Source organism: Schistocerca gregaria, chromosome X (assembly GCF_023897955.1).
Source record: "Schistocerca gregaria isolate iqSchGreg1 chromosome X, iqSchGreg1.2, whole genome shotgun sequence".
NCBI classification, from domain to species: Eukaryota; Metazoa; Arthropoda; class Insecta; order Orthoptera; family Acrididae; genus Schistocerca; species Schistocerca gregaria.
The window spans coordinates 341,653,978-341,798,156 of record NC_064931.1 but is presented as its reverse complement, the minus strand read 5'-3'; the positions used below and the strand labels follow the sequence as shown (position 1 = coordinate 341,798,156).

Below are 144,179 nucleotides of genomic sequence, written 5' to 3'. Positions count from 1 at the left end.
AATTTGACCGTGACCTGGTCAAATATCTGAAGAAATAAGTGCAAATAAAAAACTACAAAGAACTAAAATTGTCTAGCTTGAAGGAGGAAACCAGATGGTGCTATGGTTGGCCTACTAGATGGTGCTGCCATAGGCCAAACGGATATCAACTTTGTTTTTATAAAATAGAAACCCCCATTTTTAATTACATATTCGTGTAGTACATAAAGAAATATGAATGTTTTAGTTGGACCACTTTTCTCGCTTTGTGATAGATGGTGCTATAATAGTCACAAACATATGGCTCACAATTTTATATGAACAGTTGGTGACAGGTAGGTTTTTTATATTAAAATACAGAACGTAGGTACGTTTGAACATTTTATTTTGGTTGTTCCAATGTAATACATGTACCTTTGTGAGCTTATCATTTCTGAGAATGCATGCTGTTACAACATGATTAACTGTATATACCACATTAATGCAATAAATGCTCAAAATTTCATCCATCAACCTCAATGCAATATGTGTAACAAAATTCCTCTCAACAACGAGTAGTTCACCTTTCGTAGTGTTCGCACACGCATTGACAATGTGCTGATGCATGTTGTCAGGCATTGTCAATGGACCACGATAGCAAATATCCTTCAACTTTCCCCACAGAAAGATATCCGAGGACATCAGATCCGATGAATGTGCGGGCCATGGTATGGTGCTTCAACGACCAATCCACCTGTCATGAAATATGCTATTCAATACCGCTTCAACCGCACTTGAGCTATGTGCCGAACATCCATCATGTTGGAAGTACATCACCATTCTGTCATGCAGTGAAACATCTTGTAGTAACATCAGTAGAACATTATGTAGGAAATCAGCATATATTGAAACATTTAGATTGCCATCAATAAAATGGGGGCCAATTATCCTTCCTCCCATAATGCCGCACCATACATTAACCTGCCATGGTCACTGACATTCCATTTGTCACAGCCATCATGGATTTTCTGTTGCGCAATAGTGCATATTATGCTGGCTTAGATTACCGCTGTTGGTGAATGACGCTTCATCGCTAAATAGAACGCGTTCAAAAAATCTGTCATCATCCCGTAATTTCTCTTGCGCCCAGTGGCAGAACCATGCAATTCCTGGTGCCTATAAATACGGTAGAGTGCAATCAATGTTGATGTAGCATTCTCAACACCAACATTTTTTAGATTCCCGATTCTCACACAATTTGTCTGCTACTGATGTGCGGATTAGCCACGACAGCAGCTAAAACACCTACTTGGGCATCATCATTTGTTGCTGGCCGTGGCTGACGTTTCACATGTGGCTGAACACTTCCTGTTTCCTTAAATAGCGTAACTATCTAGCAAATGGTCCGGATACTTGGATGATGTCATCCAGGACACTGAGCAGCATACACAGCACATCCCTATTGGGCATTTTGATCACAATAGCCACACATCAACACAATATTGATCTTTTCCGCAGTTGGTAAACGGTCCATTTTAACACAGGTAATGTATCATGAAGCAAATACCAACCGCACTGGTGGAATGTTATGTGATACCATGTACTTATACATTTGTGACTATTACAGCTCCATCTATCACAAAGCAAAAAAAGTGGTCGACGTAAAACATTCATATTTCTTTACCAACTACATGAATATGTAATTAAAAATGGGGGTTCCTATTTTAAAAAAACACAGTTGATATCCATTTGACCTATGGCAGCGCCATCTAGTGGGCCAACAATCTGGTTTCCTCCTTCAAGCTAGACGAGTTTCGTTCTTTGTAGTTTTTTCATAAAAATCAATGATAAAATTGTATGAGCATTGAAGAAGTGTCTGAACCCATGTCATAATTTTCTTACTTACTTCAAAGAGCATACAACTAATGTAGCCTGTACTAAATCTTTGGTCAGTATTTAATACATAATAAACATTCAGAAGGGCTTATTCAAGAGGATTTAAAATTTCTACACAGTATCTCCAAAGGGCACTTATTAAATGCTTTGGAAGATACTGAAATCTACAGAGTGGTCTAAATAAAAGTGGCCCAGACAACTGGATATGATTGGACATGAATGTATGCATACAACCACACCCCAATGGGAGGGAGCAACTGCCCACACACCCAGCTGAATCTTGTAGAACATTTACAAAATCTTCACACCTGACAGATTTGTTAGCAGAGGTCAGTCTCGTCATGGTCCTAGCCAGCCACCCAGGTCACCTGATCTGTCAGTGTGTGATTACTTAGTGTGGGGAGCACTCAAGCCTAAGGTGTATCACAACCACCCTCATAATTTCAAAAAACATTGCAGATAAGACTGCAGCATTTCCAGCAGTCCAGGTTCGATCCACATACAGCAGCTTGCTGATCAGTGCCCAAAAGTGCCAAGAGATCAGTGTGGTCACTTTCAACATCCGCTATAGTCAGGTTAGCACTGTATTACCTTTCCTCTGCTATGTTTCTTTGTGCCCTGGAACTCTGTTCTCTGAGCCACTTTTATTTGCCCCACCCTGTATATCAATCATTAAAAGCAACCACCTACCACACCGGTGAGCAACTGGATTTTAGGGAGAAACTTTCTTTGGTCTTTTTAACAATTTGCTGTAATGCATATCTGTTCTTTTGCTTTTCTTTTGTTCTGAAAAATATTTTTAAATTATCTTTGTTTTTCCATCCCAGCCCTCTGACTATATAACATACAATTCTTTGTACCTCAAACTTTTGTATTGCAGATATCAGGGTGTAATGATGGTAATAATGTCATTGTACTGTCATGACACTAAGTCATACATTTGTACAGTACATATAGTGTTTTCTAATTGTCAGAGTACTATCTTTGTGTTGTTTTGAGTGTGACCAATATGACATGCAGTCAGATATTTCTTCACCACTTATACAATTTATCATGAAGTTTTAGGCTTTATACTTCCAAAGCTATGGTACTGATCACCATTCATCGATCCCTATCTCCACGGTGACTGATGGCATGCTTCTTGTGTTATATCTCTGATGCACCATATTCTGTGCCACTTACACTACTCTTTGAGAAGTTCCACCCTACCACCTCCAAGGCAACAGCTGGTGTGTCTAAACTTATCTTTGCTTCCACATCTCTGATTGAACTTTCAGACAATGTGTGTAGATGACAGTTTAACATTCTTACAACTAACACTGTCAACAGATTGTTCATGCAAGTTTGTAATTATCTTTTGCAACTTACATTTATGTAATCTTTCATATCATATTTTATTTGTATTTAGATTGATATTTTAAGTTTTTACATACATTATCATCATGTTAAGCCCTACTGGCTCCTGATGAGATCATGCAGCATGCAAAGGGTGTAGATTCCACTTTGTAACATGTAGAATTTTTTTGCTATGTAACAGTGGCCTGGTGTGTTCCAGCACGTGTCATTGCTTCGGTCACAATATACGCTCACCTCCTAATGGTATAAAATCCTTTCTGTTTTATTATTATTATTATTATTATTATTATTATTATTATTATGTATCCAAATTTTATCATGTAGATAAATTCTATAATACTAGTACCTGTTATTTTAGGCATTCCAGAGACGTGGTTTGAAAATGATCTAGATATGATCAAAAACCTGTTACCACTGACATGATTCTTAATTTTTAGAAAAAAAAATTGTACTCAAGACCTAGTAATCCAACTTCTCAGGATAAACAGTTCCATAAAAAGCTGAGGCATAAAACAGGGAAACAGACTTACAGTACTGCATTCTCAGTTTTTAGGACAGCAGTTATCCAACATGGATATCTTCTGATCATCACCTCACAGCAGGTGGAGCTTGTTCAGATGGCTGTCTTTAAAAAGATTGGGGTGGACACATGTCCAGGCCCTAAATTCAGGAGGGTCTGTGTGGACAAGATTCCTCTATGGGAGGAGGTGAAGCTGCTGGTCAAGACCGCAAAGACATCAGTTTGGGTACAGAAACTTCTCAAGGATACTCCTCCTATGGCTGTTTGAGAAAGTACAGGTGCAAAACCCAAAGTTTTTGAATGGAGGATAATCAACCAAAATGTTATATTGGACATCCAAATGATTGTGTTATAATTCAGAACAAAATCTCTGGTGACAGTATTAGAATAGGACTTGCAGTGTTTACCACATATCATGACAAATGCTAATACATTCCACTGAGTGATGCCAGGCAAGTAGGAATATATGTAGGTTGGAACTTAAACAGTGGCAACACTGCTGTGGAGACACTGTGCAATGGAATCTACTATTGTCACTGATAGCACACATTGTTGACATACCTACCTTACCTCCAAGCAAATGGATTCGCCCATCCTACATCGCCAGCATGCACACAATCGAGGGAAACACAGTCACTTGTGAGTGAGGGGTCTAATGTAACAATGTCACTATGTTTTTGAAATAGGAACAACGGAGTTGAATGAAGATTGACTCTGTCAAAGGTTGTATGGAACGACAGTGTCATCAAGGTCTTCAAGAGGCATGCAGGGAATTGGCATTGCTGTACAGAACAGTGGAACATTGGGTAAAAGCCTTCAACAAAGGTTAGCAAACTGTGGCAGAAATGCATTGGGCAGGTCATCCTAGCGTCTCTGAAAAAGAAGTGCATGCTGTTGCCGCATTAGTGGACAGTGATCGACACCATAAGATTTGTGAGCTCGTCCATGAAACTGGATTAGTGCATTCGACTGTGCTTCGCATCCTGAAGGAATGCCTGGGTGTATGAAAAATTGCATCACAATGGGTTCCACATGAATTGATGGAAATGCAGAAACGGATGTGTTACGACGCTGCTCAGAAGCACCTGGATCTCTATGAGAGTGAAGGAGAGGCTTTCGTATACTGTATCGTAACACTGGATGAGACATGGGCCACATCGTATGAGCCAAAACGGAGACACCAATCCAACGAATGGTATGATTATGGGTAGCCACAAAAGCTGAAAGTGTTTCAGGGCCCCAGTATGGTGATAGTTATGGTGTTTCTCATGTACGACTGTGATGATGTTATCCTTACGCATTACATTCCTCCAAGGCAAGCTGTCAGTGCATAGTATTGCTGTTCATTTTTGAGCATCACCTGTGGCCAGCTTTGCAAAAGAAGCAGTGACACTTTCTGCACAACCCACCCATCATTTTTGACAACAATGTGTGGGTGCATGCAGTGCAAGCTGTGGCTGTTCTGTTCGGTCAATGGGACTGGCAAGTACTGTACCATCCACCATACTCCCCAGACTTTAGCTCTTATGACTTTCATTTGATTTTGAAGATGAAGGAACCACTTCATGACATTCGTTTCAGAACTGTTCCAGAGATTCAACAGGCAGTAGACCGCTCCATTTGTACCATCAGCAGAACAGGCCCTGCTAACGGTATACTACCATTTCCACATTGCTGACAATGGGTTCTACACAATGCTGGTGACTACTTTGCAGGGCAGTAAGAGATGCAAACATGTAATTCTTTTGTATCAATTGTAAATAAATAGTTGCCACTATTTAAGTTCCAATCCTCTTATGTTATAATTCTATATGATGGATTTTATATGAGTTAAGGTACTGAAAATGTGTGTTTTGTGTTTGTGTTGTGACTCACTGTCAAGTTCGGCTAGGTATTTCAGTGCTGTTCTGATGACATGACAGCCAGTGTACGAGGCACGACTGCGGTCCAACCATTGGCCAGCAGGTGGCAGAAGACATGAAAGACATTGTTGGGACTGAATTAAATTATTAAAAATACCTTGCTAATCAATGAATGTAAAGTTGTATTCACTTCTCTGTCTGATGTCTGACTGTTAACATTAAAAAGTTGTGATATATCACTTCTGCACATGTTGGCGATTGATTGCACATAAGAAGTTGTGAGAAGGCACATTAAGATAGTTCAGTTGTGAGAATTGGTTAATATGGCAATCTTCAGTTTTGAATCTTGCATGAGGGTTAGCCAAGCAGTCTTCAATTTTGGGTCTCTCTAGCTACCTGTGAAGATTAGCCAGGCTACTTTAAATGCCTATTCTTACCACTCAGTGAAAGTTATCATAACCTTAAATTGAGAGTTAAATGACAACAAGGGTTCTTACACACAGAATAGGATCGGAAGTGTAGAACTGTCTCTGATAGTTAATATTGTGAAGACTTAGACTGATTATTTTGCATTTCAGTATTTGACACATACTTAGCTTTAATAAAGTTTTATAAACTTTTATCAGTTTTAAAGGAGCTTTTCTAACCAGCTTAATAGTGATTTGATGATTAGAGGAAAATCAGTGGATGATATTAATATGATTGTGAATTCAGTGCATGTGAGTTACAGTGAGTGAACTGAATAGAATTATTAATGGCACTCAGGCATTGTTGAAGAGCTTGCACAACTTAAATGTGACTTTTGGTTGATTTCTGGTGCCTTGCAAGCCAGTTAGAACCAATAATGGAATGATATTTCAACATGCATTATTCCACTTGTCAACAATAGTGCTATCTTTGACTGTGTTTCATAACTGATGTGAATATTGATATTTAAACTGTAATGATTATATGTGCAGTTAATGTTATCATTTGAAGTGAGTTATTTAAATACTTACATTCTCAAGAAAAGGTGTATCATTAAATACTTTCATTACAGAAGTGTGTGAAAGAGGACACTGATACAAGAGATTATTGTGTTGCTGAAACGTCAATATGTATGGAGTCTTCCTTTGTTTCACAATATCGCAAACTTTTCCTGCAAACTTAATTCAACATTATTCATCTAAATTGTCCATGAGTCTATTCCTGGTTAGCGAAAGGATCTGTTACAGAAGAAAAATATTTAAATATAAGAAGATCTGACTTATATGAGTATACCTGTGGATTCATCAAAGTCCTGATTATACTAAAATTTGCACTTGCAGCATGGTGACACATAGTCACACCAGCAACTACATGAGAAATAAAAGACCTTAGCCATCAACTAACTTGTCACAGGCAGCCTGCAGCTGATGTTAGGAGAGGAGGGACAACAGAACCTGAAATTGTACATAAGGTTCTCACAGGTTACCAACAGAATAATGAATGACAGAAATGATGATAGTGGCAATTTAGAAACCACAACTATTTCAGATAAACCTGCAACACCATAAAGGGGCAACTATTGCCTTAAGTCATTTTCTGGGAAGACAGGATATGGACAAGTCCTTGATCCAGGAACCCTGTCAATATAGAGGGGGTGATCCAGGCCTCAGAGGAACTGGAGGGACATTGCTTTATACCAGAAATGTAAAGAACTCCAGAACATGCATGTGTGCAGGAAGTGAGGAGAATCCTAGACAGCTGCTCACATCAGAATGGGAAACTGTTGATTCACTATGATGCCAGTGCCCACAACCTGGTATGGGGAAACAACAACAACAACAGAGGTGAGCATTTACCTGAATATCTACTCAAGACTCTAGGGTTAGGGAACCTACCTTCCAGAATAGAAGAAAAGAAGAACTAGCTGACATAACTTTTGGGTCCATTCTAATGGGTAGTTATGTCAGACAATGGTATTTGATGTTGGAGTCATTCTTATCTGACCATGTGTATACTATGTTTGAGGTTAAAATAGATGCTAAACAGACAATGGCCTATAGGAATCCTACGGAAGCAGATTGGGACTCATATAGGTTCAAATGGCTCCAAGCACTATGGGCCTCAACATCTGAGGTCATCAGTCCCCTAGACTTGGAACTACTTAAACCTAACTAAGCTAAGGACATCACACACGTCCATGCCCGAGGCAGGATTCAAACCTGTGACCATAGCAGCAGCGTGGAAAGACCTAAACCTACACTTATCTTAGGTCAGAATTTTGATAAGGAACCCAGCAGATTTTAAGGTAATCACAGGCACAATGATATCTGCCATTATGACCTGATATTTAGAAAACTGTCCAATCACCAAGAAGCGCACAAAGAGGAATGTGCTTTCACCAACTGCGACATAGTCACATATACAAACAGTGATCCAATACTGTCAAATGTTTTTTATTCCAGTATTTGATCACAATATCAATTCTTTAGACGATGACCGGTTTCAGTCTGTCATGACCATCCTCAGATCTACGATATACAAATCTATACACCTAATGAGCACTGTGTCTTTCAACATAATACAGAAATACATATCACAATATACTATCATGCAACCAGGGAAAAGTACAAATAAACTACAGTAAAACGCACCTTTTTTACACCATGACCTAAAGTGATAAGGCCATAATGGCATCATCAAAACATACAAACATAATCAGCACAGCATCATCACACAGATCTAAAATAAGGTGTAGAATAGGCCACATGATCCACACAGTCATTATTGCAACTGGCTACTGAAGTACAGTAGCTATCAGAAATCTGTTTGCCTACTGTGGGCTTATATGTAGTTATAATTTATGCAAAAAACATAATCTGATAAAAATACATTAGGTAAAATACATGTAGCAGACTTTTAAAATTGATAACTATCATAGAAACCAATTGTGATACATTAAAAGATGAATACAGTTACCCATATAAAATTATTAAATGGAAATATATGAAGAGAATAGGTCCAACCCTTTTTTATGGCGAATTTATGGTCAACAATTAATATACATAATACATTGTCTGTAGCAACCTATAAACCTATAAACAGTAGAACTGTTCTGCAATCAGGCTCAAATGCTGGTTCTCTAAAAATTTTCATTAGTGCTCCTCAACAAGAATGTTGCCTTCCCTTCAGCGATTCCAAGTTCAGTTCTCAAAGCAGCTCTGTAGTACTTGTGTGTTGTTTGAACTTCCCAGTAACAAAGCCTAGCAGCCCATCCCTGAAGTGCTTCAGTGTCTTCCTTTAATCTGACCTGGTGCAGATCCGAAACACTCAAACAGTACTCAAGACTAGGTCACACTAGTGCCCTACATGTGGCTCCTTTGCAGATGAACCACACTTTCCTAAAATTCTCCCAATAAACCAAAGTCAACCATTTGCATTTCCTATTACAATCCTTACATGCTCATTCCATTTCGTATCACTTTGCAACATTATGCATGGATATTTAATTGATATGACTGTGTCAGGCTAAACACTAATATTACTGCAGTCAAACATTTTCCAACTCATCTGCATTAACTTACATTTTTCTACATTCAGAGCTAGCTGCCATTCATCACACCAACTACAAATTTTGTCTAAGTCATCTTGTATCATCCTAAGTCAGTCAATGATGACACCTGTGTATACACCACAGCATCATCAGCAGACTGCTGCTTACACTATCCACCAGATAATTTACCTATGCAGATAATAACAGTGGTCCTATCACACTTTGTTCTTAAGAAGACTTTGAGCCAGTCAACATATATGGCAAACCTATTCTGTATGTTTGCACCTTCCTTAAGAATCGGAAAATGACACAGGAGTCACCTGTGCTTTATGTTGAGTGAGATACTCACAAAACATGCAAACTAAGAAAGGGGCATAGAGTATTCTTTGAAAAACTACATTGGGATTCCGTACAGACCTGGTGACTTATTTGTTTTCAACTCTTTCACTTGTTTCTCTACACCATGGATGCTTATTACTGTGCCCCCATATGCTAATCTGTGCGATCGTCAAACAGTGGTATGTTCGTACACTTCCCGGCATGAAAGATTTCTTAAATAAAATATTTAAAACTTCAGCTTTACCTTTGTTATCTCCTACTGCCACACCAGACTGGACAACAAGTAACTGGATAGAAGCCTTAGTCCCACATAGCGATTTTAATTGTGAGCAGAACTTTCTTCAGTTCTCAGCAATATCTTCTACTAAGGTAAGACGATGGTAGTTACTGTGAGCTTCGGGCATCAATCTTTTTACAGGTGCATGAATTTGTATTAACTTTTGCCTTTTGACATTTGCACATTCTCTTTTGAACCAAGAGTGCAACAGCCTCTGCTTTCTCATCATTTTCTAAATTTCTTTGTTAAACTGCAGTGGGTATTTTCTGTCTTTAACCCACATACTTGGCATGTACTTCTCCAGAGTGCATTTACAATCCTTTTAAAATTTGCCCATAATTTCTCTATCTCCATCATACTGGAACTAAATGATGTCAGCTCATTTTCTAGGTGGGATGCTAACAACTATCTGCTCTTTCTAGTAGAAATACTCTCCTAGCCTTCTTGACTGATTTGCTAACTTTAGTAATCAAAGTCACTATGATGACATTGTACCATGTTACACATGCCCCCATTCCTCCTTTGGGTTACAATGGAGGCAGTGGCACAGAAAAACAGGTTAAAAACTGTAAATAGCTGAATACCTTTATGATATCCAGAATCACACACCAATACAGGTGCGTGTGGTGAGTATAGAAATGGATGGGCAAATGCTTGCTGACTGTACAATAACTTGCAGCTACTTCAATAATTTTTTCAGTGCAACAATTGGGAGAAGGGAGCAGTAGAAGAACGAATCACAATTTAGATCAGGAGACATAATCTGGTCTACTGGTGGTATAAAACAGACAAAAATGCTAGGACTGGGTTATAAGGGGCACAGCCTTGAGAGAGAGCAATCTCTCCAGGGAAACTGTCAATGGTACTCAAAATGGAAATACCTGCTATCAGAGTGTAGGCTGAGTAGATTTTGCATGGGTGCCACAAGGAGCATAGCATCTACATTTATTCAGACTGGCAAGCAGCTCTGAAATCTGTATCAACCTCTGCAATGAGATCAAAGATAGTTGCAGAATGCTGTGAAGACCTTATGCGACTAAAAGAAAGTAACAGGGTAAACATGCTGTGGGTCCCTGGTCACTCAGGAATTAGTGGCAATGAACAAGCTCAGAGGCTGGTCAAGGCAAGTGCAACAACTCTGTTTATCGGCCGGCAACCTGTTCCAACTACCACTAAGGCAACAGTAAACTCAAAAGTATGTAGCTGGATCAGAAAGCAGCATGTAGAATATTGAACCATGATCTAAAAACAAAAACATGACAAGCTAATGATGCTGAAGGCATTTTTCAAGAGAAGTTGTGTAATCCTGGATGTGAGTAGAAGACAGATAAACTCATGATAGGACTTATAACTGTCCATGCGAACTTCAAGAAATTCCTACACATGATGGGTACATAGGAAGGAGCCCTAAGTGTAGACAATGTGGTGAGGAGGATGAAACCACACCACACCTGATCTTCCAATGCAAAACATTGGTGGGGAAAAAGACAGAATATTCACATTATTAAGTCATGAAGAAATTGTGTCCAATAAGGAACTAGAAAAGAGTCTTCTACTACTATTAAAAGGTATCAGTTGGCTTTACTACAATCACAGGGAGTAAAACTGCACAACAAACTCAATTTCAGTGTGGACATCAGTAGGCTAATATCGTGTTGGTTTTTTTTCTCCCTGCACTTATCAAATTAAATCAAATCACATCAGATCAGATCAGATCGGAACAGAATAAAGATAAATATATAAGTGATCCAAACAACTAATGTCCAATCTCTTTGACATCTATCTACTGTGGAATCTTGTAACATATTTTGAACTAAAATATAATGATGTTCCTGGAACACAATGACCTTCTCTATGCCAACCAGCATTATTTATTGAAACATCAGTCACATGAAATCTAACTTGAATTTTTCTCAAATGACATCGTAAAAACCACAGACTGAGGAATTCAGGGGGATGTAGTATGTTTTGACTTACAAACAGAATTTGGCTTGGTACTAAATCTCTGTTTATTAACAACAGTACAATTATATATGGTACAAAAAAATTGCTACAAGATTGCCAAGAAAATCACAGTTCTGCCTTCCAAGTGGAATTCTCAAAACTGTTTTAATCACTTAAGTAGACCTCTGATATGAACAATTTGAGTTTTCCCCAATTTCTGAGTGGAGATTAAGTCGTCATGAAAAGAAAACTACCTAAAATTGAGAATTTTTCTAGCACCTGAAAATTATCCAGTTTGATGCAAAATCTAATAGGAAACACGTTTTAGAGCATCAAATGTTGAAATTTCAGAGAAGAAATCTAGTCCTACCTCTATAGCATATGACATCTAAAATCACAACACATGACAAGGTCACTCCTACCAGTGGTGAAACAATTTTTCATAAAATCATGTTCTACAGAAACTCCATTGAAGAGCATCAGCACTATTTTGAATACAAGCTGGCCGCACCTCCTCTATCTATGTTTGACGATGTAGGTCTTTGGAAAACACAAAAAACCATGTTTTACAAGTTGTTTGATGCCTTTAAAGACCCAACTGACTTCAGAAAGGCAGAGTTTGTTGTACAAGGAGGATTTCTGTTGTATAGAGTGGCATGGGAGACAGAACAACTATTTTCCTCCACAATTATAAGGGGTGATCAAAAAGTTTCCTTTTCAAGACTGTACAATCCAGAACTGGTATGCCAATCACACAAAATAACCATGAGCATTGAGGCAATCATCCCACTTCTGCACCATGTTGATGATACCCTGATACCCGTTTGGTAAAACACCATGTCCTGCTGCATGAAGAATTCTGTAACTGCCTGCTGCACATCCTCATCCAACAGGAATTGTTGACCTTTTAAGGCCTTTTGTAATGGACTGACAGCATTATAATTGCATGGGGATAGGGTAGGTGTTCAAGTGTCTCCCAGTTGAGTTGGTGTAACTTTCGTGTCACATCATATGTGATATAGGGATGTGAATGTTATTGTGAAGCACCAGTACTCTCATCACACCATTCACAAAGATGGCTTCAACAGACTTGCTGCCCCATGCACATTTCTCATTCTCATATGAATCTCTACCAGTGTTTTGTCATTCAGCAGCCAAGAAAAGAATTAAGAGAACATTAGTACTGTTTGGATGCATTTGGTAATAACATTACCATTGTTACATTTCCATATTTACTGGAAGCATATTGGAAAGACACAAATGTCACACTAATCCTTCATGCTACCTCGCATATGTGCTGCAGCAATGCCCTCAAATGAAAAATCCAAAAGAATTTCACCAACTGTTATGTGTTATGTTTAGTAAACAATGTCAGTAACTACACAGTAACAAAAGATTTGTTGCTCTCAAATGAACAAAATAAACAGTGCCTAATTTCTTACTGACATTACAACTTGAAGGGGATCATTTTATTACTAAGTAAGCTGTTTGAGGAAACCTATGGTCTTAATTGTAGCTACTGCTGTTGCCATTGCTAAGGACTATGTACTGCGTGTTGTTGTTGTTGTTGTTGTTGTTGCTGCTCGGGAGGACACTGACCTTCTTGTGATTCTGACCACTTCAGTCCCACTGTCCCCCAAAATTTTCCTACTGAAGGCAGACAAGGAGAGAAGGCAAAGTACAGCCTCCTAAATTTCAAGTTGTCTCAAGTATCCAAATACAATGTTCTGCTCAGGGGCATTTTTCGGCAAACAAAAACTGAAACTCCTCAAGGCATTGGAGAAAAATAAACCAACTACAGAAAGTAGCACAGATGTTCTGCAATTCCAGTGCTAGTTCTGATGAGACTGGTCACAAATTCATAACAGCTATGTACTACAAACATGAAACCAAACCATTAAATGAGCTTTGTCATCAAATCTTTCAAAAATATATGTCAAAAATATCATTCAACCTCACCTCTTGCGTCCTGCAGAAGCCGCAGCTAAACAACATTCCCTGATTAGATTAGATTAATACTTGTTCCATAGATCATGAATACGACACTTCGTGATGATGTGGAATGTGTCAGGTTAATAAGAGATGTCTGTACAAGATATTACATTACACAAAATATTGCATAACACTAACGTTTAAGTTGTTGTTGTTGTTGTTGTTGTGTCCCCCCCCCTGCCCCTTAATTTATATCTAAAAATCTAAAAATTCAGCCAATGAGTAGAAGGAGTTGTCATCTAGAAATTCTTTTAATTTATTTTTAAATGTTAGTTGGCTATCTGTCAGGCTTTTGGTAGGTGACCAATGACTTTTGTGGCGGCATAATTTACCCCTTTCTGTGCCCAAGTCAGATTTAACCCTGCATAGTGAAGATCATCCTTTCTCCTGGTGTTATAGCTATGCACACTGCTATTGCTTTTGAACTGGGTTGGATTATTAACAACAAATTTCATAAGTGAATATATATACTGTGAGGTTACTGTGAGGATACCTAGATCCTTAAATAGATGTCTGCAGGATGACCGTGGGTGGGCTCCAGCAATTATTCTGATTACACATTTTTGAGCAATGAATACTTTTCTATTCAACAATGAATTACCCCAGTATATGATGCCATACGAAAGCAGTGAATGAAAGTAGGCATAGTAACATAATTTACTGAGATTCTTATCACCAAAATTTGCAATAACCCTAATAGCATACGTACCTGAACTCAGACATTTCAGCAGACCATCAATGTGTTGCTTCCAGTTTAACCTCTCATCAATGGACACACCTAAAAATTTTGAAAATTCTACCTTAGCTACAGACTTCTGTTCAAAGTGTATATTTATTACTGGAGTTGTGCCATTTACTGTACGGAACTGTATACAGGGTGTTACAAAAAGGTACAGATAAACTTTCAGGAAACATTCCTCACACACAAATAAAGAAAAGATGTTATGTGGACATGCGTCCGGAAACGCTTTATTTCCATGTTAGAGCTCATTTTAGTTTCCTCAGTATGTACTGTACTTCCTCGATTCACCACCAGTTGGCTCAATTGAAGGAAGGTAATGTTGACTTCAGTGCTTGTGTTGACATGCAACTCATTGTTCTACAGTACTAGCATCAAGCACATCAGTACGTAGCATCAACAGGTTAGTTTTCATCACGAATGTGGTTTTGCAGTCAGTGCAATGTTTACAAATGCGGAGTTGGCAGATGCCCATTTGATGTATGGATCAGCACGGGGCAATAGCTGTGGCGCGGTATGTTTGTATCGAGACAGATTTCCAGAACGAAGGTGTCCCAACAGGAAGATGTTCGAAACAATTGATTGGCGTCTTAGGGAGCCCGGAACATTCCAGCCTATGACTCGTGACTGGGGAAGACCTAAAACGATGAGGACACCTGCAATGGACGAGGTAATTCTTCATGCAGTTGACGATAACACTAATGTCAGCGTCAGAGAAGTTTCTGCTGTACAAGGTAACTTTGACCACATCACTGTATGGAGAGTGCTACGGGAGAATCAGTTGTGTCCGTACCATGTACAGCATGTGCAGGCACTATCAGCAGCTGATTGGCCTCCACGGGTACACTTCTGGGAATGGTTCATCCAACAACGTGTCAATCCTCATTTCAGTGCAAATGTTCTCTTTATGGCTGAGGCTTCATTCCAACGTGATCAAATTGTAAATTTTCACAATCAACATGTTTGGGCTGACGAGAATCCACACGCAATTCTGCAATCACGTTATCAACACAGATTTGCTGTGAACGTTTGGGCAGGCATTGTTGGTGATGTCTTGATTAGGCCCCATGTTCTTTCACCTACACTCAATGGAGAATGTTATCATGATTTCATACGGGATACTCTACCTGTGCTGCTAGAACATGTGCCTTTACAAGTACGACACAACATGAGTTTCATGCACGATGGAGCTCCTGCACGATGGAGCTCCTGCACATTTCAGTCGAAGTGTTCGTACGCTTCTCAACAACAGATTCGGTGACCGATGGCTTGGTAGAGGACCAATTCCATGGCCTCCATGCTCACCTGACCTCAACCCTCTTGACTTTCATTTATGGGGGCATTTGAAAGCTCTTGTCTACGCAACCCCAGTACCAAATGTAGGGACTTTTCGTGCTCGTATTGTGGACGGCTGTGATACAATACGCCATTCTCCAGGGCTGCATCAGCGCATCAGGGATTACATGCGATGGACGGTGGATGCATGTATCCTCGCTAATGGAGGACATTTTGAAGATTTCCTGTAACAAAGTGTTTGAAGTCACGCTGGTACATTTTGTTGCTGTGTGTTTCCATTCCATTATTAATGTGATTTGAAGAGAAGTAATAAAATGAGCTCTAACATGGAAAGTAAGTGTTTCCAGACACATGTCCACATAACATATTTTCTTTCTGTGTGTGTGAGGAATGTTTCCTGAAATTTTGGTTGTACCTTTTTGTAACACCCTGTATACTATGTTTTATCAAAATTTAAAGAGTCCGTTTGCTGAGAACCACTTCATAATTTTGCGCAAAACATCATTTACAATTACATCACTTAGTTCTTGGATGTTATTACTATGCTTGTATCACTAGCAAAAAGAACTAACTTTGCATCTTCATCAATGTGGAATGGTAAGTCATTAATGTATATCAAGAACAGTAAAGGACCTAAGACTGAACCCTGTGGGACCCTGTACTTGATAGGGGCCCCAGTTTGAGGAATCAGCTGTTGTTTTAACATTACATGAACCACTTATTTCAACTTTCTGCATTCTTCCAGTTAAGTATGAATTAAACCATCTGTGCACTGCCCCCTCAAACCGTAATGATTTCGCTTATTTAAAAGAATTCCACGATTTACACAATCAAAAGCCTTTGAGAGATCACAAAAAAAAATACCAATGGGTGATGTCTGGCTATTCAGAGCATTTAATATTTGATCAGTGAAAGCGTTTATAGTATTTCCTGTTGAAAAGCCTTTCTGAAAACCAAACTGCCATTTTGTTAGTACTTTATTTTTACAAATATGGTAGGCTACTCTTGAATACATTACTTTCTCAAAAATTTTTGATAGAGCTGTCAGAAGAGAGATTGGGCGGTAGTAGTTGTCATCCGATGTATCCCCCTTTTTATGCAATGGTTTTACAATGGCATATTTCAGTCTATCGGGGAAAACATCCTGCTCCAAAGAGCTATTACATACGTGGCTGAGAATCCTACTTATCTGTGGGGAACAAGCTTTAAGTACCTTGCTGGAAATGCCATCAATTCGGTAAGAGCTTTTACTTTTCAGTGAGTTTATTATTTTACTGATTTCAGAGGGAGAGGTTAGTGGAATTACAGTTGTTTCAAACTGCACAGGTAAGGCCTCTTCTATTAGTAGCCTTGCCTCTTCTAGTGAAGATCTAGATCCTATTTTCTCCACAACATTTAAAAAATGATTATTGAAAATATTTTCAATTTCTGATTGTTTGTTAGTACATGTGTCATTCAGTTTTATGGCACTAAAGTCTTCCTGTGCTCTTGGTTGCCCTGTTTCCATTTCAATAATATTCCAAATTGCTTTAATTTTATTATCAGAGTTACTGATCTCATACATGATACACATGCTTCTGGACTTTTTAATAACTTTTCTTAGTACCGCACAATAGTTTTTATAATATTGAACAATTTCGGGGTCAGTACTCCCTCTTGCTGTTAGATACAGTTCTCTTTTACGGTTGCAAGATATTCTTATTCCTTTAGTTTGCCAAGGTTTTTTATATGTTTTCTTGGATTCTTATGTTTAACTATTTTCTTGGGAAAACAATTATCAAATACCCTTAAAAATGTATCGTGAAATAAGTTATATTTCAAGTTTGCATCAGGTTCCTTATACACTTCATCCCAGTCTAGCTGCTGTCGGCTTTCCCTAAAGTTTGCAATATTTATATTGTTAATTGATGCACTGCTTTGAAAGTCTTATTTGATATACTGCATAGAGCTATGTCATGTACTGTAACTAGCTGTGCACCATGATCTGGAAGACCATTCTCAACAGGATAAGCATTTATGTCCTTAAACTTATCTAACAATATATTTGCACGTGCGAGGTCAGAAAAAAGCACTAGATCCATAGCAATGGGCCTAGAAGGTTTCAAAATTTGGTCTATTGCTAGCTCCCACTACTGAAGAAGCTGTACCTGTAGAACTGTTGAAAGCCATTTACTCCACACGCAGCAAATGGTGCCACGAGGATTGTTTCAGCAGAAAAATGGCATTCAGTGTATCAACATCTGCAAACTATGCAAAGGCCAATCCTGCACCAATGTTCCAACTGACATCTGTGTAATTGGCATTGATGACTATGACATAGATAATAATGTTTTGGAAGTAGTAAAAAGAGATTCCTCCAGGGATATGAATATAGAAGAAGTAAAAGAATTAGAGATAATAATGTTTTTACCTTCATACTCCAAGCAAGTAAAGAAGTGATACCATAAAATTAAGAAAAACAGATTGTGCGCAGCTAAACATTAATCTTTTACTCTAGCTGAAGATACTTCTTTTAATTGCATTACTTTAACACTATCTTGTATAATCATATGTAGCTCTGTTTATTGTTAATCGGATTAAGTTTCTTTACACCTAATAAAACAGTAATAAACCTAAGGTATTTCTTTCCATTCATACCGACCATTAACCCATCTTTTGTCTTCTATGTAACATTATTCTGATAATTCCATAGTTTCCAAAACTATCTTGATAATGTATATTTGTTTTGTTTTGTTTTAGTTTTAGTTTTAGGGTGCAAAAACAACTATGGTCATACACACCCACGTCAAAAATATAGAAACAAAAACAGAGAGGAGTTGAAAAATGACTACACATCAATAAAAATCAATATAAGAGAAGACAGGTAAAAACACGGACGTGGAGAAAGGTCTATAAAATACACCATAAAGAAACAGAGGTCCAGAACTAAAATTTAAATGGCCTTTGCCATATTGCTACAACAGATAAAAAGTACAACATAGTCTGCAGCCTGCGCATCGTTTGCAAAAACGGTCGATAGACAGCAAACCCAAGCGGGAACGTAAACGGTTAAAAAATGGGCTTCTATCAGGAAATGGCAGACAGTTAAAGCCTGGGTGCAATGTGTACAAATTGATGGGGTAGCACCACTGAACAAATGATGATGGCTAAAAAGGCAGTGCCCAATACACAACCTAGTTAAAATGACCTCCTCATGGCAGGAGGGCCAAGAGGTGGTCGTTCAAGATGCTGGGAGAGGCTTAATAACCTGGAGCTTATTCCTACGAAAGGAGGGCCAGTGGCAATGCCAAAGTGACACCACCCCCTGACAGACGACAACACAGAGATCATCCGAGGGAATATAAAAACTAGTGGGAAGGTACGAGGACTGCAGCCTTGGCAGCAGCAGCAGCAGCAGCAGCAGCAGCAGCAGCCGCCTTGTTTCCTGTCAGACCTAGATGAGCACGAACCCACATAAACAACACAGTGGCTCCATCAAGAGTGAGCAAGTGACAGTTTTCCAGGACCCATTGCACTAAGGGGTGGGTAGTGTATAGTGCACAGAGGCTTTGAAGGGCACTGAGAGTGTCTGAGCAGATGACACAATTGAAAATCCTTTGTCACCAGATGTACTCCATGACCTGATGAAGGGCAGAGAGCTCTGCTGGAAATACTGAGCAGTGTACTGGAAGCCGATACCAAAAAACATTAATGCCAATGACAAAGGCACACCCGACACCGTGGTCAGTCCAAGAGCCATCAGTGTACACAAAGGTACAGTCGCGATGTTCCATGCGAAGGTCACAAAACTGAAGGATAGAATGAGGTTGGAGTAGTGTCCTTAGGTGGCGAATGAAGGCTGAGGTGAACAGAGGCTGCCACATGAAGCCAAGGTGGTGAAGGGTTCAAGCCCGCTGGGAAAGTTCCATGGAATGAGAAGTTAAGCTGCCAGAGCAAGAGCCAAAAGCAAAAGCAAACTGAGGAAGGTAACAGAGAAGAGAAACGCGCTCCATGCTGGCAATCAAAGGTGTCATCGAAGAGGGAGGCATGGGATCGGTGGCCATGCAAGGCAAACAAATGGCACGCATACCTGCTGAGGAGAAAGTCACAGCAGTAGGACAGTAGTAGTTCAGCAGCTTCTGCATGCAGACTCTCAAGTGGGCTAGTGTAAAAGGCACCAGTGGCCCAATGGATGCCACAATGGTGGATAGAATTGAGACAGCATAAGAGGATGGACATTCAGATGCATAAACAAAGCACCCATAGACAAGTTTCGAATGGGCAAGGGACCAGTAAAAACAGAGGAAGGTGGTCCGATCTGCTCCCCAGGAAGTACCATTGAGGACATGTAAGCCACTGAGTGACCACGTACATTGGGCTGCCAGGTAAGACATGTGGGAGGACCAAGAGTTTTCTATCGAGCATGAGCCCCAGGAGTTTCATAATTTCAATGAATGGAAGAGCAACATGCCCATGATGTAAAGATGGTGGAAGAAACCAAGTGCACTGTCAGAAATTCATATAAACGGTTTTGTTAGTGGAAAAATGAAAGCCATTGTCGATGCTCCATGAGTAAAGATGATCGAGACATCAATGAAGACACTGCTCAATGAGACAGAGAACTGCAATAGATGGCAAAATCATCAATGAAAGGGGAGCTGGAGATGCCAGGTGGCAGACAGGCCATAATGGGGTCAATGGTGATAGCAAAGAGGACGACACTCAGGACGGAACCCTGAGGCACACTGTTTTCCTGGATAAACGTGTCCAACAAGGCAGAACCCAACAGACCTTGAAAAGTCAGTCTGTTATAAACTCCTCAAGGAAACTGAGTAGGCAGCCACGTAAGCCCCATGTGTAGAGTGTATGGAGGATACCAGTCCTGCAGCAGGTGTCATAAGTTATCTCCAAATTGATAAACATGGCCACAGTCTGTGATTTCTGCAGAAAACCATTCACGACATGGGTGGACAAAGCAACAAGATGGTCAACTGCAGAATGGTGCATTCGAAATCCACACTGTGCAGTAGTTAGTAAATTGCCAGACTTGAGCCACCGTACCAGCCGGGCATACACTCCATCACCTTGCAAACAAAGCTGGTGAAAGAAATGGGACAGTAGCTAGAAGGAAGGTGTTCATCCTTACCAGGCTGGTATGGGTATGACAGTGGCTTCACACCAGCATCTGAGAAATGTGCATTTGTACGTATTAAGCAGAAAGTGCTTGCCCGCAACAGAAAGGTGCTGCAACATCTGAACGTGATCATCATCTGGCCCTGGGTCAGAGGATTGGGATGAAGTGAGAGTACAATCTAGCTCCCTCACAGTAAAAGTGGCATTGTAGCACTCATGATTCTGAGAAGAGAAGGATATTGCCTGAGCCTCCTCCACTCATTTCCGATGGAGGAAGACAGGATGGTAGTGGGAAGAGCTCAAAGTTTCCACAAAATAGTGGCCCAAGGTGTTGGAGATAGCACGAGGGTCCACAATGACATCATCTGCTACTGTCAGGACGCAAATTGGGGAATGGATCTTGGTCACAGAGAGTCGTTCAAGATTGGCCCACATGACATAGAAGGGAGTGTAACTGTTAAAAGAAGTAGTGAATAAAATCCAGCTAGCTTTTTTGCTATCCAGAATAACATGACAACACTGTGAACGCATCTGTTTATAAGAATGCAGTTTATCATTGTAAAATGACTGTTAAAAACACAGCGAACATGTCTCCGCGTGTGAATTATGTTGCAGCATGCCTCAGTCCACCAAGGGACTTGGACATGGCATGGTGCAGAGGAAATGTGGGGAATGAAACATTCTGCAGTGGAAACAATAGTGTTTATAAGATAATTCGCCTGCTCATCGCAACTGGGGAAATTGTTGTGTGTCAAAGGTCGCCAGGGGCAGATTAAGCCGCCAGTTGCCCTTAGTAAGCTGCCCTTGGGTGTGCACACAGGTGGGGTAGGAGTCATCAAATGGATAGCACACAGGAAATGGTTGCTTGACTAGGTGTCAGAGAGGACAGACCACTCAAGACGATGGGCAAGCTGGGCAGTGCAGAAGGATAGGTCCAAATGGGAATATGTGTGCAAGGAGTCAGAAAGGACTGTCAGTGCTCCTGTGTGAAGGCAAAGAAGTTAAGTTGATTAAGGAGGTCAGCCAAGAGGGCACCTCTCTGATACATTCTGGGAGGAACCCAAAAGGAATGGTGCACATTAAAGTCATTGAGTAGCAGAAATGGGTGAGGTAGCTGCCCAATAAGCTGGAGGAATGACAGAAGGATATAAATGGTACAAAGGGAAAATGTCAGGTGAGGAAGGAAAAGGCAAACCACAACAGCTTGAAGTCAGGTAGTCAGGGAGACGGGTTGACTACGAATGTCATCCCATATGAGCAGCATGACTCCCCCATGAGATGGAATGCTGAGCTCAATTGATCATGTATAAGTTGGGGATTATGTATAGTAGCAAAAATAAAAAAGTGAATGTTGGACAAATTAACTGACTGGAATGTGGAAAGATGATGATGGTCATTAACCACTTGATTTAAATATGCTTGAATCATGGTGATATTTACTTACTAGTTAAGTTTTTTTTGTCACTTCTTTGACTTGTTGAAAAGACAATTTGATGCTGTACGTTTCTCCTAGAAAATTTTGCAACAAGTTGGTCAGTTCTCAGATGCTGCACAGTTTATAGCAATGAAACAAATGCATTTTCAGAAGTGTGAAAAATTAACACGTTTTCATGAAGATTTTCGATAGGAAAATTTAACCAAACAGCAAAGTTTTGATACTCAATAGACACAAAATTTAATTTTCTACATTTTTGGAAACCTTGGTTTTTTTTCACTTAAATGCTTAGTTCCAGTTTTTTTTTTGTTTTTTTTTTTTTTGTGGGGTGGAGGTGCACAGAAAAAGTCCGAAATTTTGGTGGTTTTATTTTCATCATATATGAAGCTTCACCCAGAAAGTGGAGCAAAATCAGATTATTCATATCAAAGGCTTACTGGAGTGATTACAACAGTTTCCAGAATTACACTGATTTTTGGAAAGCAACCCCATTTCGAAGCTAATTTTAATGGCCTATGAGGATTTCTTTGTCGATGGCATGCAGGATGTTATGTTGTATGAAGAGTCATGCATCCCATAGGGAAATGCGATGGGAGTCTTGTTGTTCATTTTGTACATTAATGAGCTGGTAGAAAATATTAATTGCAACCTCAGGCTTTACACAGATAACGCAGTTGTTTATAATGAAGTACCGTACTGTCTGAAAAACCTGCTGCAATATTCAACCGGATCTTGATAAGATTTCAAAGTGGTGCAAAAATTGGAAACTTGGTTTAAATGTATAGAAATGTGAAATTATGCACATCACAAAACAAAAATACTACAATATCGATTACTGACAATTAGAATAAGTCAGCTTGAACAAATACCTGTGTGTAACAATTTGTAGGGATATGAAGTGGATGTTCACATACGCTCAATTGAAGGTAAAGGAGGCAGCAGACTTTGATTCACTATAATCCTACAGTGAAACAAAATGCAGTCAATCTTCAAAAGGGATTTTTCACTGCTTGCATGTGCATCCAATCACAGAATATTGCTAAAGTGTGTGGGATCCACACCAAACAGGACTAACCAGGGCATTGGACATATACAAAGAAGGGTGGCACAAATTGTCAGAGATTTGTTTGACTCATCACATAAATGTTGAAAAATCTGATGGCAAAGTCTTGAAAATTGAAGTAAATTATTCTGCAAAAATTAACAAAGTTTCAAAAACTAATATTACGTGAAGAATCTACAGATCTTCTTCAACCCCTTATGTACTGCTCCCATAGTGCATAAAGACCAAATTAGACTTATTACAGCATGAACAGAAACATACAGTTAGTCATTTTTCCTGCACTCCATACATAAATGGAATCGAAAGAAAATCTAATGTTTGGCACCGTGTTAAGTACTCTCTGCTATGTACCTCACAGTAGTTTGTTGAGTATGTACGTATGCAGACATTATCATTTTAACTAGTACTGTCTCTGGCTGAGCCAGATGCAGCAGCCTGCCCTGTTTTAGAGGATGATTCTCAGCCTTCAAGGTCTAGGCAATCACAGAGGGTGGGCTTATTGGTAGTTGGGAGCTCCAATGTTAGGCGCGTAATGGGACCCCTTAGGGATATGGTGGCTAAGGAGGGGAAGAAATCCAGTGTGCACTCCGTGTGCATTCCGGGTGGAGTCATTCCTGATGTGGAAAGGGTCCTTCCGGATGCCATGAAGAGCACAGGGTGCAGTCAGCTGCAGGTGGTGGCACATGTCGGCACTAAAGACGTGTGTCACTTTGGATCTGAGGAAATTCTCTCTGGATTCCAGCGGCTATCTGATTTGGTGAAGGCTGCAGGTCTTGCTTGCGAGATGAAGGCAGAGCTCACCACCTGCAGCGTTGTTGACAGAACTGACTGCGGACCTTTGGTGCAGAGCCAGGTGGAGGGTCTGAATCAGAGGCTCAGATGGTTTTGTGACCGTGTTGGCCGCAGATTCCTTGACTTGCGTCATAGGGTGGTGGGGTTTCGGGTTCCGCTGAATAGGTCAGGAGTTCACTACACTCAGCTGGCGGCTACATGGGTAGCAGAGGCCGTGTTGCGTGGACTGGGTGGTTTTTTAGGTTAGAAGGCCTCGGGAAAGTACGGGGTGGGCTGCAATCTCAAAGGGTGCACGGCAAATACAGGACGTGCTTGTATCAAGGAACAGTCGGAATTGTAGTTGTAAATTGTTATAGTTGTGATGGGAAAGTCCCTGAGCTTCAAGCGCTAATAGAAAGCACAGCAGCTGATATCGTTGTAGGTACAGAAAGCTGGCTAAAGCCTGAAATAAGTTCTGCAGAAATTTTTACGAAGTCTCAGACGGTGTTCAGGAAAGATAGATTAGGCAGAATTGGTGGCGGAGTGTTTGTGTATGTCAGTAGTGGTTTATCTTGTAGTGAAGTCGAAGTAGATACTCCGTGCGAATTGGTATGGGCGGAGGTTATACTTAACAGCCGAACTAAGTTAATAATTGGCTCCTTCTACCGACCCCCAGACTCCGATGATATAGTTGCTGAACAGTTCAGAGAAAATTTGAGTCTCGTAACAAATAAATACCCCAGTCATACAGTTATAGTTGGTGGGGACTTCAACCTTCCCTTGATATGTTGGCAAAAATACTTGTTCAAAACCAGTGATAGGCAGAAAACATCTTCCGAGATTTTCCTAAATGCTTTCTCCAAAAAAATTTTCGAGCAGTTAGTCCACGAACCCACGCAAATTGTAAATGGTTGCGAAAACCTCTTAGCCACAAACAATCCAGAGCTGATAGAGAGCATCATGACTGATACAGGGATTAGGGATCACAAGGTCGTTGTAGCTAGGCTCAATACCTTTTCTTCCAAATCCACCAGAAACAAACGCAAAATAATTTTATTTAAAAAAACGGATAAAGTGTCACTCAGAAGCCTTCCTAAGAGACAATCTCCATTCCTTCCAAACTGACTATGCAAATGTAGACGAGATGTGGCTCAAATTCAAAGATATAGAAGCAACAGCAATTGAGAGGTTCATACCTCATAAATTGGTAAGAGATGGAACTGATCCCACATGGTACACAAAACAGGTCCGAATGCTGTTGCAGAGGCAACGGAAAAAGCATGCGAAGTTCAGAAGAACGCAAAATCCCGAAAATTGGCAAAAACTTACAGACATGCGAAAATTCTCATGGACCTATATGTGAGATGCCTTTAATAGGTTCCACAATGAAACGTGTCGAAATTTGCTAGAAAATCCGAAGAAATTCTGGTCGTATGTAAAGTACACAAACGGCAAAATGCAGTCAATACCTTCGCTGCGCAGTGCCGATGGTACTATTACCGACGACTGTGCTGCTAAAGCAGAGTTAATGAACACAGTTTTCTGAAATTCCTTCACCAGGGAAGACAAATGGAATATTCCAGAATTTGAAACACGAACAGCTGCCAGCATGAGTTTCTTAGAAGTAGATACCTTAGGGGTTGCGAAGCAACTCAAATCGCTTGATACAGGCAAGTCTTCAGGTCCAGATTGTATACCGATTGGGTTCCTTTCAGATTACGCTGATACAATAGCTCCCTACTTAGCAATCATATACAACCGCTCACTCACTGATAGATCTGTACCTGCAGATTGGAAAATTGCGCAGGTCGCGCCAGTGCTTAAGAAGGGTAGTAGGAGTAATCCATCGAACTACAGACAGGGCATCTCAAGTTGATTCCGTATTGCTGGATTTCCGGAAAGCTTTTGACACCGTTCCTCACAAGCAACTTCTAATCAAGCTGCAGGCCTATGGGGTATCGTCTCAGTTGTGCAACAGGATTCGTGATTTCCTGTCAGGAAGGTCGCAGTTCGTAGTAATAGACGGCAAATCATCGAGTAAAACTGAAGTGATATCAGGTGTTCCCCAGGGAAGCGTTCTGGGACCTCTGCTGTTCTTGATCTATATAAATGACCTGGGTGACAATATGAGCAGTTTTCTTAGGGTGTTCGCACATGATGCTGTAATTTACCGTCTAGTAAGGTCATCCAAAGACCAGTATCAGTTGCAAAGCAATTTAGAAAAGATTGCTGTGGCAGGTGGCAGTTGACGCTAAGTAACGACTAGTGTGAGGTGATCCCCATGAGTTCCAAAAGAAATCCGTTGGAATTTGATTACTCGATAAATAGTAAAATTCTCAAGGCTGTCAGTTCAACTAAGTACCTGGGTATTAAAATTACGAACAACTTCAGTTGGAAAGACCACATAGATAATATTGTGGGGAAGGTGAGCCAAAGGATGCGTTTCATTGGCAGGACACTTAGAAGATGCAACAAGTCCACTAAAGAGACAGCTTACACTACACTCGTTTGTCCTCTGTTAGAATATTGCTGCACGGTGTGGGATCCTTACCAGGTGGGATTGACGGAGGACATCAAAAGTGTGCAAAAGAGGGCAGCTCGTTTTGTATTATCATGTAATAGGGGAGAGTGTGTGGCAGATATGATACATGAGTTGGGATGGAAGTCATTAAAGCAAAGACTTTTTTCGTCGCGGCGAGATCTATTTACGAAATTTCAGTCACCAACTTTCTTTTCCGAATGCGAAAATATTTTGTTGAACCTAACTTACATAGGTAGGAATGATCATCAAAATAAAATAACAGAAATCAGAGCTTGAACAGAAAGGTTTAGGTTTTCATTTTTCCCGCTCACTGTTCGGGAGTGGAATGATAGAGAGATAGTATGATTGTGGGCCGATGAACCCTCTGCAAAGCACTTAAATGTGAATTGCAGAGTAATCATGTAGATGTAGATGTAGTCTGTCAAGAGTTTAGTACATGAAGAATAGCTTATGTGGGAGGCCCAATTCTTCTCCTGGCAACCTAAAACACAAAATAAAGGTTATAGCTCTTCCTTAAAATTGAATTTATTTTCTGTATTTGCATTTTCAGTGTTAACTCCCCACTGATATAACAAAAAGAGTTGACACTATTTACACAGGTACAAGGCATTTCTTCTTCTGAATTAACACAAACCTTCACAAACTTAGAACAATAAGTAATCATATTCAACAATATCAGAACTCTCAAATCTGAAATGTAAGTGGCAACACGTGCAACAAGGTTCTACATTTTCAAGCATGACTGATTTGCAGTTCTGTCGAACGACCTTCATTTCCTGGAGGAAGATTGTGTGGTAATTCCTTGTGCAAATTTCAATTATTCTTTAACAATTGCCTGCAAAATATGAAAGCTAGAAGAGAACAATCACTATGCAGCTTTTTCAAAGATTTTGATTGATAAACGGTAGCGTGTCACAAGAAAACTGAGACCAATAGCCAAAAACTGATAGTATTTTCTAATTCATCACCTGCAACTCTGTGAAGAACACTATTTAAACTCTTAATAATAACAATTTGTTGATCAGTGCAATTGGCAAGTACAGCAACACTTGGTACTCCAGTACCTCCTCGAACAATGGCAACAGTAAACCATCCGTTACCATGACCAAACGTATCGTTTATATCTAAACTAAAATTAAGTCTACAACCGACAAAAACAGCAGGACCATCCAGCAGAGCTTGTGCAGCGACAGACTTAACTGGAATACGATTCTTCTTGTCTCCAGCTGTTGTAGCAAATTCGACGTTCTCGATGGTCTTGTAGACTGTTTGTTTAGAACGTCGGCGATATCTTCTGTAGGGCATCTTGGCAGCGTTCAATGCAGTTGCCTGTGCAGCAGCAGCAGCGCGACATAGCCGCTGCGCGGCGCTCGCTCGCTTATATACATGTCCGAACACGCGTGACCTTGATTTGGACTTAGAATATTTCTGCCTGCTGGCGGAGCGTTATCCCGGACGCGAGCACTAGTAAATCTAGGTGCTCGCGTCCACTGTGCACCAGCCAGGCGCGCTGCCAAGATTTGGCAGAAATATTCTAAGTCCGAATCAAGGTCACGCGTGTTCGGACATGTATATAAGCGAGCGAGCGCCGCGCAGCGGCTATGTCGCGCTGCTGCTGCTGCTGCACAGGCAACTGCATTGAACGCTGCCAAGATGGCCTACAGAAGATATCGCCGACGTTCTAAACAAACAGTCTACAAGACCATCGAGAACATCGAATTTGCTACAACAGCTGGAGACAAGAAGAATCGTATTCCAGTTAAGAACGGTCGCTGCACAAGCTCTGCTGCATGGTCCTGCTGTTTTCGTCGGTTTATTTATGGAAATATACAGTACAATCACCAACAAATTTTACATATTCACATACACCTTTGCCTTTAACCCAAATGAATACAGATTCGTTAACAGATATTTTCCTCCTATTACGAGTATACAATGACAAGGAAGAAGGAGAAACATATGCAGATTTACCAAAATCCTTATTAGCCAATTCCGAAATATGGTAGGTGCGAAAGGCTATAATGTCTCTGTCAACAAAACTTTCAAGTCCAGCAACACTCGGTACTCCAGTACCTCCTCGAACAATGGCAACAGTAAACCATCCGTTACCATGACCAAACGTATCGTTTATATCTAAACTAAAATTAAGTCTACAACCGACGAAAACAAACAGTCTACAAGACCATCGAGAACATCGAATTTGCTACAACAGCTGGAGACAAGAAGAATCGTATTCCAGTTAAGTCTGTCGCTGCACAAGCTCTGCTGGATGGTCCTGCTGTTTTCGTCGGTTGTAGACTTAATTTTAGTTTAGATATAAACGATACGTTTGGTCATCTTTAATCAGTTACACAACACACAAAGATGCCATGGTCTGCCAACACTTAAGCATCCCAGCATCAGATCCTACAGCACACTGCTATGGGCCAATCAAAAATGGCTCTGAGCACTACAGGACTTAACAGCTGTGGTCATCAGTCCCCTAGAACTTAGAACTACTAACTAACCTAAGGACATCACACACATCCATGCCCGAGGCACGATTCGAACCTGCGACCGTAGCAGCCGTACGGTTCTGGACTGAGCACCTAGAACCACTCGGCCACTGTGGCCGGCTACGGGCCAATCGATCCATACTTCTCTGAATGCTGTTAGATGTTCCTTCATATTTGTTAGCAAAAGCTGCTGGCCCAGTTAATCGGTCTCCAGATGCCACATACACAACATGAAATTCAAAGTCTACTCAGATGCAATCACCAGTAATCTTTGTAGACTGCATGTGACCAAAGTCTCACCATCAGAGCAAGACTGCTGCCATTTTTCCTCAGTGGCTGGTATAAAACTGCCTCCATTACATATAGGTATCCTACAACCATACTATCACAGAAAAAATATTTACACACTATTGCCAAGTAATCACAAGATTGATTAATGAGCTTACAATATTGTTTTAATTTTCACTTAAAATTAAAAATTAGTTTGCAATTAATAAATGTAGTTTTCTACCAGCTGCTTACAAATCTCTCTCAGTGGAGTGCTGGCAGTGATGTGACATGACTCCAGAAATCTGGTGCACAGCACTCACAGCTAACTGAAACCGAGACATGAAGCCTGTAATGTATACTGCAATTCAGCGGAAGAGAATTGTTCAGAGAATTTTTATACACACTGGAGAACAGTTTTATTATTCTGAGCATTTTGAGAAATATTCAACAAAACCTGACATTTTAATTTTATAGAATGGGCATATGGTTAGTGAAACTGAATAGCTCAAATTTCTTGTTGTCCAGATAGATAGTAAGCTTTAGTGGAAAGCCCAAGTTCAGGATCTCGTTCAAAGACTTAATACTGCCATTTTTACTATTCGAACAGTATCTGAAGTGAGTGATTGTTCGACACAAAAATGAGTCTACTTTGCTTATTTTCCTTTGCTTCTTTCATATGGTATTATATTTTGGGTTAACTCTCCCTGTCCTAGGATCTGATGGTGTCAAGTTTGCGAACCTCTTGTCCACCCCTCTTCAATAGTTTGGGTATTCTGACACAGGCCTCTCAATACATTTATTCCTTACTGTCATTTCTTGTTAACAATATTAGCCTATTCCCAAGAATAAGCAGCTTTCACTCAGTTAATACTCGGCATAAATCTAACCTGCATTTGTGTCGGACTTCCTTAACTCTTGTGCAGTATACTGCTAGATCCATTTTCAATAAGCTACTACTCGAATTCAAAAATCTTAGCAGTAATCCACATGCTTTCAAATTGAAACTGAAGACTTTCCTCATAGGTCACTCCTCTTATTTTGTCAAGGAGTTCTTTAAAAATTAAACTGATTCTTGTTGTATTGTTGATTGTGTTTACTTAAACTTGTGGACTGACTTTTCTCGGATTCATAAACATTTATTTTTATCTGTTATTACCTTTATGTTGTACTTTCATGTACTGATACGTTCCAGGACTTTTGAGATTTGCTCCTCAATTTGGTCCTACAAAACTTGACATGTAAATAAATAGATATAGTATGGTAATATAATTGTCTTAATTTAGCTATAGTATAAAAGATAAAAGGATCTGCAAGTCTTTCTCTGGTTGAGAGAGACTTGTGCCTTCATATTATAAATATATATTTCCCAGTGAGGAAATAGGGGTTGGATGGGGAAGGACAAAAAGGAAGGGTGGGTCACATAGTGAGAACAATGAGAAGTATTTTCAGCACATTGCTGAAACATTTAGCCATCAGTCACAAGTTAAACCAACACTCTGTAGCTAAAGAAAATTATATTACTTTTTTATATCACTAAATACGGACATAAAATGATGGATATAGTGACTATAGTCTCTTTCAAATGTTTTCTGCCTGCATGTACATTCATTTAAAGAGCACTTTAATTTCATTACATTACATTAACAAGTAGCATTATCTCACAGCCTCATTTATAAATAATGAATCTGTAGAAAACTAATAACAGTGAAAACTTCGTGTGTGATGTGTCTCCAATCAGCTTTATTATGATGCCTGCATCATTTTCCATTCACTGATGTATTATGGTGTTACACTGGCATGATGCTGTAGAATTTAGTTCTCAATGCAGCTGTCTATAAACAACAAAGAACTCAAAAGAGTTCCTATTCCCCAAAAGAACACAGCAGAAATTTCCTCTAGTAATTTACTGTTCAGTGTTTGGCTTTCAGCAGCTGTGCAGCAACAGTCAAATAAAAATAAAATACCAGACTATTTCATGCCGACAGTAATGGCCACTGAAATAATTTTCTGTTGCGAAGAATGGTGTTCTTAAACTGACAGTTGGTTTGAACACTGCAATGCATTACTCGTGCCCTTGTCTTCCTTCTACATTTGAACCAATGTGCCTAGCCAGTTTAAGAGGACCTACATTTTAAAATAGAATCTGAAGCATTTTTCACAAATCATTGCCAGAGGTGAAAGGAGGGCAACTGGAAATACCATAGCATCCAAACTGATAAGATGGCAAACAGAGATTTGTTTATGATATTGCTCCTTTTGTATTTTGTGTGAGGTGAAATATTTATGAAGATGCCATCATGACTGAGTAGGTTGGGGTCAACTACCAGCCATCAGTCAGCAACCAGTTGCTATCCAGCAATAGCTGTAGACATTTGTCTGTAAAACCAGCTAGATTACATTCCTTAATTATTTTTTTTATAATGAATATAGTTTATGAAGATTAATGAAATTTGTTACTCTGGCCAAATTTATTGGTTACGAACTGCAGATTAAAACTGAAAAAGTTGCAGAAAAGTACTGAAATTATGAAGAAGTGTATAAACTGAAAGGTTCCAGTGGTTGTTAACACTTTCAAAGGGAACATTACACCAATGAGTGACAGAAACAGGGGAATGAAATAAAATAGAAGAATAGGTATGATGTTTGAGAGACAAACCAGTTTAGATAAATAACATAAAATAAGCAAAAAGACAACACTCAGTACAAATGCTTCAGTAAAATATGAGATATGGAGCATAACAAATGAAAAGAAAAAACAAAAATATGGTAAATAAAGCAGGCAAAAGGGAACAGACACAACGAAAAAAAGACTTTACAAAAAGTGCAAAACCACAAATACGGAATGGTTAGATAAGAAATACAAAGCTGTAGAACCATCCATCATTATAGGAAGAACAGATGATACCTACAGGAAAATTAAAGAAACCTGTGGAAGAAATGAAGCACCTGTCTGAATATTAAAAGCTCAGGTGACAAACCAGAACAAAAACAAAGGAAGGAAGGATGAAAGGGGGAAGGAATATATAGTTTTGTCAGAAACAGTCTAAAAAGCTTGTAAGGGCATTGCACAGTAGGTTGTGCTGAGAAACAATTGTTAAGGAAATACGGTAAGTTGCACCATTTCCTTGTTAACTGGAGTTGAAGTTAGCCAATCAGCCCATTGTGCGTGAAAATTCAAACAGCCTGCCAGGGACAGCGCTGCCAACCAAGTTCTTCATTTGTATTGGACATAGGGTGGTAGTAAGGATCAAACCCGAGCCAAAGGCTGAGCAGTCTATGAGAACAACTGACACTAACTGTATCAGGTACCATCTTTGTTTACAAAATGTGAAAGTGTATATGTGATGTGTTATGATAGAGAAAGGAGCCTGTGACCACTGGAGACACATGCCATATTAATACACTCAAATACACCTGATGAAAGTTTCAACTTTTGAAGCATGTTGTGGTAAAACACCAGTGTCTGGTAACAGTAAACTTGTTGCTTCATTCAACATCAATAAATCCTGGTAATGCTTAACCTGAAACACATTTGAAGTTAATGAGATAGGAGTCACCAAAACATTTAGGATTCTCCGTCACCTCAGACAGCTTTAAATACCTTCTACTTCCAACTACACATTAGAAAATTTGCCTAAACGTTCTTAATCAGGTGATTCCATGTATATGCATTAACATAGCATTGCATATTTTTACTGTTTATGCATATTTAGGTTATGCAACTGACATTATCAATTGCCGGCACATTCAATGTAATAGGCACTATACACCTTTACACATATCTGAACAAACACCCCTTGAAAACTAAAATTCTTAATGCTCAAGAAGTGAGACCTTTTTGGAAATTAGAAATCTTCACTGCAGGAATCAACATTGATTCCACAAACAGTGACCTAGAGAAATTCTGCTTATTCTTTTTGCCCATGACATCCCAAAAGCAGCAGATAGTGGCCATAGTTTGATGCCATGTTCTTTGGCTACTGCACTGTTGACTAGTAAACAAAATACAATCTTGCAGAATATCTACATCTACATGACTACTCTGCAATTCACATTTAAGTGCTTGGCAGAGGGTTCATCGAACCACAATCATACTATCTCTCTACTATTCCACTCCCGAACAGCGAGCGGGAAAAACGAACACCTAAACCTTTCTGTTCGAGCTCTGATTTCTCTTATTTTATTTTGATGATCATTCCTACCTATGTAGGTTGGGCTCAACAAAATATTTTCGCATTCGGAAGAGAAAGTTGGTGACTGAAATTTCGTAAAAAGGTCTCGCCGCGACGAAAAACGTCTATGCTGTAATGACTTCCATCCCAACTCGTGTATCATATCTGCCACACTCTCTCCCCTATAACGCGATAATACAAAACGAGCTGCCCTTCTTTGCACCCTCTCGATGTCCTCCGTCAATCCCACCTGGTAAGGATCCCACACCGCGCAGCAATATTCTAACAGAGGACGAACGAGTGTAGTGTAAGCTGTCTCTTTAGTGGACTTGCTGCATCTTCTAAGTGTCCTGCCAATGAAACGCAACCTTTGGCTCGCCTTCCCGACAATATTATCTATGTGGTCCTTCCAACTGAAGTTGTTTGTAATTTTAACACCCAGGTACTTAGTTGAATTGACAGCCTTGAGAATTGTACTATTTATCGAGTAATCGAATTCCATCGGATTTCTTTTGGAACTCATGTGGATCATCTCACACTTTTCGTTATTTAGCGTCAACTGCCACCTGACACACCATACAGCAATCTTTTCTAAATCGCTTTGCAGCTGATACTGGTCTTCGGATGACCTTACTAGACGGTAAATTACAGCATCATCAGCGAACAACCTAAGAGAACTGCTCAGATTGTCACCCAGGTCATTTATATAGATCAGGAACAGCAGAGGTCCCAGGACGCTTCCCTGGGGAACACCTGATATCACTTCAGTTTTACTCGATGATTTGCCGTCTATAACTACGAACTGCGACCTTCCTGACAGGAAATCACGAATCCAGTCGCACAACTGAGACGATACCCCATAGCTCCGCAGCTTGATTAGAAGTCGCTTGTGAGGAACGGTGTCAAAAGCTTTCCGGAAATCTAGAAATACGGAATCAACTTGAGATCCCCTGTCGATAGCGGCCATTACTTCGTGCGAATAAAGAGCTAGCTGCGTTGCACAAGAGCGATGTTTTCTGAAGCCATGCTGATTACGTGTCAATAGATCGTTCCCTTCGAGGTGATTCATAATGTTTGAATACAGTATATGCTCCAAAACCCTACTGCAAACCGACGTCAATGATATAGGTCTGTAGTTAAATGGATTACTCCTACTACCCTTCTTGAACACTGGTGCGACCTGCGCAATTTTCCAATCTGTAGGTACAGATCTATCGGTGAGCGAGCGGTTGTATATGAGTGCTAAGTAGGGAGCTATAGTATCAGCGTAATCTGAAAGGAACCTAATCGGTATACAATCTGGACCTGAAGACTTGCCCGTATCAAGCGATTTGAGTTGCTTCGCAACCCCTAAGGTATCTACTTCTAAGAAACTCATGCTAGCAGATGTTCGTGTTTCAAATTCTGGAATATTCCATTCGTCTTCCCTGGTGAAGGAATTTCGGAAAACTGCGTTCAATAACTCCGCTTTAGCGGCGCAGTCGTCGATAACAGTACCATCGGCACTGCGCAGCGAAGGTATTGACTGCGTCTTGCCGCTTGTGTACTTTACATACGACCAGAATTTCTTCGGATTTTCTACCAAATTTCGAGACAATGTTTCGTTGTGGAACCTATTAAAGGCATCTCGCATCGAAGTACGTGCCAAATTTCGCGCGTCTGTAAATTTTAGCCCATCTTCAGGATTTCGCGTTCTTCTGAACTTCGCATGCTTTTTCCGTTGCCTCTGCAACAGCGTTCGGACCTTTTTTGTGTACCACGGGGGATCCGTTCCATCTCTTACCAATTTATGAGGTATGAATATCTCAATTGCTGTTGCTACTATATCTTTGAATTTGAGCCACATCTCGTCTACATTCGCATAGTCAGTTCGGAAGGAATGGAAATTGTCTTTTAGGAAGGCTTCTAGTGGTACTTTATCCGCTTTTTTAAATAAAATTATTTTGCGTTTGTTTCTGATGGATTTGGAAGAAATGGTATTGAGCCTAGCTACAATGACCTTGTGATCACTAATCCCTGTATCAGTCATGATGCTCTCTATCAGCTCTGGATTGTTTGTGGCCAAGAGGTCAAGTGTGTTTTCGCAACCATTTACAATTCGCGTGGGTTCGTGGACTAACTGCTCTAAATAATTTTCGGAGAATGCATTTAGGACAATCTCGGAAGACGTTTTGTGCCTACCACCGGTTTTGAACAAGTATTTTTGCCAACATACCGAGGGTAGGTTGAAGTCCCCACCAACTATAACCGTATGAGTGGGGTATTTATTTGTTACGAGACTCAAACTTTCTCTGAACTGTTCCGCAACTGTATCATCGGAGTCTGGGGGTCGGTAGAAGGAGCCAATTATTAACTTAATTCGGCTGTTAAGTATAACCTCCACCCACACCAATTCGCACAGAGTATCTACTTCGACTTCACTACAAGATAAACCACTACTGACAGACACCAACACTCCACCACCAATTCTGCCTAATCTATCTTTCCTGAACACCGTCTGAGACTTCGTAAAAATTTCTGCAGAACTTATTTCAGGCTTTAGCCAGCTTTCTGTACCTATAACGATATCAGCTTCTGTGCTTTCTATTAGCGCTTGAAGCTCAGGGACTTTTCCAGCGCAACTACAACAGTTTACAACTATAATTCCGACTGTTCCTTGATCCAAGCACGTCCTGTAATTGCCAAGCACCCTTTGACATTGCAGCCCATCCCGCACTTTCCCGAGGCCTTCTAACCTAAAAAACCGCCCAGTCCACGCCACACAGCCTCCGCTACCCGTGTAGCCGCCAGCTGAGTGTAGTGAACTCCTGACCTATTCAGCGGAACCCGAAACCCCACCACCCTATGGCGCAAGTCAAGGAATCTGCAGCCAATAAGGTCGCAAAACCGTCTGAGCCTCTGATTCAGACCCTCCACCCGGCCAATTTTGTAGTTGGACTTCTACACCAACTTCTACACAGACATGCTGCAAGCCATCGTATAGTGCATACCACTACTAGGTATTTCCTTTACCGTTCCACTTGCCGAAGCACCTCCGTAACACTTACATGTTGTTCGAACCTACTCTTAACAGATCTAGCACCTCGCCTCTGAGTTGTTTCATTCAATCCAACCTGATACGGATCCCAAACACCCGAATAGTACTCAAGAACAGGTCACACCAGCGTCCTCCTTAACAGATGGCACTCAGTTTTTCACCCATATTTCACCCATACAGTGAGTGGAGAAATTGTCAGTTGTGAAAGCAGTTTCAGGCCCAAACCAAAGACATGCTGTAGGGTAGTTGGTAGTTACTATTCATATAACCTGAACAGGTATTCACAGATAATGCTGCTATATGTAGTGGGTTAAAATGACAGAAGATTGTAGCAGAATGCGGGCAAGACTTGCAGTAGTTCTACACTCACTGTAGCAACTGGATGTTAACCATGAGCTTGAACAAATGTATGTATTGTGCATAAATAGGCAGAAAGGTCTACCTGTGTTCAATTATCACACAACTGGAAATCCATCCCTGGAAACAGTCACAACTGAAAATATCTAGGATTGTGCATCGTAACTGACCTAAAGGGAAAACAACCACTTGAAGCTAGTTGTAGGAACAGCAGATGCCACACTGTGGTTCACTGGAAGAATTCTAAGGAAATATAATTCAACCATGAAATAGGTAGCTTACAAAAGTCTCAGTCAGCCAATTCCTGAGTACCGATTATCTGTCTGAGACCCTCACCAATTTGGATGGAGAAGGTCTAAGGAAAAACAGTGCACTACATTTCAGATTCACTTAGTAAGTGTGAAATCGTCAGATAGATGTATAGTTAACTTCAGTGGCAAATGCTACAAGAAATTTGTTCTCTCTTACAAGAAGTTCGCAATTATAATTCTGTGAAAAAGCATTTAAAAAGTAAAAAAAAAGGAAGAGTCAAGAAATGTATTACTTATTCCCAAATACACCTCATAAAATGAACATGACATAAAAATCAGATAAATTTCAGCTCATATGGAGGATTACAGACTGTAGTAGTTCTGATTTCAGAAAGTGAAGACTATTACTTAAATTTCAACATCTTGAGAAATCTATACAGCTTGCATTCTGAGTAACAAAAATAAACCATAAAACTTTCTAAAATCAGAACATTTTTATTAACTCTTATGTTTATCGATGCATCGGCAACTGTCCAGCTACATGTGTTTGCAGCCATTTTACATTTCTGGAGTTCCGCAAAAGTTCTTACAAATAGGACTACTGCAGAAAAACAGTAATGTTACTCACTTCCACTGAGAACAACACGAGTTGATAACTACTCTCATAAGTATATTGAGATAAATCACTTATTTCTGAGAACAAAATACTATGTGCATCTATGAAATGCTACCCGATATGTCAAGAAGAGAATTATGTGGAAAGGAAGATCAGTGTATTGACTTGTTGATGGTTGGACCTTCAGAGACATGTCCCGAGCTTGGCTTGGGCCACAGAGGAGGACATCATCTATGCCCTTTGCAAAGGAACAATTCCATTATCTGCCTAAGTCTTTAGGGACACCACAGAAAACCTATATCAGGATAGTTGGAGGGTTTTATGAACTCTGCTTCTCATGAATGTCAAACCAGTCTCTTACCACTTTTCCACCTTGCTCAGCATATATTGGTATTGCTGCATCACTTTCCATAACTATACGGCTTAGTGAGCATCATTTTCCTTAACTATAAGGCTTGCTCAGTTAGATATAGTAAATGACCATAATGTTATAATAACAGTAACCAACTTCAGTTTTAAACAATTAACAACAAAAATTTAATTAGCATTCATAATTAAATTTTAGAGTACAGAAATAATTAATAAATTAGTAAGAAATTTATCATGAACAAAGTATAGCAAACCAATAACTCAAACACAATTACTTCACATTGAGTATACAGAGCTGTAAACATTTCACACAATAAACCTGAACAAGTAAAAATTTAACATCATTATTTTAGATTACCAGGCAATCACACAAAAAATAAAATGAAACTTCGAAAAGTAATTTGGAAAAACTTCTAAATAAGAAAAAAATTATCATTAAAGTACTTATAATAACACAAAATCAATGCATATTAACTTCCAATTTTTATACTCTCAAAAGTATTAGAAGTAATTTAGTCATGTCTAGATGTACTTGTAAGTGTATAACACTACTTCATTTGTACAAATTATCACATGTTGTTTGTTTAACTTTTTTACATAAATGTGGACTTCCGTGAAATTTATTAGGGGCACCTGCTTCAATTCTCAATCAGTCACAGAGAAACTTACAACTCGCAACCAAATCTTGCGCATTTTAAGACCTATCATTGTACAGAAAAATCAACACAAGAATAGTACAATAATATAATGGCTTGCGTGTTTTCTGTAAAATATAAGCTTGTGTACACAATTCTTTACATGCTTTAAAAATTAAAATTAATTAAACCATTTTAAAACAGTGTTGATGCCTATAAAGGTTAGGTAGGTCCCACTGTACTTACTGTCTTTTTATGTTCCAGATTATTGCACTAACTCATGTCACATGTAGTACATGGAATACAATTATTAAACAATACATAGAACAGGAAATTAAAGAGAAACACATTAGCAACACCAGTTTGCAAAACTTAAATTTAATTTCTTGTATCTCATTTCTGATTACCAATTTGTCTTCTAACTGACAACTTTTAACACCCCCTCCCCCTCCTTTACACACACACACACACACACACACACACACACACACACACACACACACAGAAGGGGGAAAAAAACAATGATGCAAACTAATTTTATGTAAGACATGATAAACATTTTTAAACAAATGTAGGAGCAGTAGATATTACACACTGTTCTGCTTCAACAAGAAATTTTGTTTTTGCCATGAACAATTCTTTAGAATCATCATTGAAACAATGAGAAATGGAAGTCACTGACATCATCCTTCACTTTCAGAAAATGTCTTCTTTTCTACAAACCCATCAACTTCACACTTTGTTAATTATCGATATGCTGCCACGAAAGTATCAACAAAATTGTCACTGGTTAATTTAGTTATCTTTCTTATTCCACTGAAAACTCCTTACATGACTACAGACAATATGTAGCAAGAACTATTTAATCATTTCCTTCAGCAAGGTAGTCATAATTTTATTATAAAATTTTCTGTTTTGTGTAAACACGTAAGTAGGTACTGCGATCATATCTGACATGAAATACGAACTGCACTGCATGTTTTCAGAGAAAAATATAATAATAATAATAGTAATAATAATAATAATAATAAATAAAATACAGAAAAAGACCACTTAAATTCCACGTAAAACTACTTATTAGAAAATAGATCAATTCTGTAATCACTGTTTAATATTAACAACAAGTTTACTTATTGCTAGGTGCAAGGATTTTTCCATCACCATCACCATCATCTCATGAGGTGGTCGAATGAATATTACAAAGACAACCAGGTCATGTGGATATTGTAGAAGATTCTTGAATTAAGTATCAAATATGAGGTGTAGATCCCATTCGTTGCTGAGGAGAGATATGCAATATAGCTATGAAGTAATTTAGGCATTAGTTGATCTAAGTGTTCTACAAGTCTTAAACAGCGTAATAAATAATGGAATCAGTCTTATGATATTTCTCTGTAAACTTACCAAAGATTTAAAATAGTTTAAAATAGTTATTAAAAATTAACTATTTTGTAACATGGCAGTAGTTAAAACTTTCATGGTTACTTTGCATAAGAGAATGTGTATGTTTGAAGAGATCTGTGTTTATTAGCAAATTAACTGCTTTTAACAACAATCAACACAAGGATCTTAGAAACGTATTAAAAAGTCTATGACAGCAGGCTTTGTCTTCTCTTATTGCAACTCTGACTAATCATTTCTACTTTACACATGATGACTTTCACAGCTGAACTGCTGCTTCATCTGTACAGGACAGGAAATAAAATTCCATTCACAAATAATAATAATAAACATTTCAGATTTCAATAACACAGAGTTTTAAAAAATCCACTAATTGCTACATTATGTTATCTGCCAATTAAAGTGATTTGTCTTACTAAAAGCTTACTTTTTGAATCACAACATATGACTTCCTGCTTCAATCACAGATTTCATTATTTGAAGCAGCCTTAGGACTGACTAAAAGTATTTTTATAACTGAAATATTAATCTGTGAAATGCAAGGGAAGAAACAGAGTTTTATGAACATCTGACATCACTTATAAAACAGCAATATGAGACACCAAAGTTAAATAATGAAATTTAACTTACAAAAATATTCAGTCCTTTGTAAATAATTAAGTGCATATTAAATGAGGTTTCACACTTGATGACATCCGCATCTTGCCACAATATTTTGGCTGACAACCATTCAGCCATTTTCAGGTGAGTTTTTACATCATGATCATCACGGTAAAATGTCAATGTCATTTGGCTGCAAGCCTGAAACCTCATAGAATAGTCATTATGCTGGAAACTGCCCAAAATCAAAATTATCCCCATATATATACCTCAGCCCAACCTGCATCAACAGATGAAGTTTCCTTAGTCCTTCAATATGGGTATTAACATAAACTTTATGTAAGGGCACAAATGTACCAAAACAGCAAGGAATAAAGAAATTAAATGATTAGTGGTCATGTGCCAAACAGAGTATATAACAACATATATGCACATTTAATACACATATTATCACAGACATCTGTTTCACAATAATATGTACAATTAGTGTTACCAACACATTAACATTCTGTTCTGATGGAGGAAATCTAACAATTTGATATATGAAGCAAAAAATAAATACATTCACACACTGTATACTAGATATGCTGCCAGAAAGCAATAGAAAAATCTTGAAGCTCATTAAAATATAACATGAAGTCTTGGAAAGAAAGGAAGTGGATTTTATTTCAATGTCAACTAACGTCACTCAAGGCCTTTAGCTTGAAAATGTTACCATAGTATTTCTAGTCTTGGTTTTGTATTTATGCAAATTTTTCAGTTAAATCTTTTGTACATACTGCCACATTACAATAAAAATTCTGAAGTGTATTTCTCACTGTGCTATGTCTAAATTGTCATAAAGGCAATGATTTTCTTAATCACATTTTACAGTTTACAGTACAAACAAATTTTGATGTTTGCAGACAAAAGCAAGGGAAACAACACTTTTTCCCACATGATAAATGTGTGATAGATTGTACACAAGCTTTAAGTGATAGAGAAACTTGCACTTTGTATTCTTGTTTTTTTCACATGTTCCACATCTTGGTGACTCTCCTCACCATAAATGTAAAAAAACAAAGAGTATTTCTAATCTAATCAGCAGAACAAAAATTATGTTGTTGCTCAGATTTCTTGGTTTTAAGAACTTAAACATGTGGTAGATGGGAAACATTTATTACTTACAAACATTGACAAATTCAGCTCCATATTTACATTGAAAACAAAAAAGATAATACCAATGTACATACTACTGTCACAACAGGTACAAGAAGAATAAGATGGATGGATGGATGGCTGGATGAGAGAGAGAGAGAGAGAGAGAGAGAGAGAGAGAGAGAGAGAGAGAGAGAGAGATATTAAAATGTATTCAATGGGTTTCATGAATGTTAACTACCAAACTCAAGTTTTTTTTAATGTGAATAAAATTCTAACTAATTAGATTCTCAAATTTTTATAATTATCAATGCCCATTAGTGACAATTGTATATCTCCAGCTCCTCCTTCCTCCCACTCTGAAACTCACTCACACTTTTTTTTTCCTTCTTCTCCTCCTCCTCTCTCTCTCTCTCTCTCTCTCTCTCTCTCTCTCTCTCTCACACACACACACACACACACACACACTTATGAATCAATGAGATATATAACAAGATATATAACACATTCAAAAATAGCATTTAACACACAGGAGATATACTGTTGCTCTGCACTATAACTATATTTTATTTGGTGTTTATGACTGCCATGTGACAAAACCCGCAATTCAGGAATTATACATTCACACTTCACAAAAAAAGCACTTAAATAAACATTAGTGGTAATACCTCTCATAACCAATTTAAAGAAATTCCTTAATTTCAATAAATTTCTGTAGTGTAGGAAACCATTTCTTTTAGACACCATATCTATACATTTTACAAATTCATTTTTTTTTAAATTAGAATGATTAAATTTAAAGTTACTAGTGAGACTAAAACTAAAACTTTTAGAATGCGAAGATACATGTAAACCCTGAAAACAAACAGCAACAGTAACTAACAGTTTTGACATGTCTTTTAATCACAGCAATGCACAGCACATCCCATTCCACATTGAACATTACAATGGTCATTAAAATATCATCAATGCATGACAAACAAAAATTTCCACACACAAAAAGGGATGTGCTTCTCTAATCTTTTCCTGAACAACATAAAGGGAAAACATTATGATGCCTAACATTAGTACTTTTTCTACTGCAGTTCTGTTACTCTCCCACTTTACTTTGTAACAGCTAACTAGCAGTTTCAGTACTTACACACAAGGGCAATGGAATTTTTCTCATTTCATGAAAAGAAACAGGCATTAACCAATGAATTTCCAGTTCAGAGTGAACTTAAGGCACAACCCAAGGAACCTGACTGCAGAAAACTTATGTACTCAACCATTCCAAATTTACGATCCACTACATGAATCAGCAATTTCTGAGCATAATTCATCTTCAGAATATATTTAACAGCTCATTGCGATGATTAACAATTAGTTGGTGTAAGTGGTGGGAGGGTGAGCTTTAAGCAATGATATTCATGTTTGTAATTTAGCACTTGTAAGCTCATAAATAGAAAACAACTTCTGAATAAACAAACAGGCGTTATCAGGTTTTTCAGTCTTCCCATTCATCATCCCCATCATCATCGTCATCATCATCATCCCCGCTTGATCCACTACTTTCTGAATGAATTACACGAGCCCTTTCTGCTAGAGCTCGAGCCAATGCACCAGCTAAGCTATTCTGTGTCTCCTCAACTTGTGGACGTTGGTTTGGCTGTACCTGTAAAAAAGAATATTACGTAAAACATTGTGCCACGTGCTGCTTTAATTTTATGATAAACAATGCAGCAAGTGACTAACGTATAATGCATGTCCAAAACACTCCTAAAGAATATAGTTAATTCTACACTCAAAACTGGTAAGACCACAGCAGTTTGTCTTAGTACAAATTTAATAGTGTTTCTGGAGAACAGTTTTTAAAATTCTACATAATGAAGATAAAATATTGCCACTAAATGGGAGGAATATGCAAGATTTAAACAGCTCCTTATCTTATTAATGTTGTTAATGGTCACATTTATTCCTCACTAAAATTGTGCAAATCTAATGAGAGGAATGCCCATTTTCTAGGAACACAGACTGCAGATGTTCCCAAATCCTTCAAACAGCAAAGAGTACTAGTACTGTTCAGCTGCCAGTTTCAGCTGAAGATGGCTGCTGGTGGTCAGCCAAAATACCAAGGCAAAAGATGACATCATTTGGTTCCAATCAAGTTCATTTAACTAACATTGCAGTTTGTTATATTGGCCCATTCCTGGGCTATGAATATTTTTTTGAATACACCAAGCTGCTACAGGTTAAAACACTGTAGAACATAAGAGTGACAACATAAAAAGTATACAAGGGTGTTTTTTTTTTCGTTTTTTGCAGTGTAAATGACAGTGGGGATTATTCATATAATAGATAGCATCAATCAGCTTTTACACAGCATTCTGAATACGAAACTTCCAAATAAATATTTTATTTATATTCAGTCCTTGTAACTTAAAATATTTTGTTATAGTGACTACATCTTATGATAATAAAATTTTCCATGAGAGTTCAGTGCAAAAAATTTTACATGTGGTGTGCATTTTCCCAATTTAAGTGACAATATGTTTTCTGTCAGCCAGTGAACCAATGTTACTTACTATTATTTGCTAAATCATTTACTGTATATTCTGTTCCTTTGAGACAGTTGATAACTTTCTGATCCCAATTTGCCACATCTATACATCTATGTCTACACAATTACTCAGCAATTCACAATAAAGTTTTTGGCAGAGGGTTCAATGAACCACCACCAAGCTGTCTCTCTACTGTTCCACTCTCTAACAGCACATGGGAAAAACCTTGCCCTGATTTCTTTTATTTTATTATGATGATCATTTCTCCCTATGAAGGTGAGTGCCAACAGTGTGTTTTCACAATCGGAGGAGAAAACTGGTGATTGAAATTTCACGAGAAGGTCCCATCGCAACAAAAAACGCCTTTGTTTTAATGACTGCCACTCCAATTCACGTATCATGTCTGCGGTACTATCTCCACTATTTCATGATAATACAAAATGAGCTGCCCTTCTTTGTACCTTTTCGATGTCCTCTGTCATTCCCACCTGCTGCGGATCCCAAACTGCACAGCAATCTTCCAGAATAGTGCAGACAAGCATGGTGTAAGCAGTCTCTTTAGTAGACTTATTGCACCTTCTAAGTGCTCTGCCAATGAACTGCAGTCTTTGGTTTGCTCTACCAACAACATTATCTATGAAATCATTCCAATTTAGGTTATTGGTAATTGCAATCCCTAAGTATTTAGTTGAATTTACAGCCTTCAGATTTGTGTGACTTATCGCATAATCGAAATTTAGCAGACTTTTTTGAAATTAGTACTAATGTGAATAACTCCACACTTTTATTTATTCAGGGTCAACTGCCACTTTTTGCACCATACAGGTATCTTATCCAAATCATTTTGCAATTCACTTTGATCATCTGATGACTTTACAAGACGGTAAATGACAGCTCATCTGCAAACAATCTAAGAGGGCTACTCAGATTGTCTCCTATGTCGTTAATATAGATCAGGAACAATAGAGGACCTGTAACACTTCCTTGGGGAATGCCAGATATTACTTCTGTTTTACTCGATGACTTTCCATTTATTACTACAAACTGTGACCTTTCTGACAGGAAATCACAAATCCAGTTGCACAACTGAGGCAATGTTCCATAGGCATGCAGTTTGGTGAAAAGACATTTGTGAGGAATGGTGTCAAAAGCCTTCTGGAAATCTAAAAATATGGAATCAATTTGACATCCCCTGTCGATAGCACTCATTACTTCATGAGTATAAAGAGCTAGTTGTGTTTTGCAAGAACAATATTTTCTGAATCTGTGCTATGTACCAGTAAATCGTTTTCTTCGAGGCTCTTCATAATTTTCGAATACAGTATATGTACCAAAACCCTACTGCAAATCGCTAGATACAAAAGGTATCACTGACGAACTTTCCCACTAATTCTGCAATGTTTCACTTTGTGATAAAGTATAACTTGCTTGGTTCACACACTCAAATGTTGTTAGGGTATCTATTGAACTCGAGTTATCATTTTGCCCCAAAACTACTTCACACGCAAAAGAATGAATTGCCATCTCTGTTAATGTACCTCTTCTGAAGACAAATTCCCAATATGATGGCAAATTACATGTACTGAGTCGTGCTACTAGTCTCTTACGAAGACATCTCAAAAACCTCCTAAAACACTAGTACCACTGAAATTCGCTGTAATTGTCTGCCTTATTTGTTTCTACAATTTTAAACAGTGGGTATACTAATGAATTATCAGTCTGGTCAAGTCGCCGAACTGGCGTCAACTAAAAAGACTTGCACTAGGTGACCAGTCTATCCAATGGAAGGTCTTAGCCACACATACGTCAGTCTGAAAGCTAACCACTCCAGAAAAACATGACACAAGGAACAGAGTACATCAGTAATGTAAAATGAAAATGAACAGATGATCCTGAGCTTAACTGATTTTTCGTCATACCCACATAAGTCCTTATACTTCAGCTCTGGCAATAACTGTTTTTTTCCATCAGCATGAGTGAAGATATGTACAGAGTCCAGTCTTTTATGACTGTTTACTGATTGTAAGATACTGTATACAATTAAATACTGTGGGTAGTTGTTTGGGTAACGTATAACATATATGTACATGGATTTATCCACATGAAAATGGCTACATAACTGTATTGACCAATAGTGGTTTAAACAATTTTTTTTTTTCTGCATACAATAACGGTTCCCTGCTCTTGTAGCACTTATTATTGTAACATGTATTGGTCCCCCTTCAAACACTCATGTCTGTATGATCTTTTCGTGGTTATGGTAATCAACTTTCTAGGGTAAATGTGCCATTAAACCTGAAGATACTGTAAAAACTGTTGCTTTGGTGGGAGATGATCACAACATGCTGCAAAAGTATTCAGATCTACACCTTCCTATATGTCCATAAGTGTAAAAAGGTACAGTGAATCTGAAGGCTATGCAACGAAATCAGGATCAGGTCAAAGAAAAATAGCATCTGCAACTATTGGGAATAATGTAGTTGAAGTACCAGATGCAGATATTGATATTACAAGCAATATAAGCATTAGCGATTGTTGCACCTTGACCAGGCGGAATAAAGTGCTTCAAGAGCACACAGTGAAAATTGTGAAAGGTTTTAAATACTCTGTTGGCATACATATACATGGTATGGTATGTCATGTGCTATTCTGAAGGATACTGTATCTGATATTGCTGAACCTTTGACTGCTATCATTAACCAAAGGCTTGATGTTGGTATTTTTCCAGACTTCATAAATTGGCAAAGACAATACTAGTGTATATAAAAGGTGATCCTAACAGTCCATCCAGCTATAGAACAATTTCTATAACACCTATAGTAGCAAACATGATTGAAACTATAGTGAAGAACCAACTGTCATGTTATTTCAAAGGTGACAATCTCTTCCTGGATAACTATCACGGATTTAGAAGAGCGAACTCTATATTTACTGCAATGCTTGATGTAATAACAATAACTACATGGTTTTAATTCTTTGTACTTTACACAAGGCATCTGATTGCATCTCTAATATGATACTGCTGGAAAAATTAAAATTTTATGGTATAAAGGGTGTCATTTTTGGGACACTGCCATCTTACCTAAGAGACAGACGACAGAATGTTTGTATCCAGGGAGCAATGTGTCGTGAAATGGTGCTTGAACACTGCATACTGCAGGGCTCTGTACGTGGCCCTCTGCTCTCTTTAATATTTTTTCAATGACTTAAGATGTGATGGTTATATTCTGTTCTTCACAGATGATACAACATTAATGACTAAGAGTAGAAATTCAGATGAGGCACTAACGGGTGCTAATATTTTGTTTGAAGTAGCCAAAATGTAGTTCAAAGCAAACAAAATGGGATTAAATTAAGATAAAAGCCATAAAATATTATGCAGCCTTGGTGACTGTGGACCCATAGCAAATATTTACAGTGTCATACTCCTGGGAATGACAACTCACAATAAGCTGATGCGAACCAAACACACTACACGTGTATTCTAAGCTCTAAAGAGTAATTTACCTCCTCAGGAAGCTCAAATGTGTGATAATAGGTCAGTACTTAATCATAATATATTAGGCACTGCTCCACAGCCACTTCACATATGGACTGTTGCTGTGGGGACACACTACTGGAAGTAAACATAATGAGCCTACAAAGGAAGGCTGTAAGAATAATGTCTTCCAGCAAGAAGTTTGACCACTGTAGACCCATTTCCAAGCAGTTGAGAATAATGACAATATTTAACCAGTATGTTTTCAACTCTCTTTGATGTATCTTGCTACTAGTGTGTGTGAGTTTCAGTGAACTGAGCGTGGTGTTGTCGTGCATGTGTGGCTGATTCGGCTGCAAATTGTATCAGATTCCTGGAGGCACCTGTGGGAAGTGTGCACATGGCCCAGTCTTCATCAACTATCTGCTGCCAGCTTGTGAATATATATGCACGGGGCAGTGCTGACTGGCACTTTCTGTGTTCATCCAGTTGTGCCGTTCACACCAGATGTCTCATAATGGGTGGATTCCTGACTAGCTCATTTCTGCTATCACTCAGTGGCTTACGAATAAAGTCATATTTTTGTTACTTGGATCAGTTTTGTGTATTACTTGGTTATTACACAACTGGTGACGAGTTTGGAATTGTTTCCACGTGTGCAGTCTTTAAGTGCAGTTTCATAAAATTAGTCATTATGGACACCATGGTACTGACCCTTACTGAACAGCTAACTTTGGCAGTGACCATTTTGTCAGCTTCCATTAACACACAGGGTACCATTCCAATGATCCATCCATCCCCTTTTCCTCTGTATGATGATTTGGCTGATGATTGGGAAGCTTACAACTAAAGACGCACAGCATTTTTTCACTTAAGATGTGACAGACTCAAATTTGTGCAGAGCCTTCTTCCTCTTCTAGATTCTAAATAAAAAGTATCCATTACTGTGTCGGCTTGCCCCTTTACAAGAGCCAGCAGCTCTTACTTCTGATCACATGTACACTTTATAGTCCAACTACGATCACAAATGAAAGCCTGTCATAGCGGTGCGAGTTGATTTCTACCGATGCCACAAGAAACCATACTAGTCATACAGGACCTGGGCAGCTAAACTTCATGGGCTTAGCAGAAAGTGCCACATCATTACTGATGCCCATAATCATTCTTATGCATACTCTCCTGTGCATGTTGCAATTATCTGTTTAGCTCCGGACAACAAAGTGCACCACAAGACTTTACTCTGTGAACACCCCCCCCCCCCCCCCCCCCATTGGCAGTTGTTTCGCAAATAGCACAATCTTTTGAAGTTTCTGAGGCAGCAGGTGACCAAACTTCAGCATGGGATGACGAGGCAGTAGTGTTATAAGATGTGCCCACTATGATGACAGATAGCTTGCAAGAGAAACAGCAGTAGCAATGGTTAACATATGGACCCAGATCTGAGTGGATCAAGGCCGGCCCAAACAGCCGCGACCACCATAGCACCACCATCAGCATTCTGTTTCCATCTTGTCCTTTTTGTTTTGTCAAGCAGGAAAGTCAGCGTGCCGTAAGCGCTGGGCTAACTGTAACGCTTGTCAGAAGAAAGGCCCCATCGCCTCTGTGTGTCATTTGCCGAAGACTGCTCAGGATATGGACATGGGCATAAACAGTGAGACTCCAATATTTGTGACTGTCCCAGTTATTTACAGAGTTAAGTGTTTTTTGACAAGTACTCTGGCTACAGGTCAACATAGGTGCTGCAGTGATGTTATTGAATTCTCAATTAGAAACACTATGTAAGGAGTTTTTTGACTTTTTAGTTTTTGAAACTTACAGTATTTGCTACAAATTTTCTGCTCACATCCACAGTTCAGCCCCATTTCTGTCACACCTATTCTATTCTTGTTGCCCTGAAAGATCAAGTGAAAGCAGAATTGGACATACTTCAATCTCTAGGGGTGGTGTAACCTGTTATGGTTAGTGAATGGTCGTCATTGGTTTTAGTTCAGAAACCACTGGGGAAACTTCACCTCGGTGCCAACTTCAGTACGACTGTCAACGCACAGTCAAACATGGATATGTATCCTCTACCACATGAGGAGGAACTGTTGGCAAAAATACTGGGTGGTGAGTACTTTTCTAAAATTGATCTGTCTGAAGTTTATCTGTAGGTTACTGTGGGCAAACAGTCTCAGCGATTCTGGATTTGAGTACTCCTTTGGTCTCCTTTCGGAGTGGCTAGCACCACCGCTACTTTTCGAGGATTTTTAGAGCAACTTACTATGATATTGTTGTCATGATCACTTAAAAAAATTGCACATTTCGTTTTCTGTCTTACAGTCTGCAGGCTCACAGTGTAACCTTACGAAATCTCAGTTTTTTCAACCTTCTGTTGTTTATTTGGGGTTTGAGGTCTTGTGGGATTGGGTTCGTGCCCGCCAGACCACATCTCCACTGTTACGTCTATGCCTCACCACTTGTTCATAAAGGAGCTTCAGGTTTTCCTAGGGCAGATAATTTACTACCATAAATTCCTGCCAGGGGCAGCCACATTAGCCTACCCATCACATACCTTGTTATGCAAGAATGGACCTTTTCACAGGAGCCAAATTGCTAACGTGATTTTCAAATGAAATCCAAACTACTCTTGGCCCCTTGTTCAGCTATGTTCTCTCTGGACCAGCACACAGTTTTGGTGACTGATGCCTCACAGCAAAGCCACGGCATGGTCCTAGTGCACCAATATGCCAACAGCTATGAATGGCCTGTTGCTTCTGGCTCTAAATCTCTCACTCCACAGCAGCAGCCTTGCTTTCAGGTGCAAAAAGAGGCTCTTGCTGTAGTCTACGCTCTCTGGAAGTTTCGTATTTTTTTTATGTGGCTCCAAGTTTCACCTTATTACTGACCATAAACCCTTGGTTTCCTCATTTAATCCTCACACTAACTTGCTGACAAGGCAGCACTTCGCTAACAATGCTGGGCACTGTTCTTGTCTCATTACAATTATGAAATCCATTTTCGACCTATGTCAAAACGTGTCAATGCAGGCACCTTGTTCCACATTTCTGAATTTGATTGTGAAGAAATGTTCTGCTTCCAGCTTGATATTTAAACACAGGCCAACGTCGAAGGTTTCCCAATTATGAGTGCGTACATAGCAGCTGCCAATGCTGCCTACACGGTTCTCCACCACGTGGTTCTGTTTGTCAACAGGGGTGGCCTGATAAATTGCCGGGTCACGCTTCGGACTCACTGCGCAACTGTGTGTGTGTTTTTTTTTTTTTTTATCACCTCTCTGTTTTTGACATTGTTTTCCTCCAAGAGTAGTCATTCCCACTGCCTTATGGCACACACTTCTACACATCCTCCACCAGGGCCAATGTGGAAGCTTCGAACACTAAACTGTTACCTAGGAGACATGTTTTTTGGCCATAGATTGATGGCAAAATTGTCTGTTTTGTTGTGGCTTGTGAGCAGTGTGCCCGTCAACAGACAGCTTCCAGGGCATCCCTGTCCCCCTGACCTGCTCTCTGCCAGCCATGGGAATGTATTCATGTGGACTTTGCTGGTCCCTTCTTGAATTCCTATTGGCTCTTGGTTCTGGATGAATTTTCCCTGTTTCCTTGCATTCTGCAGTGTGCTTGGACATCAGCGGAGGTCACAATTCACACACTTTTAAAGGCTTTTTCTTTTCTACTTTCTGCTTGCCTTGTACCTTAGCTACTGATACTGTGCCCCAGTTCATTCCTCACATCTTTCAATTGTTTTGCTCCTATCACACCATTAGCCATGATATGGCTCCATCATTCCACTCTCAATCAAATGGCGAGGCAGAACAACTAATGCATACATTCAAGTCCCAAATGAAAAAGTTTGTTGTGGATTATTTACAGGATGATACCCAACTCCATTTTCTGAGCACCTATCGCTTCATGCCTATGGGAGAGTGGAGACTGGCGAGTTGCTTTTCGATTGGCAATCGAGCATGCTCCTCTATCTCCTGCAGCCTGCACCACACCTGCTGCAGTTGGGTTCGTCTGGCCATTTCACATTGGGATCACTGGTGTGGGCGTGAAGGGTTGGGTACCAGCCCAAATGGATACTGGCCACTATTGTCCACCGCTGGGGGTGCCATCTTTGTAACATCTGTACAGCCGATGGGCTGGTGGCACATCACTTTGATCAGTTGTACCATGCTCGTAACTGGAAGCTACTGGTTTGCAGGTGTGGCTCCATCACCACAACCTGCCCCGTTGCCCTCTGCCTTGAGACTGTAATCATTGCTGTGGAGGCGAACCCATCCCATTGGCTGCCTCCTCTGTGTGTGGCACCCTGGGGTTCCATCTTCCTGTCACGGGGTTCCAGCTTCCCGTCACCGGGTTCCAGTCCATCTCCGGACTTGGGTCCGATGCCATGGCCTGCTGTTCCAGTCAGGCCATCTCCAATGACCCCTTTGCTATCATCGCCTCAGCCACTGTCATCAGTGGGTCCAGCCCCACCTTTATTGCACTGTGACCTGTCTGCTTATGACAACACAGAAATATCAATGGCATCCTGCTCTCCAGTGCTGTCATAAGGTGTCACGCAGGTCCACCACCGCCGGGCGTGCCCACATCCCTGTACATTCCGACCCTATGCGCCAGTGACTGCCTGGCACATTGTTCCGCCCCCTCTGTCTGCATGGCTGCCGCCACTCTGGAGCTGTTGGATGCCTCTCTCGTCGGGTTGCTGCTGTCTCCTCCATTGCCTGGGTGCCCATTTCGCATGAGGGAGAAGTATGCTGTATCTTGCTACAACTGCATATGAGTGTGCCGAGTGTGGAGTTGCCACACGTGTGTGTGTGTGTGTGTGTGTGTGTGTGTGTGTGTGTGTGTGTGTGTGTGTGTGTGTGTGTGTGTGCCACCAACTGTATCAGGATGGGCTGGCCATTGGAAGCCGCCTGCTACAGGTGTGAGAGAGTCTTAGTCTCTGCCACACTGTCTGTTAGTACCGACTGATGCTCTGTGTGTTCATCCAGTTTTACCATTCACACCATTTGTTCTGAATATCATATTGCATGGATTCCCAACAGAGTTATTTCTGTTACTGTTCAGAGGCTTATGAATAAAGCCACAGTTGTAATACTTGGATCGGTTTCGTGTATTACAAAACCGGCATTGATTTTCCAAGCTGCCACCTAAGTAAGACATGGGACGGTTTTTCCACAGCAGCCATGATGACATTCAACTGACTACCACCGGATGTTCGAACATTGCCACAGAGGATGTTCAGAGCTAGACTGATGCATGTGCCCAAGCAACAGCCACTATCCTGTAAATAAATTTTCCTCTACAAGTGGAATTGTAGACTGGTCAGCATGTTACCATCACATGTGAAGCCACAAACTGGAAACATTTAAGAGCTGTAAAGTGTTGTTTATAACTAATGCTGATAACACCAACTGTTGTGTAATGCTTCTTGTCTGTTTTCTTAGTTTTAGTATTGGTTTTAATATGTAATTGCTAAAATGGGATGCAATCCAGGTGCATGGCCGGTGAACAATGTTGTAATAGTAATAGCAAGAGGTGACCACTTCTTGGAATTTCAAGTTCTCTGCCACTGTCACACCACACTGCTATTGAAGCATGAAATTGACTCTGCCAAGATAAAGAGGTCAATTTTAGCAACAGAACTGTCTAAACAAGACAGGAAGAAGCCAATCTTCAATCCAGAAGACCTGCCACAGTTCCAGAACTCACCAGACTCAACTGTTTTGCAAGAGAATATAGCGACTGGAGAGTACAACAACTGGGGCAAGTGTTGCTCACTGATGGGTCGCAATTTGACCTGCAATTACCTGGGAGTAAAAAGAGAGTATGGGGTTCTCCTTTGAACATTCTCATCCAGGACACCTTTTCAGGGTGGTTCTCTGATGGTGTAGGCAGGAATCATTATGACTGCTTGTACGGATCGCATCTTTGTGGAGCATGGGGACCTTAAAGCACATAGACATGGGGAAGAGTCCCTTTTGAAGCACATGGTGCCTTTCATTCCATTTAATGGTGATGGTTTTACACAAATACATGACAATGCATAAATGCATACCCACATGTTACAAGAATAGTACAACAGCTCTTGGATGAAAAAGAGATTTATGCTACGACTTGTCCTGCCCAAAGCCCTTATCTGAATTCTGGTGAGCACGTATCAAAGCAGCTGGGGAGAAGGTCCAGTTAGCACTATTGAGAGGGCCTATGGTATGCCCTCTTGAAAGAATGGCATGTGATTTCTCAAGAGGACACTGCAGCAGTAATGAGGAGTATGACTGAAAATGTTGGATGCCATGATAGGTGCAAGAGGTCATAATACATATTTTTGAAGATTTTAAGAGAGATCTGTGGAATGAAATGTAGAAAACCAAATGAGAGGTACACTACTGTTATGAGCTTCCTTAAATTTTGTTTTAAATGTGAATCCATTTGTGTTACTTCCACATCTCCAATTTAATTCATTCATAATTATCTTTTTTTTCATTGTTAGAAACCTAGATTGTACCACATGACAATATTTTATGATAAAATAATAGATTAGCGATATAAAAGTGACTGGAATTTAAAATAAAAATTTTAAATAGAAGTTTTTACAAAACTGAAGTGTTGCATTCTTTTGTGCTGGTCAGTGTATACAGTATTACTTATTTCTGTCTACATCCTGTCATAGTCCTGCTGTCAACTGAAATAATGTTTTGGCATTATCAGCTGATTTGTCTGTATGTACATGTAAATAAAGGACACTCATAAGGAGTTGGAGGGCTGAAGAGCACTATCATGATTACTTGCTTTTTTTCATGTAGCACAATCAAATAAAAGGACAAAATGCTCAAATTGCTGCAAAATTATACTGAATCATTCGGAAGTGAAATTAAATCTCTTAAGGAAACAAAGGCCAAGTTACTAAGTGAATCAGCACACAGTGTTTGTGGGAATCCAATGCCACGCACAAAAAAAAAACTGAAAATTCTCATGTGCAAACTATGAATACTGTGCCCAGTGCGAAAACAAACAGAAAAATTCTCATGGGCAAAATAGGACTGAAAAAGATGCAGAGTGTAAAAACCTGTAAGTAACTATAGTTGGAAAGCAGCGACATATAATAAAAGGAAGAAACATGAAACTGATTCACAAAAGCAGATAAACAAAAATGAATTCCCTCTTATTACCAATTTTATACTAAAATATGTAGTTTCACCAAACTGTGAAATCGATGTGTGCTCTGGTACCCGACCTCATCAGCTCAACAAACATTTTAAAAATCTCGTGCATAACAGTCCACAACTGAAAAAGGAAACACTATAAAGACCAATTCCATAGGTGTTTTTATTCATTCTGGGATGAACTGAGTGTGAAGCAGTAACGAGGAAGATATTTAAAGTAAGATCAGAAACATTATTCGCTCAGCCAAAGCATTGTACACAAAACTTAAGACTGTGGAATTCTGCAAAGAAGGTCAGTAAGTAGTTCTTACATAAACAAAATAAACAGCGGTATCAGGCACAGTGCACCAAATCCAGCACAATATTTGTTGATCCTAACTAATTTTTAAGTGACAAATGCCTGGGAAAGGATGATATGCATTTAAACAGACAAGGCTCAATGAATTATAGTAAAATGATTACAGACATCTGTAAAATCAATAAGAACAAAGGAAACTGATACCACGTGAAGAGGGGTAAAATTTCAAAAGTCACAATTGAAAATAAAAAATAACCCCCAGTCAGAAATTCCAATATAAATATAAGTACTAAGGGCATTAAGTTTCAGATCTTAGATTTACATCCAAACCTGATGGTATTTCATCACAATGTATAATCGGTATCCAACAAACAAATAAATTTCATAAGTAGGTTAGAACTTAAATAGTGGCAACACTGCTGTGGAGACACTATGCAATGGAATCTACTATTGTCGCTGATAGCACACGTTGTTGACATACCTACCTTACCTCCGAGCAAATGGACTCACCCGTCCCACATCACCGCCGTGCGCATAATCAAGGGAAACACAGTCACTTGTGAGTGAGGGGTCTAATGTAACAAAGTCACTATGTTTTTGAAACAGGAACAATGGAGTTGAATCAAGATTGACTCTGCCAAAGGTTGTACGGAACGACAGTGTCATCAAGGTCTTCAAGAGGCATGCAGGGAATTGGCATTGCCACACAGAAAAGTGGCACATTGGGTAAAAGCCTTCAATGTAGGTCGTCAAACTGTGGCACACATACATCATGCAGGTCGTCCTAGCACCTCTGAAAAAGAAGTGCACGCTGTTGCCGGGTTAGTGGACAGTGATAGACACCATACAATTTGTGAGCTCGCCCACAAAACTGGATTAGCGCATACGACTGTGCTTTGGATCCTAATGGAATGACTGGGCATGCGAAAAATTGGATCATGGTGGGTTCGGCATGAACTGACAGAAATGGATGCATTACGATGTTGCTCACGCGCTTGGAGTGCTACGAGCGTAAAGGAGAGGCTTCCTTATGCCACATTGTAACACTGGATGGGACCCATCATACGAGCCAAAATTGAAACGCCAATCCAACAAATGGCTTCATTATGGGTAGCCGCAAAAGTCGAAAGTGCATCAGAGCCCCAGTATAGTGAAAGTTATGGCGATTCTCGTGTATGACTTTGATGGTGTAATCCTAACGCATTACGTTCCTCCATGGCAGATCATCAATGCACAGTATTACAGTTCGTATTTGGAGCATCACCTGCAACCAGCTTTGTGAAAGAAGCAGCGACACATTTTGAGCAACTCACCCAACAAAACATCATTTTGCATGACAATGAGCAGGTGCTTACAGCTGTGGCTGCTCTGCTCAGTCAATGGGACTGGGAAGTACTGTACCATCCACCATACTCCCTGGACTTAAGTTCTTGTGACTTTGATTTGATTCTGAAGATGAAGGAACCACTTCGTGGCATTTGCTTCAGAACTGTTCCAGAGATTCAACAGGCAGTAGACTGCTCCATTCGCACAATCAACAGAACAGGCTCTGCTAATGGTATACTACGCCTTCCACATTGCTGGCAATGGGTTCTGCATAATGCTGGTGACTACTTTGAAGGACAGTAACAGGTGCAAACATGCAACTCTTTTGTACATGTTGTGAATAAATAGTTGCCACTATTTAAATTCCAACCCTCATATTTTTTTTAAAAATAATATGTAAAACACCTCCGTATTATGTTTTACTGAACATTGGCTTAATATGGTATCCATTCCAAATTTTGCACTGAGTAACTATTTTTGTAGGAAACTGAACAAATACGGTGGTAGTTGCATTTATGTCAAAAATAGCATAAATTTTAAATGTATACCTCACTTAGAAAAATTATCCAAAGAAAAAAATACTGAGGTAGTAAGTGAAACTGAAAACACTAATTAAAAATAGTTATAATTTGTCTATAAAGGGCACCAACTGGAATATACATCATTTTAAAAAACCTTGAAAATATTTTACACGAGACTGCAGAAAAAAGGTAATTATATGAGGGGACAAAAAACTGTTTTACTGACTCTCTTAGCAACTTTCAATTTAAAGGTTACTGTAGAAACACTAACACACATCACAAAAACCTCCGCCACAATTCTTGATAAAATATTTACGAATCTGCCCTTGAAATATTCAACACAGACCTTCAATACATGTTCTGGGGACCACACAGCCCAAGAAATCAATATATGATTAGGAAAATAGCTTTGTTTGATGAAATAGCTAACAACTACATCTACGAAGTATAATGACGAGAACATACAAAATTTCCTTCACTGCCTGGTTAAAAAACTCGGGAAGAGCTCTATGAATGTAAAAATACAAATGGTGAGTTCCACAAATTCTTAAGTAGCTATTGTTTTGAACTTTGCATTCCGCAATCACAAAAAAGGGATTTGAAAATAAAATGGGTTACAACAGGGATACAAATATAAGAAAGAAAAAAAAACAGATTACTTCATGACATATCTAGACAGCACACCACATCTCCAGAACTTGCCTCCTATTTTAATAATTACAAAAAGTTTTAACTAAAGTTGTAAATGAAGCAAAAAGAATGGCAAACAGTTCCTACATAGCAAATGCACCAAATAAAATGAAGGCCACATGGGACTATGTAAGACAAGAAACAGGTGTACAACAGAGAAAATAACATACAATTGAAAGAAAACTCATTAGAAATATTTGATCCCCATGAGATAACAAATAATTTCAACCCATATTTTGCCAAGGCAGCTGAGATTCTGGTGAAGCAAAACTTTGAATATGCTAACACTGCAAGTCAGATTAGAACTATCCCTAGTAATAAGTCTCCCTTCCTACACCCAACAGACGAATGGGAAATGCTAAAAACAATAGCGGAGATAAAATCAAAATCTTCCTTTGGTGCTTACAACATACCAGACTTAGTAGCTAAGCCCATGGTTGGCATATGCAACAGGTCACTTTCTGAGGGAATCTTCCCAGAAAAGCTAAAATAGCTCAAGTGATGCCACTGTACGAAAAAGGTGAAAAATCAGAAGAAACAAATTATAGGCCAGTCTCTCTACTATCACTCTTCTCTAAAGTAATTGAAAAAATCTTTTACAAAAGACTCATAGTTTTCATAGAAAAAAAATACTTTTCTCAGCCACACAGCATGGTTTCTGAAAATGTAACTCAACCGAGACAGGTATTACTGATTTCCTAAATGAAGCTTTGAACACATTATACAAAAACAAACACATAGCAGCAATATTCCTAGAACTTTCAAGAGCATTTGACAACATTAACCACAGTCTATTGCTTAGAAAGCTAGAAAATGTTGGTGTCAGAGGCCCAGCCTATGAGCGGGTAAAGCCATACCTACAAAATAGACAACAAATGGTTGAAGTCTTGTACAAAGAAGGCAAAAATTGAATTTCCTATCTTTCAGAAAAATACTGTGTGCCACAGGCTTCCGTACTGGGAGCAACCTTGTTCTTGCTGTTTATAAATGACTTGGAACCACCCAGCCCTAACTATAAGTACATTAAATATTCTCATGATACAAATATTCTTATCGAATGCAAGATCCCAGAAGAGCTCCAAAACAAAATAAAAAGATCACTTCCCGTATATCAGAATGGTTCATAATGAAAAACTTAATAAACACACAGGAAAGAAACACACAGACCAGAATAAACAGCCCCAACTGCAAACATAGAACTGTTGGGCAAAAGGCTTGAAACTGTAAACAGCACCAAATTTCTAGAAGTTTGGATCCAAGATGACCTAAGATGGCAGAACCATACAGAACACCTAAGTAGTAAACTAAATACCATTTGTTACAGTATTAAATTTCTTGCTGGATGCACATAAATACAAGTCATAAAAATGTGTACTATGCCCTAGCAGAGTCACTATTAAGATAGGGTTTAATTTGCTGGGGAAATCCAACACCCGGCAAAGGCTGTTTCATTGCACAAAAAGAATTAAAAGTGCAATGGCAGGCACAGCACCTCAACCTTCATGCACACTTTCATTTGAAAAGCTTCATATTCTTCCATTATCATACCTATATATCTTAGAAACAATAATGTTTATAAGGAAAATCATAGATGACAACAGCAAAATTGCTCCAAAAAATCAAAACATCAATTCATACAACAACAGGAATAACCAAGATTTACATGTGCAATTTGCATATACCACACTGAAACAGAAAGGACCTCAGCAAGCAGCAAAAAACTCTACAACACACTACTTAAAAGAATTAAGATAATAACTGGGTTGCATAAAATCAAAATAGCAGGGAGTGACTACTTGCTACAGAATTGCTGCTACAGGGCTCATGAATTTTTATCTACTATGTAAATATGTGAAAAAAATTAAATAGTTTATACAATTATGGCCAAAATAAGAAATGTGTATGTATAAATTTATTTGTGTATTCTATGTATGTGTGGGCTGTTATATACAAATGTGTGTATGTATAATCAAGGCCAAAAGTAAGAACTGCGTATGTGTAACATTATTTGTGTATTTGTGGGCTGTTTTCCCCATATCTTAGGCTTATATCGCTATATACTGTGCTATACAACAGCTTCTGTTCAGAATTTATTGCAATTATTTGACTTGTCCAACATCACTATGTATCCCTGTACAATGTGAGATTCACAGGACCAAGAAATATACCATACAATACAAAACAAAATACAATACAATACAATACAATACGTCAATAGTGGTGTAGATACAGAGAATAAATGAACTGTCAGTACAACTGCAAGGTTCAGCAGAAGGTTGACAGAAAATACTGGGTTCAGCGACCTGAAAGTGTTAATACATCAGCATAGCAGACTATCTGAATGCAAAATAATGTGTGTATCACTAACAGTTACATAGGAACAATTCCAGCATTCATCTGATCCATTGTTATGTGAGACTGCCAACTGGTCTGCTACTTGCATATTCCAACTGTACCAATAACCAACCAGAAAGAGCTGTGATAGTCTGGCAAATAATGGATATTACAGTATGTGTGTATGAACTTTTGAAGAAACATATGACCCATTTCCGGTATGACTATGTACTTGCAGAATGACTGTGATCAACCAACATTACATCTTTTTTTCCCCCCTCTAGTCTCAGAGTATTACAAGTTGACTACACAGTCATTACACATCTTACAACATACTGGAGGAGCTTTATCACATTGGACAGCTCCCAAATAAACCAGATCTGTACACTAGCTTGTAAAAGTAGTCCTTGTGGTACATGGTACATCATGTTAATCAGTACAGATAGAATGTCCATACAATCATGGGGAACAGTCAGAAAAGAACCTCTTTGAGAAGTTGTTTAACTTGCACAAAACATTGGCTTAATGTCAGTTATGTCATCAACAAGCACTTGCACTCCATGTATATTTCTGCACTCTGTCATTTTGTGGTAGGTTCCTACTGATAACATCAACTCTCGTCACATGTGATAACTTTTTCCAGAAAATAATTGTCCACATTTTGCATTTCAATCAAGTCGTGGCAGGGATCAAAACATATTTTCTTTTTTTTTTTCTCCCTCAGCCTCCTGAGTCAAGGTTTGCAGTACAAACTTTGTACATACTTTCCTCTTCTTCAAAACATTCTGTTGGAGATCTTGAACTCTTTATACAGAGATGTTGCCCCACTGCAACAATGCTTACACAAAATAGTCACACAACCACTAAACACTGGCTGCTCACAACTGAATGGTCAGATGCACATCTGTTGTTTACAATTGTTAGTTCAAGCAGCTGGCTTGTGGCTCTTGAAATAATCAGGAGACAAATCTGTCACTGACTACAAATGAGGGGCTGAGTTAGTCTCTTCTTCAGGCAACCCTGGAGAAAGTGTAACACAGTGACCAAATTGTAGCACCAGTACAATCAAGTTACACTGCTAGAACTGACTTACAGACCACTCATAAAATTAAGCCTGAATGCAACTATACTTGTCAAATGTTGTGAAAGCTATAGCTTTTTTTTTTTTTCAATCATGATCTTGAGATTAGGAAGTTTAATAACAATGTTTACAACATGTCTAACAAAATCATTCTATACACAGAAAAATAATCACACACATCAATCACAAAATGTATGTAAACTTTTGAACTCATCTAATGCCTTAGACCTAAAATTTGCTAATTTTTACTGGATTTACAATGAAAATTTTGTTAACCCACAAACTGAAAGAACAAGAAGAATAATTTCTAAGACAGCTGTTGAAGGAATGGTGCTTCTTGGGCTAGGATTCACAAAAATTGTACTGGTGTGCGTGGGGGGGGGGGGGGGGGGGGGCGGCACTCAGCTCCAGAGATGCCAGCAATTTATGATGCTTGAAATACTTTCAGAAGCTCATGCATGATATCATACAGAATGTTGAGTTTGGTTCGAGTTCTCAGGCATCTGATAACATCTTTCGCCTGTTGCCTAATGGGTGCCAAAACAATGCTTGTGGATCTCCTTACTTAATTCATCTTAGTGGACTCTGTCAAAGGTATCACCTTTTGTACCACTGCACTGCAAACTGAGCATCTATGACAGAGACAGTTCAGAAGCATATAAAAGTGGTATGTGCTTGGTATTAGACAGTGTTATATAATATATCACGTTTCCCTGATAATGAGATGAACTTCTAGAGACAGTGTAGAAATACAAGAAGCAAATTAAGATAAGGAACCTGTATGAGACTATTTAGTACAAAAGTTACACAGCAAAACAGTTGTAAGCAGGACAGCCACTAACAGGAACAACCCTATCTTGACTGCAATTACATACATACCATTGGGTCCCCTCCCCCTCCCCCTCCCCCCTCATGCTCAGCCACAGTTTCTATACAGGGAAACATTTTCTTTGTGTTGGGTTCCACAGCCACTAAGATTTAATTAAAACTGTGGTTCTACCAAGGTTGTAAGTTTTTGTCAACATTTTTAATTTTCAAGTAGTGAAACAAAGTATCATTAACTATATTCTCATCTTAAGGTGTTGGGGTTAATGCACAACTCTTTTGAAAACTGGGTCAGTGCGAAATGTTTTTTACACATACCTATATGCCAGTAAACTTCAATTTTGTTGCATGAAATTTATTTTGTGCTCTAAATATTTTTATGGTTGTGAAACTACAATTAATGATTTTTTATATCTGTGTAACTACACATATATTTCTCACATTATAAGCAGTACTTGATAATGTTAAAAGCTGAAACAAGGTTGTAGTGGATGTGAAAATTGTTAAATTTTGTCAAAAAATTATAGCCACTGTGGAACCAGCATTTTAATCCTCAACAAGAGCTACACAGATATTATAGTTTTAATATATCTATTCTAACCACCATGTCATTATTTGAACAAGACTACTAGCACGAATAGTTTTTGCCAGAGTTGCTCTTCACTGTGTATAAATAAAAATACACTGAGGAATAGGTGTCTATTATGTAAGTGTTCATCATGCATAGCCACATGTTCACTGCAACTCTTTGTTGTTGGTGCACCACAGCACTAGCAATGGGATCTACATGATGACTACTGTAACTATAACATATCAAATTTGCAAAGAAATATGCTTAATCTGTTGGCGGCCTCTAGAGATGGAAAGAAAGCAAGAGTTTAAAATCCTGTCAACATCAATGTCACCATAAACCTGGCTATAATAATGGCTTGAAAAGGATTGGCAAAGGAGATCACATGCGGCCTCATTAAAGGAATCACCCTGGAATTCACGTTGAATGATTTATGGAAACTTAAAACAAGATTTCTGGATGGGGTTTTTAATCCCGAATTAATTCAAATATGATTCAGACAGTGCTCCTATTGGATCATTTACCTTGTTGAAAAGTATGTAGACTTGACTGACTTTATTTGAGTGTTGTCATAGTAACCATTCCTAACATTACTGTGCCAACATTCAATTCTTGGGCAACTGATGATTGGTCAGTCACCCAATGAAGTAATTTTTCTTCAAAGTTACAAGATCTTGCAGCTGTTCTTGTCCACTCTCCTTCAAAGTGCTATTGCAGTTGCCCAGTTTCCCTCAAATATTGACAAAATCTGTGAACAACTGTAACTCTTCCACTCCCTTGTGGCATCTGTTAGCTTTTCTTTAAAAAGAATAGGGGGGGGGGGGGGGGGGGGATGAATATATATAATAAAACCGAGAAATTTCAGGGATGGATTCATGAATGGAAGTGGAAGAAAATATGAGAAAATATGATCATGTATACAGAAATGCATTGTTCCCATGGTAGATGGCACTGATTAATGACAGTTCCTCTGTCCACATGCTATGTGTTTCTTCCATGTTGTAGCTCTGTGATTGATGCAACATACTCTACGTAGCAGAATGGTCTGGTACTGATGTTAGGAACAAGCCGAGGTCGTGTTTGTGTATGGCCAAGCAAATGTAAATGGTCGAGAGGCAGCATGGCTATACCAAAACAAGTACCTACATACACACACACACACACACACACACACACACACACACACACATTTCAAGCTCTTTTTGTGAGTTCATGGGTACTTTTGGACAGATCCACGGAGGTGGCGGACTGTGTTTACACCAGATTTGGAGGATCAGGTTCTACAGGATATTTAGATGAACCCTAGTACAAGCTCCAGGCACGTGCCCCCCCCAACATGGTATAAACCAAAGTACAATTATGTGTATCCTGCATCACAACTGCTACTGTCCTTATCATCTGCAATCCCACGTAGGCCACTCTGAACGCCTGTAGTGAGGTGGATGCATTGCAGTTCTGGACTGTGTTCTGGAATGATTTCTTGTCATTGCACGCAGACCATCCATTTCTGGACACGTTCATAGAAGCTTTTTTAGAGAAAATGTTGGATCTTCAATATGCAAACATAAAGCACATGAAAACATATATTCCGATATTCCAAGCTCTTGCCTCCCACCCTGCCCCTGTTAATGAAACATAAGCAGCGCTGACAATGCATTTGGTGCTGCACATTTTCACTTGTTGTTCATTATGTTAGAGGGGTTGTTGCCTCGACTGATACCTTGAGGAGTGTTATCTATTGGCTGCATGTAACTATTTTGGCTGAGATCTATCAGTTGACATGTTTCCAGACCTATATCACTTAATATAACAGCAGAAAAACTACTGTTTAGAAAAATAAGACTGAGTTCTGCTTATATAAAAGAGCACCAGTAGATGAATTAATATTAGTGAAGAGAGGAAAAGCAGAAATGAAGCTGCTAAACAGACTGAAAGGACACATGGTTGGAGCCATCACAACACCAAGCAGTCGTAAAAAATGTCAAAATAATACTTCCAAATAATTGCAACTTCCAGGCAATTTGCCAAAAACTGACATTTTGCGATCATTGCTGAGTACAAAATATAAATTGATTCTTACAAAGAAGTAAACTGCAACCAGCCAATGTTACTATGCAAACAGTGCAGATATTGTTTTCTTCTTTGCAAGAATCAACATGTGCTTTGTACGTACTCAAGGACTCAAAACGCAAATTTTTGACAAAATAGTCTTAAGCTTACCAAACCAGGTGCTGAGAAATGTTTGTGCTTTTAATGTAATCTACATGTGAACAGCCATGTGAAGATGAACTTTTGGTTCAAAACCGGTAATGGCACTATTTGTGTATTTACAATGACTAGTTACTGGTTTTTTCTTTGCAAGAATCAACCAATATACTGCAACTTCCATTTTATAATTCACAAGTCTCAGGAAATTCAACTGACGTAATTTTTTTAAAGTGAAAAATTATTTCACTGAATGTAAATCTACTGTGTTAATGTGTATGATAAATAGCGTTAAACCCATTGCCCGTGGGTAGAATGGATTTACACTAGTGTAATGTTAGAAAATATTTAAACTTAAAACTTTACTTCATCTGGAAATCAAATACTGGAAGTAATAATGCGCAGTATCCTCTGTCACTTCCTGCATCAATGACGTACTGTATACATTTGAAAAGGTTGGATGGATTTCTATAAAAAAAAAAAAAAAAAAAAAAAAAAAAAAAAAAAAAAAAAAACCCTGGAAAATCCTACCATACTTTCTAGTTCATGTGCATTGCTAATTCAGAATAACAAAAGATATTTTGAACCTTTCAGAATAAATAAATCCAAGTTAATACATTACTACATTCACATGGATGGAAATGATTACGCAATTAATGCACCACTGAGTCACCTTGTGACAGCAGTTAGCCATGAAATTACACCTAAACTTTAAATGAGTGATTTTTGGTGATGGAACTTGGCATCAAAATGATATGATAAAGCCAGCAGTTTACAGAAATTAATCATGCATTCATTCATGTCAACTTTCATCACTTTTTTTAAAATACAGAAAATATTAATTGAAATATCTAATAAAATGTGAACAAACTTGTGAGAATGTTTGTTCAGTCTGTTCTGAACATTTGATAACTCGGTGAGAATCACTTCTACACAGACCATCTGGACTCTTGATGTAATTTATGACAACACATTACTTTTACATGACCCAATTCTCCCATCTTACTTTTACAAATGAATTATTACGTAATCTGCAAACGACTATGACACAGCTTTTGCCCTTCCATGCCATCAGTATCAATCTGTTTCTGTAAATCCTTCATGAAATCCTCCCCACTCCACCAAGAGTGTCTTTCCGCCGTCCACCTAACCTTCGTAACCTCTTGGTTCATCCCTATGAAATCCCCAAACCACCTTCCCTACCCTCTGGCTCCTACCCTTGCAACCGCCCCCGGTGTAAAACCTGTCCTATGCACCCTCCCACCACCACCTACTCCAGTCCTGTAACCCGGAAGGTGTACACGATCAAAGGGAGAGCCACGTGTGAAAGCACCCACGTGATTTACCAACTGACCTGCCTGCACTGTGACGTTTTCTATGTGGGAATGACCAGCAACAAACTGTCCATTCGCATGAATGGACACAGGAAGACAGTGTTTGTTGGTAATGAGGATCACCCTGTGGCTAAACATGCCTTGATGCACGGCCAGCACATCTTGGCACAGTGTTACACCGTCCGAGTTATCTGGATACTTCCCACCAACACCAACCTATCCGAACTCCGGAGATGGGAACTTGCCCTTCAGTATATCCTCTCTTCTCGATTTCCGCCAGGCCTCAACCTCCGCTAATTTCAAGTTGCCGCCGCTCATACCTCACCTGTCTTTCAACAACTTCTTTGCCTCTGTACTTCCGCCTCGACTGACATCTCTGCCCTTACTCTTTGCCTTTAAATATGTCTGCTTGTGTCTATGTATGTGCGGATGGATATGTGTGTGTGTGTGTGTGTGTGTGTGTGTGTGTGTGTGTGTGTGTGTGTGTGCGCGCGCGCGCGCGCGCGCGCGAGTGTACACCTGTCCTTTTTTTTTTTCCCCTAAGGGAAGTCTTTCCGCTCCCGGGATTGGAATGACTCCTTACCCTCTCCCTTAAAACCCACATCCTTTCGTCTTTCCCTCTCCTTCCTGAAGAAGCAACCATCGGTTGCGAAAGCTAGTAATTCTGTGTGTGTGTTTGTGTGTTTTGTTCATGTACCTGTCTGCCGGCGCTTTCCCGCTTGGGAAGTCTTGGAATCTTTGTTTTTAATATGTTTCTGTACTCTATTGTATATCAGTCTCATAAATTGACACACAGTTGGGAGAGTGGTGTGCTGATCACATGTCCCTCCATAAACCCATCCACTGACACCTGTGGGCTGAAGATGACATGGTGGCTGGCTGGTACAGTTAGGCCTTTGTGGTCTGTTTAGGTGGAGTTTAGTTTAGTTTAGTTTAGTTGTTTACTACAGTATACAGCCTCATCTTCTGGTTTCAATATCTCACGAAATTAATGCACTTCCTACTTTCTTTCTATCTTTCTTTCTTTCTTCGTTCCTTCCTTCCACATTGTTACAACAACATAAGTACCTGTACTTTTCCTAGCTTGTTTGTTGATCAAATTTATACTCTGTATTGCTGTATTTATCTGATTACACAATGAGGCTTTTTCCCTAATTTGCCATTAAAAAAATACAGGGCCATCTTATATTTGCAGATTAAACTATTGCTGCTGAGGTTAACATTTTTACATTGCTTTAGTAGACTATATAGGGGTCATCTTACATTTAGAAATGAAGTTCTGGCAATTGAGGTCATGTGCAGATTTATTCTAAATTCAGAAGGGCAGGCTGGGTAAATGATATTCCATTCAAAGATGCTCAACATTTCCCAGTATGTCTCAGTGCTCGATACAGTACTGAAGTTGCTCACTCGCATGACATTTGACTCACATGGCACTAGAGGAAGGATATGCAAGAAATAACGAACTAGCCACTACAACAACCTATTGCTCTGCTTAAAAACTGAAAATTTTGTGAAACGCAGACGAAAATAGCACTAAATTCTATCACGTTACAAACTCTTGTTGTACTCAAACAGGTTTGCAATAAAAGTTCTCATACAGGTATGAATACTGTGTACAAACATTTATCCTGCTTTTTAAGTAAAGGTAATATTAAAAGGCAGAAATGTTGTCCTTCAAAGAACATTATTTGATTCTGAACGGAGATCAATATTTTACTTGGCTATGAGAAACTGTAAGGATTTACTAAGCGTGTTGCAAATGAGAAATTCAGTTGCTGTTCACATAATAGAATACAAGGTAAAAATTTTATCAGCTTTTAATCAGCTTTAGAACATGATAGTGACATTCACATGAAACAAGGAGGAAAGTCAATCCAGAATTAAATGTCTAACACATGAAATTAATCATATTAATCTAACTATAATAATTGCTGCGAAAAAATTACAGCAGCAAGGCCATCATGGGGATAGTACCAACAGATGTCAGTAGATCAAGGGATGAGCGGAAGCTCAAGAATTGGACTGAATCGTGATTCAATCTTTTAGTTATTTATTAGTTACTGTTGTAATATATGACTTATACCTGAGAAAATATTGCAATCAGTGTTTCACAGTTGCTTAAGCACAGTATTATGGAAGAGTTGGAGGGGAAACAGTGATATTTGCTTGGCTGAGAACTTGACGATTGCAAGGAGGGGTGTAGTGAGCAAGCCAGCCGGGGTGATCTAGCGGTTCTAGGTGCTACAGTCAGGAACCGTATGACCGCTACGATCGCAGGTTCGAATCCTGCCTCGGGCATGGGTGTGTGTGATGCCCTTAGGTTAGTTAGGTTTAAGTAGTTATTAGTTCTAGGGGACTGATGACCTCAGAAGTTAAGTCCCATAGTGCTCAGACCCATTTGAACATTTTCTATTTAGTGAGCAGGCAGAAAATTACATCCTGTTGCCAACCATGGAAGTCTATACTGCACACTTTGGCTTCTTAGGAACTTCTGCCACATTTGGCTGCCATTTACCTGAATCCATTTGTATTCAGAATTGAATTACTTTAAAACTGGACAATTACTCAACAACTCTAGATAGGAGCCAGTGGCGTAACTTACGTGTTTCATGGTGCATCGTTGTTGAAACTCACCAAGATGTATGACAGGAATGAAAAGGGATGTGAAAGCTTCTGGTTCTACACAACCAATGAGATAGTGGTGGGCAAATTATGCATTTGTAAGCAAGAGACATTATAACATTCTCAATTCAGAATAAAATTGAAAGTCAATATGCATTTGGATTATAACAGCTACAGCATAACCCCACTTTTACATTCCCGGAATTAACATTTTCCCCCTGTTTATGACATTTTTTATTGTTCCCGTCAAATTTCCTATGTCCACAATGTTAATTTGCACCCTATACAATATTCGCACTTGACAATGAGAAAAAATTCTTGAAACACGCTGCAAAGCATGAAAAAATACATAACTAGTGCAGTATTTCATTATTTAAATATTGAATGACAGCAGCAGGCTTTCAAAACATCTATTATGACGTATGAAATTGAGTCAAATGTTCATACTTTCCAGAAAGTTATCAGTTCCAGTTACATCAGCGGTTTTTATTAGATAATAAACCTTTATTAGATAATAAACAAGTTCCTGACACAAGTCTTTTGAAGGCTGTTACGTATATATATCACACAAAGTGCGAAAATGCAAGCGCGTATCCTATACATAACTTTTACAGCTTAAAAACATTATTTCCCACATTTTACACCATTTTTAAGGCCCTTGATAAGTGTAAAAATGGGGTTTCACTGTTTTTCCTCTGGTCCCACGGTAACCACAGCCTCAAAAATTGAAACAATCAAATATTTGTGACAATGAATTTTGATCAAAAATAGTGACACCACAGACAACAGGGCTAGCAAGCAAAAAATGTAGAAAAGAAAATGGGCCACAATTTAATGTAAGCCATTCATTTTCATTTGTTTTATTTCTGCTTGTATTATCAAAGTGTAGACAATCAATAAACAACATAAATTTATAACATGTATAATGTTAGCTTTTTAGGCAGATACTGTATGTCAATAAAGCAGTTTGTAGTTTTGATTAGTCAGAATATGTTGAAAATAAATTTTTCTCGAGAAGCCTCTTGAAGAAAAGGGGACAGTCTTATAATCAGGGTCATCTTATACTCTGGCAAATACTGTGGTTGTTAACATATATATAGTAAACTTTTCCAAGTAAATCACATGCTTGTTCCAAAGTAGTTCAAGACGTTACTTTCTCTTCAGGATAGTCTGTGTGTTATAATTTGCATCGCCGACAGTACAAAAAATATCTGCCAAAGTTCTTAACATTCTGTACTTTCCTAAAGGTGGATTTGCATCTGTGCAGCTTGCTCCCAGTTGTCACGTGTTGGTCCTTGCCTCACACACAAAAAGAGGCACATATTGAGAACATGTCATGAGTATGCAACACTTCATTCACATGTTGACAAAAACATGCACAGTTAATTACAGAGTTCAAAATGACTGCTTTGTTAAAAACAATTTTGTGTGTGTGTGTGTGTGTGTGTGTGTGTGTGTGTGTGTGTGTGTGTGTGAATCAAGAAGTAGAGACTGCAAGATGTGTGCTTTATTAAAATTTTACTTCTAAATTGGTAACTGATATTGAGATAATACATCATACTTTCTAGTTTGAGGTATCTATTGCGTCAATATGTGGCTTTACCCTTTTAAATTCCTATAAACACTCTTGCAAAAGACTTGGCACATGCTTAACATTCACAAACTACAGTCAAAGAATATGTGAAAACTTTCTATTTTATGTCTGGACATCCAAGATTGTACAAGTACAGCAGAGCCTCGATTATCCAATCTTCAGTTATCTGACCTTCTGTGTTATCCGATCCTTTCACCGCACCGGCCGTGCACCAGCCAACAACAAGTCAGTGACTAACGCGTTGTTTGTTGATACTCAGTTCATTGTCGCCATCTGCTACTCCTCACTCCTCAGTGCTAACTTAGATCTGTAGTGGAGTGGACGTGTTGCACTTTGTTTATTGTAAAATTTTGTGGTGATGGCTTCAAAATGGAAAAAGGTGGTGGTTTCAATAGAAGAAAAACTCAAAGCTTTAAAAAGAATAGACAATGGTGAAACTTTATTAAAATTGGCGCAAGATTATAACATCAGGATAACAACAATTGGAGACTGGAAAAGGATGTGGTGCTCTCAGTGAGCAACCTCGACTGTTTTGGAATATTGGAAAACCATGAAAAAATGTGATTATGAAAAAGTAAGTGAAGCTTTGTTCCTATGGTTTACTCAACAGAGATAAAGGTTTACCCACATCAGGACCTATTCTGCAGGAAAAAGCCTTAAAGTTTCGTAACAAACTAAACGAAGGGGAACCTGATTTTACAGCTAGTGTAGGATGGCTCGATAGATGGAAGAAAAGATAAGGAATTCGGCAACTTAACGTCTGTGGTGAAAAGCTTTCAGCAAATGTTGAATCTGTTCAATTGTTTAGGAATAAACTTCACAAGGTATTGGACAAGGAAAACTTAACAGGTGATCAAATTTTGAACTGTGATGAGACTGGTCTCAATTACAAAATGTTACCGGAAAAAACATTAGCGTCGAAGGCCGAAAAGGCAGTGCCAGGCTACAAATATAGCAAAGAAAGAGTGACAATTCTTGCATGCAGTAACGCCACAGGAAATTTGAAAATGAAACTGTCTATGACAGGTAAGCCAAAAAAAACCGAGAGCATTAAAAAATTTATCCAAAAATGCTTTACTGGTGAAATATAAAAAAAAAAAGCTTGGATGAGCTCAGACATTTTTTAAAGAGTGGTTTTTTGATGAGCTCGTGGCACAAACGGAAAAGTTTTTGAAAGCCAACAACTTGCCCCGCAAAGCACTGTGGCTTCTAGACAATGCCACTTGTCATCCTAATGAAGATGAACTTCAAGATCAAGATATGAAGGCCATGTTTTTGCCTCCAAATGTCACATCCTTATGTCAGCCTATGGACCAACGGACCTTAGAGACACTGAAGACAAACTGTTGAAGAAACTTGCTTTCCTCTTTAATGTTATGGACAAGGGAGAAGATATGCTACAGCAGTTGCGCCTTATTAATTTGAAAGACGTAGCTTATGATGTGGCCCAATCTTGGGAGAGTGTTGGAGCAAACACAATTGCAACATGGTAAACGAAAAAGAAGAAGACGAAGAAGTGGATGTAGTGGAGGAAAGTGGGCCCAATATTTCTCACAACCATGGACACAAGGCCTCAGAAACTGCTTTAAAATATGTAAAGCAACTGGATGAAACATTGTCTACCGAGGTTTTACTTCTTAAGAGACTACGTGATTTAGCGGCAAAAAAAACGGCAAACAGCAGGCAAACAAAAGACAATCACTAACTTCTTCACACAATAAATATCTATTCAGTCTAATTTAATTTGTATTGTATTGTATTGGACTACTTAAATTTAATTTTTGTGTTTTTTTGTATTATTTTCTGTGTTATACAATCTTCCCGTTTATCTGACCTTGCCGCGGTCAGTTTAGGTCAGATAATCGAGACTCTACTGTATGGGGATTACAAGCAATTAAAGGCTTACAAATAGACGACAAAACTGTGTGTGTGTGTGTGTGTGTGTGTGTGTGTGTGTGTGTGTGTGTGTGCAGGAATTCTTGAAAGTGCTAGTTTGGACTGTGCCTAGTCTTGTAGTCACATATTCCATGTGGCTGATCCCAAAGCGATGACACCAGACTACCTAAATGTATCGTAATCGACACTCAACACCTTTTAGATGAACAACATTGCTCCTATGTCGCACAGACTATACTCCAAAAAGATAAGTGATGTAAGACATAAGACACATTTCTCAGCTTTAAAATGTATTCCAATGTTTCTCTTGTATCTGTCATCTGTATAATGGTACTCTATGATGCTTAATAATTTCTCTCATATTGACAGGAAAGAAACACAGAGAATAAGGTGTGTTACTTGCTCTGTGATGTCCACGTTTACTTTGTTGCCGTGCACTACACCTCACAAGGTCACATGCAGTGCAAACAGCCTCAACTGTTGTCTGCTACATGCTTCATATATATTTTCACGATGGCCTTACATGACGAAGAATGAGAGCTTTTATTGAACAATAGTGGTTCAGTGCTTGATCAACAAATTTTTAATTTTTAAAGCAGTGATGAAAAGCTTATTGTTCCATCACTTTTTTTTTCTGTAAATGTACATATTGTCTATCATACACCAGAAAGCTGACGACAAATCAAAAAATGACTGCATCCAATGTAACTGTCAGAACAAAATTAGGAGTGATATAGATGAGACCTGATTATATTTTTTATTATAACAAAAAAAGAGACTGTCACAGGCCACAGCAATAACCTATTGGGCTATACCTCTTTAGAGTGGAAGAAAGTGGTGGAAGAAAGTTTTTTCACATTTTCATGGTAGTGACTGTAAATTCATAGATTTTATATAAAAACCTGAGGGTAACTAGAAACATTTTGTTTAAATCATTGCAGTGCCATTTATGAACAAAGGAGGACTGGTTGTATCAACTTTTGAACCAAAATAGTTCACCTGTAAAAGGGCTCGGTGGAAGACATTTTCTGAAATTGGTTCCAGCCAAAGAAATGTCAAAATTTCATCATAAGAGAGGTAAGGTCTTGCCAGAGTGACAAGACAAGATCTGAGAAAGTGGCAACGAAAGATATCCGGCAATATTGTGATGAATGTGACGTAAGACTCTGTTTTCCAATATTCATACTAAGGCAAATGTGAAACATTAATTTTCGGTAAAAACCACATGGCAAAACATTTTAATTGTAGTACCGGTATCTTCAAACCCAATCTCCATTTATGAAATGAAAGACAAAAAAAGTGTTGTGAAAACAAGACATTCATTTCCATGTAAAAAAAGTTTTCACTGATGTAAGGTCATGTTTCTCTGTGATATTTCATATAAATAAAACCCTCTTTTAAGTGTAATAAACTGACTTTTCAATGGCCACTCTAGCTTCCCAGGCCTTTAAGTGCTGCTCTTTCCCAAGCATGAGTCTGCTATGTCTATGATCACATGGTCAGTCTCATCTCATGGTCTGCTCCGTCTTAGAATACACATTAACCTTAGGTTTTAAGTTGGATTCCTCTGCAGGTTAAGGATCTCAATTTTACCCTGCTCTACAAACCAGGACAACAGCTGTCGACTGGTATGTATGCGTGAGCAATCTAGAAGAAATTTGATCAGAACTTATGGATATCATTATATTCATTCTGGAAACATCACATGCTCCATGGTATGAAGACTCTGATTGGCACTGCGGGTACTACCAATACAATGACACACACATCAAGCACCTCTCTACTTCCCTAGATGTTATCCCAGCTGGTTCTTGGATCTTTGAAGAACTGTTCTAGTAAGGCCTCGCTTGAGATACAATATGAGTGTTCTATAGAAACATTCTGTGTACTGCTGATCAGTATACTGTAGATACTGGACTCTAAGAGGAAATATAAGGGAATTTCAAAATGTTTGTGATATTTCCCTAACTGTCAGAGCTCCAAGGTCAATGGAGACTTCGAGCCATACTAGATGAATACCACACTGTAAATTCCAGAAAAAAGTATAACTTTCTCATTCAGAAAGTGGTTTGCTTCTTAGCACCACCAAATTTGCATATCATCATCATCAGTAGTAAATCTACAAAAATATACCGCATCAGAGAAGAAGATTAATGTTTTATATATCATCAGTAATCTATTCTATCATGTCTTTGCACTATTCCACATACCATGAATTACACTTAGGTGTGAACAGTCTTAGCATGAAATTATAACAGCATTACAAATCACTGCATTCCTAATACCTTAAACATTGTCTGTGTGGTGCGAAAGTGCCAACTGACTCAAAATAATAAAAAGTGTGAGCCCATCAGAGAAGTACTAAAAGAATGCCATTAAATTTTGGTTACACAATAAATAATACATATTTAAAGGTTGTATATAAAACTGGCTACTGGCCCAACAGGTGAAGCATCCCATGCTGGCTTGGATGTTTTATCAACACTGGGTAGCACCTTACACCTGTAGCTAAGAGGTATGGGGCAGCCATATGACCAGTTCCCATTTCCGCCCTCTGCCTGGAGATACGTAAACCCATCATTATCCCTCATTCACCCTGAAGTGTAGACAGACCAATCACCTGTTACACACTGAATGATACAATGGCAATGGTGTTTCCGGGGGATTTCAAGAGAATCACAAAGATGCTGTAGCTTTTGCCAGTTGTGTCCCAATGTCGTTCCATCTTAGAGCAGTAGCCTGAAGTGTGATGACGGTTGCCAAGTAGCTGTTTCCAGACAGTGGTCATTTCACCTTGCAGCCACAAACATCAGGCATAGTCTTAATCCATTCCTTACTGTGAAATAACTGTATAACTGCATAACACAACCACATACTGGAAATACATCACAACTGGTATGCATTAGCTCAAGAAGAATAAAAATACTAATGGTGACAACTCCCCATGGGACTTTATGGTATTAGCCATAACAGTTTGTTAACATCCCAGACTTGTTAACCTGAGCACTCAATCTATCAGTGTCACATTGCCCACAGTGTGATGTGTTTGGCAGTCACTACGGTTGTATCTTTGTGAGAATGCATGCTAAAACTGGAAAAATAGCAGTAGCCCAGTGCGAGCTAAAAGTTCATTCTGAGTTGTCAGGTGTACGTATGCGTCAACTCATCAGTATGCTAGAGAAAAGTAGTTGACTTTCCTTAGTCTAATTCATTAAATTTTTATAAAACTTTTTTAACAACAATCTGTCCTCAATATCTTCATCCCTGGATGGAAAAAAGGAATATTAAGGAGTAACCTCCAATTACGAATGAGGTCATTAGAGCAGGAGTACAAGCTCGAATTTGGGGAAGGTATTGAAGAAAATAGATTATATCCTTTTAAATATAAATGTATCTATAACTGTCTTATGATATTTCAGGAAACCATGGAAATACAAAATCTGGATGGCCAAATAGGGATTTGAGTTTCCATTCTGCCAAATCCGAGTCCTGTAAAATTGCGTATTGCACCACCTCAACTGAGCCTCTCTCTCATTCTTTATCCAGAGAGACTACAATCAGCACCCCTCAAAACCTACAGTTATCAGTGGATTATTATTCCAATAAACATCTCTGATTTACAACAAAAAAAGGAAAGAAAGAATTTTAATTGGTGTAGTTGACTGATACTGATGCCTCCTTTGAAACAACCTACACTCTTTTCCACCAATAATCACTTAACACTTCTCCAACGATAACACTTTCACAACTTCTAACAACTAATCTTATTGGCCTTTCTTCAAATGCATAGACTCCTTTTGCTTATTTGCTTAATGTTCACAGAAATATAAAATGAAAGAACAAAACTTAAGATTAACTTTGTAATTGAAATAGAAATTGTCTTTTGCTATATCTTACTGGAAAATACTCATTTACTCACAGATTTTAGCTCAACGCCTTGTCTTATTTGGTCAAGCAGATCACCACGTGAATCTCCTCTGCCTCCTGACGATTTCTTCTGCTCAACTTCCACATGCTGCAATAAGAGATTTTTTGTTTTATTGTTTACAGTCTGTTGTGTAAACACAATTGTACAAATATTTGAATGCTTCTAAACTGATTGCATTATTTTAAAAAAAATATTAAAAAATTAGCAAAAATAATTATTATCAACATGATGCAGAGAGAATGAATCCAATTTACAACAAAATGAAATACATCCAGTTGGAAGCCACAAAATGGTTTGTGCAGTCAATTTCTTTACCAGTTATATCATGGTATCCAATGAACACAGCAGACAAATAAATGCCAATGACTGTTGAAGCATGAGAAACTGTTATATACACTATATTAGGATGGCTTGCATCAGAAGAGTATAACTGGGGTTTCATGTTCAAACAGCAAAAAATTCACTATAGATGGAGCACCAATCCAGTTCTACAAGGAGTGGAGAAGTATTAGGCCATTCCTTAATAAAGAATCCATCCTGACGGGTCTCCCACATCTGCACATCTGGTGACTATTTTCCATTGGCCTAATAGGGATTGTAATCCTGTTCCACACAGATCAGTTTTTTATGCTCTGTAGTTCCTCACTCAATTCAAATGCTGTACAAATGGAAGTTCAGAGTGAAATACAGTGGTGGTGTTTTCTCAAAACATTTCATGCCACAATATAACAATATTATTGCAGAAAAATATTACACTCACAAAAACCAGTAGAGATTTTTTTTCAAGTCAATCACCATAAAAAATCAAACCTATCATCTCAAAATTACACCCGCTACTGGCACAGGTTCATATTCATATGAAGCATGAGGGGTGAACTTCAAATCCATTAATATGTCACACACAAGAGGATGGTACAATGATCAATCACCATGTTGCTATGTAAGCAACACCCACAATCACCAAGATGAATACTATGGTGATTCAGTGTTCAATACAAATACATACAAGTCTTTTTCACTGGATTCAGAATGTTTTCCAACAACAAATGCCTTTAAAAGTGGGAACAGGTGGAGGTCACATTCTGCTAAATGTTGTGAATAGGGTGGGAGTTAATTATGTACACAGATAATTCATCTTAAGTTTTGATGATCAAGTTTCCAAGTATCAAACTAGGTGATATAAATGACTGTATCTTTTGATTGCACTGACTAAAAGCTTAAATTTTTTCCCCAGTGGATGTTAGAACTTACTAGTTGACTAATTTCAGCTTGATACCTCTATCTGGTTTTGAGAAAACAGGATCTTAACAGATGGACAACAAAGTGACCCTATAAGGGTTCCGTTTTTATCAACTAAGGTACGGAACCCTAAAAGATAACTTCACACATGAAACATACTTTTTTTAAAAAGAAATTTAATGCAGCTGTGGATGCACGAATACAAAAAGACAACTGAAATCCACAAACTGAAGGATCTATATCAACATAAAAACATCTCATAATTTATTTAAAATTAAGAACAGTATCCTTTATCGTTAGTTCAGGAAAGTTAAAAACAAAACATTAATGGTTAAAAGGGACACAAACTGAATTCAGTTGAAAAATGAAAATCTTTGCTCTCAGCTATTCCTCCAGTATTCTGTCAGCTGCAACTGACGGACTTTTCATACACAGCAAGAGGAAGAACAAAAGAAAGAGATGTCATCCACAAACAATGAACACTGAACAGGATTTCTTACTGTCACTGTTTTACTGTTAATAGTTACAGCAAGGGCAGTCACACTGAAAACACTTCCTTGGCAGACACCATTCTCTTGTTCAAGAAGGTCAGACAGACATCACCACATTGGCAATTAATTTAAAATACCGGGGGGGGGGGGGGGGGGGGGGGGTGAAGGACAACATAAAGATGGGAGGACATCAGAAGGCCGATTCGTAGAGCTGCCCGAGAATCTATTGCCTCCAAAATGCATCACGAGCCTTCTCAATGTCAAAAAAGATACTATTTCACAACAACAGTGCATGATATCATATTATGTGGCTGCTTCCAAATTATCAAAAGTGGGTTGATATTACCTAAAACCACACTAAAAATCAGTTAGGAACTGTCTAGAGAAGTTATATGCTTCATCATCACTGGCGAAACTGAATTCCCAACGGCCCCTCTTGGCAACAATGCTATGGTGTTCAAAAGATGGCATAATAATTGGTTGTCATCAGACCAATCACACACTAACACTGTCAGTTTTGTAACAGACCATTTTGGCCTGTTTTTCTTATTCCCCTGCTTGGATTTTGGGGAAGCCGTTTCACTGAATTCCCCCCCCCCTCAGCCTGCCACAATTGTTCATTGTTGTTCTCAACGACAGGTTCAGCTACATTATGTTTCTGTTGTACACATACATGCTGGTCTAATCAGAGGTGCAAGTTTGCAGCTATACTTTGACTAAAATAACTTTTTGATTAATAAATGTCAGTGGTGGGGAGCAGAGTAGCCAGCTCATACACACAATAGCATATGCTCATGCAACCGACAGATGTGAGTCTAAAAACGAAAAGTATTTCGTGTGGCCGGCCCACCTGGCTTACCTACCCCCCTTTGTAGCTTGCACTGCAAGGCACTGCTGTTGGTGTCTGTAGAACAGTATGTGGAGCCAAAACAGCAGCAGCAATAGGCTGGTGCCCAGTTCCTACTACTCAGCCCACAGAAACATCAATCACAAAGTTATTTTAAGGAAGTGGAGCCCAAGCAATACTAGCTATGGGCTTGTGCCTGGTCCACACCATTTGACCCCACAGAAATGTCAATCACACAGTATACATCTACACATGCAGGTTGTTGTGCTTGACTCAGATGTCACTGACTACGTGCCAAAAATGGTCTTTATTATGAAGGGGATGACTTTATGGAAGTGGTGGCTGGATGGCCATAAGTGCCTTTTTCACCTCATAGTACGGGATCCCCTGGATGAGCTTGATTTTTTACATCCTTCTCTCTTCTGTGAAGGCTCAGCACTGTCTGCTTCATACTGGGTGATGTTGGTAGTAATTCACAGTTGGGGAGTACTTTTTGTTGGCAGCCAACAGCAACATCTACCACTCGTTGCCTGTCCTTTGCATCTTACAATTGTGTTCTCAAAATGTAGCACATGGGATTAGGTATATAAGGCCTAACCTAATCACGGATGAAAGCTCCAGCAGTGCACTCAGGAAATTTCAGCATATTACTAGGTTGGTGCATAGGTTCATAGCATTTTTGTTTTGCATGTTTGTATTCCAATCACTACAGGTTTATTTATCGACAGTCATTTTTTACTTGTAGTTCATTGTTGCTATTTGAGTTTACATATTGTCATTTTATCATTTGGAGATAGTAAGCGGAGCTGTGGATGTTAGAAAATGTTGTGTCTAGTGAAGAAATCAGAACATTTCCAACATATTCCTGCATTTGAGTTCAACAGAGCAGTGACAGCAGTAGAGGCAGATAGAAACATTTCTGCCATATAAGGGGATAAGGTCAGTGGACAGAGCACAGCAAGACAACATTTTTCTTGTTCTGACATTAATGACTCTTCAAGTTTAGGATGACCTTCACAATTTGGTGAAGATCATTTAAACACATTAATCCACAATGATCTAGGTCAGTGTACTTGAGAACTGGCAAATGTGATCATTCCACCATCATGCAACATCTGCATGCAATGGCGAAAGTTTAAAAATCAGGTGTGTATATACTGCATGCCCTACACCAAAATCACAAAAATCAGTGTATGACCATATGTGCATCTCTGCTTGCTCACCATCAATTGGCTTGTGAACAACACTGACCATTCCTACCCTGTATTATTGGTGACAAAAAATGTGTCTTTATGCTGACATAAAGAAAAGAAAGGAATGGTTAAGCCAAGAAAAAGCAACAACTCCCCATACAAAGATCTGCACTCATTCACAAAAAGATAACATTATGCAGCTGGTGTAACAGCGACAGTATATTGTACCATAAGTTGCTTCCCTGAGGCGTAACCATAACTGCTGACATTTATTGTCAACAAATGAGATGTTTTGCAGATGCAGTCCAAGAACAATGACCAGGAAGACAACATGAAGTGATGCTACTCCAGATAATGCCTACCCGCATTTTGTTAGACTGACAAAAAACACTACACAGGAACTGGATTGGAAAGTCTTCCTGCAACCACCTTATTCACCTGATCTTTTGCCCTCACATTTTCACCTTTTCTGCTCTCTATCAAACAACCTTCAAGGAACTTCCTTGCTGGGTGAAAACATGCTCTGAAGATGATTCGATGATTTTTGCCTCAAAGTCACATGATTTCTACAATCACAGAATATGAAAGTTACCCCAGCATTGGCAGACTGATGCAAATAGTGAAGGACAATATATTATTGATGACCAAGGTCTATGTTATGTGTATCTGTCATGTTTATTAAACTTGTGGAAAAACACTATGAAATTATGCACCAATCCAATATATGTGAGAATAAAGGCATCGTCTTTTCAAACTCATCATTTACTCTAACACATTAATTCCCATTTGCATTGTAGTTCCTAGGTAAAGAGACGTGTTATTCCCTGCAGCTGACTATCCCTTTACTAAACTTCAGAGTGGTGTTTGGTTATGTATTTACAACGCATTCTCCTAACAACTTAGTGTTTAGCTGATTGCTAAGTTGAGCAGCACTTTTTGTCTTGAGCAGTAATGAACCACTTCACAGTTTATTAATGGATTTTAGTGTCTCTGCGAGTCCCTCCAATGCTTTATTAATGCATAAAGGTGATTGTTCATCAAATGTATTTCCTACACATTTAATTACAATGAATGTGTTATTTATGACAGGACATGGTAGTGGAAACAGTTTCTCTAGTAGTGACAGAGGTCTCGTATGGACCAGCCACACAAGGCCTCTTTGTTGTATGTGCATTACTACTACCCAACGAACCACTTGAACTGCTGGGAGTGTTCATAATTTATGTAGGACCCTTCAGTGTACCACAGCAGCTACGAAATGAAGTGTCCAGCCACAAAAAGCTCTGCTTATCTAGGTAAGCCTTATATAACTGGAGTGTGGCATTTGCCCCATACATTATAGTTAGTGTTTTGCCTCAACACCCATATCTCTCATTGGCACAAAGCACTTCTTGGGGTTGAACTTTTCTTTTTTTTTTCTTTTTTTTTTTTTTTTTTTTTTTTTTTTAGGTTTGTACTGTCCATATAATCTAGGATTTAACCCAAGATTCCTGTGACAATGTACCACCACCACCACAAGAACAGCCCCAGTTCAGAGCCCCCACATTCATCAAACCTCTATACAGCCAACAAAGGCTCAGCTCCCTAACGCACTCACTATTTAAGCATGACTTAGGAGACATATGTGGCTTATCAAATGCCATGGATGTACCTTTCATCCCATAATAGATCCCAGGAACAGTGAGGTATGGTCCTCTTCACAGATTTAGTTTCATTCCACCTAGAGGAGGCTGTTCCAAAGGTGCCCCAAAAACCAGGAGTGCTCCAGAGCACTCAGTGCAGTGACTCTGAAGCCTGAGAGGTGGGGGAAATTGAACTCACTGCCCCCGGGTTGCATAAAGTCTTAACAAATGCAACAATCTGTGTTCAACAACAGCTATGGTCCAACACAGAAAGCCTATACCTCAACTTGAAGATACATTTCTATTTATTGATGGGGGAAGGGAAGGGGGCAGAGTGCCTTGTATGTCACAATGTAGTTAATTCTGCTAAGAAGTACAACATACAGCATCATTATGCAAGTCTTCACACAATGCATTCTGGGCCAAGGTATAAGGCAAAGTACTAAGAGAGCTGGTAGCAAAGCTTAAGAACAACACACTAGGAGACATAAGTTTAGAACAGAATTCTCAGTATATAAGTTACATAAATATGCATCATGAGTTAATTTACTGTAACGCGTTTATAAATTTTCAGGCGAATGACACTGAAGAAAAACAAATGAGGCGGCAGTTCAAGCAAGCTACAAAGCTGCTCACATTATAGCAACGAGTTGCAATCTGTTTCAGTGGGACCTCCCATAAAACCATATTCATCAACTGCAGAATCACATCCTATCAATGTCGTGCCTCACCAATCCATGACTAGAACTTGGCAACAGCTATGCAACTACACTGCCAATCTGCAGCTGGCTATGATACACGTACTTCTCAGTCCATGCAGTCAGCATTTGCCACGGAGCCGACTTAAAGGACATTGCACCAACCAGTCACTCATTCTATTTTAGCCTAATCTAGTGTGCCTGTCCAGTCTAAGCATTGCCATTCAGCCTCTGTAACTATCGTGGATATCCGAGTTGTATTGTCTCGAGAACTGGGTCTCATTCTTTAGATTTTCTGTCACAGAACCCACTGACTCCCTAGCATCCACCAGCTGGATGACCACACATCTGGCGATGTGGGAAACACTATGTTCGGTTGCTACTTGGTTCTACTTCTCACCAAACAAGCAACTGGTGATGGTATTTATTGTATATTTCTTGCAGGACTGTGTTCACCTGCTATGCTTGCCTGCTACATTTCTTAAGTATTGTAGTATGCGTGTGTTTCAAAACATCAGCTCTGCAACTGACCCAATGTCTCGTGCTTCACAGAGGCTGTTTCTTCTAGTGACTAATTCACACTTTCTTGCAGCACTGTTTAGCGGTTGTGCTATACTTCTTGTTCAGGTGTTATTTTTGTGTGTTTGATCACAGCCAGTCCACCACAAGAACTGTCAATAACTCAAGATTGTTCTGTTTCAGGCATAGCAGCTCATGGAAACTACGACCAGAATGCTTGCAGCGCAAGCAAACACGGTAGCACTGCCCCCTGTACCTGTACCACTGTCACAGCAAGCAGCAACTGCTTCCCTACTGCCATTCCGTGCATCTGATTCTCCATGAAGAATGGTTGGAGTACCATTCACAGCTCAGCTCAATCCAACTCGTGCTTCACGGCACGCTACATTGAAGATAGTAAAAGACAACCTTATTTTCTTGCAAAATTTGGAGTCTCCGTTCACCAATTCACTTGCAAACTGGTCCCCACTACCCGCCCTGAAAGTGTTCCTTACAATGGTCTCATTGCTGCACTCGATAAGTATTACGATGAGCAGATTAACGAGGCAGCTGCTTTATGCAACCTAATCAGACACATAAGCAGTGGATAGCAGATTTCAAGGACTTACACATCATTGTCAAATCAAGTGTGAGTGTGTACATTACTGTAGAATGCCATTATTAGGGACACCATTACTCAAAATGTGTCAGATTCTCACATACACAGATTCTGAAGTATCCTGAGCCTAGCTCGAAAGAAGTTTTGGAACTACTGGAGCGTCAAGGCTCTTATGATAATGCAGCGGTAGACTTTGACTCTGCTCCTACTTGTGCAGTACAGAGAAATGGTACGTCAGTTGTGCCTGTAGTTCGTGCACTGTGGCAATCAAAGTCTCAGCCACAGCAGGATGTAAACAAAACCATTGTACTGTGCAGCAGCATAGTGGAGTTAAATTCTGTCCTCAATGTTTCACAGCACGTTATCATCAGGAATGCCCTTGTCGGATGCTAAGTTTTACCATTGTTGCGAGCACACCGAGGTTTAATCTGCTTGCCTGCAGAAATGCAAGTCCAACAAGCACTCTGTACATTCTCCCATATCTCAGTCAATGGATATCAGTGCAATATTTTTAAGGCCAAATAGTGATTCTAGTGTTGATCAGTGCAAGTCAAGTGCATTAGTGAAGAAGCCACACACTTCTTCCATCCAGTGTCAGGCTAAGGAATCGTTTGTCACTTTTCACATTGCCAAACACAAAATAAGCATTCAATTAGGCACTGGTGTGTCTGTGACTTTGTTGTTGGATAGAAGCATATATGAGGCACTGAGAGCACAAGCGGACTAAGCCACACTTTTTGTGCATTTGAGGTACTGACATGATGTGATAACAGTATACGATTATTACGCAATGCCTGTTGATCTGTTCATTTATCTGAAGGTTTGTCTCATTTAGCAACATACACATTGCTGTTGCACTCAACTGCTGATAAATACCATTGAGAGTAGGAGTGGGCTATGCATCATAGTCAATTTGCACTCTGTGCTCTCCATCCACAGTCACTATGTGTGATGTCAGCGAACAAAGAACTTGTGTATTCAGTGTGTAACAACGTATTGGGCCAGTGAGCAAGTGGAAGTGTATGTCAGTTGTTCAGCATGGAGGCCCCTGCGAAAAGTGTGGAGGAGCAATTGCAAGTTTAGTTGTTGTGTTCCTTTCTTTTGTTTGTGAATAACACTGTTGAATGTACACTAACTTGCTCATATTCAAAGACTCCAGAGGTATCACGAACAGTGACTTTGTTCACAAAATGCAAGTTGTTTTCCATACAAAAACACAATGAAATAGAAACAATACTTTATTTATTGCTATATTGTGTAAGAGAGTAATGATCACTTTTAATGTTGTGTACACCGTTTTAGCGTCTGCCGAGTTGTGTTGTGCAATTGCTTCACCTGTGGATACCAATGCCCATGTTGACCATTACTGTCATGTAGTTAATATTACGTTGAGGGACAGATATTTTTATTACAGAGATGTTTGCGTCAGATGGGGAAGCGCCGGGAGAAGCAAGAGTGAGCACGGCTGCAGCAACAACTTTCCCAGAGGATGTACCAAAGACAAACGATGAAGCCGTGATACAGAGCCGAGGAAAGAAGGTGCCTTAGAAACAAAGATGAATGGCTTCGTAATGCTAGGAAAGAACTGAGAGCTCCAGGTCAAGAGTATGCCAACCGTAAGGGTAACGTTGTACCTCGAAAGCAATTGCGGACAATTAGCGAGTGTTTGTGTGGTATGAGTGCCACAAAAACATCAATGAAGAACAGCAGGAACGAGTGTTCAATGAGTTTATCTCATTTTATTTTTCACAAAATTTTTTACGAAAACTGCAATTTGTCATTTCATCCACCCGTGCCTGACTTGTCAAACATGCGATGTTTTGCAGGTAAAAATAACAGCTGCCAATAATGATAAGGAGAGATGGGAGTTAATTGCAGAACGTGAATTCCATCAGCAAAAAGCTGAGTATGCACGGGCAGGTTTACAGAGTGATACTTTGCTTAGCAAATCAGATGGTAATGTTACAGTGATAACATTTGATTTGATGAAAACTTTGCCTACACCAGTCATTTCAAATGGAGTTCGCTATTACAAACGTCAGTTGTGGACATATTGCTTTGGCATCCACAGTATGCACAATGATGATGCATACATGTTTCTGTGTAATGAATACAGTGTGTCGAGAGGGCCACAAGAAATTGATTCTTGTTTGCTGTATTTCATATGCAATTTTGTCAGGGCTGAAAAACTAAATATGTACTCTGATCAGTGTGGAGGCCAGAATAGAAACATAAAAGTTGCTGTACTGTGCCAATACATTTAAGCAGCTCAGAGTTCTCTGTGAAGGAAACAGACCATAAATTTTTAACAATTTTAACAAACATTTTTGGAACAGTGATTAAACTGATGTCAGTTGACATCACAGCAACTGAGAAGAGTGCTCCACCTACCATCTTCGAAGGATGCCATAGGTCTGATGATGGTCATGTGATATGACCGAAACCGGTCACCTACATTCTTGTAACATACGTGGTTAGATTAAGACTGAATTTTAAAAACAAAAAATTTCATAAATTTTTAGTTAGTGGACACTCATACCAGCCCTGTGATCAGGATTTTGGCTTGGTTCAGAAACATAAAAAGTATTTTCCTAACATTTACCTTCTTGAACACTGGAATGATGTGGTAGTGAGTGCCAAGAAAAGGAATTGGTTCAAGGTAATCAATATGAATGAGGAATATTTACTCTAAAGAAACATCATAAGAAACATCTTAAATCGAAAAATGTCTTCTGACAATTGTAAAGTACAATGGTCGAACATACAGTGGCTGCAGTTTGAAGCAAGCAGCGGATTCAAAATATGGTATAAATACTTGAACCAAAGCCAAGAGCCATTACTGGAAATTGATGTGGCCAAACAAACATCCACATGCATCAGCAATCCCTAATTGCTTTATCCTAATGGACATGTAATTACAGAAGCAAAAAAGAAGGATCTGCTCAGTTTGCTTCCATATGTACCACCACTTCATCATGATTTCTACAAAAATTTAAAAGTGTCTTCAAATGCTGTAGAAACATTGCGTGTGGATGATTTTGAAATGCAACATAGCTGTTAAAGTTATAGAACCCAATGTATAATGCTACATGTAATCTGTATAATGTATAATAATAATGTATAATATTGTCACATGCAATCTATGATGGACTTTGTGCAATGAACAGCATGAATAATCAGCATACTAACGGACCTGTCATTGAGAATGTTCAACTACTCAGAGTGAAAACGGACTAAGCCACAACAAAACTACTAATATTCTACTATATAATTAATGTTTGTAATGTATCTATGTCAGAATATTGTTCAATAAAACCACAGTTACATAGTATACATGTTAAAAGGCTGCAATGCATCACGGAAAAACATTCTTTGTGAGCCCTTATTATTAGGCCTGCCTCCTCCATATTGACTTCCCCAGGGTTAGTCCACTTGTTCTCTCACTGCCTCATATGAACTATTAGGCAAGCTCAAACTACATAAGTTGTTTGAGCTTTCTAGTTATGGTGGACATGACATTCCTGTACTAGGTATTTGTACAATCTACCTGCCATGTTTTGTTACAATACTAAGACAGCTTCATTCACAGTTTTGTGATCACAAGAAAGTGAGAATATTTTTGGTAGGGCCTCTAGATCTGTTTGGTCTGCACATTCAAGAAAATGTTCTGTGAACTCCTCTCTGCTTTTATACAGGGTAGCTGAACTTCGATCTGAATTTAGTGAGTTTTCCAAGGTAGCCTAGGAAAAGGTAATAATTTTGAGGCTGATGTTACTATAAAAGACAATGCACAACCATAGATTTGCCAACCATGGCCCATCCCTCACACTATCAGAAATCAAGTGTCACAGAAACTATTATCTTGGCAGGACAATGGTATGATTTCTCCTGTAGCAGCCCATCAGTGGACATCCCCATTTTTGATAAAGAAACCTTCACAATAATTACACCAATGTGCAGATTTCACTGCAACAGTAAATCCACACACTGTGACACTTTTTTTGCCACAGCCTGAGGAACTCATGGACAAACTTGGTGCAGGCCAATTCTCTTCCAAGACTGATCTTTGCAGTGCTTATTTGCAGCTTCCCTTAGATGAACAGTCACAACAAGGAGTTGTTCATTTCTCTGGTTGCCCTTCCGCAGTGTGTCTGCACCTGCAAGTTTTTAATGTTACTAGTCAGAGTCGACTGCTACAGTTCCTTCTCGTTTGAGCTATTTGTGTAACACTGTAGTTTTGGATCGTACTCCAAATGAACATCTTTACAGTCTCAGGAAATCACACAATGGAAGATCCAGAATGGATCCAACAGTATTATGAAAAGGAAAGTTGCTACTCACCAAAGAGTGAAGAGACCGAGTCGCAGATAGGCACAACGAAAAAAACTGTAACCAATAAAGCTTTCAGCCAGTAAGACCTTCATCAAAAGTAGACCACCCCCCCCCCCCCCACACACACACACAACTGCAATTTCAGGCAACTGAAATCAAATCGCCTGTGGTCTTAGTTGCCTGAGACTGCAGTCGTGTTTAAGAGTTGTGTGTGCACGCGCGCGCTTGTGTGTGCCTGCGAGTGTGTGTGCACGCGCGCACTTGTGTGTGCACGCGCGCACTTGTGTGTGCACGCGCGCACTTGTGTGTGCACGCGCGCACTTGTGTGTGCACGCGCGCACTTGTGTGTGCACGCGCGCACTTGTGTGTGCGCCCAGTCTCAAGATTCTGTTGCAGTACCTCCAAACCAGTTGGCTACATACCATTAAGCAGATAAGTGATCCAGTCATACAATGTTATTTCGTGCTTCAGCACAGCTCATCGGTACAACAGGGTGTCATCCTCTTACATGCAGCTAATGACCAGTTCCATCTGACTGTGCCATGTTTTCTTCAGAAGGAAGTTCTTCACCTCCTTCATCAAGTCCATTAGGTGGGTGACAGGCCAGACCCACAGGCAAGCTTCAGGTATCTGACGGATCTGGTATGCTGATCTGAGGCCTGTTGTTTCCCACTAACCTCAGGCACCACCTGTGTTTGTTGTGGGGGGCAAATTGGTGGATTTTCATGATTCATGTGTGGACCTAGGACTATGGTGCATGCTCAACAGGTCACAGGCTAATTGTGATTAATTTCAGGAGTTTCAACTGTTTCTGACCACAACTATGTTGTACAGAGCATTGTTTTATAGGCATTTTATTTACTGCAGTACACTTTTTATCTTAAAGAGAAAATATGGAATATGCTATGAAGAAAACTGTGGCGGCAGTGGCTATTTGTATGCTGTGTATTCATGTATAACTTGAAAGAAAAATTTAAAAAAACGAATTGCCAAAAGGCAACATTCCAGATCTGATTCAGAATCATGAATCATGGGCATTTCTCTGAGAATCATGGAGATTCACTATGCTAGGAAGAGGGCATTCTCATTCTCGAGCATTTGTAAAGTACTGTAATTCATAATAACTGTAAAATAATGGACATACAGTAGAACCCCTCTAATCCGTCACCTTCAGGACCGGGACCATGGCCGGAACGATAAAAAGGTCGGATTACCCGAAAAATCTAATATTTATTGCAAGAAGTATAAAAAGACATTTAATACAAAAAATTTAACGATTTAAGAACTAAAAGTCGTCTACAGTAAATAAAAAGATGTTTTTTACACAGTGTTAAACAATATATTAACTAAAATACGTCTGCACACACTATCACATATATTGGTATAAAAGGAAAAACGACAAACAAATTACAGTACTGTACTGTACTTAATAATGTATAAATGATATATTCTTTAAACAAAAATATGTTTATAGCACTGTATACCAAAAAGAATTTTTTTACAAAGAAATTAAACTGTGTGTGTATAAACTAAGAAATGATTATACTGTATGCATCGTTTTTACAGTAAAAACAAAAACAAATTACTTGAAAAAAAGTCAGTGATACATTTTTGTTTAGCAGATGTTATTCTTGATTTAGCTGCAGTGTCCCTCCATTTTTTTATCCACAAAATGTCCGTTGGAGTTGAAGTTGGATTCTGCTCGATGTATTGAAGGGTGATGTCAAAAGCGTTTTTTGCATCGTTGTGTGAAATCCGGATGGGGGGGGGTGTTCGTCCTCGCCGTCCGAGTCCTCATTCACAGTTTCCTGGCTAACAGCGGCAACAATCTGGTAGTCATTGACCTCTTCAAAAGTGTCACAGTCTTTGTCACGTGCGTTGATCCACTCTTCAACTTCATTGGCAGGGACGTTCGGTTCCAGAGTTTGTAGATCTTTAACAATTTCCAGTGCATCGTTGTTTAGCTCATCTTGGGTATGCTCATTTTATAACTTGTGGCCAAAGCTTACGCCACGATTTCCACAGTGTGTCAAGTTTCAGTTCATCCCCTACTGAAGCAATTGTGTAGATTGCGGTGTAGATTTTTGATCCCGGCAATAAACTGGCAAGGAAGATAAGTTTGTATTTTTGAATGCCCTTGGTTTCTTAGATTTGCCAATCACGAACAAGGGCAGCTTGTGGGTACCCTCTGCGTTGCTTCAACTAATCACTGTTATTCTATCTTTTATAAGTTTCGTTCCTACTGCGGATTCATTTGAAGCTGGGAGTGTTTTTGTTGGCAACATTTTAAAGTTCAGCCCTGTCTCGTCAATGTTATACACTTGGCAGGGTAACAGTTCATTTTCTTCTACAATTTCTTGAAACTTTACAGAAAATCCTTAGCAGCTGCAGCATCGACAGATAGTTTTTCGACCGGAAATAGAAACAAATCGGACACCATGACGAGTTTTCCAACGATCAATACAGCCGTCACTGGTAGAAAATTTACTTTCCCCTTCCAGTTTCTTGAGTGTCTTTCCTTCTTTCTTGACAAAACCACATCCACAATGCGTTATCAAGCACTTCAAGTTTAGGCTTTTTTAATGTTTTGCAATTCCTCAGTGTGGTTTCACCATCAATCGTAATTGTATAGGATTCAATGTCTTTCCGATTCTTCCTCCAATCCTTAATTGTCATAACACCTACATTCAGTTTCTTTGCAATTTTTTGGAGTGATTCTCCTTCGTCCAGTCTTTGTAGCACTGCTAATTTTTCATTTAGTGAAAGAGTTACGTGTTTATGTTTAAATCCAGACACGTTGAAAAACTGACAACTGTACACACAATGAATCTACATTAATAAGTACTGTAGAGAACACGGAATAAAGCGAACAACGACGTTTTTTAATGCCAACAAAGGATAAAACTGCACAATAATGTACAGTATAACAATATGCACAGCGATAGACACCGCAACAATGGCCCGACAGGCGTCCAGTTACTGACACGTCGGCACAGGCTCGCGAGCCTGTGCGTGGTCGGACTAACCGGAGTGACGGACCAACCGAGGTCGGATTAGAGGGGTTCTACTGTAACACAATTATACAGATAGCACTAGTATCACACCCAAGGTATAAAAGGACAGTGCATGGGCAGAATGTTATCTGTACTCAGGCAATTCATGTGAAAAGGTTTCTGACATTATTATGGCCACACACAATGGGAATCAATTGGCCTTGAATGTAGAATGTTAGTTGGAGCTAGATGCATGGGATATTCCATTTTGGAAATCGTTAGGGAATTCAATGTTCCAAGACCCACAGTGACAAGAGTGTGCTGAGAATACCAACGTTTAGGTATTACCTCTCACCACAGACAACACAGTGGCTGACAGCCTTCACTTAATGACCAAAAGCAGCAGTATTTCACAGAGTTATCAGTTCTAACACTGCCTGAAATAACCACAGAAACTGATGTGGGACATACAATAAACATATTTGTTATGACAATGCAGTAAAATCCGGCATTAATGGGTTAGGGCAGCAGACAACAGATGCAAGTGCCTTTGCTAACAGCACATCACCGGCAGCTCCTCTCCTGAGCTGATGACCATATCGGTTGGACCCTAGATGACTGGAAAACCATAGCCTGGTCAGATAAATCCCAATTTTAGTTGGTAGGGTTCGAGTGTGGTACGGACCCCACAAAGCCATTAATCCAAGTTGTCTCCAAGGAACTGTGCAAGCTGGTGGTGGCTCCATAATAGTGTGGGCTGCCTTTACATGGACTGGGCTGGGTCCTCTGGTACAACTAAACCAATGGAAATGGTTATGTTTGGCTACTTTGAGACCATTTGCAGCCATTCATGGCCTTCATGTTCTCAAACAATGATGGAATTTCTACGGATGACAATGTGCTATGTCACTGGGCCACAATAATTCGAGATTGGTTTGAAGGATGTACTGAGAAATTCAAGTGAATGATTTTGTCACCCAGATCGCCAGGCAAGAATTCCATAGAACATTTATGGGACATAATTGAGACGTCACTTCATGCACAAAATCTTGCAACTGCAACACTTTCACAGTTATAGACAGCTATAGAGGCAATATGGCTCAATATTTCTGCAGAGTACTTCCAACGATATGTTGAGTTCGTTCCACATTGAGTTGCTGCACTACACCAGGCAAAAGAAGGTCCAACACAGTATTAGGACGTATCCCATGACGTGTCACCTGAGTGTAGTACAAGAAACATTTTATTGGTGCTCACTACAGTGTTGGTTTATTCAACTCATCCCCACTTTAATGTTTCTTCCAAGAGACCTATACCTTTCTAAGATTATTTCTGAAATTATTGAAGATATTTTAAATCTGTCTTTGAAACTACAACAAATAGCGAATTTTTGTCACCAAATGTACATCATGGTAAAACTGTATAAGTTTCTTGATGTGGTCATTGGTCCATCACCTCCACTATACTTATAGCAATTAAAACTTGCTGTCACCTACTCATTCCTCAGTGACGAATTTTGACTATCACCTGTATTTCTCTTGTTGCCATGTTAAAAGTTGTTTCTTTTGTCAAAACAAAGCAGAGTTTACATGTCACCTTGCTAACATACTAATGCAGTTGCAAATGCAAAAAATCCTGAAGCAATGGTTTGTTAAACGAGGAACTGAGGACAAATCAGGTCAAAAACTTATGAAAAACCACATTCTCGGTATAAAAATAAGCATGTAACTCCTTCATCTGTCTTGCTGCAAATCCACAGTAATTCTCATTTCACCAGCTATAGACGACTATTAAAAAGTTACACCATTCCATTGCCAAAGTCTACAGTTACTCACATATCTATCACGGTAGATAAAAAGGTCCTTGCGTTTATGATATGGAAAAACTATCTGCTCTTATAGTGCTATCATTTGCCGTAATCTTATTTATATCCTGAATCATTTATGATATTTGAGAAACATCGTAAATATTCCATTCTCGTGCATGCGTGAGCGGGGAAGTGAACGTGCTATATACAACCCATTTCCTTGAGATTGGAATTAGGTATGTCAGCTAAATTTCACACATAACAATATATGGTCTAATACGCACCAAACACAAATTCATAGCAACCCCTATTTTTATTACAATGCATTCAAATTTCAGACAATGTGTTACTTACATGGGAAATCCCACTGGAACTATGACCATTATCAAAATGATATGAACTTCATCATGAAGTTGACATATAACAGGCTTGCACAGAAAACTGCACGTGTGTATCCACTGTCAGGCTGGATAACCAGTTCCCAGAACTGTATAGGTAATGTAATGGTCTGAAGATGGGGGGGGGGGGGGGGGGGGGTTTTGCAGGTTTTCCAAAATCCTCCAGAAATATCCATGGCCTGTCACTAAAATCCACTTGTGTGGGGCCAGTTACTGGGGCATTGTACGCACTAAGCAGCTCTTCGGGCGCCACTGCATTTGAGCCAGTATGAACACGCAAAGAGAACAATTAACTTCACAATGTATAGAGTGTGTGAAGCACTACACTGCTCCTACACAAAAATTTTACAATTCGCCCAAGCCCAGTGCCCCTTGGAAACATTTACATATTGACTTTGAATATCCCTTCCCTACTGGCATTCCTGTTAGCTCATCGTGGTAGACACCTTCAGCACATTTCCATTCATGGTGCCTGTGCACTTCACCACAACAGTTAGGATTATCAAGACTGACGTCAATCTGCTCAAGCACATTACGACAGCACTGTTCTACCGCCATCCAATGGTGAAGCAGAATGCTTCATCTGAACTTTCAAGCAACAAATGAACAAGTTACAGTTTTTCCACACACCAGATCAAGCTTTAGTGTTCTTTCTCTCGTCCTACCTTTCTCAATCATGCATTAGAAAACCTCTGGTGGAGCTGTTACAGGAAGGCCGAATAGGACAATGCTTTAGCTGCTGCATTCGCTGCAGCCAGTGGCCCATCCCCACAGCACTCTTAGTTTAATGTGCATAATTTGAGGTGCTGGGAATGGGACACTATCATCAAAGTCTTAGTCTGATCATTAAATGTGTACAGGATCCTGTTAGGCTGCAGAAATGACATCAGAATCAGCTTCGTTTGTGTGGGGTGCATGATCTTGCTGCGGGCTTTCCATTTGCACAGTTGGTGCCCAGGGCAACTCTGTGGCCTCAGCCACTTTGTCTCTTGACACACACATCTTAGGAGGTTTGGGGAAAACCATAAAAAACCTCAATGTGGATGACTGGATGGGGATTTGCACCGAAATCCTCTTAAATGCTGGTCAAATGTCCTACAATTGCTACACATCTTGCTTATAAAATAAATGCTGTCATTCATCATTTTAAACTAATTACTTCAACTATTTTGAAATTATATATGAAAAATTTGGTACTTTGAAAACAGGTAATTACTGTACAGAAAAAAATTAAGATAAATTTCACACAAATATCTCACTAAACAAAGTGAGTACAATTGTGTGTCGATATTCCTAATGTAACACTGAAATAACTTGTTCCCACTAATAAGCAGATAAAAAAAGCAATCAAACTTGCCTTAAGTGTCTTTCCTGAGCGGATTGCATCCATAAGAGCTGCTCGTTGATCTGATCCAGTTGAAACAGGGGGTGCTGGCACAGTTGGTACTGGTGGTGGCAATGGTGCTGACTCAAACATTGGGGGTGGTGGAGGTGGAGGCGGGGCTGGAGGTGCCTGTGGGGGACATGGTGACGCTGCCTCTGAAACACGAAGTAAGAAGCATTTATTTCACTTTTTTCCTAATGCATCAGAAGTTAAAGAACATTTCTAGTTGTCCATGAATTGATAGACTTAACCAGTATTCACCACTATTATTTTCTGCATAATTCAATATGTATCTGACAATCACATACTTGAAATGTTTTGTAATCTTATTCTCCATGTAATAATCCAACTTTTTGTATGGGCCAATCGGGGTTTTTAACAATACAGCCCATTATAAGACTTGGTGGATGTCCAACTATGTATGGAACTGCATGGGGTTGCACTTATTGTGCTTAGCATTTTATCTACATCCACCTGACTATTCTCCATTCATGCTTAAGTGCCTGGCAGAGGGTTCATAAAACCACTTTCACACTATTTCTCTATGGTTCCCCTATCAAACAGTGTGCAGGAAAAACAAACACCTAAGGTAAGACCACACTGAGCAGGAATTGCGCTGTAGCAGAATGGCATGGCATGACATGGCACTATTTGGTATACTGCATTTGAATTGCAGTGGCGTGACAATACATAGCAAGTTTTGTATGTAAGTCATGTGGCAGCCTCCAAGCAAAATGGACAGAAGTGATATTGATGTGATGATAACTTCTTTGTTATGTGAGGAAGAAGGCTATAAATTTATATATGTGAAGACTGGCGACCATGGAAAGAATAGCAATATGGGGATCTTTTCATGGTCAGATTTAGGAACAAAACTGAAGACAAATACCTTGAATACACCAAGCCCAAAAGAATTACCAGGCACTAGAGTTCAGCTGCCTCATATGATTGTTGGAAACAAAGCTCTTCCATTAATAACTTACTTGATGAGACCTTATCCTGGTACACCATTACATGACCAACAGAAAGAAGTACACAGTTGCAGTCATAACTTTACGATTTACTATCACAAGATCTGTTTCAGTCTGGAACACACAGAGAAAATTATCCTTGCCACTTGTGTCTCACATAGACATGATACTGTGTTGCTTGACAATGAAGAGACTAAAGAGATATAATTACGAACCTTCCTCATATAGGGAGCAATTTCATAAATAGTGCTATCCAGATACAGAATGGATTAAAAGATTATTTAAATTCCCCCCAAGGCAGTTTGGTCTAGCAAAAGACAAAGTAAACAGGGGATATCATTGAAGAGAAAATAAGTAGAAAAAATTTAATAACAAGCATGCAGCTATAAAAATAAAGAACTAATCATCTATTTCACAACATTAAAAAATTGTTAATTGCAAGTATTCATAAATTATGTTTGTCATTGCCTTGGTAATTTCTTTTGAAATGTTGCTTTTTCTGCTACAAATAATATAATGTTCATTTTAAAGGTCATACAAATCTGGATATTCACTTATACATACAATGAACTTTTAACTGCCTACCACCATTTTGGTAAACAAACTTTCATTTTGCATCTCAAAAGAGTTACGATTTGAATGATCTGCAGTGTTGTGACACTTACTGTTCTGCCCCAGTGACAATAAAATTAGACAAAGCCACACAATGCATCACAGTTGGCCTGTTCATCAACTCTGCCCCGTAGTGCTACACTGTGCAGTTCCACTGTCGCATATTGCTCAGAGCAGTCTTAATTTTATACCTTTTTGTGCGAGCTTCGATTTCTCTTATTACAATGATCATTTCTCCCTATACATGCAAACATCAACAGAACATTTATGCATTCAGAGGAGAAAATGGCAATTGAAATTTCATGAAAAGATCTATCTGCAACAAAAAAAACCTTCGTTCTAATGACTGCCACCCCAACTCAAGTATCATATGTGAGACACTCACTCGACTATTTGCGACAGTTCAAAACAAGCTGTTCACCTTTGAACTTTTTCAATACTCTCCATCAATCCTATCTGGTAAGGACCCTGTACCACACAGCAATACTCTAGTAGAGTACAGGCAAGTATAGTGCAGGCAGTATCTTTAGTGGACTTGTAGGATCTTCTAAGTGTTCTGCCAATGAAGTACAGTCTTCGGTTCCCTTACCCACAATGTTATATATGTAATTGTTCCAATTTAAGTTGTTCATAAGCCATAGGTATTTTCATGTGAATGACCTCAACACTTCATTATTTATGGTCAACTGTCACTTTTTGCACCATACAGATATTTTGTCTAATTTTGCAATTGGTTCTTCTCATGATCTAAGAGGGCTGCTCAGATTGTCTCCTAAAATATTTATGAACATCAGAAACAGCAGAGAACCTATACAACACTTTCTTGGGAACACCAGATATCATTCTTTTTTACTCAATGACTTTCCATCAATTACTATGCACTGTGACTTTTCTGACAGGAAATCACAGAGAGCATGTAAGTTTGATGCCACCCTGATGGGTAAAGCACACTGTTGTCATGTACCATCTATTATTTGCTTAGACTTTAGCAAAAGCCCTGAGTGCTTCACATACTGCTGAACAGACTTCAGGAACTACATGTGAAACTTTTTTTTTTTTTTTAACCATTAAAATTTGAACTACGTGCTTAAGACAAATTATACTGCTACACTTTTTCAGTAATTGGCTTTGTATTTTTCTCCCTGTTACTTTAAGTAATCATCAAAACTTATCTAATAAAATAAAAGGCAAGTTGTATGACATGGCAAAACCTGCAATTCTGTCAGAAATGTTATTGCATCAGGTCCCTGGAGTTTCTGAAAAAGTTCAGACAAACCAATTTTTTTCTTCTCTTGTACAGGAGTATTTGCTTCAAAAGTGAAAATGGATTAAAATTAGAAGTAGGGACAGGGAAACAAACATGAATCAAGGAACAGACTAGAGTGGAAGGCGTAAGTATGACTGCAATTAAAAAGGAAAGAACTGCAAGGAAATGTAGCCAGGTAAATGGATGAGTAGCTTGACTAAGGACATTCTTCGGTGAACTTCATGCTACAAGGAACAGCATCAATGCACACAACTAAAGACGTGAATGGAAAAGTCTATAGAGTTGGCCTTAGTAGTGGATGTCAAATGGCTGAGCTGGTAATCTCAATGTGAGATCCATGTGTGAAGCAGTCACTTGCAGCTCTCTGGAAACTCCAGAGCTGAAGATTACTAGCATTAACTGCAATTATTCTTTAATTGTGGTTCAACTTTAGTGCCAACAGACTTACTCTTTGTTTTATCAGCAATGGAGATGTTACTGTACCCAGCCAAAGACTACATTATACAGCACGAATGTCAAATATCTGTAAAAATGTCTCAAGCTTCTAGAAACAATAGGTTTTTTTTACATAATCAGAAACAGAAGATGGTAAAATAGGGTAGCTCAAAAAGTCTCCTAACAGACAGGTGACTACAATTAATGAGAAAATGAGAGACTACAGAACAAGAGCCTTGTGTTTTTGTTCAAAGTTGCCAGTATTTTCACCCCTTATAACACAATCTTTGGCTCATTTGAAACATGCTCTCCTCTCATGTAGTGACAATATTTTTTTTTCCCCCACATACATATGACACAGAATCATGTCTGAAATTCTTTTATAATGGAAGTGGATTACTTTGCTCCAACCTGTCAGGTATGCCATGTATCTAGTACTGTCTTGTAAATGAGTATTTTGAGTGCTTGTGGAGTTATTGATGAAAGGAACAGCTAACAAGAAACCAAATGCTGGTACTACAGAGAGATTTGAAATTAAACTGAAGACAGAGTTGCAGAATGGCAGTTAATTAGGTATGACTGGTTGCACGAAAACTTTAGAGTTTGCTCAATCAAGGAATTGTTTAGAAAATTGAGAAGTCTTTTCACACTTGCTGATTTTGACCTTAGGAATAATAAGTTGTTCACATCAATAACCTAAGTATATCAAAATCAGTTATTTTTTCTTAGCCATTTCAAATAGACAACATGGGGTGTCCAACAAAGTGTTATTGCCATATTTATCTTGTACATACACAGTTTCAAACATATATATCTGTCTTACTAACATCCCCTTTCACTAACCACAACCTTTTCAGAATGTATATACATTAATTTGCATTGTGAATGTAAAATGATACACTGCACAATATTGTGATCTATTGTACAAACATGTAACATGGAACTAACTAACCAACCAACATTTTGTGAAATAAAGTATTATGATCTCTAAATTTCACTGATAAAAGCTGCTTCACAATGAAAATATATATGTTATAGGAAGAACAACATGATTTATGGGACGTAGCACTTTATAGAGCATACATCAGCATGTATCGATGGTGACAATGAAATTCTCTGTCTGTGAAAACCCTCATTTCCTGTAGTTATCAAAGAGAGATTTGAAAGTACATGGATTCCTCTAATCAGTCAATAACTAGGCATCTATTATATTGCTACACGTATAACAACTTTACCTGTATCACTTTATATATTTTTAAGAATCTGTTTTTGCTTCACCTGTAAAATTTAGCAAAAATGGAGTTACGCAGTTTTCACAGCCTACCATCAACATAAAAGTTCCTCAAACGTAGCCTAAAAAAATAGGAGTTTGGCTAACTGATGTATCAAGAACATACTAATTAAAGCTATGATTTGTATCTATCTAGCAGCACTAACATTGTCATAAAGCAGCTCAGAAACTGTACCCAGGGTCTGCAACATAACACAATGATTTAAACCTCAAGATCTTTTGTCTTGACCTACAGTATGCATCAAAGCCAAATATGCACTGTTGTTTAAACGCACTGATCCAACAGGGCAAAAAAAAGTTAATTCTTATATATTTGCCCCAAATGCCATGTCCTGTCCTAGAAGTGGGGCTTGGTGGCTCAGTAAGCAAGAACCAGACTACAAAGGCAAAGGTCCACAGTTTTATCCCCAGTCAGTAACAGGATTTTTTCCTTTCACAACTTCTTTCACATCCAGCAATGGTTTGACAATGTGGAAAATGCAATGATGCACTGTGGTTTGGAGGCCATGTTAAGCTGGATGTCCCCCCTATAATTGGCTGGGCCAGCCACTTCAAAATTCAAAAGAATGCAGGGACATATGACTTCCAAAAGGACTGTGCATAATAAAACACTGTGGCATTTAAAGAATCCTCCTCCAGGTAAGTGACAACTTTATCTTTACATGCTATAAATAGAATTTTCACAACAAAGTACCTGTTGTCCGTACAGGTGCTGGTGTAACTCCTCTTGACTGTTGTGGTGGAGGTGGAGGTGGCAATGGTGTCGATCGTGATGGGGGCGGTGGTGGCGCAGATCGTACTTGAGGTTGTACTGGAGCTACTGGTGTTCGTGCAGGAACAGGTGGTGGCACAGCTGCTGGTGGTGGTGTGGGTATTGCTGCGGGTGGTGTCACTAACTCCTCTTTAACTGCATCCATGCCACCATGGCGACTGATGAAGTCATAGATGAACTCTCTTGTTTCACGGTCCTGCAGCTGCCTATTTGACACACCAGCCTGAAAATTAATGTTGTGTGGTATTAGCCGTACCGTAAGAAACCATAACTACAAAATGTAATTGTTCACGACTTCATTCTGCAATACATAAATATAGTGTGGCCTAAATAAGTTAAATTAGAATCCATACATATCAGTTTGCAAATACCTAATTGAAGCTTTCCCCATTTAATTAGCACTTTGATGGCAGAGGCCATTCATTGCAAAATAAGTGCACCACACATCAGGTGTCACAGACACAGCAGTATGTCCAACATGCAAATGTTGCATTCCACTGTAGTACAAGCTCTTGAGATTCCTGCTTGTTTACTGCTTTGCTGTGGCTGATGTTCAAGTCAATTTGATAACAGTACTTGATGTTCAAGTCAATTTGATAACAGTACTTGATGTTCAAGTTAATTTGATAACAGTACCAGTGATCTAAATCTTGCCAAACTTTCTCATTTGTTCTGAACCAAAAACATGACATATCAACGTAAAATACACAACTTTATTCTTAAGTCCAATGACAGCACTACTGTCACTGCCTAGTGTTATTTTATAGCTTCCTGGAATCTGGATAACTGGTGCTGGGCATAAACAATAATATGGCTTTACTGAAGTCTGGCACGAATCACAGACAACTAACATCAGTGAATGTCCTGGGATACCTGTTTTACACCACAGTCAACATTTCACACTTCATACACAACTGGAGTTAAGAATCTGTCTTTTTTTCTGGTAAGAATTGTTAGCATACTAGCTCTAGTCATCCACAGCAGTAAATTCGATCTCAGGTCACATTCCGAACCTCTTATGAGAAAATAAATTATGTGCCTCAATGCAGTGTGTCAAACTGTGATACAATTCTATTCAACTCGCTGCTCTTCAGAAATCAGACATTGACTATGAGCAATTGCTCTATTCTGAATAGACCGATCCAAATAAAAACTGCCTTTTAAATTATAATCTGCCATTCTACTAAATAAAAGTCAGGTTTGATGTAATGTAACAGACAGTTTCGGACACTACACAAAATTGCTTGAAATTATCTGTCCCTTCTACATCAATATTTTTACTTTTATCTGCTTTACCAGATTTCTTGGTGTGCTTAAAGGTTTTGAATTTGATTTATCTTCTATAAATTATCACCAGCTTTACAAATATGTACTGGAAGACAGAACAACCTCTTATTCACAAGGACACAATAGGTTTTGTGTAAACAGCTAGCATCATGGATTCAATTAAAAAATGAGGAACAATAAAAACATCAAAGCCTGCCTGATGCAAGAACACAGTTCACATTAATTTTGATAATTTTTTTTAGAAAAGCCTTTTGAAGCAATTGATGTATTTCAGTCAAAGCAAGAGGTCAAAATACCTCAACTATAGTAATTAGTTTTAGTTAAAAGGTGTTTTTAGTTGCTATTATTTAATTAAAATGTTGATAACTTTTGTAATACTTTGCCTAGACAAAATCCAGTTTCAGTTTCACAATCCTCTGATCAAAAGGAATTACTGATATTCATCACAATAACATAGTGTTTGATTTTTTAATTTTTACATTTTTTCAATGATTTCTTTTTTTCTTATGTTTTCAACCTTTTCACCACCCTTCAACCTGGTTCAATCAAAATATTATTAACACAATTTGCATGCGATCAGCTTTGGCAATTTGTGTAAGACTCCCAAAATCATTTTAATGCCATCAGAATTCCTTAAATTTAATTTGAGTCATAGGACATGATTTAATTCAAATGTGGAGCCTGTCTAATTGCAAGGCAATGATGTCATCAGCCACTAGAATGAGGTAATAAGCCCCAACCAAAGTGCAATGGGGCTTGGGCAGTTGTGGCAAGTCTTGACACAATACAGACAGTGTAGGAAGAGGACATTTTGAGAGCTACAAATGTCAAATGTGCACACATTTCCAAGATGTCACTGTCAGATGGCAACGATTCACTGATGCAGCGAGATACTTCAGCAGACTGATTTCCCATAATTGTTTATGTACAAAAAATTAAACTTATGTTTGAAGGGTTTGTGGATTACTTAGAAAGCTAAAAAACACCTCAGTCAGCTTAAGAAGCAGTGGACCTGCAACCCTGGACAACAAATGGCTACAAGATAAGTACATCTACAGGAGTCACCTATTTGGGAATCTAAATTATTAGTGGGGGCTCGAATTAATGCCATTTAAAATAAACCATAGTTAGATCTCTACAGGCTTCAGCACTAAAAGTCTAATAGGAAAAAATAACTCAAATTGGCTCACTGTTATCAAAACAGGCACATCAATAATTATTTAAAAAACACCTACTGGTTAACTTCACATATTTATACAATTACCATTAAGAAATCACTAGAAAACTTGTGATAGACTAATGTGGACAGCTGCATCAGAACAGTCTTTGGACAAAAGAAGAAGAAGAAGAAGAAGAAGAAGAAGAAGAAGACGAAGACGAAGACGAAGACGAAGACGAAGACGAAGACGAAGACGAAGACGAAGACGAAGACGAAGACGACGACGACGAAGACGACGACGACGACGACGACGACAGAATTTACATCACATTATTTACACTCCTGGAAGTGGAAAAAAGAACACATTGACACTGGTGTGTCAGACCCACCATACTTGCTCCGGACACTGCGAGAGGGCTGTACAAGCAATGATCACATGCACGGCACAGCGGACACACCAGGAACTGCGGTGTTGGCCGTCGAATGGCGCTAGCTGCGCAGCATTTGTGCACCGCCGCCGTCAGTTTCAGCCAGTTTGCCGTGGCATACGGAACTCCATCGCAGTCTTTAACACTGGTAGCATGCCGCGACAGGGTGGACACGAACCGTATGTGCAGTTGACGGACTTTGAGCGAGGGCGTATAGTGGGCATGTGGGAGGCCGGGTGGACGTACCGCCGAATTGCTCAACACGTGGGGCGTGAGGTCTCCACAGTACATCGATGTTGTCGCCAGTGGTCGACGGAAGGTGTACGTGCCCGTCGACCTGGGACCAGACCGCAGTGACGCACGGATGCACGCCAAGACCGTAGGATCCTACGCAGTGCCGTAGGGGACCGCACCGCTACTTCCCAGCAAATTAGGGACACTGTTGCTCCTGGAGTATCGACGAGGACCATTAGCAACTGTCTCCATGAAGCTGTGCTACGGTCCCGCACACTGTTAGGCCGTCTTCCGCTCACGCCCCAACATCGTGCAGCCCGCCTCCAGTGGTGTCGCGACAGGCGTGAATGGAGGGACGAATGGAGACGTGTCGTCTTCAGCGATGAGAGTCGCTTCTGCCTTGGTGCCAATGATGGTCGTATGCATGTTTGGCGCCGTGCAGGTGAGCGCCACAATCAGGACTGCATACGACCGAGGCACACAGGGCCAACACCCGGCATCATGGTGTGGGGAGCGATCTCCTACACTGGCCGTACACCTCTGGTGATCATCGAGGGGACACTGAATAGTGCACGGTACATCCAAACCGTCATCGAACCCATCGTTCTACCATTCCTAGACCGGCAAGGAAACTTGCTGTTCCAACAGGACAATGCACGTCCGCATGTATCCCGTGCCACCCAACGTGCTCTAGAAGGTGTAAGTCAACTACCCTGGCCAGCAAGATCTCCGGATCTCCCCCCCATTGAGCATGTTTGGGACTGGATGAAGTGTCGTCTCACGCGGTCTGCACGTCCAGCACGAACGCTGGTCCAACTGAGGCGCCAGGTGGAAATGGCATGGCAAGCCGTTCCACAGGACTACATTCAGCATCTCTACGATCGTCTCCATGGGAGAATAGCAGCCTGCATTGCTGCGAAAGGTGGATATACACTGTACTAGTGCCGACATTGTGCATGCTCTGTTGCCTGTGTCTATGTGCCTGTGGTTCTGTCAGTGTGATCATGTGATGTATCTGACCCCAGGAATGTGTCAATAAAGTTTCCCCTTCCTGGGACAATGAATTCACGCTGTTCTTATTTCAATTTCCACGAGTGTATGTCATGCAATGTTAGTTATAATACAAATCAATGAAATTTAAGATTTGTTTATATAATGAGAAGGAAATATATTTTGTAGCACCACAGTGAACTGGTATAAAGCCTTCATCACTAAAATATCTAATCATAAGCATTTGATGTATTTCTTAGGCATCCTCTGCTTACCTGTTTCAAAATACATCCAATAACTATTCATACTATGTTTTGAAGAAAGCTTGCGTCCCATCTGCTGTCTCGCCTTATTGTGTACACTTTCAACAAGTGACAAAGCCAACAACCAGATCAAGAAAGTGGTGGTATATGCTATGCTCTGAAGGAGGCTTCATCCTTCCAAGTAATACAAACTGGAACATAGCCTATGAGTGTTCTGAAAGCTCATGTATTTCATCTCTACAATTTTCGTATGTAGCACTGACTTCACAGAAGGGTTTTGTTCTTATTAATTGACTTCATAGAAGGGATTTGTTCTTACTACAAGATGTACAACTTTGCTTCCACCGTTTGCTGATAGGTGGTGACAACGGTAAGTAGTGGTCGAAAGAAACAAATTGCTGATGTCAGGCAGTTAGCTTGGACCTCGGTCAACATAACCTCATTCAAACATTAGTCTATTTGTGTTTGTATCATAAAGTTGTTCTTGATTGAAAATGTCAGTTTACGAGCCTAATTCTCATCATTTGCGAGAGGTGTTACTGTTTTGTTTCACTATGAAGTAAACAGCAGCTGAGTCTCATTGAATGCTCTCAAGCACGTATGGTAAGGACGCTATTAGTGAAATAACGTGTCATGAGTGGTTTGAACAATTCAAGAACGATGATTTTAACATTGCAGACTGGCATAGTGGTGGAAGAAGCAGAAATGGAGACATTGTTGAGTGTAGACATGTGTTGAACTAATGAAGAATTGGCAAGATTAGTGGGAGTGGCAAAGTAAGCCATTTCAAAACGTCTCAAGGCTATGGGCATGATTCAGAAAGAAGGAACTTGGTTCCCGTGTTAGCTGAAACCAAGAGACGTTGAATGAAGTTTGTGAACAGTTGCTTCAGAGGCAGAAATGGAAGGGATTTCTGCATCGCATTGTGACTGGGGACGAAAAATAGGTTCATTAAGATAACCCTAAACGCAAAAAATCTTGTCAATATCCCAGCCATGCTTCCACGTCGACAGCCAAACCAAATATTCACTGCTCAAAGATCATGCTCTGGATTTGGTGGGACCAGCTCGGCGTCGTGTACTATGAGGCGCTAAAACCAAGTGAAACAATTACAGGTGCTCATTATTGAGCGCAATTGATGCATTTGAGCAGAGCATTACAGTGAGAGGCATGATAAAGTGATTTTGCAACACGACAACACTTGACCCCACATTGCAAAAGAGGTTAACACGTACATGTAAACTTTAAAATGGGAAGACCTAGCCCACCGACCATGTTCTCCAGTCACTGCTCCATCTGTTTAGATCAATGGCGCATGATCTGGCTGATAGAAAATGATAGAAAATACTTTGAATGATGCATGTGTAATCAATCTGTTTAATTAAAGCCTCAAATGTTGGAGAAAAAAGGGCAGAACCAAAGTTGTACACCTTGTAATTATCAGTTTCATCATCAGTTGCCTTTCATAGCATCCATTTCTTACCCTCCCAATGATTCATGGTGCTTTTTCTTTATCAAAAACTACATTACATATCACAAATGATTTACATAGTATCAGTGAACACTAACAGTTCATCAACTTTGTGTTAACTGCATACCAGGACAAGCAATGAGTGAATAATACAATTACTATTTAATGATCTGCAAAAACTATAGTCCAAACACTGTTAAAAAATTACATATATGTATGAAAAACAGCACACAAAGCAGAGCTGTTAGCAAAATAAAAGAGTTGATGTTTAAGCCTTTTAATGCTGGCATGGTACATTTAACAATCCAACGAAAGAGAAACGATTCAATGTACCCATCTTTTGCTAATTTTCATTGAACTGTGGCTTTTGTTGACTAGGAGGTATAATAGGTCACTCAAGTCTTGATTGTGAGAAAGAACACTGTTTTGTTGTATAGCCTATTTGACTTGTCTGTCTCATATGCCAATCTTTGAGTGCACTATTGCACATTTGCTTGAGCAGTTAAAGAATTTTCACAATAAATTGTTACATTAAGAAAGAATTCACATTTTTTGCACCCAACAGAATAAAAAGTTAACACCATAAAACTCTTATGAGACCATCAAGCACACTTATAGCAAAGAAGCTTAATTCCCGTGCATTTTTTGTGAACAAAAAGACCTACAAACTACTCGCAGAGGCATGTGAACTACGATGTGTCTCAGTACAATACAAAATTATAACTGCACTAAATGGTTCGGAATGTATTAGGTGATACTGATCACTTGTGTTTGTCTCCAGATATTTCTTCATGAAATTAATATTAGTAATAACATCCACTTTTAACTACAGTGAAAATACGGATAAGTTGTCTATTTTTACAAATAGAAAAATCTGAGAATCAAAATCGTCTTAAAAGATATTTTAAAAAGTTAAGAATTAAATATTGGAAGTTCCAAATACTTCATGTGAAAAAGTTTATGTACATTTAAAAATATTGTATTTTTGTATCAAGTGAAGTTAACTACATTTTCGGAATAGAATGACGACCGTTTATCTAATGAATAATAAATTACAGTTTGGTAAAGCTTATATAAAATTTGGAGGTTTGGTAGGTACAAGGCACATTCATTATTAATTGTGTGGTTGAAATGAATGCAAATTATATCCTTTACAGACACAAATTCTCCAATAAATTACATTTATGGTTATTGATAAGTGAAATTTATAGAATGACCAACTTTTTGTGATTATATGTATATACACTGTAACTCAAAACAACGTTTTTCATAATTTATACATAAATACGAAACAAGTGTAACTCGAAAAGAATCCATGTCTCACAAACTTGTATAAAATCACGATCACATATATTACAACAGAGAATGGATCAAGTTCATAACAAGTGAAAGTAGTGTCAGAAGATTCATTTGGACTAATTACCCTTAAGCTGGACCTGTTACAACATGTTTGACTTTTCCAAATGTTGCTCCTGTTTGAATCACAAGCAAGTGATGGAAAGTCATTTATTATTGGAAAGATGTTGTGAATTTAACTTCACAAGAACTTCACCTAAAGTAAAATGAAACACAGTTATGACCTACCACAAACAACCCAAACTACCACCTTTACACATAAAAATCATAAATTGTTCACCACAACCACAGATGGTGAATCCTTTAATGATTTCTCTGAACTCTCTTCCTAGCATCCTCAGTTACAAAGAAACTGGCACACACTTCTGAAAGTGCAAACTTCTGTAATTTTGTTTTAAAAACCTATTGTGCTTTTTCTGATCTGTTTGTTTACCTTTTCACCACAGTAATTATTAGATGTTTTAGAATTGATTTGGATGAGATGTAAAAAGTCCAAGCAAAATTTCTATGAAAAAGTCAGAGATCAAATTAAGTGCTCTTTTGCAAAGGAGTACGTATTGAAAAGCTTGGTGTCAACAAACCTTAACAAAAAATTGTTTCAGTTGAGGATCATCAACATTATCCAAATCAAATCCTTTATTTGGATCCCATCCCACATGAGTCACATGACGGAAATCCTTTGGACCACTTATATCAGCCTTTGTTATACGTCTTTTTGGATCCTTTTCCTTCCTTTTGCCAGAGCCTGCAAAATTTGGTACCACATCATAATTACTACACAAATGAAAAAATACGTGCTTTCAGAGCAATGGAGCTGAGAAAGTAACAGTTTCTACAAGAAATAAAATATTAGTTTCAAAACTAAGTTTATTTGAATAAATAGAAAAAAATATAGGATTCCCCAGGCCCAAAGCTTCTGTTATACAAGCAAATTAGAATTCCTCCACAGTTACTAAGTTTAGCAACACACAGTACATGGAATGTAAGTCCAGTTCATCTATGCACAGACAAATGAACAGTAAGCAAGCAAACCAATTTTCAAACTTGACTAGGTTTTATAAGGGGACTCCTAAGATGAGTGAGAACTATACTGCAAGAAACCACATTTCACGGTGCTATAGTGCACAATAGTTATGTTGGTCAGTTACAAAACTACTTCTAAAACTGTACGAGTTTCTGCTTATCGTTCTTTTCCAAAAAAAGATGAAACCCTAGCACATAAAATTATTTCATTCTTGTTAACTACATTTAAAATTTAAGAATAAACATAAAATGAAGATATGTGAAGAGGAAAGGTGAGCAATTAGCCTTACTGACTGTCAAGATTTCCACACAAAATGAATCATGCTATCTTAAAGGGTCATACCTCGGCTCAAAACAGGTAGATTATTGTAGTGAGCAGAGTGAAGTATCTTCGCAAAATTGAGGGGCCTGATAAATTGCAAGAAATAGAGGAGAAATGGATAAGTCTAGACTGAAAATTTCTACACAGCACAAAAAGCAATAGAAAGGACAGGGAATGATTGCAAGGGGGAAATATATACTGACGTACGAAGGAGGGGTCTTCTTATATGTATCTCAATGAAGGCAAATGTAATTAGGTGTATAGAAGCATAATAGGAAAAGAAAGCCTGCACGACGTCAGTAATGATAATGGGCTAAGGCTGTTAGACTTCACTAACGTGAAGGGGGGGGGGGGGGGGGGGGGGAGGCGATAAAAAGCACATGGCGACCAAGGAAAGACATTAAGAAGTGTACTTTGGCATTGCCAGACAGAGTTACAAGAAATCAAATAGACAATGTAATTAAAAAAATGTGTCACACATCAGACATTATTGAAATCAGAAGCAGTAAAGGCGACAAATGGAGATACAGATCATTAACTAGATTGTGTCAGATATAAACAGAAGATAGATATGGCAAGAAACAAAAAAGTAGGGGAAAAGATAAACTCAATGATGAAACTCTCCAAATTAAAGAAAAGCAGGAAGAAAGCAGGAAGAACACAGAAAGACACTGGATGAGATTCTCAAGACAAGAAAGAACACAGGAAAGGAATGGGATGTGAAAACTAAATGGGAGGTACTGAAAATGGCCATTAGCATAGTCACGGAAGGAGTACAGGGGAGGGCAGAATACAAAAGAACAGGGAAATGGTTCAACAAGGAGCGCTCATCAATACTCCAAGGGAGAAATGAAGAAAGGCAAAGAATGCTGCCAAAGAAAATAAGACTAGCAGTGGAAAGCAATAGAGAGAAGAGGCAAAGAGCAGATAAATTATGTAGGATGAAGAAAAGACAGAATAAATGGAGGAACATATAACAGTTGGATGAAATGAGGGACAATAATGAGACACGGAAGTTCTATGAAAGACCTAGAGAAATGACAAAAGGATTTCAACATAGAGTAGTTTTCTATAAGGATAACTGGAGACAAAAGTAAACTTTTGGGAAGATTGCAACAGTATTTTACTGAGCTACTTGATAGAAAATGGGGGAAGTAAATGGGAGGAAAGCTTGAATGAGGAAAAGGAGGAACCAGAACTGGAATTAGAATTTTATGCGGAGGAACAGGAACTCAAACCACCAGACTTACAGGAAGTGAAGAATGCAATCAAAAACTTAAAGAATAATAAAGCAGCAGGAGAAGATGGCACAGATGCTGAATTAGCAAAATTTGGGGGAAAGACAATGGAGTAGAGTGTTAATGAATTGAGATATGAAATAGTGGTAAAGAACGAAATGTCAAAGTATTGGTATATGAGATAATCAGCTGAATACATAAGAAAGGTTATAAGACAGAATGTAGCAATTACCACACGATTACTCTCTTAGATACAATGTATAAGATGTTTAGTAAGATTTTAGCCTCACAGAATGCTGGCTGGAAAGAATACTAGGGGATTAACAGGTTAGATTAGGAAGAAATAAATCCACAATTAACCACATATTTTTACTGAGAGAAATGTTATAGAAATTTTATGAATATGACACACAACTTCATCATTGAAACTTTCTGTCAAATTAAAACTGTGTGCCAGACCAAAAATCAAACACAGGACTTTTGGCTTTCATGGGCAAGTGCTCTACTGATATACCCAAGCATGACTCACAACCCACTTTCACAGCTTTACTTCTGCCAGTACCTCATCTCCTACCTTTCAGAGCCGTGAGTCATGCTTGGGTAGCTCAATCGATAGAGCAATTGTCCGCGAAACGCAAATGCCCCAAGTATGACTCTCCGTCCAGCACACAGTTCAATCTGCCAGGTAGTTTCATATCAGCGCACATTTACTGCAGAGCGAAAAATTAATTCTGGAACTTCACCAGGTGTACACTGATTTTAAACAAGCACAGCTTAGACATGAATACAATTTTCTAAGACATGAAAGATTTTAGAATCCTGCTAAAATTTGGGATATTATTCAAAATGATAATGCAAGGTCAGAATAGAACAAGAGCTGTCAAGAGAGGTCCATGTAGGGAGGTGCCTGCAGCAGGTAGTAGTGATCTCTGCACTTTTCTTTAACTTAGCACTAGAGAAGGTAATTCGGCAGATGCCAACAAACTAAGGGAGAACAATGTTTAATCAGCAGATGCATCTGGTATATATTTTGATGATGTAGCATTAATTGCAAGGAATATCAGAGCTTTGAAAAGTAATTATACTGCATTAGAAGGAGCAGTGTGAAAGTTAGGACGGGCAGTGAATATAGGCAAAAATAAAGTATATGATGTTGGGGATCCTGGTAGGGATAGAGGAGAAACAGCAATAAAAATAAATGGGAATGATTATCAAACAATAGAAGAGTTTAGAAATTTAGATTTGACAATAACAGAAGATAACAGAACAGCAGTAGAAATTCGAGAAAGTGTAGCAAGTGGAAACCAATGTCATTATTCTTCGCAGAAAATATTCAAGTCCAAAAATGTTAGTAGGAATGCAAAAATCAAAATATATTTTCCTATATTATAACCTATAGTGATGTATGGATTGAAAGGCTGGGAGATTTGTACAAATGAAGAAGGCTGGTTACTGAGATGGAAGGAAGATTTTGAGAAAGATATTTGGGGCAGAGAAAGAGGAAGAAATCTGGAAAATAAGTCAAAATGCAGAACTACAGACACTTTTTGGACAGGTGAATATTGTAGTGGAAATCAAGAAAGGAAGAATAAGATGGGCTGGTCATGCACTGGGAATGCCAGATACTCTTGAGTATTATGAAAGCATGTATAGGAAAGCTCCCAAGGAGAAGAAGAAGAGGAAGACCCAGGAAAAGGTGGCCTGAAGATATGGAGGAGGATCTCAAAGCAATGGGAGGCAGAAATTAGAGAAGAAAAGCAATGGACAGAAGAATAGAGGGAGATAACAAAAGAAACCAAGGTTCTACAAGGACTGTAGCACTGACCAGTAAGTATATGGTTAGGTGTGATAAGGACAGCTAGAACACAGATTTTATGACATGTTAAAAGCTGCTCCTAATTTCCCACTCTTACATTACCAGAAATAAATATTGCCTAAGTAGTAAATCTATTTATCAACCACTAATTTTAACATCATGCGAAACAGCTTTTATCACTAAGAAATAAAGATCAAAGCATTCTGCACAAGGCTGCCAGAAGCACCATGTGACTTATTCAATCCCCAATAGTTGTCCTCCCCTCATTATGACCCTCAAAAGTGTTTTACTTTATTATGCCTTAAAAAATGTTCTTCCTGCTCCACATAATATGGAAAAATGTTTAAATTCTTTGGACTCACATTAACACATGCAGGAAACCATAATAAATATATAGGGTTATACATGAGTTATGACACTTTTACAACAGGCTTTTTTATTAATTTTGTAACAATGATGTTACTTATTACCAGTGGGAATGTGCATCTGTCGAGATGGGATGACTCCATTGGCCATATGAAGATTATCTCCAGGCAATAGTGGCCCTGTCTGGTGCACATTAACCTGTCGAGACTGCGGAGAGGTATGAGAACGCCTTGCTACAGAAAAACAATGACAGTAGGTGAACATAAATTAAGTTTCTTTCTGAAATAAAACACATTTCCAAATGCATTATATCAAATACTTTTAAGTGCAGAATATTACCAGGTTTACAAGTTTGAAATGCACATTTCAGACAACATATGCTGAACCACTGCAGTTTTGTGTTATAAAGATTTGACACTGCACCATTTTGTTGTGTCATCAACAAGTGTCACATGTGCACAAATGATAAATTGGAAAAGTGTGTGCACAGTGATGTGCTGTTGTGTTCAATATGTCGAAATTTATACTGAACAAAGAGCATTCAAGAACAGCATTAATTTGCTGTTTTCATTTGAAAAAAATGCTGCTGAATCATACCAATTACTGTGAGAAGCTTATGGTGAACATGCTTATGTTTTTTTATGTTATACTTTCTGACACATTCCACACCCAAGAATCCTCTCATTTTTGGGTCTATGTAACGATAACTGAATCTAATGTAATCTAGCCAAAACACTGATCTTATAACTGGTTCTCCCATGGCATGATCACTGTAGCGTTACCTTTATCCACTTTAAGTACTATGCTATCCATGTCTGCTCCTACATTACAGAGGGCTACCCTCTACACAGATGAAACGTTACTCTTTGTGGAGTGCCTCTCGTCAACACTCTGCAAGACTCCTCACTAATTTACTCTGTTGCAACTTGTGTAAGAAAGCGAACAGCCTCCTTGATGAAGCTAACGAAGTCCACCAATCATGGTGAAAGAGGTGTACGAGACAAATTAACACATCATACCAACACAGATACAGTTTTGTCATAATAGATTTCCCCCTTTAAACATTGATAATAGATCATCAAGCACAAACTCTCTGTGGCACTTACATTCCAAGTCATTAAAAAATTTGCTACCTGTTCGATGTTGGTCCAGTTTGCCTTGGCCCAGCCCCAAGACCATTAAGAGATGTTCAGTAACAGCACACCTGATGGCTTGAAAGAAGTAAATATGCGTCTGTGTTCCTGTTCCACAGTGTGCTCCTAAATTGTAAGTGTCATTTGCCCTATATAAGATTTTCCACAATCACAGAATCCTGTAAATGTCTACCTTATGCAGCAGTATCAAGTCATCTTTGATGGTGCCACAAGGACTGAGACTGCATGTAAGCTGTCATCTTGAAGGCATCATCCTCATTGTTGTTTTGTCTGTAGCACCCTCTGCATCTCATGAGAGAAATAGCCACACATCAAACTTTTGGTACACCATCATTTAGTAATCAGTGGAAATACAACTGTTTTTGGAGCTTATTAATCAGGGTGGTATGCAGCTGGACAGTGCATGCTGTATGTAGCTGATGTCCTGCTCAAAGCTAAAGAGGAAGGGTGACTGATCTGATATTAATAAAGGAAACTTCACCATGTAGCAACGTACATACTTGCAACAGAGGCACATGCACTCAAGTAACATGTGCATACCCACTTACAAATGCATCTGCATGTGCCCCCTGGGTCTTAAACAGAGATGAGCTTGGTATACCTTCACTAGCGTAAAATTGAAGATGGACAGGAGAATGTGCCAAAATATTACGGCAGAAAGTTTCTAACATCCAGCAGTTCACTCAAAATTTCACAGAAGTATTTAGCATTTTTCATGAATGGAGTTATAAATTCATTTCAGTTTCCTTGTAATATTCCGTAACTTATTTTTGTGCTCCTTTAAAGTAAATTTGATTTCCTTTTGGCTTTGCAAAAGTAGTTCCTCTGGAAACCATTGCAAGGAAAATAGCAATATGATTGAATCAACTGACAAAAAAATTGAGCATACAAACACAATTACCAAATTTACTAGCTATAATACACAAAAAGATAGTGAAAATTCACCTTTATGTTGCTTCCTTGCTTCAAGTTTTTCAAATAATACAGTCTTTACCAAAGAAGCCTCTTCCTCATTAGCAAAGTTGAACCCAACCATACAATCCTGAAATTAAAATAACCAACATTACTTGAGGAGTCTCAAAAAACAAATTTCTTGACAACATCGTTAGACTCCTTAACATTTTTCTTTCTGCTGATGGTCCTGAAAAGAAAATTAAAGACTTTCACATCAGTTACCTAAAAGACACCACCGTTATACACTCATGAACATCTTAACTAGAGATATTTATCAAACAAACTTGTTGCACCTTACTTTCACCATGATGATGGCACATGCCACGACTGGACACTCTGAGACAGTCAAAGCATTGGGAAGTCATTCTAATTCATAACCACTAAACAACATCGACAATTCAGGTATATTGTTGAAGTTGGGCTGAAAGCACTCGCAATCTTGCTTGATGACTTCCCAGATGGAGGTCAGAAAACTGAACAGATCACACAACCACCCTCCCTCAGATCACTGAACACTTAATCAAAACAGTCTGAAACAATCAGGAAGTGATGGAGTTGTGGACTGTTATGCTGAAAGTAGAGGTCGTTTACAGAGTGCTGTAAGTGAAGAAACAGACACACATGCTTGAAAAGTTGGTTCCTCTATCATACCAGAGTGAGGGATGATAGAAGATTTATCAGGGGCTCCATCTCATTATGTGTTAATGTCACCCATGCAAAAATGTCTGCCTGGATAATGCCACAAGCTGTGATGCTTGCTACATGGTACAGTGCTTAGCATGCCTGGCTGACATGCTGTGGGTCACCAGTTCAAACTCAACCACCAGCAATTACTTGTTATTTAGTACGGATCAGTTCTGGAAGGTTCTTGAAATACCTTATGTTTTTAATGGTCATATACTCTAGAATATTCAATGTTCGTATAAGTACCAACATTCTGGAGTACTTGATATTTGTTTAAATTGCTGCACTCTCCATCCACTAGTTCAGTCCTGTTCTGACCACACATTGGTGTCAGTAATAAATGTGCTTTCAGTTCACTTCTTGTACTTAACTGACAACGCCCCCTTCAGATATGGACTCGATTGTGTTTTTGACACAACAATATTGCCTTTTTGGAAACTGAGATGTATGGACTCACACTAATGTGTCCTGTGACTCATCAATCCTAGCAATTTTTCATCATGTCCACACACACAGTGCCCATGCTCATCTTTTTGTCCTGTGATGTAATAAGGTAAGCAGAGGTACCTGTATGCCTTGTAAACAGATTATTATTATTGTTATTATTATTGCTGCTGTTGTTATTGCTGCTGCTGGTGCTGGTGTTCAACATAGAGTTAATGAGTGGTGTGCTGCACTGTGAATCAACTAGTTGCTGTTATCATGATTATCTAGAGCAATCCCAGTTGTCCACATTTTGTAGCCCTTTATAACTAACTATGGCAACTATCTCTGGCAGCAAAGGTTTCCTCCAAACTGAGATATTCACCTCGTCTTGGCCCACTGGAATGTCATCATACCAATGTTTACGTATGACCTGAGGTTAGGTGGCCAACAAATCAGACATAACTATCTGGCCACAATAAAATGTGAAAATATTACACATCTACATCTTCTTCTAAACTCTGCAAGTCACTTTACTGTGTGGGGTGGAGGGTACTTTCTGTACCATGGCCACTTCCCCTTTTCCTGTTCCAGCTGTGAATGGTTCTTAGGTAGAACACTCACTGATAAATCTCTGTGAGCTCAAATCTCTCCAAGCTTGCCTTCACAGATTCCCTCCTCCCCCCCCCCCCCCCCCCACCCCGCCTTTTCTTTGTGCTTTGTGAGGCATACATAGGAGGAAGCAATATACTGGTCAGCTCTTCTAGAAATGTATGCCCTTGGAACGAACAGTAAGGCACACTATGAAGCAGAATGCCTCTCTTGCAGCATCAGCCATTGGAGTTGGCTGAGTATCTCCCTAACATTCCCACACTTCCTAAATGAACCTAGAATGAAACACACTGCTTCCATTTATTCATTACGTAGGACCAAATTGACGAGCAAATCTCCAAGGTCATGGAACGTGTCGGTACATGAAATGAAAACACAAAAGTAATAACAGATAAAAGTAAAATGTTTATGAACCCGAAAAAAGTCAATCCATAAGTTTAAATAAATGCAATCAACAATAAAACAAGAATCAGCTTAATTTTTCAAGGAACTCCTCGACTGAAGAGACCCATGAGGAAATTCTTCAGTTTTGATTTGAAAGTGCATGGATTACTGCTGAGATTTTTTAATTCTTGTGGTAGCTTACTGAAAATGGATGCCCCAGTATACTGCTCACCTTTCTACACAAGAGTTAAGGAAGTCCGATCCAAATGCAGGTTTGATTTCTGCCTAGTATTAACTGAGTGAGAGCTGCTTATTCTTGGGAATGGGCTAATATTTTAACAAGAAATGACAGTAAGGAATATATATATATTGAGAGGCCTGTGTCAAGAATACCCAAACTAGTGAAGAGGGGTGTACAAGAGGTTCGCAAACGTAACACCACTTATTGCCCGAACCACCCATTTCTGAGCCAAAAATATCCCTTTAGAACAGGGAGAGTTAACCCAAAATATAATACCATACAACATAAGCGAATGAAAATAAGCAAAGTAGACTAATTATTGTGTCAAACACTCACTCACTTCAGATACCCTTCAAATAGTAAATATGGCAGTATTAAGTCTTTGAACAAGATCCCGAACGTGGGCTTTCCACGACAGTTTACTATCTTTGTGGTGCGAGGTACCCTCCGCCATGCACCGTATGGTGGATTGTGGAGTATGTACCTAAACGTAAACGTAGATCTGAATACCTAGAAATTTGAACTGTTCAATTTCACTAATCATATGCCCATTCTGTGAAATTAAAATGTCAGGTTTTGTTGAATTTTGTGTTAGAAACTGTAAAACTGAGTATTACTCAGATTTAGCATTAGTTTATTTCCTACAAGCCATGAACTTAGGTCATGAACTGCACTATTTGAAACTGAGCCAATGTTGCACACAACATCCCTTACTACCAAGCTAGTGTCATCAGCAAACAGAAATATTTTACAGTTATCCGTAATACTAGAGGGCATATCATTTATACAAACAAGGAACAGGAGTGGTCCCAACACTCCCTGGGGCACCTCTGACTTGACTGTACCCAACTCAGACCCCCACATCACAGCCATTCTCAACACAGTAAATAATGACCTTTTGCTGTCTGTTGCAGAAGTATGAGGTGAACCAATTGTGAGCTACTCCATGTATTCGGTAATGGTCCAACTTCTGGAGCAATATTTTGTGATCAACACAATCAAGTGCCTTAGTTAAATCAAAAAATGTCTAGCATTTGAAATGTTTTGCTTAACCCATCCAGTACCTCAGAGAGAAAAAAGAATATAGAATTTTCAGTTGTTGAATGACTTCTGAAGCCAAATTTTACATTTGATAGCAAATCGTGTGATTAAAAATGATCAATTATTCTTACATACACAGCTTTTTCAATAATTTTAGCAAACACTGATGACATAGGAACAGGTCTAACATTGTCTACGTTATCTATTTCTCTCTTTTTATAAAGTGGTTTTACTACGGAGTACTTTAATCATTCAGAAAACTGACCATTCCTAAAGGAAAAATTACAAATATGGCTAAATAGAGGGATAACACATGCAGCACAGTACTTTAATATTCTGCTAGGCACTCCACCATAACCATGAGAGTCCTTAGTGTTTAGTGATTTAATTATTGACTCAATCTCCCCCTTGTCTGTATCACAGAGGAGTATTTCACACATCAATCTTGGAAAGGCATTTGCCAAGAAAGTTGTATGATTTCCTGTAGAAACTAAATTTTTATTTAATGCACCAGCAATGCTCAGAAAATGACTGTTAAATACTGCACATATATCTGATTTACCAGTAACAGAAATATTATTACTATGAATTGACTTTATATCGTCGACCTTATGCTGCTGACCAAACACTTCCTTCACAACTAACCATATGGTTTTAATTTTATCCTGTGAATTAGCTACTCTATTTGCATACCACATACTCTCTGCCTTCCTAATAACATCTTTAAGCATCTTACAATACTGTTTGTAATGGGCTACTGTAGCTTGATTGTGACTACTTCTCACATTTTGATATAATTCCCACTTTGTTCTACATGATACCCTTATCCCACTAGTCAGCCACTCAGGCTGCCTATTACTGCTAGAACCCCGTTTAGAACATTCTAATGGAAAGCGACTCTCAAAGAGCATGATAAATGTGTTAAGGAAACTATTATACGAGGGTAATATCAAAAGTAAGGTGTGTCTCTCTCTCTCTCTCTCTCTCTCTCTCTCTCTCTCTCTCTCTCTCTCTCTCTCTCTCTCTCTCCCCCCCCCCTTTTTAAGTACATATACCTGTTTATTTCTACAATGGTTAACATCAGTTTACAGCCTCAACATTTAGCTATTTTTCGACATTTCTGTTGAAGCCTTTTTGTAGACACTGTAGCAGTTTTTGTATGCCCACGTCATACCAGCTCGCTGCCATGCTGTTCAGAAAGTTATGAACCTCTTCTTTCACCTTGTCATTGGAGCTGAATCACTTTCCGGCCAAATGTTCTTTTAACATAAAGGGCGCCAAGTCAGAACTATAGGATGGGTGGGTGATTATGTTCCAGTGAAACTGTTGCAGGAGAGCAACGGTTTGCTGAGAGATGTGTGGGCGAGCGTTGTCATGGAGAACGTGTACACCCTTGCTCAACATTGCTCTTCTCTGGTTCTGAATTGCCTGTTTGAGTTTTTTCAGAGTCTCACAGTACCTTTCAGTGTTAATTGTGGTCCTAGTGGGCATAAAGTCAACCAGGAATACCCCTTTCCGATCCCAAAAATTGTTATCATGACTTTACCGGCAGACTGTGTTTGTTTGAATTTCCGTGGCTTTGTTGAAGAAGTATGCCACCACTGGTGTGATTGTTGCTTGGTCTCAGGTGCAAAGTGGTATTCCCAGGTTTCGTCACCTGTGACAATTGAGTCCAGGAAGTTGCCCTGTTCGGCTGCAAAGCGGTGAAGAAATTCGCGGGAAGCATCAACTCGTTGCCGCATGTGGTACTCAGTCACAATGCGTGGCACCCATCTTGCGCACACCTTCCGGTAGGTCAATGTTTCCGTTAAGATTCTGTGAGTGGTGTTTTGGGAAACCTCAGGAACCAACGTGCAGAGATCATCCAGGGTGATCCACCAATCTTCTCGCATGCTTTGCTCAACATCTCCATTATATGGTGAGTAGCACTCTATCCTTTTCATAATATTGCCATTATTCCATCCTGCATTTTCCATTTTTTAAGTAGTGGAAGTTACGTATAGGATCCCCATCGCATTTCCGTAGTTTATGTATGATATACATACATAACTGATATCAAAATACTCACCAGGGATTTGTTAATGTTATCCAAATTTTGTACATGTTCAGCTGCTGACGTAACTGGATTTGGAAACTATCTGGGAAGTAGAAAGGTTTGACTTAATTTCATTCACTATAATCAATGTTTCTGGAAACCCTGTAACTGTGTCATTCAATATTTAAATAATGAAACACTACACCAGTTACATATTTTTATCATGCTTAGTACAACACATTGTGAGAATTTATTCTCATTGTCAAGTGTAGATATTTGCAAAAGTACTTTGTGTGTAGTTCTCCCTCTCTTGTACTGCAGTCATCTTTCTGAGGTTATAACATATACTGTCTCCCCTTTATGCAGCAACCACCCATATGCAAACCATCATTCACACTGTCTGCAAAATACCACAAAAAATAGTTATGTAAATATTTGCACTTGACAATGAGAATAATTTCACAAAACTTGTCACGCTAAGCAATTAATAAATAAATGACTGTTACTATGTTTCATTATTTAAATCAGAAGTGTTCAAGCAACACAGGGCGAAGGTGTCAGCCAGTGCTACAAGTGGCCGGGAGAAAAAAAAAATGAAATATGTGATCAAGAAATACAAAGGTGGCATGCAAATTGTGAAGGTGTGCATGCACAGTGGAAACAGATTGTAAACAGTTGTGATCGGTCAAGACACTAATATTAGGACTCCGTCAGCTACCACGGTAAGTAGAGCTTGGCAGCAGCAGCAAACGAAAGATGAATTTTCCAACTTTTAAGGATTCAGCTCTGTTGAGTAGGACACCCTGGTGTCAAGAAACTTAACCACACAACTTTTGTGAACAGTACTTGATGGCCAATTCCTTGCCAGTGGCATGTTATGTCAATTTCATCAGTGTTTCCTCCACAAAGATTGTTTTATACAGTGTAAATTGTGAGAAGACTATAAATATATTAATGTAAAAATACTGCGAATTAACATGGTGAGCAAGCATAGGAAACTTGGGTGTGATGAAAAATCTTGTGAATGGCAGGAAAGCATTAACACTCGGAACGTACATGAGGGGTTACACTGTATGTCGTAAATCTTAAGACTGCAGTTTAGTGACATTGGTAATGGATAATTATCAAATGTTAAAACTGGGCTTTAACTTAATTTCTCAAGCTTGATGTTGGCATATAATCTTAAAATTACAGCTCAATTCCCATTTAAATAACTATCACTTATACATGATATTAAATAAAAGTACCTTACTTCCAATGAACTACATGCCAGTAATAGTTGTTATTATTGCCTCACATAGCCTGACATTTTTCACAATAAAATGTACTAAAGTGACAGAGAGATCTTTAAAGGGACACATCAAACTGTATACCATAGTAGTACCCAAGTATACATATAAAAATTACCACATATGGCAATTTACCTTTGAAAATACGTAAATCAACATCATCTCTGCCTGATCTGCTTCTATAGTTCAATTCATTTATCTTGGCGGTTCGCGCATGCCCACCCAGATGCGGGAGATTGCTGTGTTGCCAGTTGTACGCACCAAGAGAAGCAGCACCATAGTATAGTTCGCAAACTTACGTTTAGGGGGGAGCAGGCAGTTTATGAAGTTAAGTCACAATGGCCGCATGAACCCTTTCGCTACTAGAAAGACGTGCTCCCCGCATTCCGCAATTTTGTCATCACTGCACTGCTCGCCTGTGCAGACACATGGTGTTTCGGCTGCTTTTACACACTTTATCATTCGTTTTCACAAGAACTATTAGGCTCAAAAATTTGATTTTTACAAATATTCTTGACTGATACCTTCCCCTCATAAATGATTTAATTTTGTTTCGATGTTCAACGCAGTTATTGTGCAGCATTAGATGTAGTAAACCATTGCACGAAATTTTGAAGAGTTTAAGGCAAAAGTCCATAACGTATAATTTCCGTATGGTCGATTTTAGTTGCCACTAGAAATTTCAAAAAATTACATTCAAACGAATAAAATTCATGAAGAAAGACACTCCGATATTGTTTTTAAATAAAGAAAATATTAAGCACCGAACAAGGTTTGAACTCTGAACCTTTCGTTTAGCAGCCATACACTTTAACCATTACGCTAAAGCAGTTTGGCAATTCGTATAACTTCCGGAGGACTTTAATATAATACGCGAAATACCAACAAACACTGTTGATATGACTATGAATTATTCATGTTTCATCATGTCATCCCAAGCATGTGTGTCAATTTGTACCTCTCTATCTACATTATTCTGTGATTTATTCAGTTTTCAAATTTATACTGACTTTTTGATCACCTGGTACTTTTTACATAGTTATTGAATTACACCATGTTATTTGCTTACAATCAATTTCTTACGTTAAAAAAATCAGTGCCCATATGATGGAAAATCTGAACCAAGCCAGAAGAAATGATGCAAGTACATTGAGTCATGTAGTAGTGAGGAAAAGTTTAGTGAATTAATTAAAAGTTCCTTCTTTCTTCTCTGCAGTGCCAGCCCATAACACTTGTGTTGAGATGATGTTCTCCTTGATACAGGCAAAGTGTACAAAGGAAAGAAATAGATCAACAACTGAATCTGTAAAACTGATTGCAATGCTGAAATTTAATTGCAAAGACTTTTTAAGTATTTGTGCGAACAAAATGAACTTTTGGAAAAGATTCGTTCCAATGAAAAACATGGATAGGAAATGGGCTCTAAAGTAACTTAGGGTATGAGTAATATTTTTATTTTTCCTGTTTCTTATGCACTAAATTTAAAATATGGAAGGAGTGCTCTTTTTTCATCCTAAAATTTGAAAGTGTCCTTTTTGCATTCCAAAATATCGTAACCCTGCCACAGGTTAAAAGCGTTAAATAATGGAAAAAATCTTAAAACTAAATGGGGACTGAACTCCAGACTTAGTCTGACACTTATATACTCAGCCACCAAGCCACACTGTTCACACACAATTTACTTCCCAATTATAAATGCAATAGTATTTTCAAAGAAAATACATCCCTATGTGGCATGTAAAGTACATCACAACATACAGTGTGAAAGTCTGCTCACTCTTTTTTGTCAGATGAGCATCTCTTCCATTATATCATGGCCTTTTTTGATATTACCAGAATTACTTATTCACAGTTCACTAATGGGTAACTCTGCATTCACTGGCCAGTTCTACATCAGTCAAATGACCACCTTCTCTATTTTCTCTGGCTGTCCTCCAAGTTACAAGATGCCTCCTATGATGGGGGAACGCGCTAGTCAGAAACTCTAACTCTCCAGTTAACCTGATTTTATGGCCAACTCTAATATACAAACAAGGAGCACTGTGACATTTTTGTGAAAGTGCCTTGGATTCTCTTACTATTTTGCTCAATCAGAGCAAAAGCTGGTTTGAAAAATAAAGATAACACAAAGCTCAAGGCAAATGTGATCAGGAATGGCAAAAAACATGACAACTTACAACTAAAGGTCACAAACAGGTCAGTAAATTGTCCACGTGAATTAGCAAATTTTGATGATGAAAATTTTTGGAGTGTTGCAAAAAGTTATAACAAAAATAGCAAGAAACAAATGGAGCTTCTGTAAAAGATTATTCGGCAAGTCACTGGCCACCACACTTGAAGTCAATAAGACACACCTTGGTTTCATCACATGTTAAAGATACTCACCAAAGCACTCCTCGAACACACAAAAAGTCACATGCAGTTTCTCAAATGCTCATACCAAGCCTCTAGACAATTACAATCTGCCCTTGGTCAAACTAAAATAGATTGCACGCTTTCCCCATCCTACACTCGGACAGTATGTTCACTGATATAAATGCATCATGCGTTTGTGTAACTAGCGGTCATTCCTTGCCAGGTGATGCCACTATCGCCTAGACAGGTTTATATCGATAGTAGGTCACTGGTCATAATGTTCTGGCTCATCAGTGTATGTCAGAACTGTTCTGATTTCTCCACTCGGCATTCCATCTTCTAGAGTATACAGCTCCACTCACTACCTCAAAATGACAATATGTAAACTCAAACAGCAATAGTGAACAACAAATAAAAAATGACAGTCGATAAATAAACCCACAGCAACCAGACTACCAACACGCAATAGAAAAATGCTACGAACTTATGCACCAACCTAACACTTTTCCATGAAAACCAATGGCAAAATAACAATCTTAGATGAAAAATAAAACAGAAGGAATTATAGTTTTCTGCTCATTGGATAAAAAAAAAAGAGAGAGCAAGCCACTCTATAACGCTATAAAAGCACAAACCTAGGGGTTTTGGCTGGAGTCTAGACAAATCAGGAAATTTTAAGGTGAGTACCACATTCTTCTCTGTCTGCTAAAAAAGATGGCAGCTCCCCACGAAAATTTACTTGTACCATGCTGTCAAAATAGCTACACATTGTTAAAATATGAAGTACCGAAATGTGTATGCTACTTGCAATACAAATTGGGTGATCTGAGTGCTCTGCCACAGGCCATTCAATGCCTGTCATGCTGATGAAGAGACTTGTACTCTTCATTATAACATTAATAGGGTGCCACCCATCTCTTTCTGAAATCCCCAAATGGCTTATATGGGTTGGTTGTTCGGTTTAGCAGAACTGTTGATGGAGTTCATTGACTGTTGCCAGAATCTCTTTTTGCTCTCCATAATTATACAACAGCCTTTTGTTTCCACCATCTGAGATGTTGTAATCAGATGGCATTTGAATTTCCACAGAGTTGCACATCTGTTCCTTACTGCAGAGTGGCAATCTTCGTTTTATTGTATGATGAGTGGTCATCATGGCTGACCCAGAAACTTAAGCATGCATGCATTGATGGTGTGGTGGATTGTTTTGGAGATATGATCCACATAACCATGGACTATGTATCAACAGTTGGCTGTGTAATGTCCATTTTGCCTTGCTTAGCACCTATCTAGGCAACATTCTTTCATGTTCACCACCAAGGAGAAATTGTCTGGGCAGAACAGAATTATCAGTTTGAAATGTCTGTACTCTTCAACTGCTGACTAAGTCCTTCCCACACATTTTTCAGTTGTCTCCAACAGTTGTAAATACACTCCTCAGAAGATTCACATCCATCTACAAACTACTGGTTCACTCACTGCCTCGAGCCAGAAATATTTCAGTCATCTGACAGTGAATGTCTGCTAAATGTGGGTTTTGTGTATTTAAGAATTTAATCACTGGCAAATCTCACATGCAATCACTGTTTTTATCTTGCTCACTTGCATTAACAAATGTCACCTCTAGTACACAACTCTCAACAGAATTTAGTACATTCCTTGTAAAAACAACAAATCTTTGCATTGAAGATATGAGAGCCACAAAGCAAAGTAGCATTTACCTCCCGCATAACTTACTTATGATAAAAAATTGCAAAAGTAAATGAAACAATGTCACAACAATTGTAAACAAGAGACTCTCACATTTAAACTGATGAATGACTTGAGTTATCATAGTGGCATTAAAATTAATTACACTGTAATTAATGTCATGCAGGAAGGAAATTATTTGTGTAGTCATCAAAGCATTTGAAATTAGCTTACCTCGCCTTCAAAAGAATGCAAAAATGGTCTCAGCGTCTTGTAGTCAAACCCCTTATAAACTTCATGCTCCCACACCATCTGCTTTCTTGTTAAGCAATATAATCTAAAGAAGTAGGACTTCCGTGAGTTGTCTTTCACAAGGCACAAGACGCCAGCATCATATTTTCTCCAAGACGAATGATCTGGTGGATCTGACACAAACAACTGGATGACGGCAGATGCCAATGCCTGAAAGTGAAAATCCTGATGTATATGTCTCACCATGTTCACTGAAGGCAGTACACACCAAATATGAACTGTTATCTGTGAACTAATTAAAACTTCAAACCATAAAGCAGTAGTATTATATCACTGACAATAAGTTTAATGTTTAATAATTCAGTAATGTTTAATAATAAATGATGATTTAATATTACACAGTAATTATTTTACAATATCATGCTAAAACCAATTTCTTGGGATAGGTAAGCGAGTTTCAAGAGTATGTTTAATGCACACAGATTTCTATCTACAGGCAGCCAATTGCCATGACATGCACAGCATATATTTAAAATTGTGGTATTTTGGGCGGGGGGAGGGCAAATTGGGACATCTTTGATTTGGGTCCTAGAAAAGTGAGTATTATTTTTGCCAGATTTCCTGACATCAGTATCACAATGAATGGATGTTTCAAACACTAAAGATTACATACAAAATTTGAAACTTAAAAAATGGCCATAATCCAAAAAATGCATCAGTAGTATAGTAACCCACACATTACTACACCACCACTACAGCCGCACTGCATGGCACATTCAAGTAGTGAGTCGTTTAACAGCTTCAGGCACTTCCACCTGAGACCGCCAAGTGGAGACAGTGCCTCAGTTGCCTGCAGCATGAAGCTAGATGCCCCTGGTGGGCGAGTACCCTTCGTATTGTCTTGCACTAACTAGTTCCAGCCAGTCTCCTTGTAAATGCTACCAAACTGTAATGTTTTGATTATGTTATGCATGTTACGCCGTGACTCAAAAGATTTTGGTTTTTCATAACCAAATATCTTACTGTTATGACAAGCAAGGAGAACATATTTCGTGCTTTTGGGTCATCCCTGTGTGTGTGTGTGTGTGTGTGTGTGTGTGTGTGTGTGTGTGTGTGTGTGTGTGTGTGTGTGTGTGTGTGAGAGAGAGAGAGAGAGATGAGAGAGAGAGAGAGAGAGGAGAGAGAGAGAGAGAGAGAGAGAGAGAGAGAGAGAGAGAGAGGAGAGGTCAACTTCCACTTTGAACACAAAGGTACTTTAGATGGGCCTCCATCAATCACTTACATTCATACTTTCAATGGAGACTACACTAATGTCACAAACTCTTCTCATAGTTCCAAGACTAGTCTGACATTCATTTACCATTTATAATACAAGAGTGCAAATCCACCACAAATTGTGACAACCCTCAAACTGGCCTAACACATGCACTTGCACTCCCCTCCCCCCCCCCCCCCCCCCCACACACACACACCAAAATTTCATATTACACAACATCACTTTTTTCCATTTTTTCACTCCCACAACAGAGAGAGTAGTCCAAGTGCTTCATTAATCCTTTGAGTACGAGTGGTTTCTGCTCAAACCATTTATTTTTATTTGAATCCCAGTGCCTTTCACATGAAACCACTGATGTAACTGCAACTCAAATACCTCTAGTAGTACATTGAGGTATTTCTGAGAATGCAGTGAATTGTAGCAGACATTTATAGCATTCAAAGCAACAGTCAGCACGGAGATTGGGCTACATGATTGTAGGAGATAGTACCCCCCCCCCTTTTTTTTTTGTGATCGTGCTGAGGAGGCCAGTGACAGTAAAAGTAAGTATACCGTACATTAATGTAACGTAAATTTGAGACTGAACTACTGCTTTTATGAGTAGTTTTGAAATTAAACCACCAAGGCAGTATGTACTTTTGATATTAATTTATAAAATTTTAGGTCCATTTTTGCTTGATATTTTGGACTACAGTTTCGTTTCAGCACTCTGAGTTCCTGGGATGTGTCTACGGAAAATATGAAATTGCTTTCAAATATAGCAAATGAAATTATGGATGGTTGAAAACTGTAACGCCATTGGTCCTAAATTGAAACCACCTCATAAAAACTGACTCTTTACTTTTCACTAATTTCTCCTTGTATTCTTTGCTCACTATGATAATAGCCTAAAGGTTTAATATTGTGAAAATTTCAAAATTATTTTCCAATGTGAAACCACCACTTTAAAACAATTAATTACTTACTTACTTTTTGTCAATTTCTTTTCTTGAAATATCACTATACTAAATAATACTAATTACTTTCCACAGGTAATTTATCTTATTTCCATTATAGTTGTGAAAGTTGAGTTTCTCCCAGCACATAAAATGTTCAAACAACAGCCAGGTGATGTCCTCAGCAACTGCAAACATTTCGACAGGTGAACATCCTTTCATTTTAAAGGCACAAATGCAGTGAGTGATAACCAGGCAAAGAAATTTAAACCCTGGGTAGACAAAGCTACACCAGAATAAAACCACCCACCCACCAACCCAAACTAGTGCCACCACAAAACTAAAGACAATCAACATCAGACATTACTGACATGAATATTAATTGAACCACGGGTGAGCTCAGCTGTGGGACCAAGGCGACTAGGCGACTGCAAGATTTCAAGCATAATTTAAGCAAAAACTTCCATCTCTACCAGTACCAAGCCAATATTCTGCACAGTATATTTGCTCTGCTTCTGTCAGTATGTGAGATGCTTACATTCTATTTACTGGGTGATCAAAAAGTCAGTATCAATTTAAAAACTGAATAAACCACGGAATAATGTAGATAGAGAGGTAAAAAGAGAGGTAAAAATTGACACACATGCTTGGAATGACATGGGGTTTTATTAGGAAAAAAAAGTTCACAAAATGTCCGACAGATGGCGCTGGACAGCAAAACGTTAGTGACTGCGCATGACAATTTTTTATAAAATGAGCTGTAATGAGAGAGAGAATCATATGCGCCAGCAGTCGCAGCATGTTGACATTACCTGAAAAGGCGCTTTTAGTGAAGCTGTATTAACAGAATGGGGAATGTGCGAGTTCAGCGTTACGATACTATCGCCATAGCAGGGTATTCGAACGGGTAAAGGTCCGTTGACAAATGCAGCTGTGGCGAGAATGATTTCAAAGATTGAAGCCACGATAGACCCTGTAGTGGCCAACCGAGCACAAGGTGTAATGCTCCTGAGACAGTTCAGGAAGAAACGGTGACTGTAGCGGGTTCATCTATGCACAGGGAAGTCGGCGTTTGTGCAGGCGCACTGGCATTCCATACACTACTGTTTGGTTGGCACTAAGGCGTACCCTCCGATGCTATCCGTACAAAATCCATCGGCATCATGAACTGTTGTGGACAGACAAATTGCTAGACGCGTGAAAGAGTTCTTGTGCGCGTCGTTTGGTGATGATCGTGTGCTCAGGCGCCACTTTCGTCATGCTTTGCCTCCCAGGTCCCCAGACCTCAGTCCGTGCGATTATTGGCTTTGGAGTTACCTGAAGTCGCAAGAGTATTGTGATCGACTGACATCTCTAGGGATGCTGAAAGACAACATCCGATGCCAATACCTCACCATAACTCCCGACATGCTTTACATTGCTGTTCACAACATTATTCTTCGACCACAGATATTGTTGAGGAATGATGGTGGACATTTTGTGCATTAACTGTAAAGATCATCATCTTTGCTTTGTCTTACTTTGTTATGCTAATTATTGCTATTCTGATCAGATGAAGCGCCATCTGTCTGACATTTTTTTGAACTTTTGTATTTTTTTTTTTTTTTTTTTTTTTTTTTTTTTTTTTTTTTTTTTTTTTGTTTCTAATAAAACCCCATGTCATTCCAAGCATGTGTGTCAATTTGTACCTCTCTATCTACATTACTCCGTGATTTATTTAGTTTTCAAATTTATACTAACTTTTTGATCAGCCGGTATTTGTCCTCCAAAGTTCTGATTGTCCGATCAATGTATGTCACACAAAACTGAAAGTGGTACGGTAGACACCTGCCTTACACAAACTAAATCATCCTTTACACACACTTCACACCATGTTTCTGTAGATGTATTGGAAATGCCATATACTTAGGTGCTACCTGGCTGTTTTCATCAATCACCAAATTCACTTCTTGTTTATACAATGGATACAGCACCCAACATTACAAAGAGAGGTAATGGTAACATCTAGTTCCTCCCGTATTTTAGTTTTTCCATCAATGTGACTAACCATTCATTTACTCTTTCATTAATTCATTCCTTCTCAAGCAGTGTTCCATACATTCCATGAAGAGGAACCATAAGGAGTGCAGATGAGTCAAAATACATGGTTTCACAAAGCTATAGTAACAAACTATAGATTATACTCCCATAATGGGCAGCTCAAGTCTACCAAATATCATATTTTGCAAGTGCGGTTAGTGATCAACGCATGATAAAAGTGCTACATACCATGCACCTGTTTCCCAGCATCCTGTGTACCTGAGCATTTTCTTCCCGTGTAAGCAGGAGCGAACATCGTTGTTCAAGCGACATTGATCCAGATTTCATTACCTTTCTTCAGTTTGCAGACCCTATAAAAGAAAAGAAAAAAAACGAACAAACATTAATTGAATTTATCTCTCACTGTTGGGTAGAACATTATTAATTGTTACGAAAGGAGCAACAACACTTAATGTTCTGCAGCTATTTTTATTTGCAAATACTATTTATAAACTCTCTCACCGTGCCCCTTTCCCATTCAAATAGTCACAATTATTTATATCGAATTTCTTCTTTTTTACATTTTTATTCATTTGATGTATTCAACATCCACTCTTGTGAATATCTTCCTTAACAGAAACACAAGAAGTTTCTTTTTTTCCATTTGGTTTCAGTAAAATAAATATTCCTAACAAAGAAGTACCGACTACAAACTATGAATGCTACTTTCACAGAAAATGTGATTCATAGCAAATTAAGTTTCTTCTCAAGTTGAATGGGCAGCACCTAGGTACACACAAGGTAGTGTTTTTCCGTTTCGTGCTAAGTTCAAATTATGTAAAACAGGATGAGAACTTCAAAAACAACATTGGACTCAAACATTTTATTAGTGTTAGCAACTACTCCAATACAAATGCCTGCCAGAGCTAAACAAAAGGAAACAAGCTGCACTTAAAGTATTCACTACACAACATTATGTAAGCCAACATATGCACACCTCGTACGGATATCTGAAAGCTGTATGAGACATTAATTTGCCATTAACACTTTATCTTCCGATTAAAGAAATGTCAAAGTAATAGATAGAACGAAGTCAGAAGAGATACTGTTTCCACAGCCTTCAGTAGACGAAGTTTTTTTAAGAAGGTGAAATCTATGCCACTAAAAACTAATTGATCATGTCTCCTTTGTAACAAAATTATGTGAACAATAGAAAACACTTCCAAAATGAATGGAAATTATTTTCTCCTGTAAACCTACCACGAGTGGGGGGAGGAGAACAAGAATTATAATGATCACTATAATGGAACATAATTATTCGTGATCAGCCAGTTTGAAATTTGGACGTACTTTTGATGACATTTATTTTGAGTGAAATGCCCTTCTTACAATTTTTTTTTTTTCTGTGAGTTGAAAAATAATTACAAGAAGTGATAAATGGTCTCGTATCAGGCTGACTGAACGTTTTTCCAATTTTAAAAAAATAAAGAAAAAAAAACAGGATCTACAGAATATGTAAATCAGCTAAGCGAAAAGAAGCCACTAAACTGTAGTTGAGATCTGGCCAATAAGCAACTACTAATAAATGTATGGGTAGTTTTCAAATAGCTGCATGAAAATGAAACTGCAGGACAAAATACAACACAGATACATGTAAAATGTGTGTACAAGTACGTGTGAAATATACTTGACATGTATTTGTGGGCAAAGTCATGGGTAAAAAGCTCATCCTAAACCCTGGAATCATTTCCACCACATTTGGTACACATATTACTTACAATATGGACAGAAATACTGTGGAGATAAGAACCACCAGTCTCCTACTGGCATGTGAGTGATAATATGGAGAGAGAAATGGGGCGGGGGGGGGGGGGGGGGGCAGGAAGACTGACAGAAAGAGAGGGGGACAGAGGAGATGAACAGAAAGAGGGGGTAGAGGAATGGACAGAGAAAGAAAAGAGGAGGAGACAGACAGACAGGCACACTGAGAGGAGAAAGAGATAGGCAGAGAGAGGGAGGAGAATGAGATAAACAGATGGGGGAGAGGAGGAGGAGGAGGAGGAGGAGGAGGAAATAGAAAGAGAGAGGGAGAGGAGGATGAGGAAATAGAAAGAGAGAGGGAGAGGAGGATGAGGAAATAGAAAGAGAGAGGAGGAGATGGAGTAATAGAAGACTTGAATGAATACATACCCAGGCAAAGCTGGGTACTCAGCTTGTATTTTGTAAATGGTGGTTAGGTGTAGGATTTTATTTGAGAACAAAGTTTTCTAAAACCCTAAATGATTTTTTTAAATGCTTGAGGGATCAAACACTGGAGTCAATGGCTCCAAATGACACAGTTCAAGCTGACTGAAATGGAACGTAAATTTCAAAGTTAGCTATGAAGACTGAAGAAAAAGTATCTAAGCATGGCTGATCTGTGTCAGTGTCAGACATCTGGCCACGAGTCAGATTATGCAATTTATATAGAACTTTCAGTAACAATGCAGAAACTGTGACACACACACACACACACACACACACACACACACATATATATATATATATATATATATATATATATATATATATATATATATATATATATCCAACTCACTTCTCACAAAAATCTGAAGATAGACTACCCCTAATCAATTGCAACAACATCAAACCACACTTTTCTTCAAGGCATTATGGAAGAAAAATTTCAATGGAATTACAGGGTGTTTCAAAAATGACCGGTATATTTGAAACGGCAATAAAAACTAAACGAGCAGCGATAGAAATACACTGTTTGTTGCAATATGCTTGGGATAACAGTACATTTTCAGGCAGACAAACTTTCGAAATTACAGTAGTTACAATTTTCAACAACAGATGGCGCTGCAAGTGATGTGAAAGATATAGAAGACAACGCAGTCTGTGGGTGCGCCATTCTGTATGTCGTCTTTCTGCTGTAAGCGTGTGCTGTTCACAACGTGCAAGTGTGCTGTGGACAACATGGTTTATTCCTTAGAACAGAGGATTTTTCTGGTGTTGGAATTCCACCGCCTAGAACACAGTGTTGTTGCAACAAGACGAAGTTTTCAACGGAGGTTTAATGCAACCAAAGGACCGAAAAGCGATACAATAAAGGAACTGTTTGAAAAATTTCAACAGACTGGGAACGTGACGGATGAACGTGCTGGAAAGGAAGGGCGACCGCGTACGGCAACCACAGAGGGCAACGCGCACCTAGTGCAGCAGGTAATCCAACAGTGGCCTCGGGTTTCCGTTCGCCGTGTTGCAGCTGCGGTCCAAATGACGCCAACGTCCACATATCATCTCATGCGCCAGAGTTTACACCTCTATCCATACAAAATTCAAATGGGGCAACCCTTCAGCGCCGCTACCATTGCTTCACGAGAGACATTCGCTAACGATACAGTGCACAGGATTGATGGCGGCGATATGTATGTGGGCAGCATTTGGTTTACTGACTAAGCTTATTTTTACCTGGACGGCTTCGTCAATAAACAGAACTGGCGCATATGGGGAACCGAAAAGCCCCATGTTGCAGTCCCATCGTCCCTGCATCCTCAAAAAGTACTGGTCTGGGCCGCCATTTCTTCCAAAGGAATCATTGGCCCATTTTTCAGATCCGAAACGATTACTGCATCACGCTATCTGGACATTCTTCATGAATTTGTGGCGGTACAAACTGCCTTAGACGACACTGCGAACACCTCATGGTTTGTGCAAGATGGTGCCCGGCCACATCGCACGGCCGACATCTTTAATTTCCTGAATGAATATTTCGATTATCGTGTGATTGCTTTGGGCTATCCGAAACATACAGGAGGCGCCGTGGATTGGCCTCCCTATTCGCCAGACATGAACCCCTGTGACTTCTTTCTGTGGGGACACCTGAAAGACCAGGTGTACCGCCAGAATCCAGAAACAATTGAACAGCTGAAGCAGTACATCTCATCTGCATGTGAAGCCATTCCGCCAGACACGTTGTCAAAGGTTTTGGGTAATTTCATTCAGAGACTACGCCATATTATTGCTACGCATGGTGGATATGTGGAAAATATCGTACTATAGAGTTTCCCAGACTGCAGCGCCATCTGTTGTTGACAATTGTAACTACTGTAATTTCGAAAGTTTGTCTGCCTGAAAATGTACTGTTGTCCCAAGCATATTGCAACAAACGGTGTATTTCTATCGCTGCTCGTTTAGTTTGTATTGCCGTTTCAAATATACCGGTCATTTTTGAAACACCCTGTATGTTCCGAGATATTGACACATTTGTTCCCTTCTCAGAATTCCAGTTTATTCCCACCCAAGTTAGGAAACAGCTTGTCCAAGCAGTCAGTCAGACAGGCAGCCAACCAGTCTTGGTCGGTCCAGGGGATGGTATATTAGCAGGGTGCCTTTGAACATAGCATGTGAGATCATGCTGCATGTAGGAACAAGGAAGAAAACACATCCTACCTACCTGAGTGCCTGTACAAGAGAGTGTACTGATTGGCTACACACACCTAGTATGTACAGAGCACAATCTGTCAGAATTTCAGATAAACTTATAACCTCCTCTGAGGCAGCATTCCAACCTTGGTACATAGGTCACAATTAACTATAAAATGTTTAACAATAACTTTTGAAAGTAGACTACAATTGGCTGGGCAACCATTACATCATCATCTTAAAACTTAGCGATGATTTCAATCTTTTTTACGTGCCTGTGGACTACTAGACACATCCTTCCATTCTCTGGACTCCATTCACGAATTTCTGTCCAGTTCACATAAATTATATACGTACTAGGATAATGACAGCAAAATCTATCCACTGCTGTGCAGACTATAAGAGACAGAAAGGTGGCAGAACAGGAGGATGACATTTGCTTCGTTTTGGCAGAGTCGCATTATGTAACATTGGAGTGACCACCTCATGACACCAGAAGACAGACTGACCAACCACTTGGGTTTATTTTTATTGAGATAAATAAATCAGAATTATACTGTTGTTGGAACTGCAGCTGAGAGCACTCTATTCCACATTTACATCTATAGTGATTATTCCCTAGTCTCAAAATGTTTCATTGAGTAAAAACATCGTGTTCCTTAATCGGACACTCTGAATTCTATTAATTAGATAGGCTGAAAACCAGTTCCAGAATTATTTCCATTACAATACTATTTGTTTTTTACTGTGAATTGTACAATTAAATGCTTTTGACATATCATAGAAAACACCAGTTGCCAATATTTTGTTATTTACATTTTGCATAATCTAATTCCTGAATCGAAAGTCATCTCCTGTGGAGAGATCCTTTTGAAATCCAAAGTGAAACTGAATAATATGTTATATTGGCATTGTTGTGTTATTGTTCTTGTGTACATAGTTTTTTCTGTTTTTTCAAACACATAAGCAGTCAGACTGGCTGATATTTGTGCCGAATCATCACTATAGTATTTACATGAAAATGGTTAATTGAGCAATAATTACAAAATTTCAGTAGTTCCAGGACACACTTGCACGGAATAATAGCAAAAAGATTGAATATGTGCAGTTTCATTGCAAAATACCTATGATACTTTTAACATGTTTCTGTGACAATCTCCTAACTGAAAAAAGAAAATAGTGCAAACATGCCTGAACATTCTTGGAAAATAGCAGCTGTCATTTCCAAGCAATAATTGTCAGTACCTTCAGAAACCTGTACATCTTTCTCATTTGAGAAGTGTACTACCATCTAAATGAAAAAAGTTTGCATCAGTGTATGCAAGAAACAAAAATGTTTACACTGAAGTAAGTCAAGAACAAAGTTTCATTATGAAACAAAGAAAAATTGCATATTTTAGAATGACTTAACTAAATCAACACTGCTCCATTCATCTCAGTAGTGCATACATGTTCTGTACGAATTTTCTACTTTGTTCTGAATCCCCATATAAAACTTCAATTGCTACATTATTGGTCACCATCTCAAACTGAATACATGGTCATGTACGACCTACACAAGCAACAACTTTTTAACTCTATGAATTTTTGCAAGAGCAAGATATCCAGTTGGTACTGTGCTGTTACAAAGCACAAATGTATTATGGGAAAATGTAAAATATTCTTCAAGTCCTCTCCAGGCAGCACCAAGCCAAGCCAGGCCAGGCCTGGCCAGGCCAACACCCGACATTTGCAAACAAAGCAACAAACAGGCAGAAAAATGACACTGCAGAAAGCAGAACAAACCTGAAAGATATTGCCTCACCGCACACAAGTGAGAGGTCAGAAACACAAACTCAGCAACATGACCTGAGTGAGGAGAAGACATCATATCATTCTAGCAGCACAGCCTGATTTCATAACAGTGTGTCCTCGTTAGGTATCATGAGAAAAACTCACGATAACTTGACCGAAGCACCTTCACTACCAGGTGCAATAATATTATGGTCGACTAACATATTGCGGAAGATTGATTTTAGCATGATGTTCATCAAGAAAGCCTAGTCTGTGAATCACAGAATAACCAGTTGAGTCTGTAAATTTCATTACAAAGTGTTGTAGAATCTACTTTTGAGACTTTATTATCCAATATCAGAATTAGATTATTACCTGACCACAATATTATTGCACTTTGTCACCTGTGGTCCTTATCGGAAACACGCAGTTATGTTACAGTAAACAAGTACAGTGGTCACTAAGGAAAATGTAGCAGATTGTAAATGATTTCAAGACAGTTGTGCATGTACTGTTTACTGTAACATAACTGTGTGTTTCTGATAAGGACCTCAGGTGGCTAAGTGCAACAATATCGTGGTCAGGTAATAATCTAATTCTGATATTGGATAATAAAGTCTCAAAAGATTATTTCAAATGCTTGCAGCACAGTATTGCCAAGGATGGAATACTTTGGCTATTTCAAGTCTCTTGCAACGTATCAATTTTACAATTTAGGGTACACTCACATAGCATTTTGAAACAATCTTATTTTTTCATTAATACAGAAGAAGTCTGTCTGAAAAACAATGCACAGTCCTCTGCAGGCACACTGGAAGCCCTTACTCTGAAAACTAAAAATACTAACTGTACTCTCACTACACATAAAGACGTGTTTTAATTATCATGGCCAACCTTGATGATTATCTGAAAAATGCTATCATGTCTACAACATCAAATACAGCACAATCCTCCATATACAGCTGGCAAAATAACTTGTACACAAAGGTATGTAAGTCATACTTTATTACAACACAATGCCAGCTAAGATCAGACAATTAGAAGAAAAAGAAATTTAAGAAATCTACCTGAGCAGCGTTTTGACTCTAAATGACTAAACTAGTGTATAATATTTTTTATGTTTGTTTATATTTTACCGAACAGAAAAAATATCACAGAATTGCTGGTATACACAAAAATCACTTGTTGCTTAAGGAAATATGAAGCACATGCTTAAGACCAGCAAACTATGAAGAACAAAGATAGAAAGAAACGTGCTTGTGTGTTTTCCATTTCCTTATAATAAATTTAATTAAAATTTTCATGTACATTCGGACAACATACAATATGTATTGTCTATGAATGGATAAATACATAAAAAATAAAAATGTGAGTGAAAAAAAATCCTTGGACCAACTGAGGCTTGAAGAACTGACATTAAGATTTGCAGCCTGACACACTCCCAATTAGCCACACACTAATATGGATACAAACCTACTAAGAAGTCCAAGGGAAAGCTGAAAAGTAATGCCTCCAAATTTTTTATTCTGCACACTTCACTCACACAAGGTGCAACACTGAAAGCACGAATTCAACAAGTTCAGCCACACATTCAGCATGACTATGCCAGACTACACATGAGCGCTGTGACATTTGCAACAATCTGATGTCTTGGTTTTCAATGTCATTGATGATCCTCCATACAGTCCCGACTTGGCCCCCTCCAATTTTTATCTGTTTCCAAAACTTAAAGAACACCTCTGAGAACTTCACTTTGCCAGTGATGCAAGCAGAGGTGAGGTTGTGCCTCACTCAACAGAGTCAAACCTTCTTCAGCGACAGTAACAACGAACTAGTCTCCATTTGGCACAAACACGTAAGCCATCAGGGCAACCATGTTGATATATAAATTTGTAGACATGAAGAATAAAGCTTTATCATATTAATAAAGTTTGTTTTGTCTTAAAAGAGTTTCCACATAAAATTTTTTGAGGGATGACTAACTGTGTATTTAGCACAGGGCTGGCATATGTAGGGAAAAAAACATATGAGGATGCTATAATTACAGAGTTCTCAAAAAGTGAAGCAACCTTATGCAACAAATCTCTTTTCAGCTCCAGACAGATGCAGCGAAAAGCAGTTGACATTAAGTTTTAAAGCAAGGAACTCTGACAGCCAAGTTTCATATTATTCGAGTCCCATAGTCTCCAATGTCATCTAGCTTGTGTGATCTCTCCATTGGTACTGCCATGACCTCTTATCTAAAGAGAGTGGTAAAGTGTAACTTTCTGACAGTGGTTCACGTGACGGGGAATAATTTGATACAACCAGTCTGAGAAGGTATAGTTTCAACTTGATGGAAATGTAAATGCACAGAAATCACACATTAGGGATATGTAAAATCAAGTCAACTGCACCAAGTTCTCTCTGTGTTGCTGTGCAATGTCATAGGTAAATCGTCTCCACATTCTTTCACGGTATGGTGAACAGTGAGGACTAAATATAGATGGTGCAACAATTTGTCAATCCTACAGCAGAAGACCAGCTAGACTACACATGATTTCAGCATGAAAATATTCTGCTTAGTACAGCATATCTCCATGATGTCTTCGGATCAAAGTTATCATAGACAAGAGTTTTTGAGGTGGTTGTGACTCCTACGGCCTCCTAATATACTCCCATCTCAATTTTCTTGTGCAGATACCTTAACAACACTACTTACAAAGCTCACTGTTAAACTATTCCCGATTTGTAGGAAAGCTGAACAATGAGCCAAGGCCACTTTCAACAATGTCTATGATTTAGCCATTTTGCCACAAGATTGTGATACTTCCTGAACATACAGTACCTTTCCTTCTCAAACAGGGAAACTTTCTAATGCACTAAATATAGAAAATCATGGTTAAATTATGTAAGAACATGATCATTAGGCTACACTACAGGTCAATGTGTTTCCAGAACCTTTATCTGGCATTCACATTAGCTGGCTTCACCAACTCATAGCCAAATTAGCACCTTTCAACCTAACCTACACCCCCGGATATGCCACCACTACAAACACAGGGGGTCCAATATCACACTCTAGTCATGAAATTTACGAAATGTTAAAATACAGGTAGCTAATACTATATCTCAGCGTTTGATCATCTCCCTTTAATATATTTAGGCTAAATTAAAACCTCAAAAAATCGACAACACTTCGTTTCTGTCTGGTAGCATAATAAGGCATTGACACATTTCATGAAAATTTTCCAAATACAAAAATGCTGACTTATCTCAGACGATATCTTTCACACACAGTTCTATACATTGACCATGACCTCCCTGGCAGGAAATTTTATCTGATGTACTTCATTGTATCTACTGTGCATGCAGCACAATAAGTTATTAATGTACTTCGATAACATTAAATGACACCACAGCACATACTTTTTGCCAAATGCCTCAATGACATATCACTTAAGCTGACTAATGAAAGACAGTACAATGACAATTTTTTTAAGTCTTCAAAATCTAACATGCTGACACAAGTTGTCCTTTTTTGTATTCCGTGGAGGATTAGGCTATGGAGAACCAGTAAGTCTTTACGACTCAATGCGTGTAATAAAAGGAAAGGAAAAGGATTTGACTACTAACTTACATGAGATAGCAGTGGAAAAAGTATAAAGTTACCTTGTGTCTTGAAAACTGAATACACAGGAATTAGTTAACCACACAGCCAATTAAATGATAATTTTGAGATGCATAGGCTCTGTTTGTGAAAAGATTTATCTTACATAGTTGTTGAATGGTAAGGGCCAATGCCGTCTTCAACAAAGTTTGGTTTCAACACCACACTGCAATACTAGGCATGGTTCTACTAGAGGTGGCAGGCAACTACACTTCTCAAACCTATGAAATGCCTTACTCAATGAGTTATTGGAGACCTACAGTTTAAAACTGACTCCTAACCACAGTGCAACTTTGCATTTTTCACATTTGTGAACACTATCACATGTTCAAAACACTCAGAACTTACTGTATCAATTAAAAAAAATGTGAGCCCCAAAAATTAAGCTACAACAAAGGAAATGTACTGGAGTCTTGACCCAAGTGCATGTGAGTGGTTGAGAGAGCTACAATGTAGGTAATCAGCATAATAAATAGAAAGAGACTTCCCTCTACGAGTAATGCAGTCTCCCCTTGCATTTTTTGTAGTTTATCTATCATGTATGTACATTATTTTATATGCACAAAACACTTGTTGTAGATTTATTACCAAATAGTTTTTTTTCTGATTTCCCTTGCAATTTAAATGTTTAGAACACTACAGATGACACAAGTTTTGTCACCACAATCAAGATCTCAGACAGTCCCCAACCACACACTAGCTATACCATTGTAAACAGTTGTCCAAGAAACGGCCACTATCATGAAGTGTGAAGAAAAATTACACATTGTGTTCTACAAGACTTTAACATAAATTGTCTCCCATTCTTGCAACATATCTACCTTTATCAGTTGGATTGAAGAAACAAATTTAAATTGAAAGGAGATTTATCATTAAACTGTACACAGAAATTTAAAATTTTAATGTGTAATTTCGGTAAAACACTTCACATTTTTTTCCAAAAATGAGATTGCTATGAAGAACAAATAGACTAACATATAACAAATAGAACACTGCACAGTCTTTTTCAATTTTCTTCACCACTCGGATCCGTATTTCTCAATCAATAAAAGTCCACAGAAGACTTCAGGATGGGTATGTTAAGTGTTGCTACTGTCAATCTTTGTTGTCAAGAGTAGCAGTTGTTTACTGTGCTGCATTCTGGCCATTTTTAATAAAACCAATAGGAGACACTGAAACGACCAATTCCCAGAGACGAAGACTCATTCAGATGGAGGGTAAATGTTCGGTGGGAAGTATTACATCATTAACATAAGTTTCCCGTATGTTGTACAACACAACATCGACTTTGCATATTTGGAATCATTTGATACAACCTATAAGGAAATAACGTCACGTATAAACAAGCATGGTTACATTCAAAGCATTGCCTGTAAGGAGACATTTCACCCAAAGTGACTTAAAATGGAAATCAGAACAGCAAGATTTTTTTTTTCTTTCGTTTCACGGAATGTGAAAACATTTCCACACGGATAACTTAATCCATAACGGCTAAAGAAAACAATACATTGTCCACACACAGAAAAATAGGGCAACAATCGCACTTAAAAATATAACCACATTTTTATTAATGTAGCACAGGAGTTAAACCCCCATAATAGCTGCCACACGTAGCACTGACAGTAACGCCCTAATCTTATCTCAAGGCGAGCTTCCGTATACAATAACAGGAACACAATTCTATAATTACTTGGAGTGGCAATGAGTTTATAAATAGATGATTAGAGACAATAGTACAACACAAGCGCAACATGTCTTTACGAAGTCACTTACTGCGATTCACTCTGTGTGCACTTTCAAGCCACGGGAGAAAAACAATGCTACAGAAGCGAGTGTTATGTTGGTGGGGTTAACGATAAGTTACGATGTTCGGCTTTAATTGTTGCAGAGATGAAAACGATATCAATGTCCATGATTACGTAAAATCGTGGGAGTTCAAGTTACATTAAATTTGTATTTTTAAACAGACATCATAAATATTCTAAGAACTGACACTTCCCCATCACAACGGCATTACACTACTATTGTCTGTGCTCAAAGATAAACCAGTTACCGGACGGCTGATGAATGCAAGGAAGTTAGAAAGCTAACCATTCGTTGCTGACAAGTGGAATACTCAAGAGCGCATTGAGCTTAGTGCGCGGCAGTACACTTTTTCTGGTGTAGCAGTAGTGTATTTAGGTTCACGTGTTCGTCCTGCCAGCTAAAAAATAGTTTTTTATTGAATTTCGATTCCCCCGCCCCCAGGGCGGCGGGCTGGCAGCAGCTTAGTATGCCGCTCTTCAACCTACAAACTTTGTTTTCAAAAAGATGAAGAGAATAAATAATAAAATCACGCGATAAAATCGGAGACAAATAGTAACATGGCGAAAAAAATCGTGGAACTTAAAACATACAACAAAGGGATGATGATGGAAATAAAATACATACGAAGCAGACAGGTAAAATAATAGACAATATAAAAAACACGGCGACAGTCTGGTTTCTGTTCGCAAAAGACATAAAATTCACACCCAGAGACAGCATGGTTTCTGTTCGCTGCACTAGAAAGACGAACAACACTGAAAATTCACTGGAACACTGCACTAAAAGGGTGCAAATGTGACAACCACAGCCGAGAGCAGGTGGGGGGAAACTGGACAGATGATGGGAAAATAAAAAATAAAAATGGGGGGGGAAGGAGAGGTTTAAGAAGGATGGGGGGCGGGCGACAAATAGTTTAGAAGAAGTGTTTACTTAAGTCACTGAAAGATTGCTGTCAACGACTACAGTTAAAACAGAAACATATGACGCGTTGCCGGCCAGGGTCATCTGTGGTACTGCATGCAGGTCATACCAGACACAGTCTCCGTCAACAGTGCAATTTACAGACCAGCGTCACTCGGTTACTGCTTAAATCTGCCTTCAACATCGCTGTCCTCAGAATCATCGGATGGAAGTGGAACGTCATTCCTCATATACAGCTGTCTCGTCACAGTCGACACACAGCACCCAGCGACAAAAACCAACACACCGATCATCACAACAAGTACCAGCTCCTGATGCAAACCCAAGTGACCTGCATAGTAGTAATGTTGTAGTGGAACTGATGTAGTTGACACCGCATATGTTGCCTACACAGTGAAAGCCGTAGCCATAGTCAGTAACTTGTGTACTAGTTCAGTTAACTGCCATTGCAGAGGGCAGTATACTTCCCACTAATCGTGTAGTACTGACGTGGCTATTTCAGTGCCCACAGTGGTCACTCCTGCAGGACACAACACATACCGTAGCAACCATAGCAACAGGGGGAGTACGTATCAGCTAACAGGCATGGATTCATATGTTGTGTTTGTAGAATGTGAAATGGTAATATGGGAAAATTATATTCGATGACCATGATGACGTTGTTTAAAGAAAGTACTAACAATTTAAGACATGAAATTCTTAATATCTCTGCTATTGGCAGACACAGATACAAAACTTAAACCAGATCTGGATAGTCAGCAAATAAGTTACCATTGTCTGATGTCTTTCAGCAGAAAAATATGGATGTTTACATCTCTAATTTTCTCACAAAGAGATAAGGCATTATTCAAGATGCTGATAATACTTTACCTAAAGATAACATCCTTGCCGAAATAAAGTCTGAATTTTTAGTCACAGAAGTGAGAAAGATCCCAAACAAAATAATTGGAAATGAAGATGTGAAAACCCTCCCACACCTAAGTAGGTTGTAGCGTTTAAATATCACAACTTCCTTGATGTGTCTATTTGTGCAGTATGTGCTGCCCAGTTGCACTGTATGTTCAATCAGTTTTGCAATGCCATGATTTCCTTAGATATTTCCATTCAAGTACAGAGTGACTTTGAAGTGCTCACATAGCGGAGTGCTCAGGTGATTGCACTGTAATGGGAACCACGCCGCCACAAACTGCTGTTGCCCATTTTATCAGCAGCACACAGAAACCAAGCACAGTGCAGCTTACAGCACTTCTTACTCTTTTGATGCTCCACCCCAGCGTCCATCATTTGCACAGATTACTGCCGATGTTCCTACAACCTGAATGCTCTTCAATAGTGACTTGACTAAAGCATTCAGGAAACCAGAGGGTTTGTAAATGGTAGAAAACAGGCTACATAAGGGGGCTAAGCATGCAGTTATATCGGTTTTATCTGCTTGGACTTACAAAACTAAAACATTCACTCACAGTCGTACCAGAATGGCTATCCTGACATGTTACATGAATTTCACGGTCCATAGAGATCCATATGAGACAACCCATATCCTCCCACTCCTCTGGGCACATCTCAGCCAGATCGAGTAGCTGCTATTAACAGCTTTTGTGCTTTACTACTGCAGATCTTTTACTCCCTAAAAATTGAAACACCGATGGTAACGACACAGGCTCTTATATGGAATGCTGTTGAAGACTTCTACAAGTCTGACAATGGCTTTTAAAGTCTTAAATGTAGGGGTCGTCAACAATCTTCCACAACGTCGCCAAACTCTTCCAGTTTCTTTATGTTGTAACTGTCTTTTACTTAAAATAATCTTGTGCGTGTGGTGTGTTATGGTAGCAGCAGTAACAACATTGTTCTGTGAGAAGTCTAGTTTTCTTTAAGAAGCAATGGATCAGAATGTGTTAATGTCAGTTGAGAACCTGACACATACCTCGAAGTCATGGCAGAAAAAACAAAATGTATGGCAGTGTACAAAGTGTGTTACAGCAGACAAAAAACAAAAGTTTCAGACAATGACACAGGGTCACAGGGAGGGTCTCTTCGACTTATAGTATAGTTTGTGGGATATGGTCGTCCTCCTACAGTACAGGCGATGCACCTTTACACTGGTCCATGCTGTGGATCAATAGCTGTATATTTAATAGGATCGTCACACTTGCTAGATACAGGCATGTAGACAGTATTTACTTTCGAAATATGGGAGGAGAGAGATGGGGTAAAAATCTTATCGAGTTCTCTGTCAGATAAAGTTAGTGGAGCTTTTATAGTTCGTAATTTCCTTCTGTTGGATGGTACAGAATAACGAAAATGCAAGTTGGGGTGATAGACGTGAATGGGCCCTGAGGGATGCGGATCAGCAACGGACAGCAGTACTAGTATGTAGTTTGGGGACCCACCACAATGCAGTAGCAAAATCCTCGTCGTTCTCCCAGTTCCCATACTGTCTTCTATACTACTTTTT

At 38.9% G+C, this 144,179-nt stretch overlaps 1 protein-coding gene across 1 annotated transcript; it reads right to left on the bottom strand.

Annotated features, from left to right (window-relative positions):
• Nucleotides 1–38,330: 38,330 nt before the first annotated feature.
• LOC126298413 (neural Wiskott-Aldrich syndrome protein-like) lies at nt 38,331–141,042 on the bottom strand. Its single transcript, XM_049989734.1, has 10 exons — nt 140,768–141,042; nt 129,394–129,515; nt 124,897–125,124; nt 113,901–113,997; nt 111,906–112,034; nt 107,618–107,781; nt 99,771–100,071; nt 94,474–94,655; nt 76,371–76,466; nt 38,331–43,613 (listed from the first exon to the last, which is right to left on the bottom strand). Exons 2-10 carry the CDS (start codon nt 129,490–129,492, stop codon nt 43,446–43,448), a joined length of 1,464 nt encoding a protein of 487 aa, XP_049845691.1. The 5' UTR covers nt 129,493–129,515; nt 140,768–141,042; the 3' UTR covers nt 38,331–43,445.
• Nucleotides 141,043–144,179: the final 3,137 nt, after the last annotated feature.

Excerpts from the sequence above, each read along its gene's own strand:
- LOC126298413 (XM_049989734.1), bottom strand. The coding sequence starts at position 129,492 with ATGAAATCTGGATCAATGTCGCTTGAACAACGATGTTCGCTCCTGCTT. Across the intron at positions 113,998-124,896 it reads TGCATTCTTTTGAAGGCGAG|GATTGTATGGTTGGGTTCAA; the intron begins GTAAGCTAATTT and ends TTTTAATTTCAG. Across the intron at positions 107,782-111,905 it reads ACAGATGCACATTCCCACTG|GCTCTGGCAAAAGGAAGGAA; the intron begins GTAATAAGTAAC and ends CAAATTTTGCAG.